The sequence below is a fragment of the Equus asinus genome, chromosome 23, assembly GCF_041296235.1.
Source record: "Equus asinus isolate D_3611 breed Donkey chromosome 23, EquAss-T2T_v2, whole genome shotgun sequence".
Lineage (NCBI taxonomy): Eukaryota > Metazoa > Chordata > Mammalia > Perissodactyla > Equidae > Equus > Equus asinus.
This window is the reverse complement of record NC_091812.1, coordinates 18,853,311-18,997,489: the sequence shown is the minus strand read 5'-3', so window position 1 is coordinate 18,997,489 and position 144,179 is coordinate 18,853,311. Positions and strand designations below refer to the sequence as shown.

Below are 144,179 nucleotides of genomic sequence, written 5' to 3'. Positions count from 1 at the left end.
GTTCTTCCCACCACCAGAAAGTCGTGCACAAAAGTACAGACCATGCCCAGACCCCTGCCCCAGTCACTAAGATATTGTGACGATTACTTAAGCCAGTGTCCCTACATGGCAGTGACAGAACCAGTGTTAAACAGGCTGCAATGGCTTCAGCAGGGCCTCAGGCATCACATGGAGCCACCATGGGTGGAAATGTTCAGTGGGGCAGACCACAGGCCTTGAACAAAGATAATGGCTCCAGCTGGTTTCCTGAAACCACTACTGGGAAGGGAAACTGTTTACTCGATTACTCTTCAGTCATTTGGATTTTCTCAAGTAGGTTCCCCCTCGTATTGCTGTAAAGTCCTAGGAATAATTCCTGCACATTTCCCCACCCACCTATTTCCATCACTGACTGAAACCATGTTTGTACAGGCTCTAATTACACAGTCTGTGGATAGTCTAATCTACGAAGGGCAGACTTGATGAATTAACATTTTTCTTTGACCACATCCTACAATTTATCACTAGCCTGTCTTTTGATCTCAATTCCTATGCTCTGAGAATGACTGGAATCTCAGAGTCAGTCACACACATGGAAAGCCACTCACGTGTGGGAAAGAAATTCTCAACAGTGCAGAGATATGTTGCCTGATAGTAACTGAAGTTTAGAGAACTTTAAAGGTGTCATGAAAATCTGAGTTTTAGGACTTTCTGGATGTCTACAGTTGCCTCGCTTAACGTAGAAATGAGATCATCATTTTACTTAATTAATCACTCAGAACTCAGAGTGCAGAAAACACACATCTCTGGGGAAGTAAGTAATTGAACCTTTGCCCCATGGTATGAAGGATCCATGTGTGTCCACGTGCCCCGATTGTTACATATCCAAGAATTTTATAAGCAGGTTGTTTAAACCATTGACAGCTTGAAATCAGCGATGATGAGAGTATTTAGACCATGGGAACTGGCAAACACTCCAGATCCACTTTTTGCTTTGCTTTGTTTTCCAAAAAGCCATTTTACCAGCACCCCACTGCTTTGGCCTCTACCAAACTATTTTAAAATCCACCTTAATTACTGAAACATCTCTCTAGTGGATGTAGGCTTTAGAATTAGGCCCACCTGAGCTCAAATCCTGGCTCTGTTCTTTACCAGCTGTGTGACCTTGAACAAGTTACTCATCATCTCTGAGCCGCAGTTTCCTCATCTATAAAATGAGAAGGTGAAACTACCTCACACAAGATCATTTTGAGAATTACATGAGAGAACACATGTAGAGCTCCCAGCACGTAATATGACACAATCAAAGTTAATCTGTTCCCTAACCCTTTACCTGGTCCAGTTTCACCACAGGAAACACGGGATCACTTTCAAAACAGCCTCCCTAGCTCATAAGAGAAGGCAGTGTGGGGCCTAGAGAGTAATACACGTCTGGAAGAGACAATCCCAGGAGGAAGGCAGCTGGGTCAGTTAATGGTCAGTTGGGATGCCCGCTAGTCAGGCAGGGTCCTGACTCAACCAAGAGTGTGTACTTGTGAAGATGCTGACAGCTCTATTTATAATAACAAACAAAAAGGGAGGGGAGCAATCTAAAAATATAATGAAAGAAAAATCAAGTTATATTTCATGTAAATAAATGTACAAACCATTTAAAATAATGTTTACAAAGAATTTTAATGATTAGAGACAATGCCTATAAGATCTGTAACATTAAATGCAAAATGTAGGGTTGCTATAACATATGTAGAAGACGTAAATGATTACACACATACACACACATATGTAATTATACTCACATTCGATATAAAGATGGGAAATCTATGTAAAAAATATACACACAAGATATTTCTGGGTCGTAAAATTATCTGCAAATGTTTATCTTCTTCTCTATCCTTTGTGCATTAAAAAAATAATACTTTATTTTTTTTAATAAGAAAGAACCTGTGCCCACTGCAAGCCCATCTTGGGTGAAGAGCCCCCTGCAGGAGCCACCAAGGTGGAAATTTCAAGTCACAGGAGATCACAGGGCCAGAGGGAGGAGAAGGCCGTCACAGCCAATCAGGAGTCTCTGGGATCAGAATCCAAGCCAAGAAGCTGGGCAGTGAGGAGCATGTGGGGATGCAGGAGTCGTGAGAGAGATGGAGAGAGGAGGGGACCAGGGCATAAAATATCAGCGGGCACCTGAGGGAAAAGACTGGGAGGAAATTCAGCATGGAGACTTCCAGAACATTTAAGGACGTTCCTGAGGTGCCAAGTGGTTTTCCTGGGAGAGGCTATCAGGGAAAGCCTGTGTCCTGGCATCTGTAAGAGCAGGCTGAGAAAGCACCTTTCGTCTTCCCAGTCAGGGCAGGATTATCTGAAATAGCAAAGACTGGAAACAACCAAACGGCCACCAACAGGAGAGGAGCAAAATGAAGCAAGATACATCCATAGAGCGGGTACTGTGGAGCCATCTGAAGGAACAAGGAGGTTCTTTATGGACTGATGGAGAAAGGTCTGCTGGGGCCCCGCCCATGGCCTAACGGTTAAGTTCCTGCACTCCCCCAGGATTTGCCGGTTTGAATCCTGGGGGCAGACATGGCACCGCTCACCAGGTCATGCTGAGGCGGTGTCCCACACAGCACACCCAGAGGCACTCACAACTAGAATATACAACTACGTCCTGGGGAGCTTTGGGGATAAGAAGACAAAAAAAAAGGAATGGTCTTCAAAATATATTGAGTTACCAAAAAAGGCGGGGGGGGGGGGGGCAACGTGGTAAACAGCGTGAATAGGTACAGTTTGTATAAAAAGGGTGGAGAAGGGATTGGGAGGGAGCTTCACAGTATATGCCTTTTCTACATTTTTAACTACGTGAGCATTGCTTATTTAATAAAAAATTTAAAAGAATCCCTGCTTTATATGGTTGAGTTATAGTTAACTTTTGGAGGACGGACACTATATTTTCTTGGCCAAAGTAATTTTTTTGAGGTCCTGTCCAGTTTAGAATTTCTGGTGTAGAAAAAAGGAGAAGCTATGCTAAAGGTCAGACTTTACATGTTGAGATTAAGCCACTCATCTTTTACGACAGACTGTTGAGGATGACCTTGTCCACCGTCCACGCCCAACTGCTGTTAATTGTGTACAGAGCACCCTCTAGTGCAAACATGAGGACATTACAGGATTTTATACCAAGGGTGTCTCGGAAAATAAATCAACAGAACGTGAGATACAGGTAATTATAAATACATGTGTATAGGAAGGTATATGCATTTATTTTACACAAATATGAGAAAATGAATGAAAATATGTTTTTAAATATAACATCTTAGTATAAAAGTGAAAAAATCAAAAGAAAATCAACCCATGGCCTGGATATATACTAAAGATTTTCAAGGTGCTCAATGTCTGATGAATATTATCTCGTTATTATTCTCTGAATAACTGCTGTCAGCCATTAAGAATCTTTTTTGTCCAGATTCACTGAGATATAATTGGAATATAACAATGTGCAGGTTTAACGTGCGGAACATGATGATTTGATAGACGTATGTACTGCAAAATGATCACACAATGAGGTCAGTCCACATCCATCATGTCCTGAGTTAACTTCTGTGTGTGTGGTGAGGACGTTTAGGATCCACTCTCTTAGCAACTTCAAGTATCCAAGACAGTGTTGTCAACTGTAGTCACCATGCTGTACGTACTTCTCCAGAACTTGTGCATCTCACACCTGGACGCTTGTCCCCTCTGACCACCCCACGCCCAGCCCAGTCCTGGCAACCACCAATCTACTCTGATTCTGTGAGTTTCGTTTTTTCTAGATTCCACATGTAAGTAAGGTCATACAGTATATGTCTTTCTCTGACTGGCTTATTTCACCCAGTACAATGCCCTTAAGGCTCCTCCATGTTCTCACAAAAGGCAGGATTTCCTTCTTGTTTATTGCTGAATAATATTCCATTGCATTATGTATACACATTATCTTTGTCCATGCATCCATTGATGGACACATGTTATTTCCATGTCTTGGCTATTGTACATAACGTTGCAGTGAACATGGGGACTCAGATATCCATAGTGATTTCATTTCCTTCAGATATATTCCCAGAAGTGGGACTGCTGGATCAATGGAGTTCTATTTTTAATATTTTTTATAAGGAAGATTGACCCAGAGCTAACAGCCATTGCAATCTTCCACTTTTTGCTTGAGGAAGATTGTTGTTGAACTAACATCTTTGCCAAGATTCCTCTATTTTGTATATGGGATGCTGCCTCAGCATGGCTTGATGAGCAGTGCATAGGTCCATGGCTGGGATCTGAACCTATGATCTCTGAGCTGCCAAAGCAGAGTGTGCTAACTTAACGACTACACCACCAGGCTAGCCTCCTACTTTTAACTTTTTGAGGAGCCTGCATACTGTTTTCCATAGTGCCTGCCTCAGTTTACATTCCCACCAACAGTGCACCAGAGTTTCCTTTTCTCCACATCCTCGCCAGCACTTGTTATCTCTTGCCTTTTTGATAAGAGCCATTCTGACAGGTGTGAGATGAGATCTCATTGTGGTTTTGACTTGCATTTCCCTGATGACTAGTGAGGACTGATGTTGGCAATAGACTTGTTGCTTATCTCTCTGCTGCCTTCTCTCTTGGGTTAAGTGAACTTCTCAGGTTAAAAAGGCTATCAGGGAAAGACTCCCTCATGTCAGGAGTCATGCAGACCACTTTTGTGACAATCCCCTGAGTAGCATTGCTCTGCACAAGCTAGCTGAGCTCTTATCAGATCCCCCCAGGGAGAGTACATCAGTCAGTCAGTCTACTGGAAAACCAGGGCAAATGTTTGTCCTCAAACTAGGAAAAAAACTGCCATTCAGCATGGCAGTATGGACAATCATTTCTCTCTCTCTATGTCTATTGATCTCTATCATCTGCATCTATCTACATCTGTATCTGTATCTACCTACCTTTGAATCTAGTTTTCTCTGTAGCAAGGCTCTGTAGCTCATTAACCGTGAGCGCCATCATAGAAACCAAGCAATACTTTCAGGTGCCACTCCAGGTGTGGAACAGAGGAAAGAGAGAGTCATTGTAAGTCGAGTATAGAAGCATCTTTATGTAAGGGGTTTGCAGGACTCTATCTAGTCTCATCACATGTTCCTATCACGGTGGCTACACTCTCTGAGAAACACAGGGACCCAAACACTGACCTATAATAAAAACTGGTTTTCAAGGGACCAAAACAAAAAAGATAAGAAATGTTTCTTATCTAAAAGCATGATGGACTTAGTGATTGACTTGGCCACAGAATTTGTTAGGGTCTCTGGGTAGCTGACATTTCTAGAGTTCCATTGTTCTCTTAAAGCGCATTAGGTGAAATGAGAGGACATAAGGTGGAGAATCCAGGTGGCGATTAACAGTCTACTTGTTATTTGTTTCTTCATTTCTGATACTGAATTTAAGGGAGGGAAAAAAGCCAGAGCAACAACTTAAGAGCTCAATGAATTAATTGCTTTGTTATCTATGAAAATAAAACATCAGAGATAACAACTTCCTTGAGTTAGAGGGATATTTTATTAACATGGTACATTGACATTAAGAATTAAGAATGTTATATTCCTTCTACAATAAGAAGTTAAGGTTGTTATATATGAAACTTGTGGTAACCACAGACCAAAAACCAACAAGAGATACACAAAAATTAAAGAGAAGGGAATCCAAAAGTCATCAGATCACAATGGAAAAGAGCAAGAGAAGAAAGGAACACAAAAGAATTACAAAAACATGCAGTGCTCCCTGCCATGCTTTTCTGAACAGATGGAGGGACAACAAAAAGAGGGAAAATATACCTAATTAACCATGAAGCTAAAATAACCCAGATTATTTTATTTAAAAAAGATGTAACTGAGTGCTTTGGCTCCTTGGGAACCAAGAGTGTAAGAATGGATTTAATGAAAAAGACAATATCTATACTCTTGTAGTTGAATAGGGAATCATTTTCCAATATTTTATATATTTGAGAGAACAGCGACTACCCTCTAGGATGTCACCGCAAAAGCACGAACCACGCCCTGCGGATAACTCAAGTCAGAATGAGGGTGACTTTCCCAAGGGCTCTTTTCCATGACTGTGGAAGCTTGTAGACTTCGGGGCTACAGAGAGCCCATGACAATAAACAAATGCTCACTGATAGACAAGTTTTTACGACAGAACAATCTTTTAGACTGATTCTGAATTTTGTTCTCAAAAGCACACCTTCGTGTTAACTAAGGCCTGAATTTTTCTTGCTTTATGTCACATGAAGACACATTGCTCTGTTAGACTGTAAACTCCTTGAAGGTAAGTATAGTGTTATCATTTATTGCATTTTCCATGGCAAATATTTATAGAACTCGTACATGGGAGCAGCACAATGAATTTTTTTAAGATAATGGATTAGACACATTCTTTCAAGCAGAAGGTACAGAAGAAGGGTCAAAGCATCTATGTGTGGATTGTCCGAGTAGCCGTAGGATGCCTAGAACATTTCAGACATGTGTTTAGCATTCAACCTACTTCTTAATTTTGTCCTGTGTATGAATATTGAGCATGTTTTAAATGTGGAAGGGATCTTAGATGCCATCTTGTCTATGCTCCCCTTTCTACCAACGAGGAGAGACTTAAAGAAGGGAAGTGACTGGTTTCACGTAGATATACTTTATTCACATAAGAAATACAAAGAAATAATTTTAACTTATACAAAGAAATGTGTTTTCCCCAATTTATCTTTAAATGCATGATACTCTCAATTTGTTCTTCATTTTTCTGGGTTTTATGCAAGCAATTCTAAAAATAAATAATTCTCCTCCACCCGCAAAACCATGTAAGTATGATGACAGTGGTAACTGACAGCCTCTGGATTAGGGAGACAACTGGGAGGGGTAGGGACTGTGGAGAAAAGGAGAGCAGCCGCCTCTGGTGTCCAATCAACCATTTGGAGCATGTAGGCCCAGTTGCAGATCTTCCAAGTTTTCAAGAGAAACAAAAACAAAGGTTTTTATACGAAATTTCCCAATTTGTAAATTTGGTTTGAAATTTAAAAGTATTGTGTAGTTCAAATAAAATATGAGTCTGTCCCACATGAGGTCAAACTGGGGGACAGGCATATGAGGGACACTGGAGAGGAGTCCAGGGTCAAACCACAGAGAACATTTGAGATCATGGAATATAATCCAATGACAGCAGAAACATTTACGTTGTTAAAACTGGAACAGAAAAGGTCATATGTGTGTTTTGAGATGATTCCTTTGTTCCCACAGGGCTCTGACAACTTCTAAATGGCGTAGCTCAGGCCTGAGGAGACGCAGACACAGCCTCTATTACGATATTTCTCTTAAAGACTGAATGTGTCTGCCTTAATTCTCTAGCTTTTCACTTTCACCTCAACCAGTCTTAGCTTTACTGTCCACCTCGTGTCTGCATCACGTTTGCTTGCCCTTTCTTTCTCCTTCTCTGGAAAGACAGCTCTTAGCTTCCCTCTCATCTCCTCAGGGGCCACGAGTCTGTGTCCACAATAATGTGAACTTGTGTCCTGACAACAGGCAGAAACGTCAAGGTTGTACACACTCTCTAATGAACAGCTGTCCAATCGCAACCCCTCGTCCCCAGAGATGAAGCTCTGAGTCAAACCAAATACACCTCAGCGGGAGAACAGGTTTCAAGCAAGGAAGGACGAGCAGTTGGAAGGCTCATTTCCTCGGCATCCTTGGCAGGTGTAGAGGCATGGATGGCATGGGCTCTTCAATTCAAATTTTCCTGAGGGACAGTTCAAAACGCAGTGGGCATCATCAAAAATCCTGGGGGAAAGGTGGACTTTTTGAGTTTATAAGGGTGACTTTCTGGAATGGCCTTAAGTATAAAAACGTGGTGCTCGTGTTTTGCTGCGCAGACTTGGTTTCATTGTTCCAGGATCAAGGTGAGTGCCTGGGACTGACCATCCTAGAACACTTGGAATATTAGTCACGTGCCCATCCTTAGTCCAAGGTTTGCACCCACCAGCAGGCCTGCCAGAACCGGCTGGGGATGCAGTCCTAATTCTGGATGCAGACAGCTAACTGGTGCCTGCGGGGACTGAGCCCATACTGTAGGCCGCAGCCACACCCAGCGACAGGCAGATGGAGGCCTGTGATGTTTCAAGACACTGAATGGGCTTTTGAATCCAGGGGCCTTGGAGAAAATTCTTCCTTTAGTTGTCAGCAAGCCTGAACTTCACAAGGGCAGTGTCAACTCCAAGGGCTCTTGAAGGGTAGAAGGAAGCAGCATCCTGTAGCTTAGGCACTACTTATAAGCCTGGCCTTTGCATTGGCAAGTAATCAATGAACTCTGATTTTGAGTGTCATTTTTGCAAGTGTTTCCTGATGTGTAGGGTACCACGGACTTTATTTACTGACCACACTTGCAATCACTTATAAGTGTACCATAGATGAGTTAAAACGAGGGCTTCGAAAACCTTTGGTTTTATACACATACTATATCTATGACAATGCCGTTGTGAGTATTTTCATAGTCTGGCTTCTTTTTTACTCTTTCAAAGTAATACCAAGAGCAAATGTGATTAAATAAATTGTATCCAAGAATTTTGCTCAGAAAAATACCAACTGCTTACCAAGTGCAAGAGTCAGATAGGTAACGTGAATAGATGGATGAGCTGGGGACTACACCCCCGGAGTTCCTAATTCAGTAGGTCCTGGGGGGAGAAAGCTGGGAATTTGTAGTTTTGACAAGTTCCTGGGTGTTGCTCACACTGCTGGTCCAGAGAACACACGGTGAGAACCACTGCTCCACCTTCTGTGCCCTGACAGTCTGGATTACTGTGGAATTCCCTAAATGATTCCTGAGTGATGCAGCTGGTGCCAAATTGGTGTCTCCTAGAGCTTCCTTAGGGTAGTAGTTACTCTATCAGTTGAGAGGTTAACTGAGCATTTAGCACCCACGTGCCCCCAAGGGCATATGCTGGCATCCAGGCCTGGGAGAGCTGAGGCCTGCAGACAAAGGCAGGGCTTCCTTCTCTCTCTCCACTCAGGCCAGACATCACACGGAAGCCCGGGTGTGGGCTTTGAGCAGCTTGGTACTGGGGTGCCCCTGGCCTGTCCTAACCTTACTTTTTCCATAGCTAGAGCCAGCCCGAACCTGGGGAGAGGCATCTCAGTCCCAGGTCTGGAGGAAGTGGGGTGGGGAAGGCGTCCTGGAGAGTGTGCTGCTTGCAGTCTTCCATCTCCTTCCCTCCTGAAAGTCCGTGTCATTTTCACCTGCTGGAGACAGAATGGGGTTAAAGCCAACAGAATAAGACAGAAGGTCACTGCATTCATGGAATCTCAGGCCCTCAGGTTCTGGTCACCACACCCAGTACCGCTGGAGGGCACAATCCTTTTGGCCCCTGCAGAGCATGAAGTCCCTGCCCTGACAGACACGCCCATCTGGCTGTCCGTGAAGACAGATCCCTGCTCCGTGGCGGATAATGAGCAGACTGTGTGTCCAGCCCTGACTCTTACCTTGATGGCGCTAATGCCAAGTGGGAACATCCTGGCCCCACCCTGGCTCTGGCTCCTGAGCTAGAACATTTTTCAAGGAATAAGTGGGATGTGGCTAATTAAAAAAACAAAAACTTCCCTTTAAGAAAAACTGTTAAGAGCTTTCCAAGGTAAACAGGGAAGCTACTGGATGTTCTGCTGAAAGAGAATGGGGCATGTTTATTTGTGAGGGTTCATTTTCTTGCTAAATTCCATTGAAAGGTGGATGGAAAGTACATCATCCTTTTGTCCTTTACAGAAAGAGATGGCAGACTGGTTTGGGGGGGAGATTATTTCTCTCTCGAGAGGCAATCTGGAACTCTCAATGATGGGAACATTTAAAACCATTCAGAAACCTGGGGTGGGCGGGGGCGAAGCAGCTGGTGTGATACCTCAGTGTTTCTGTAGGGAAGGCGCCGCCCTTGTCACTTGAGTGCCTCATTTTAAGAAAGTACAAGCTCATAATTGACCTTTAAACCACCTCCCTCCACCTCTACCCTAAGGAAAGCACAGGGGACATACCGTGTTTTTGTAAGAACACTATTAGTTGTAAACATCGAAAGATAGGGAAAAGAGTCGTGCTTAAGTGGAGGCAGTGAATTACGTTGTCCCTTGCCCTCCCATCCCCCTCGAGAAAAACAGCTAAGGAACTTGAAGAAAAGTACCATTTCAGGTGGCACAGATTTCCACCAACACCAACAAATCTTCCCTAGGGGAGGAGAATAGATGCCTTGCTCTGGCTCCGTGGGCTGATGAAGTTTCTTTAAAGCCAATTCAAGCCACCTCTGGGCCAGCAGTCATCCAACTTGTGGATTCTGAGACACTCAGACAAGCTAATCTCTACAGGGGAAGCACTTCTGTCCCCATTCACTCGTGCTCTTGGCCTTTCCATAGGCAGTGAACCACTCCAGGTCCAATCAGGTTCATGAGAAGTAAGGTGGCAGCAAAATCAAATGCTAAAGAGCTGGGCAGGGGTGATGTTGTCAACATTGGCACTGAATATTCCAGAAGCCCCAGCATGTGTGTGTGTGTGTGTGTGTGTGTGTGTGTGTGTGATGTGAACTAGAACAGAAGAGATGCAAGTCAGGGTTAGCTGGTCCTCTGTGCTGATGGGTGGCTGGCCCCCCTAAAGCCATCACAAGCACACTTGATGTAATTTCTTGGTACTTTAATGTTGTAACAGAATGAAATCCAGCAAAAAGTCTTTTTTTCCTGAATTCCTTGAAACAGATCACATAAAACATTTGAGGATGGGTCAGAACAGAGGTAACTTTTAGAAGCTTTTCATTAGTTCATTGACTCGAACTCCTCAGGACTGGGTCGGGGAATTAGCTTGGGCAACGAGGACCACGGCGTTGCAGAGCGCCACATGTTAAATGGCCGGGGCAGTTCAGTCCTCCTTAAGGAGGTAAACCCAAGGGTTTATGCAAATGTAAAAGGAAAACTAGAAGAGGAAGAGAGGGCTTGTAAATTTCCTATAAAACAACTTCAGGGTTAAATAATTATTTTTTAATTTCATTATGGGATAATTTAAACTTACAGAAAATAAACATATATGCAAGACAAAGCAGTATCCACCACTGTATTCATCACTGAGCTTCAACAATTATCAACACATGGCCAATCTTGTCTCATCCGTATCCCTGCTGATTTACTTCCCTCTCATATTGTTTTGAGGCAAACCTGTAAGTTAAATGTTGACATTCTCTCCCAGGTGAAAACTCCTTTAGGGGTAATCTTTCTTTTTTCTACCAGGACTAGAGATATCCAAAAGCTTAAATACACAAAGAACCTCGGAGAGACCAACTGTCCTGGTTACTGTCTTTCTCCCCTTACCCTTACCCCGCGCCAGATCCATTTGTGACATTCTCTGTCCTGCTGGGTCCTGGCAGTGTGCCCACTTGGGGCCACATCCCCAAGCTCAATTCCCTCCCTTGTAAGTGGTGTTTCCCATTGGCCTCTGGTTAGTTTCAGACAAGGGGAAACACCTGCAGGAGGTCTGAGGCTGGGAGGAGAGAGAGACTGGGGTATTTATTCCTCCCAGAGCCACAACTCTGCTCCCTCCTTCCATGGTTCTGGAGGGGCTGTGTCCCCACAGCTCCAGTTTCTGTCAGGTGTCTCCTCTTCCACGATTGAGGCTTTTGCTTCAAGCCTGGGGTGTTAAAGCTGCCCCACTGCTGCTGTTCCTGAGTGTTTCACCATCCCTTGACTCTGACCTCCTGAGTCACCTGTAAGAAGTCATGCACCCTGCACCTAACTCGGACATGACAGAAAGAAGATGCTTACGACTCTTGAATGGACCTGATTCCACCCAAGAAAAAGGAAAATACTTTGCTGCCCTTTCAAGCAAAGAAGTCATCATCACCATCTTTCAAAGTGGTTTCTTTCTCCCCATCTTCTCAACCCTGTTCCAAGAAAATGCAGATAAGAAACGAAGTCAGGTAGTTCCTTGTCAGAGTATGATGTCCTTTGTTGGACATATTTTCAAGTAATTGACATAAAGGAAGAGAGATGGGGAAAGAAACGGTGTGCTCAGGGAAATCAGAAGAAGATTGTTCTTGGAGAAGAAGATTTCCCTGGAAAGACACCCTCTTTCATGGGAAGGAGTTTGATTTTTTTTCCTGCAGGCCCAAGGGGTGCTTCTAAGGTGAGAAGCAGCTCCTGTCTCCATCCTGCATGCATGAGCTCTCAACCCCAGGAGACATTGAGAGCACACCCCTCTTGCGACGGGGCAGCCAGGGCAGGCTTCCTGGGTGGGCTCCCAGCACGTGGCACATGAGGCTTCACAGATCTGGCAGCAGCCATGCTCGTCAATGCATTCTCCTGGGGAGCAAAATCTAATTGTTTACCTCATTTCTCCATGGCAGTGCTGCCTGGGCTCAGTCTGAGAGCAGCCAGATGTCTCTCTAACTAAAAGCAACAGAGGCAATTAGACTTTGGGTGGTGAACATGACATAGTCTACACAGAAATTGAAATACAATGATGTACACCTGAAATTTACATAATGTAATAAACCAATGTTACCTCAATAAAAAATAATAAAAAGAATAAAAAGAAAGGCAGTGTTTTGTTTGTTTGTTTACGTTTTTGTGAGGAAGATTGGGCCTGAGCTAACATCTGCGCCAATCTTCCTCTAGTTTTTGTGGGATGCTGCCACAGCGTGGCTTGACCAGTGGGGCTAGGTCCATACCCGGAATCTGAACCTGTGAGCCCCAGACCGCCAAAGCAGAGTGTATGAACCTAACCATCATGCCACTGGACCAGTCACAGAAAGGCAGTTTTAAAAACTTCAAAATAAAATAAAAGCAATAGAGACAATGCAGAAGAGATCTTGAATGGCTCCAGTTGTCAGTCCTAAATCTTGACCTTAAAATAAGAACTGTTCCTCTCCCAAGGGCCTCAGAAGTTGGAACCTCAAAAAGTTATGAGGCAATGACATAATTTTGGATCCAGTCAACATGTGTGACAGATTTCATAAGTAGGAAGAGGCCAAGCAGGGCTTCCCACAGGATCCCTTTACTGAGCTCCTACTGACTTCCCCATTAAAGGCTGAGGGCTCCTGGCCCACAGAGACCCAATTTATGTCCTTGGTTCAAGTCAAGAAACAAGAAGGACCCACCCAGATCTTGTCCCACCACTCTGGGGGACGGTGGTTATGTAGTCAAGAACGGGAGTTGGAGCTTGGCTGACACTTGATGGATGTGAGCTGCATCTCACCCTGAAAGAGTAACAATGAAGAGATAGCCAGAGAATTCTTCGTTTGATTGGCAGTTTATCTTTCTCAAGGAACAACACATATGTGGCTTTTCCACAGAAGCAAGTCCAGCTTCACAAACTTCTTGTGAACATTTTAAGAAATTATTCCCATGGCAAATGAGATGGAGAGAGGCCAACCTCATTGAAGGTGATAATCCACTGCTGGATCTCTACTCATTGAATTCAACACCCTACTCATGCTATGCTCATCCTCTCCTCCCATTGTCTTATAAGAAATCAACAGATTTCTGTAGTCTGATCCAAAGATCCCCTTTGTCTGGTTCGAAAACTGTTCAGAAAATATAGTTTCAGATTTCAGCAGAGTCACAACCTTCACTTGTCCTCCACCTCACACCCAACTTGCACAGCTCTGGAGGCATCTAAACATTGTCAATCTGAGATCCAGCCAGGGTGGTCAGGTAGCAGTTACTCACCCATGGTTTCATCAAGTGGTCTTACTGAAAATCTGAGATTCATTGCCTGATTTTTTATAGATGCATTGAAAAAAGCCCTGGAAACATAGACTCGACTGGTGAGAAATGGACAAAGTCCACCCCTCTGGATTTTCCCACAGCTTTACGGAACTAGTACCGTTGGGTAAGGTTAATCTTATAGACATAAATCTCCCACTTGCTAGCCCCAAACCACAGAAATGAAAATGAGGAGGCAGCTAGAGTTTGTCCTTACATAGCAGAGAAAGCTTTTCATGTAGAGTTATTCTATGTTTTGTTAACTAAAGGGGAAAAGCACATATTAGAGCAATTCACATATCTAACAGTGGCACACTCTGCACATCCTGGACTCTGCTCTTCTGTGTCTTCCAATTATTGCCACAGTAGAGTGTGACCAGGAACCTGATATGTAATATTTAGACTGAGACTGTGGTTCTTAGCTCAGGAGTGACTCCCAGGAGCCCACTCCTTGCTCAGCCAAATCGAATGCTACTTAGATGGTTTCGAGAGTTACAGCATGTCCACACTCAGAGTCTCCTTTGTAAGTACAGATGATGCACAGCTAGGGAAAGCAAGCGTTAATCAGATAGTACTGTGAAAATTTTAAATTCTCTATATCTTGTTTGCCTCCTCATTGGCTTCTCTAAGCCAGCTGGTGGCACTGATACCTTGACCTCATTCTTCCTGGATCTGCTCAACTATAATAGCCTCAATTGGCACCCACAAGTGCCATCTTAGACATAATCATCAGTAGGAATTATCCCATCTCCAAGATTTCGAATACCCCCTCCAAACACAGCCTTCTTATGCCCCACTATGAGTCTAGCTCACCCCAGGTGGCACCCTAGGCTGCTTGGTCATCTTTTCATTCATCTTTCAAGTTTCCTCTTGCATTCTTCACTTGTGTTAGGCTGACCCTTCCCAAGACCCAAGTCCCACCCACTCTTTCTCAGAGGGTGACCCCACTACCTAATTTGCTGATAAGTTACTGAGTTTCCCTAGTGTCCTTTCTCTTGGTGTCAAAATTCCTCTCTATCCTCTAGACTGTTCACTTGTCTTCTGTCTCTGAGGAAGGTCCGTCTCTCCTCTTGGCCATTGTCAACTCTCCATCTAATGCTCTTACTCTTCCCTCAGGATATTTCTCCACCAGTCTCCCTGTCTTCAATATTTTCGTCACATCTCCCGTCACCCTCTGACCTCCAAAATTCTTCCCAACCAAAAACCTTCCCAAGCACTTTCCTTCCCTGAGTGACTCTAAAAACATGCTTTTTCCTCCTACTATTTAGAAACAAAATGGAGAAAACCTCATAACTTTGAAGTTTGTGTAAGAGAGTCAGCATAAGACAGCTAAACTGTGCATCTCTCTCAAGTATGCATGCTTCTTAACTTTAGAGCAAGCTCTAGTTTCAGAACAGATGAGAATAGAGGGACTGCCCGGATTTTCATATTTATGTAATACTCGATCCTGGATGCCACTAAAGAATGTTGGTATCTCCGAGGGACCCCAGGCATCTAGTTCAAGCCTTGGAAAGAATAGGTCCCAGATGCAGTGTAGGATTATTTGTCATTCTGATATCTAGAAGGAAAAGGGGTCAGCTGGACCACAAAAGGCTGATATTGTTGCCTGCTATACTCACGTTCAAACTGTTAACATGTTCACCATCAGAGTGCCTTTCTCTATGGAGCGGGTAGAGCAGACTGCAGTATTCTGTAGATTGGAAAAAAATGGAGGTGCAACAAGCACCTCTGTTAACAACAGCTGGAAACACGAGCAGCCTAACCTCCCAGGACACAGACGCTACACTGACTTAGGGAACAATGGTACCAGCCCTACTGAAAGGTTCTTTGTGGTACCAGCCCTGATAACATTTCCCCTACGTTAAACCCAGCTTCTGTGGGGTTAAAAGCAGAAGCGCCCATCTCCTTTCCCTGCTTCTTTAGCTACATTCATATGTAAATATCGGTTTCTTTAACCTTTGTTTCCCTGAGCTTCACAACACAAATAGAAGATACAACCTATTAAAGCCAGTTGGCCTCACTGTTGGGCTCACACTAAAGTTTTGGCTAAATACATGTCTTTGAAGTTTATTTACAGGGAAACTGATATCCAGAGAATATCAAGAAACTGAAACTTCCCAGACCCCAACTCCTCAGCTTCCTGACTCCAGAATCCACCAGCCACCACTGAGCCACACAACCAAGGACCCTCACTTGCAGCTTCCCTCATCTCCCCATCCCCCTTCCTGCAAGCAGCCTCACAAGGCCAAAAGCAGGCTGGCAGGAAGGTGCCAATCAGAAAGGCCACATGCCCCCCCTCCCCTACCTAAAATCCCAAATAAAAACCCCTACCTTTTTCCCTTTGAGGAGGTGGACCTGAGTTTTAGCTCCCATCTCCTCATGTGGCTGCCTTTTGATAATAAAAGCCCCTTTCCTTACCACACACCTGGTGTTCCAGTTTTTTATTTTTGGTCCCTTTTATGTGATGGTAAATGAACCTGTGTTTGTGTCTGGTAACACTTGCACCAGGTGCTGTGTAAGTACCTTACACCACTATCTTACTATCTCCATGAAAATCTGTGAGGTTGGTGTGGCTTTAACTCCATTTTACAGATGAGGAAACCAAGACTGCATGAGGGTGGCTTAGCCACTGGGCGGGCTGCCTGAAGTGAGAGACTGTAACTTGAAACAGCTTCCAAATTTCCTCTTCAATTGATGGTAATCTGGAGATTCAGGGAAAATAAGAGAATCTAACAACTAGATAGAGAAAAAGTACTAATCAATTGCTGCTATGGAAATGGGAGAAAGAGATTAAACAAAAGGTAGAAACAAGTGGAAGCTGAATATATCAAGTGAGTCAGTAAAGGTTTTGATGATAACAAGGGGTAACATTTATTGGGTACCTACCATGGACCAAGCACAATTCTAAATGTTACATGAATTGCACTGAATTCTTCCAACAACCCTGTGAGAACGGTATAATCTTTGTCCCCATCATACAGATGAAGAACTGAGGTACAGAAGTTAAGTAAGGTTCCTAAGGTCATACAGCTACTAAGTGGAAGGACAGAATCTGAACCCAGACAGCCAGACCCCAGAGCTGTAATATTATTAGTTGTAACCAGCAGAGCCTTATAATATTGCTTTAAATCTTTCCATCCCCATGACATGGGAGCTACTGTGCACCCTCTTCTAACATATGAGGGACATGCAGTGTAGAGAGGTTGTGTATTCATCCTGCGATCACATCGTCGGTGGGGGGCAGAATCGGGTACTACATCCTTCCTTCTAGAGCTGTGCTTCCCCTGTGCATGGCATGGACACTGATCACTGAGGGATGTGAATGCATGCTACCAGAAATAGAAGGATTTCAAGATCAAACATGTTTGGGGAAACTCTGAGTTAAGCAAAATTAAACAGGCTCCCTTTGAGCAGCTTCATAAACCCAAGTGGCAAACTTCCTCATTTTCATTTTATCTAAATCACGTTTAGGTATGTTTGTTGAATTTGAAATCATTGCAAAGCCTAGAATGAAGGAATTCTCCATGTAATGATACAGAAAGACGGTTTTGAGATGAAACAGCATCTAGAGATGAGCTGCACCTCAGTGTGCACGGAGTGAACCCGTTAAAGAACAAGCCTCCACGTGCACTGTGCGCTGGGAAACCGGAGACATGCCCAGAGCTCTGCAGTGACAGCTTCCTGATGGGGGATGGGGGTTTGTTCCAACATTGTGGTGATGTTTGAATTTCTGATTTTCACTTCAGGAATTTGTTTTAAATTGCAAATTGAGATAAAGTGGTCATCACAATCCTCTAACACAAACTCTAGTTAAATATGTTTGCAAAGCATGGTGGTAAAGATAATTTCCAAAGGAACAAAAGCCATTTAGGGTCCTGGTCAGGTTACACCTCATGTTCCTGTTCCCTTCTGATGTCTGTCCAGGGACCCTGCTGACTCACATCTGTGCTCAGGTGTAATCGCAGCTGGGATTCTGTTTTCTATTCTGCTTTTTTCACTTAATGGATGTCAAAGAGTCTTCATTGTTTCTGCCTCACTTAGTCTGTGCCTCCTGGTTGGGTACTGAGTATTTCTAAATTACATTGTTACAAAAGTGAGCTATGAACATGTTTGAATATACTCATAGCTTTGTTTTCTCTTGGCTTTGTAAAGGATTTCCTTAGAATTCCCAGGAGTAGGATTCTTGGGTCAAAACCTATAAATTTCTGTGGCTCTTGATTGCCTTTCAAATGGACTATACTTATACTGCCACCAGTAATATCTGAGTACCACTTTCTCCATTTACTATATAAGTGTCTTGATTATGTACTACACATTCATATACTGTATAATTATTTTTGTGAAGATTGCAATAGTCAAATGGTGCATCACTGAGGTTTCATTTTGTATTTCTTTCATAACTTGTGACTCAATATTTTCTCTTAAGTATATTAACATGTGAAAGGAAGGAGAGTTTGGAAGCAATGATAACAGCTCTGGAGCCAGATTGCCCAGCTCAAAAACTGGGCACCATCGTTTGCCAGCTCAGGCTTAAGTAAGTCATTAGCCTCTGCAAGCCTCAGCTTCTTCACTGGTAAAAAAAAATAAAATAAACTTTAAGCGATTTAGTTTTGACATAATGAGCCCTTAATGAACACTAGCAATTTATTCATTATTACTGTTCATATTTTCTCTTGTCTAGACTTTGTTCACATCTTTAACTCACAGGTAAAGGTAACATTTTCAGTCCCCAAAATGAGAAACTATAATTCTGGTTTGCTAACAGATACCTGAATACTCTCAATTTAATTCCACGCCAAACGTGCATTATACAGAAGAGAATCCTAGCTTCTGGGGGGAAAATACAACCATAAATAATCTGTCTGCTTGATCTCAAGGATTCACAAAATGGTTATTTGCTGAGCCTTCGGGGGAAATTATAGGCTTGGTCAATAGTTAAAAACTATTCAGGGCACAGCGCATCCATTGTCAGGCTGAAAGGAACTTTGGAGAGCATCTAGTCCTGCTGGAAACACCAGCTCAGAGAACAATCACTAGGTTGTGGGGTGGGGGTGGATTCTGTGGGCCAATAAATTAGTAATAAGAATAAGAAAGTGGTGACTATCAGGATGCAGTTGATGGAGAGGGAGGATCAAGGATGATTCAGAAGTTTCGGGCACACATAACTGAGTGGAATAGGATGGTGACACCACTTACGGTGTCAGAGTAACACTGGAGGAGGAGCAGGTTGGCATGAGGTGGGGAGGGAAGATGGTCCCACTTCCTCCTGACACCAACCGATTCCGACACCCTTCAATGGGTTCCCACTGCCATGGGGAAAATTCAAAAGAATCATCAAAAAACATGCTGCAACTAATAAGTGATTATAGCAAGGTTGCAGGATACACGGCGAATATATGAAAGTTAATCACCTTCCTACATGCCAGCAAAAACAAATGGAATTTGAAATTAAAAACATAGTACTATTTATATTAGCACCACCAAAAATAAAATACTTAGGTATAAATCTAACAAAATATATTAATTCAAAATGGACTGTGGACCTAAATGTAAAATGCAAAACTATAAAATTCATATAACATGACTTAGGAGAAAATCTAGATGACCTTGGGTATGGTGATGACTTTTTAGATATAATACAAAAACATGATCCACGAAAGAAACAATTGACAAGATGGACTTCACTAAAATTTAAAGCTTCTGCCCTGTGAAAGATGCTGTCAAGGGAATGAGAAGACAACCACAGACTAGGAGAAAATATTTGCAAAAGACATAACTGATAAGAACTGTTATCTAAGATATACAAAGAATTCAAAACCAATAAGAAAATCAAAAACCTGATTAAAATTGGTTAAAAGACCTGAGCAGAGACCTTGCCAAAGATTATATACAGATGGCAAATAAGCCTGTGCAAAGGTGCCCCACATCATACGCCCTCAGGGAAATGCAAATGGAAACAACAACGAAATGAGTTCCCACTAACTTTCCGTTAAACCCTGGTCCTGAGAAAGACCCAAGGGGCCTCATCCCAAGCCACATTCCCCCCTTGGCCTAAACCCTTCCAGCCTGGAACTTCAGCCCCTAATTCACCTGGCTACGTCCTCCTCATTATCCAGGTCTCATTGTAAAGACCACTTTCTAGGAAGACCTACCCTGAGTAACCCCCTTCCCAATGTGCACACGTTATTTTATATGTTCGTTATTCTGGTAAGACAGAATCTTTGCCTTCTGGGCAGATTACTCAAAAAGAAAGAAAACCTCTTATTAATAATAGACCAATAATCTAGGAAAATTTTGTGATCCTTACAGAGAGAACATCAAATTCTGGTTTTGTATCAGTATAATATTTGATGCTAAAGCTCAAAAAAAACTTCTTCTAAGTGAAGCCATCAAACCTTAGGCAGCTTTGACAATGACAAACAAAATTCCCTCTGTGAGAAACTTCTACAACTTTCTACGTCCCTTCTGGGTTTTCCTGCACTTTTCTTTTTCTCTTCCTGGAACAACCAGTCATTTTACTTTAGGATAAAATTCTTTTCCCTTTCTTAAATACATCCTGATTCATGGCGTACAAAGTTGTTCCTTTCCGGCATATTTCTCCAGGCAGAGTCTCACCCACTGTTATGGGCTGAACTGTGTTCTTCTAAAGTCCACACGTGGACGTCCTAACCCCCAGCACCTCAGAGTCTGACTGTAGCTGCAGACAGGCCTTTAAAGAGGTGAGTAAGTTAAACGAGGTCATTGGGGGGCCCTGACCCCATATGGCTGGTGCCCTTCTAAGAAGAGGCGATGGGCACAGACGATTACATCCTCAGGTGAATGAAAAATTCTGACCTATGATGAACATACTGTACATTTTTCATGAAATGAGGTGGTGGGAAACAGAAATTGATGCTGTTGAAATCAATCTCTTGTTTCTCAATTTGTGTTTTCTGTATGTGTAAATTATTGCAAGCGCATTAAGTAAAGGAGTCTTTTATGGTTCACGAGAGAAATTGTGGCACTATTTTTTAATATTCATGCTAATGAAAAATATATTCAAGGTTCTAGCTCAGGATGGCAAATGCCTGACTCCCCGCCTTTCAAGGGAGTTCCCAAGTGGCCATTCCTAGGAATCAGGTGTGTTCCTCCTGGGCCTGTCTGTGTTCTTCCCCACATTGGCTTTGACACAGGAGCATGGCTTAGAGGGGTCGTGTTTCCTTGGTGCAGATCTGTGGCCAGTGCCATGTATGGTTAGATCAGAGTTTCTCAACTTTGGTGCTTTTGACGTCTTTGGCCAGAGAATCTTCCGTTGTGGGGGTTGTCCTGTGCATTGTAGGATGTGCAGCAGCATCCCTGGCTCTAATGAGACAGCACTACACACCTGTTACAATGGCCAAATCCAAAACACTCACAGCACCAAGTGCTGCTGAGGATGTGGAGCTGCAGGAACTCTCACCCATTGCTGGTGTGAATGTGAAATGGTACAGGAACTTTGGAGGTTTCCTGCAAAACTAAACATACTCTTACCACATGATCCAGCAATCACGCCCCTTGGTATTCACGCAATTGAGTTGAAAACTTATGTCCACACAAAAACCTGCACATGGATGTTTATGGCAGTTTTAGTCACAATCGCCAACACTTGGAAGCAACCAAGATGCCCTTCAGTCAGTGAATGGATAAATCAAGCATGGTACGTTCAGACAATGGAATATTCTTCAGCACTTGAAAAAAGCTATGAAGCCATGAAAAGACAAGGAGGAAATTTAAATGCGTATTTCTAAGTGAAAGAAACTACTCTAAAAAGACTGCCTACTGTATGATTCCAACTATTTGACATCAGGAAAAGGTAAAACCGTGGAGACTATAAAAAGATTAGTGGTTGCCTGGGAGCAGGGGAGAGTGAGGGATGACCAGGCAGAGCACAGAGGGTTTTTAGGGTGATGAAACTGTTCTGTATGATACTATAATGATGGAAACATGCTATTGTACATGTGTCAAAATGCATAGAATTTACAATATCAAGAGTGAGCCCTAAGGCAAACTAGACTTTGTATGAAAATGATGTGTCCATGTAGGTTCATCCACTGTAACAAAGGTTCTACTCTGGTGAGAAGTGTTGATAGTGTGGGACGCTATGGTGGGCAGGGGCAGTGGGCACATGGGAACTGCATATTTTCTGCTCAGTTTTGCTGTACACCTAAAACGCCTCTAAAAAAATAATGTGTCTTTAAAAGGAAAAACAATACTGGCAAAATAGAGCTCACTAGCTAGTTTGGTTATCTAATCCTGCAGAACAAACCACCCAAAACTTAATGACAACATGATTTGTTACTTCTCATGATTCTGTGGGTTGGCTAGGGCTCAGCTGGGTGTTTCTTCTTCTGGGAGCTCAGTTGAGGCTGAAATGTCCAAGACACTTGGGGCCTCTTTTCGTATGGCCCCCTCTCTGACAGGGTAGCTAAGAGCAAGCGTTCAAATTACATGACATGGGTGCAGCAGATCTCTGTGGGCCCACTCTGTGATCACACAGCATCGCTTCTGCCTAATTCTATTGGTCAGAATTACAGGTCAAGGCCACTTTAGTAGGGAGGGAAAACAAGTTCCACCTGTCAATAGAAGGAATAGCAAAGAATTGGTGGCATTTTTAATCCACCACATTATCACATTATCAGTGATAACTTTTCAATCTAAAACCCCCTACATATACTTTTTTTTCCTTTTCAAAATATAGCTGTAGTCCATGCGGAAAACAGCTTAGCAAATCACAGAAATTTCCCATGCAGCTGTATTCTTTATACATTGGCCTGAAAAAATGGCAGACCCTAAAATTTTTTATCTTAATTGTGAAAAAGGAGAAAGAAAACACCAGTAATTTTAGAGACAAACTAAAATAATTAAATATGTAATTACTTTTGTTAACATTGCCAATTTTATGATGAGTAAATCCTACCTTAAAAGGAGTTTTCTGAAAAGAAGTGAAAGCTTATTCCCAGAATCTGAGACTTATTTACTAATTATTGTGAAAATGCTCCAGTGTCTTTAAGGTTTTCTTACCTCTCTCTTCAGAAACTTTTAGCATGTCTTTTTCTCCTATACCATCATTGTACCAAATATATAATTAAAAACTTTTTTTTTAGGAGGCTGGCCTGGTGGTCAAGTGGTTGAGTTCACATGCTCTGCTTCAGCAGCCTGGCTTCACAGGTTCGGATCCCAGGCGCACACCTAGCACAGCTTGTCAAGCCATGCTGTGGGGGCGTCCTCCATAAATAGAGAAAGACTGGCTCAGGACCAATCTTCCTCACAAAAAAAGAAACAAAACATTTTTTTAATGGGAAAGTAGTCTGAATTCTTCTGTTGTATAATTCTGGCTTTTCTCCTCCATATTATCCTTCCTAATGAAACATATATTCAAAAGAAGCTCCAAAAATCATAACTTTTCAAATTAGAACAATGTATTATCAAATACTCTGTGACTGAGGAAAGAGGTAGAATGTGGTGGTCATGCCTCACAGAGAACCAGATCCAAGTACACGAAGCAGGGAGCAAGCCAGACTTTCTAGAGAGGGTGGAATTCTCCCGCGCCCAGCACAGCGCCTGAAGTGAAAGTGATGCCTTAACTGTTGTTTTCCCGTTTGCGTTTCTAATGCCAAATATCAGTGAAGGAAAAAACAAAGTGGTAATGTGCCACCTTGTGGATGCACAAGGAATGGAATTATTGTAGGGGGAGTTTTTGGTTTTTTTGGTGGTGAGAATTTAACATTGTATTTTTATGGGTTTTTTTCCAGTTATGGAAGCAATAATTGTTCTGTGCAAAAAACACAGGAAAAACGTGAAGAAGAGTGGATCCTCAAATATAAGTGGAGTATATGAAAAACATTAGTAACCATTCCAATCTTGATTTGGAGTGCACCCTATTGAAGCAGCAAATAAATGAATGAATGAATTTTTCTTAAAAAAACCTGATTTTTTAGGTCAGCTCTTGGCCTCTAGGACTGGTCTAACATTAGGATCTGACCTTCCAAAAACATTATTAACGTCCCATTTGGTTAGAAGGTCATGCTAACATTTTGTTTACATTCCATACAGGAGGAAAACATTTATTAGTACTACTGATAACTCTCTGGTGCCATGTGTGGTGTGTATTCATTAAACAATCAACTAAACAAACATTTCACTATGAGTTATTACGGGATGGTTGGATATAGAAGACCTCAAGATCAGTAAATTCCCAGAAAGGGTGATCTTAGGTCCACTGTCAAAGGCAGAATTCAGGGCTGGATGGCACCTTAGTATTTCATAGATTCTTCATGTTTTTTTTTAAAATTGAATATATTTATCATATAACATGTACATTTAAGGTGAACAGTAAATTTAAGATATACAACATGTTGATTTGATACATTTATATATTGTAACATGATTGTAACATATTTAGCACTCTATCACATCCATAATGACTCCTTCTTTTTAGCAGTTGGCATGATTAAGTTCTACTCCATGTTCTTTAGGGTTTAACAAACCCCAGGCTCTAGGTCTGTTTCCTTTTCTGCAAAATGATAGCATTAGACCAGATCAGCAATTTTCAAACTGTGTGCTGCAAGAAATTCCAAAAATACTTGATCCAAATTTCATTGTAAATATTTACTTTATGAATTTAGTTTATACAGTATGCTAAAATGTACATTTCCTGAATTTGGCATGTCATAAAAAGTGTATACAGTGATATGAACCAAATCTGGACATGTCAGAGACTTTCAACATGTTAACGTGTTCTCATTGAGTAAATTTATACTGTACAAAGTAAATTTTCTAAGTTTAAACTACAAAATACAATCGTGGTAATATCACTTTTCTTTCTTTCTATTTTATACTGAGGTTTCATGTGAGATTTTCCATGTCTGTTTTCAAGACTGGAATTCTGAAGACCCTGACACCTCACTCAGCTCATTTGTATTGTAGTGTCATTATAATACGTTCTCTGCAGCAGACCAGCAGGTGGTCACAGTAAAAACAGCTAATACTGAGGGCTCACTGTGCATAAGACATTGATTTATCTGCTTTCCATGCATTGACCCTTCAATCCTTCCAATGCTTTACGAGGTGGCCGTTGTTACTACTCCCATCTGATAGTCAGGAAACTGGGCACCAAGAGGTGAACTAATGCCCAAAAGAAGTGGGAAAGGCAGGGTCCCCCTTCTACCTCCTCCTCAGCTCTATCAGCTCACAGCAGCGTCTTCCTGCTCTGGTTTGAATATTGCACATTCCTGCCTCAGAACTAAGACTAATGGAACTGGCCCCAGGTTGACACCTTTTCCTACCTCCTCTCTGTTTAGCTGATTCACACCCATCCTGAGGGTCCAGCTCAAGTCGCCCCTTTCCAGAAAGCATTGCCCAGTGTACCTAACTCACAGGGCTCCCCAGTCTCTCTGGTCCACTGTAGCACTGGCTCATGCTAGGAGGCCTGTTCATGCAAAGACCCAGGGATGAGTTAGAGGAACCACAAAAGTTCCTGAGAGAAGTGTGGGTGTGATAAGGAGGGCCCTGTGAAGAATGGTTTAGCTTAGACTTACCCCATAACATAGGCGGCATGGAAAGGCTTTTGGTGTGGCTTGATCAGATTGGCATTTGAGAAAGTTCACTGCAGCATGAAAAATTGATTGGGATTAACTGGGGTCAAATCTAAGGCATGGGAGAACCAAAAGGAGGCTGTAAGAACTGGGTGGGTAACATGTTGGATTCAGTTGTGGAGGGGGAAGAGAGAAGGATTGGGAGAGACTTGGTGACTTTAGATATTGAGGGTGTGAACCCTGATGTCAGACTTACAGGCATAAAAAAAGTTAATCACTCTTGATTGAAATGAGGATAAGTCCTAAATTTCTATCTTCAACTCTGACTTCACTCCAGCTCCATCCTCATAAATCCAGTTGCCGCCTCCTCCTCCACATGAGTGTCCAGTAGGCATCTCACTATCGGCAACACAGAAACAGCCCTAGATTCCACAATTGGTCCTCTCCCAGTCTCCTCCTCAAATCGCCTGAACTCTAGGACCGATTGGTGCACTCCACTAACTAGAGAATCTGAAATTCTGTAGTCAGTAACCTCAGTAACACAAAAAGTACTAATAAGCCAGATAGTCCCTGGAAAAGGCAATTTGATTCTTGTAACTGAAGGAAGGAACATAATAGGATTGGAATAGGTAGGATGTGCTTCTCCAGCAAATTTCCAAACCACAAATATCCCTTAAGCAGTTACTAGGGACTTTTTTTTCCCAGAGCTGAAATTTCAGAAGGTCACATTGTCTATCCTTTTGAGGTCTCCCCTAGGGTGGAACAGATCAGGGTGGGGTGGAGCAGAGTGGAGGATGGAAACAAACAGATCCTTTAAAATGGGTTTAGCCAAGCCCAGCCAGTAGGGCTCATAAGGCATTCTCAAAGGGTATAAGGTGTAGGGGAGCAGAATTCGCCACCCCAGAATATGTCCCTTTGGCTTGATTTTCTTTCCTTGCTAGATTAGCAGTTTATTATAAAGGATATAACTCAGGAACAGCCAGATGGAAGAGACGTATAGAGCAAGGCATGTGGGAAAGGTCGTGGAGCTTCCATGCTCTCTCTGGGCATGCCATTCTCCCAACATCTCCACATGTTCACCAACCCAAAGGGCTTGATTATTTTTGAGAACAAAAGACTCGTGAAGAAACTTTGACCTTCCCCCTAACTACCTAAAAGAACTTACGATAGAAGGCCTGTTCCAGGAAGGCGCTCTCACCACAGACGACTGTAGTGTAACATGAGCTAGCTGTGGTGGACAGGGAGGACCTGGCAAGGCCTCTGATCAAAGTCCTCTCTATGTCCCATTGTCTCTGCAAGGCATGACAAATGTTTGTTTACTAAACGTTTGCTTTTCCATCTCCTGGTGAACTGCCTTCCTCCACTTTGAGGTCCCAAAACCACTACTCCCAACATCCCCTTTTATCTTTAGCTGAAGATGGTATTTAAGGTGGTGGCTTTGGCTATTCTAGTGAGTTACTCAGTTTTCCTAGGTTTCTTCCATGTATACAAGTTATTCAACTTTGTTTGATTTTCTCTTGTTATTCTATCTCATATCAATTTAACTCTTAGACCAGCGTCAATGCAAAATAACCAATAGTCATTCTAGAGATAAGAGAGATAAGGTAAGTTTTACTTGAGCCAAACTTAGGATCGTAAACCCAGAAGGCATTTTCCAGGAAGGAAGAAAGCATTCTGGAGAAGCATGGTTCTCAGTACAGTCTCCTACCTCTTTAGAACAAAGAACATACAGTAAACACACCCAGGATACATATTCATCAAAGTTTCAAAGAGCTATTCAGTGGCAAAATAGCAGGTCAGCATGACCCTAATGTTAGGGAAAAGGACTATTAGGGGCGTTACCAATAAGGCGTGATGGATAGGGTGTTACAGATACTGGAGTAGGAGGGGAATGCCTTCTTGTCTTAAGAGAGTGCATTCTTTAACAGTTAGAGCAGAGGTACAGTGTGTGTTTGACAGGCCATAAATCAGGCTTTTTCAGTTCAAGCCAAATCAGTTTTGAACCAGAAGTTATTCTATATACCTCAATACCTGAAAATATCTTGTCACCAGCCAGAAGAACCTAGAAGAGTGGAGGAAAGTTTCTTCCTCCCCTACAAAGGCATTCTCACAGGTGAGCTGGGGGGCAAACTTGAAGTCTGGCGTCCACTGGGCCCACCAAGAGGCAGACGCTGGAGAGGGCAGAGACCATCCTCCGCTCCCAAGGTGAGTGCAGAGAGCAGAATTTCCTTTCCTTAAATGCGTTTCTTCGTGTAACTCAACAAGCGTGTGATGGCTCATGTTCTGAAGAAGCCCTATGGCCCTATTTGCAAGCTTATCCTTAAAAGTCAGTCTGGTTTGGGATTAATTGTTAACATTGAGCTCATTTAACAAGTGTCTCTTGAGGGGAGGGAAGCTGACATTTATTGAGTACCCACTCCATCCCGGGCACCGTGTGATCTCATTTAATCCTCACAATGAAATGCTGGAGCTCTTGAGACTAATCCTGAACCATTTTCTCCCTTTCATTCTACTTGTCTACTCACATTCCTATATCTAGTTTGACTTCTGAGGGCCACATCGGAACTGGCTCAGATTTTCTTTTCCACTTCTCTGCTTAAAGGTCCCAGGAGAATCTCAAACATTTCCAGGCCTCTCCCTGTCCTGCCCGGCCCTCCCCACCAAACTGCTAATCTTACCTTTTCTGAGTAAATACCTTTATCTTATCTCAGTAAATGACAACCAAATTATCTTTGAAGGCTCCTTATCTTTTCCAAATTGTCACTACCCATCCATTCTCCTTTACTGAACACCTCCCAGTGGCTTCCCGGAGTCCTTGGAATAGAATGCTGTGGTTTAAGGCGACCCCTCCCATACTTTCACTCTGCCTTCCCGGGCTCTAGCCAGGAAGCCCAGCAGGTTCCAGCTTCCTTCCGACTTCAGGGACTTCATTCCCACCACAGTCAGAGAGACCGTCCATGAGATTAGTCTGTAAATTTTTTGCAATTTAATACTTTAAAATGAGGCTTGTCCTTTGTTCTTAGTCTCTGACACCTGATAAAAGATGCTTTAATTCGGACACCCTGTTTTAAACCTTAATTTACATTCGTATACAAGCTTCCTCCCAAACATACTCACACACCAGATAACAGTGCAAACGTTGTTCTGCAATTTGCTTTTTTTTCCTATGTACCTCATCCTTTCTAACTTCTGATTACCCTCTCATGGTACGAATGCACCATAATTCACCATTTCGCCTATAAGCTGTTCAAATGTTTTTCTTTTATTAATGCTACAGTGAATATCTTTGTACACGGGTCCCTGAGAATTTGTATGTTTCGGTAAGAAAGATTCCTCCAGGTGCAGTGTTGGATCATATGAAACGTGCATTTTTAAATGTCATTCTCTCTGGCTGCCCTGAACTGAAGTCTAGAACTGAAAGAGGGATTAGAGGGCATGTGGTCCATCATGCTTTGTAACAGGAGAGAAAATCTTGGTACAAAAATGCCTAGCTGGCAACTGAAGATCAAAACAGGTCTAGGATGGGGAGGAGACTAGAGATGCTGGTTTGGAAGTTCCCTCGGGGCGATGCTGGGGCTGGGGCTGTGAGTTTCTGAGAAAGACAATATCCAGGGGTGGGAGCGCGAGGAGCACTTGGAATGCAGAGAACTAGGATGGAGTGTGTTCAGGAAAGAGCAGTGCCAGCGGCTGGGCGAGGCACTGGGGCAAGGACAGAGCATGAGACCTAAGGAAAGACGCTTGGGTTTGGCAAGGAGGGTTTTTGGTAGAGTCGTCTGCTCTGAATTCTCATCCAGCACGTGTTCGAAATTTTCAGCACAGAAACAAATACCATCTATTGCCTGTTTACTCCTAAGGTCCTCTAAGCCACCCCTGAGACAGAGGTTAAGGACCCTGGGCACACAGCTGAGGAGCAGCTGAAGCTTGTTTTCTGAACTGCAGCACCCCCTGCCTCCCTCCACACACGAAGCCACATGTCTCCTCTGAACTAGTTAGAAGATCTGAACTCAAAGTACGGGGTCGGCTGGTCTTCCCCACGCCCTGGGAAGGGCTTCTGGGGTACCCAGGGCCTCAGATCCATTCCAGATTGCACTCAGGCCCTGCCCACAGGCCACAGCCTCCGGGGCACGTGTCTCTCTGATGACGATACTTGTGTTTGAGTGAGTGGGTCAAGAGAACAGCAGTCTGTCTGCGGGGTTAAAGTCTGGACTGCGGTGTCTGCTCAGGCTCAACATTTGGCTTCACCACCTATTAGCCGGGTAACGTGGACCCAGTGACTTGACATCTCTGAGCCTCAGTCTCCTTGTCTGAAAAGAGGGGGAAAGGATAGAACCTGCCCCAGATTTGTTGTGAGGATCGAATGAGGTAGTTTATGTGATGAGCTTAGAATGGAAAATGCTCTACAAGCACCCGGAGGGCAGGGACGTGCTGAGAGGCCGTGGGGCACAGGCGCAGGGCACAGGCCTGTGCCCTGTCTGTCTGGGTTTGAACCGGCTCTCACACAAAACTAGTGAGCTGATTCCTCTGTACTTGAGTGGCCTCATCTGTGAGGTGGGATGCTGACCAGCACCGCAGACTGCTGTGAGCATCCATGGCACTTAGAGTAGATCCCGGCACACAGTCAGCACCACGCGAGCATCTGCTCTTATCCACCATCCTCTCTCCGCCCGTCAGGATTGTGTCTGGTGCCAGGTGGGTGCCCTGTTTGCTCAAACGCATGATGAGTTATCTTTAAGAATTACTGGAAAATGTCTTCTTTCCAGTTCACTATTTTGCACATTCATTCAAGAAACTTACTGAATTCTTAACAGCAGCAACAGCTAGTACCACCTCCCACTGACGAGAACTTCTGGAGTTCTCTGCCTAGTGCTAGGGTGTGAAGAGGAAATTTTGAAAAGATGGTCTTCGCCTTCAAGGATTTCATGGACCAGCAGAGGAAATAAGGAAGGAGGAGGATGACAGCAAAGTGCATTTAGACCTGGGCGCCACACCACTTCACTGTCTCGTTCAATCCTCGCAGCCGTGAGTGAGTCTCGACACGAAACAGAGGAATAGATGATACAAACAAAAGTAAACAGGGCAATCCCCACACGAGACTTAAAATTCCCCATACAGCCCCTTCACTCCCTTTGGGAGTGGAAAGCTTTGGATGCCCAGACCCCTGTGTCTAGATGTTCTTTTTGTTCCAATTATTAACCTCGCTTTGGTTCTCTATACATAGAGCAAATGTACTGCCTGTGAGGGTCATTTAAGGATGGAGAGCTTCCCTCTAGTGTGAAATGGAAAGGCAGTATAAGGGACTGTGAAACTTGGAGGTGTGTACCGAGGTGGGTGTCCTAGCAGGTAAGTGGATGCCAGGAATATGGCCTATGTCACCCAGGGAAGCCAGAAAGACATCACAGAGGAGGCAGCCCTTGGGAGGAGACACTCCAAGGGTGAGGGAGGCTTTGCCTGATGGATTGCATGTGGAGAATGAAGGGGAGGCAAGGGCGTGAGGATGATATTCCACACAGAAAAATCACATGTGCAGTGCAGTGTGGGAAAGCCTAGTGTGACCTGGAGAATGAATGAAAGATAATGGGATCTGGTGGGAAAGGACCAAGGTCTTACCTACCTGGTTTAGGTGTTTTTTTTTTTTTTTTCTGTGAGCAATGGGGAGCCATTGAAGAATATTGAGCAGGGGAGTGACATGATTAAGTGTCCATGTGTGAAATACTTTTTGGGCAGTTACATGATGATGAACTAGAAGAATAAGAACTAGAGGCAAGAAGTTGGCAAGGAAGCTGTGGCTATGGTTTAGGTGGGAAGAGGTGAGTGTCTGAACTGGTCAGACACTGAAGAAATAGAAAGGAAGCCGGGGATGGAGAGGTGAAAACTGGTGATTGGTTGGGTGTAAGACGTGAGAGTTAATTACCAAGCTAAGCTCTCCACCAAAGTTCTGACTTGGGAAGCAGGGTGGATGGCGATACCACGATGCCACGTAGAGATGAAAGAAAACAGGAATGGGAACCTGTCTGGGGAGTTTCGGTTTTAGTCACACTGAGTTGGAGGTTCCCGTGGGGCAGCCAGGTGGAGCTGTCCAGTGGGCACTTTCCAGATGTGGGTGTGGAGCACCTGCCTTCCACAAACTTGGATTTTATTTCTGTCTTTTCCTCATTCCCTCCTCCCTCTCTCCACTGTGCTTATGGGGTCATGGATTCTTAAGAATGGTGATGAAAGCTCAAGACCCTTTCTTCAGAAAACGCATGTGGACACGTGTATAAGAAAACCTCTGTCCTCCCCCTGGATTTCTCCTTTACTCTCACACGACTACCATATTCACAGCACTTCTGACACCGGATGGGGGGGCTTCCCCACACCAAGCGACTCTGCGACACTAGGTGGGTGTCCTACAGTTTAGTTCAATTCTGACACTATCTACCTGAAGACAGCACCAGATCCCATAGGATAAGGGCTCAGTCTCACAAGACTGTCCCCCTCCCACTTCAGATGCCAACCACAAGTCCAGGTGGTCACCTGTGCTTCTGACTGATCAGGTATAAATCAGAGGTCCCCATAACCCCCTCCTCAGGTTCAGTTAGTTTGCTAGAAGGCTCACAGAGCTCAGGAAAACAGTTTGCTTACTGTTCACCAGTTTCTTATAGGAGTATATGATAAAGAATGCAGGCGAATATCCAGATGGAAGAGATGTTTAGGGCAAGGTATGTGAAAAGAGATGCGGAGTCTCCACGCTGTCCCCAGGCACACCACTCTCCCAACATCTCCAAGTATTCACCAACCCAAAAGCTCTCTGATCCCTGTACTGTTGGGATTTTTGCGGAGGCGTCCTCATGTAGGCATGATCAATCCTTGACTCCATTTCCAGCCTTTCTCCCCTCCCTGGAGAATGGGGAGGTGGTGCTGAAAATTCCAGGCTGCTAACCATGACTTGGTCTTTCTGGTGACCAACCCCTATCCAGGAGCCATCCAGGAGCCCACCAGAGTTGCCTCATTGGAACAAAAGATGCTCCTGGTGCTCTTATCACTAGGAAATTAGGGCTTCAGGAGCTCTGCGCCAGGAGCAAGGATTAAGACCAAATATGTATTTCCTATTATAAGTCACAATATCACAACATGCACGTAAAATGTTAGCTTAATTTCAGGAGATACTATTCAGGGACCTTAACTGAGAAACTAAGTCTCACAGGCTGGTAGAGTAAGAGGAAGCCCTGGGGACATTGACACTCCCAGGGTGAGTGGAAAAAAGAGGAGCCACAAAGGCCACTCAGAGGGAGTGGCCAAGGAAGAAGGAGCACCAGGAAGGGGTGGCTTGAATCCAAGGAGGGCCAGGATTCAGTTTCAGAATAAGGACTGCCCAGGGTTTATGGATTTGCAATAAGGAGCGCTGGCGACCTCAGTGGGTGAAGATTCTGTAGGGTGATCAGGCACGAATTGCTGGGCAGTGACCTGCAGATGACGAAGTAGACTTAGGGGGTGTAGCCTCTTCTCTCAGTCAGGGTCTAGTTAGATCTGGGGTCATTCTTCACAGACCGGCATTGAGCGCCCTGCACGCTGTAACTGCTTCTACCACTGACAATTAGCCAGTAACTGATATTTATTTAGACAAAGTCTCTTTAGAAATGAAAGTCAGGTTTGAAATTAGAATACTTCGAAGAAAGAATGAGGTCTGAGAGCACAGTGAGTGGAGAAGCAAACAAAAGGTACAGAAGATCCAAGTTACCAAGAATGATAACTTAGTCTCTGCGGATTCATGAATTTTTTTCCTTTAAAGACTAAAATCTGATTTATTCTCCTATTTCACATATGAAATCAGAAATTAATAAACTTGTGGTGGGAAAAGTCGTTTCCCTTAGAGGTAATGCACAAATCAGATATTATTCCCTCTTGGCAAAGGTGGCAGAAATGCATTTGTTTAATAAACTGACTAAAGGAGATAAAAAACTATTACTCAACTTTAAGATATGCACGCATTTAAATAATCCCCCTCTACAGTGAGACTAATTCAGTGTACATGTGGGTAGCAAGGGTTATAACTGAAAGATGGATGATTGGGCAGCAAAGAAACGATTAAAAAAAAGAAAAGAAAAGGTTTTATTGTACAGAAGGGTGTGAAAATAGCCTAGTGTCTTGCTTCTTGGAATTCATGCTCCCTGTACATAAATTACTATTCTTCCTAGAACTACAAGGAAAGGCCCTTTTGTTTCTGGAACGCCAGTGAGCAGACTCAAGCTGATGCTCTGGGCGTCCAGGCTGCAGGGCTTCCCTCCACTTCTCAGTCATGGTCTCAGACGCACGGTGACCTCCATGCACCAGGCCCACTTCAAGGCCTGATCAAGACTGTGAGATCTCTATGCAGTCACAAAGTCCTATGAATCTTTTTTTGTTGAGTAATATGTAATTGCTCATAATTACGTTCTTGCTTATAAGAGCAATAACAGCTAACCTTCCATAGCTCGTTCTGTGTGCCAAGCATTAGTCTGCATGCTTTCCATGTGAACTCACTCAATCTCTATAGCACGAAAAAAGAGGGGTTGGCTGAGTCATTGCCCAGGGTCACACAGCTAATCAGTGACGACGGAGCTAGAACTGAGCCCAGGTAATCTGTTCTCACCGCTATCACCTTGTTCTAATCCATATACTCACTGCACAGAACGCCCAAGAGTAAAACAATAAACAACCACGTTCCCACCAGCCCGAACTGACAGTTAACATTCCAATCCAATTTGCATTATGACATTTCTTTAACAGATCCAAGTAGTACATGCAGATAAACAACTCTGTCGTCAAGGACCCTGGGCCACCAACGCAGCCTTCCTTCTCTTGCTTTAAAGAGGCAAGCACCGTCACGAATTTAGTTCATATTCTTCCAATCTGATTTGTAGTGATGCCACAGGCACTTACACATAAAACGTTCCCCTTTATTATTACCTGATTGTTAACCGTCTCCTGTTTAAGGGACACTAGACTGCTACTCCTTCCTCCCCTAAAAAATCCTGCACTTGTTTACTGTGCTTGAAATACCATTCCATGAACCAAGGATTGAAATAAAGCCTACACTGAGATCCAGGGATGGATGGGGCTCCGTCTGGAGAAGAGGCTGTAATGCTGAGGCCGGGCTGTGTGGAAGAACGTCCAGGTGGGACAGCGGAGAAGCAAGGAGTGCATCTACAGATGTCTAAAGAGCTGGAATTCCATCTCTGCCCCCAGGGCTGCCTTAACCATAGACTACCCCATCTCAGGTGACCGCATCCATCCAGGAGCTCAAGGCAAAATCCTTGACCTGGTCTTCGGTTCTGTTTCTTGCATTCCAAGTAGATCAGTAGATTGAGTAGATTCCAAGAGATCTTTCTTTGTTTTGTTCACTGATGACTTCCAAATGCCTGGCTCATGATCGGCTCTTAGTAAATATTTCTTTGGGAGCTGGAGATGCCCAAGCAGACAGGGGAACAGTGGGAAAAGCCCAAGCCTTCAGGGCAGACAGCCTGGGTTGGGTCATCTGGCTCCAGCAGGTTCTGGCTGTGTGCCCAGGGCACGGTGTTTAACTTCTGAGGCTCGTGGGCTGTTTTGGGCCTGGACAGGGTAGGTGCTCCATCATAATTCACTGGGTGTGTCAACTCTGTACCAGGCACTTCTGCCCATCTCTTGCCAAGGCTGTGCTAAGCATAGTCTCCTCCCCCTGCTTCCTTCCCCACCCCACTCTGGAGCACCTGAGGTTCTCTGCCTTAATAGGCTCCTTTGTGTTAAGCCATGCCCATTTAGAGGGAACAAAGAGAGGCAGGGCTGGCAATCAGAATTTTCTGCTTACTTCCTGTGACCAACGCAGCAAAGGGAGTGCTATGGGGAAAATCCAACCTGCTGTGTAGAGCGACATATATTACCCAGACTTACATCAGGCCTCTCACCCACACTCCAAAACGGCTTTGGAGTTTCCCCAGCTCGGTCTTGTTGGAGACAAGCGAATATACCCATCTTACAGGCTGCAGACCTAAGCCCCATGTTTAATAAGACCAATCAATATCCAAGCTGGTAACTCAGTGAGGATTTTTGAACAATTAAACCAATGTTTGCCAAACCCTGACTATGAGTCAGGCGCTGGGGATGCAAAAAGGGACAAAATCAAGATCTCTGCCTTCCCGGAGCTTCCCGCCCAGCAGGGGAAGCCGGCCATCCATGCGGCCAATAAGTGCGTTGCACTGCTTCACAAGGGGTTCTGTGCCAAGGAATTTTTATTCTGGAATAAGAATTATGATCATAAAAAAATTAAAAGATTTAGCAAGCAAATATTTGTTCACTAAATCCCGGAAGGAGTAGAATCAGGGCAGCCATGAGTTTATTTTGGAAAACTTAAGAAAAATAAGGTCAGTGTGCTGCACACTGAGTGGGGGAACCATCACACTTTATTTTATACACATTGTGACCCAGAGTTTTAGAACACGGTCATGCTGAATAAGCCCTCCTATCTGGTCTGTAGCCCCTTTCTTCCCCATATGCCACACATCTGAGGTGAGCTCCCCGCTGCCCACCTCTCTTCCAGGCTCATGCTGATGAAACTGAGGGTCAGAGCCCTTGGCTGATGCGGTCAGGTCCTGCCGGTGGGTTAACGATGGGAGAGTCTGAGCCTGGGTTCTGACACCTTAATGGGTTCTCAAATCATCCCCTGCTGGAAGTCTAGAATCTCATGGGCTGGACTGGGGTGGGGGGATGAAGGGACATATATAGATATGTCTATATATAGTATTCATTTATTCAGGAAATAATTATTTACGATAATAATAATAGTTAATTTATTGAGTATTGTAAGTGCCAGCCCTGGTCCAACAATTTCACACATGTTCTTATTAGATCCTCACAAAACCATAAGAAGTCTAAGAAACTGAGGCTCTGAGAGTTTACTGCTTAAGATCCCAACCTAGAAGCCCGGGGCTTAGGGTTAGAACCAGGTAGTCTAGCTGCAGACCAAAATGCACAGATGCAAAGCCAGAAGTGAGAGTACGTCCCGCACATCATCCCACGCGAGAAGCTCGTGACACCTGGTGGAGCCCCTGAAAGCAAATTCTCTGTTGGGATTGGGATTGTTCTGCTGTTTCACTGCTCCCTGGGCCAGTAGGACGTCTGTGTGCCGGAACTTGGGCTCCACCCAACGTCCAGCATCCCACCAACCGTCCACTCAGTAATTCAACACCAACTGATCGTGCTTGCTCAAGGGGTCTCCAGATCATGCTTTTTGAAATCTATCGTTCTTTTTATATTTGCTGCTGGCATTGTTACACAGAGTAAAGCTCCTCATCAGCTGGGGCTATTTGGTTACTTTGAAATGTAATTTCAATATAAACGCTCACTTTTCCCTTAACTATTTTCACAGTAAGAATTAAGCCTGCTTAAATGTCAATAAATACGAGGGTTTTTTCCAGAGTTTTCTTTTTTAGGAATCATTAAGGACTCATGAGTTTTCATAGATTTGATGTTTTCAATCCACTATAAACATGGATTGGTCTCTCTCTCTCTCTTTTTTTTGGTGAGGAAGATTAGCCCTAACATCTATGCCAATCTTTCTCCATTCTGTACGTGGGACACTGCCACAGCGTAGCTTGACGGTGTGTAGGTCCATGCCCTGAATCTGCACCCACGAACCCCAGGCCGCCAAAGCAGAGTGAGCACATGAACCCAACCACCATGCCACCAGGCTGGCCCCTAAACATTGTTTTTCCTGATGTTAAAATTGCTTCTATTTTTGGGGCCAGCCTGGTGACGTAGCAGTTAAGTGCACACGTTCTGCTTCGGAGGCCTGGGGTTCGCTGGCTCGGATCCTGCATGCGGACATATGCACCACTTGTCAAGCCATGCTGTGGCAGGCATCCCACATAAAATGGAGGAAATGAGCTTGGATGTTCACATAAAATAGAAGAAATGAGCACGGATGTTAGCTCAGGGCCAGTCTTCCTCAGCAAAAAGAGGAGGATTGGCAGCAGATGTTAGCTCAGGGCTAATATTCTTCAAAAAAAAATTTGCCTCAACTTTGATTACTTTTGAAGCCCTTTTCAGATCACTCCCGTAGATGCAACCTCAGTGAGGTGTGAAAGCATCCTTGTTTCTAGCACAAGGATTCCTAGGTGCAAGTGTCGGGTTTCTTTTAGGAGGATGGTCTTCGAAAGCCGAGATCCCTGCCTCCAGAGCTCCTATATAGCTCCTCTCCAAGCTGCCTCCTGGCCAGGCCCCTTCCCAGGCACAAGGATTCTATGGTGTCTCAACTAGAGGTGGGCTGGCAGAAGGACTGGGTGGTCTGGGACAACCCTGCTGAGGAGCTGAGACCCAAGCAGTGAGAAAGAACCAGTCCAGGGATCAGTTCAAGTTCAAGTACAAATGCTCCAAGGCCAGAGCAGAGTCTGGAGGGCCTGAAAGGTTTGTGAGCAAGGAAGAGAGCAGGACAAGATGAGGTGACAGCAGGCATTCTGCCCTGTTCCTCCACTAACAGAGAACAATGGCAAACAATATCTCAATATTGCAATCCTCATAAGAGGAAGCTGAGAACAGGATTTCTTTCTTATTTTTAGCAATTAAAATTTAGTTTAAGTGAATGAATGGAAGTTACCTGGAAGGATTAGTTTTGATAAGTTTTGAATCCTGCTAATGAATGCTAACAAAGCAAATCATAAGTAACAAACTAACGTCAACAGAAAAACTCAATAACTGAGGTTTTCTTGCTTAATTTTGCCTAGTTTTGTGTATGCATGATTATGATTGTTACATCGCATATGTAGGACATATTCCTTTTCTGCTCACAAATAGCTTCTAGAACAGGAGATTAAGCAAGATTAAATATCCAAATTTACCAGTCAAATAATGCTACAACTTCCAGATGTTCCAGCACCTGGTTTAAGAGCCCTGACACTATCTCAACTTTCCACCGATGTGTGAAACAACTGGGTACAGACGGGTGGGGCTGAAAATGGAAGTGAGTTCAAGATGTGATTTACACATTTACTTTTAGAGTTAAACAGAAAATTTTAAGGACAACTTAAAACATTTGGGGTTCATCCCTAAATTCATTAAATTTATTGTCACTGATCATTACTTGGCATCTCTATAATTTTGAGCCATATGGTTGACCTAGTATTGACAGATCTTACCATTTTATGGGCATGTTATGTAAGAAGAAAGCCCTAAACCAAAAATCGTATCCCCCATCAATAGCAGCATTTTGCTGTTGTTGTTGTTATATAAATCCTTCCCAACTCTGAGCTGAGATAATAAAATTTGCATGGAATCTGTGTTAAAACCACATGGGGGGAAATATGTTGGATAATATATAGTATCAGAGACTCCAAAAATGTAAATTAGGGCTTCTGAGGTGTGAGTAGCCGGGTCAACTGGCCACAGCCCTATGGGTCAAAGGGGGTTAGGAGACCTTCTACTGGGAATCTCCAGAGTGTTGCATGGATGTAAAACCCATTTCACAAGAGAAGATCCAAATGAAAAAGCCCTCATTAGCCAATGTGGGAAACCAGTACTCAACATCAGCTACAGGCTGGCTTATGAGTAGGGTGGCCCAGACGCAATCTTTCTATGCCTCAACTTTAAGTGCCCACCATGCATGCAAGTGCAAGATCCTCGCCAACCTGTACATCACAGTCCTGCTGACGCACAGTGAACCTCTTGAGGCCTGCATGGCCCACTTGCACTGCAAATGGATCCCCGTGGAAGACAGCCACGCAACTGACATTAGCTCCCACTTTCAATAAGCAATAGACTTCATTGACTGTGTCAGGGGAAAGGGAGGCAGGTCCTGGTCCTCTGTGAGACTGGGATCCCCCGCTCACCCTCCACCTGCATGGCTTACATCACGAAGACCAAGCAGTTGGCCTGAAGGAGGCCTTGGACTGCATTGAGCAGAGGGGTGTGATCTCACCCAACTTTGGCTTCACGGGCCAGCTCCTGCAGTGTGAATCTGACATGCTCCATGCCCACCCCCGGGCTCCCTTCTGCCAAGGGATGCAGCCGGCTCTTCATTTACAGCGTACTTGCAGCCACTTGGCCCTGACGTGCAGGGTCTTACTGCACATGCCCTGCCTCCCTGCTGGCACCAGTGCCCACACACTCCACAGTCTCAGAGCTCAGCAGGAGCCCCAAGACCACGGCCACATCCTGCTAAAACCAGGATGGGGAAACCAGCCCAGCCCCCTGGGATTTTTTTTAAGACTCTGGACATTTCCTACTTGTGCAAGACTTCACTCTGTCCCTCAGCCCCAGAGGGATAGGGAGTGGTCACCAGGCTTGCAGGCAAACTTCAGACTGACCTCAGGGACAGGTTCACTTGACCGAAAGAAGGTGAAGCCATTTTGAGAGCACAGCGTGTGTAACTCCTGTACTTCCAGACACCCTGCTCTCTCAGGAATACCCAGTCCTTGCACTTCAAAGTTCACCTTTTCATTTCAAGTGTAAGGCAATAAAAACTTGCAGCAACCAGGGAGAAAGCAGTTGCTCAGCCAGGCGAAAAGGCAGCTATGAAGCCAACTCATTTTGAAGGAAGCACAATTTCTACCTTATTTTCTTAACCTTGGCAGCCTCAGTTTCTGTCGCTGTTGCTTGAGGGCATAAGCTAATCACCATCCAGTCAGGAAAGTAATGCTACAGGGTTTGTGGGGACACAATATACATGCCGATTTGAACCCACAAATGTTTTTGGGATTCCCTCTTGGTTCCAATGGAAGGAGTTGGTTGAAGCAGTAAGACATTGACTCCCAGTTTCCTTTTCACCGTGCGTTCTTCCCCGACTTTGGACTTGGGCATGATTCTTATTCATAAAGCTTTCTCATTACATGTCTCCTCAAAGCGACTCTTGTATCATTTTGAAAGGAGCTCTTCAGGTCACAGACCAAAAATCAGCCCTTTGAGGTGGTGGCAGTGGATACCAGGAGAGAAGGATACCTGCTATGTATTCTGGGTCAGTGGCACTGAAAACGCTCATGCCCCCAGCTTATTGTTCTTGTCTGTCTCTTGTGACACTTGTTTTCTTCCCTGTCCCTGTGGGTTGTCTTCAAGCTATTGACCTCTGGGATTTGCAGATTTCGCAATGTGGCCCTACTTCTTTTTTGTCTGTAGGTTATTTCTCCAGAGGAAAAGCCAATAATTTCCTAAAATTCATGTGAATGTGAAGAAAAGCAATACGTTATTGGTGGTTGTTGTTACTGTCTTTGATAGTGCAAAATATAAGATATAGTACAAAATATAGAAAAGTTGCAAGACTAACATAAAAACTCCCCTAACTTAATCAGATTCACCATTAACATATTGCTTCACTTGCTTTATTACCTATCATACTCATACATTTACAGGTTGCTTTTTCTCTGAACCATTTGGGAATAAATTGTAGACATCGTACCTGTTTATTCCTAAATACTCCAATGTCTATTACCTGAGGACGTTTTCTAACGTAACCACAGTATGATTATCCAATGAGGAAATTTAACATGAGTACATTACTGTGAGCAAAAGTCAAATTTGATCAATTGTCTCTATATGGTCCTTTATAACAAACATTTCCCTTGGTCCAGGACCCACCCCACGATGACGTGTTGCATTTATTCATCATGTAATCTTTGGTATCCTGTAATCTGGAATAGTCTCTCTGCTTTCATTGTCTTTCATGACCTTAACAATTTTGAAGAACACAGGCCAGTTATTTTGTAAAATGTCCCTCAGTTGGTTCTAATGTCTTTATGATTAGATTCAGGTTATGCATTTCGGGCAGGAATACTGTGAAGAGATCTTGTGTCCTCCTCAGTGCATCACATCAGGAGGCACATGCCGTCACTTTGTCCCATTCTTGGTGACCATTTGGTTAAGATGACATCTTCCAGGTTTCCTCATTACAAAGTTTCTGTTATTCTTTTTCTTTGATTAACATGCAATTTGAGGGGAGACACTGAGAGGCTATGTAAGCGTCCTTCTCCTCATCAAATTTTTCTAGCTGCTAGTTTTAGCATGCATTCATGATTCTTGCCATAATGGTCACAGAATAGTGAAGGAAACATATTTGAGTGTTCTCTTTTCCAGAGATTGCAGTATTTTTTTCCAGTGGCTGCCTTGTTTAGCTGATCATCCAAAACCACCCACCATTCCTTCATGAATCGTGTCCTATTTTCTCACCCATGAAAAGAGACAGTCTTTCCCACACAGAATGACCAGCACTGTGGTGCTTAGGAAGCAATGTCCACATGTTCAAACCTTGGGCTGGGTCCGTGGACCTTTAAATCACACCAGATTAACTCACCTCATCACACCAGATGAATGCAGCTGTCACTAACGCTGACCCCTGTTATGGGTAAGAACTGGGGAAAATTTATATACAAACCCAACCCGATATGAAACTGTTTCTTTGTAGACCTCTCACATGGCAGCCTTTTTCTCTGAACACTGCAAACAGATCATAAAAAATTAAAAGGGAAGATTTTTATCTCTGGAAATCTCATTTTCCCAGACTCTAGAAGGGGCTTCCTGGAAAGCCTTTGTTCGTCCACAAATAGTATGTTGCTGTTACCACAACCCAGGCCAAAGTCAGCGCTTTTTCTTCACTCCCTTCACCAACCTTCTCTGACTAGATACAGCAATAACGTACTTCCAGACACTTACTGAGCCCTAAAAGTCTACTCTGGGTTCTCTTTTTGGGGAGCTGCTGGGATTTCCCCTGGAATCTTGAGTGTACGCAGTCTTCCCACACATGCCAGACTCTTCCAGGCAGCACTTTATTTAACCTTCACAGCAGGCTCCTTGTAAGACAGGTGCCACTATTAACCTCGTTTTGCAGATAACAACAGATGCTTAGAGAGATAACTGATAAGTAACTTGCCTGAGGTTTCAGCTAGTTAGTGTTAGTAAGAGGCAAAGCCTGGATTGGAAGCTGGACTGAGTCCAGAGCCTGCACTCTTAACTGCTGCCTTATAGTCATCCAAGACAAACCCACGGATCTTCGGATCTTCGTGGCAGGGCCAGGAGGAGGCTGAGCTAGGCAAGGTGCCTAGGGAGCAAACTTAAAGGAGGCCCTCAAACTCAGGTGCCAACCCTGCACTTGCATGACACTGAGAGCGGGTGCCCCCTTAAAATTTGCGCCCTAGGCTCTTTGCTTACTTCACCATCCTCCCAGCCCTGGTTATGCGGAGGGCTGGCCAGTGTGAACTGGCCTCCCTAACAACTCAATGAGACTCACACATGTTCCTGGGATACATGGGAATGTAGAGATTTCTGTTCGCTCCCTTTGGTCAATGGACAAACTATTCATCCTTGAGCCTACTCTGTTCCAAGCACTCTGCTAGGAACGGGAGAGAGCAGAGACTAGGATGGGGACAGTCCCTGCCCTCCTGCAGCCTGCAGGTCCAAGCATTCGTTTCCAATGGAATCAATATGGCAGGCCAATACTTGGGCCTTCTTGAGAATCACCTCACCTAAGCAGTGGCACATTTTTTGAGGATTTCACAGTACACAGAGGGGTCAAATTCTGCTGTCCTGACAACCACGTTGTTTATTCATTTTATTCAAAGGGGGCCCTTTTGCATTTACTTTGGCTGTGGTTTGCTTTCCCCATTAACAGAATGAGCGCTTTGGGTACTAACTCAGTTGTGCTTCCCCGGGGCTTTATTTCTTTCTAGAACTTAGCACTTAACAGGACTAAGTTTCAGAGGCGTGGGCTCAAATTATGGCTCTGCCTCTTACTACTTGTGTTCTTGGAAAAGTCACTCTGTCTCCCCGGGCCTCAGGTGCTTCACCTGTGAAATGGGGATATTAATTCCTCATTTTCAGAGTTGTAGTGAAGATGACATGGAAAAAATATAAGCACCTAGCAGGACACGTCTGTGCTAGTTGTCTGCCCTTCTTTGTTTATTGGCCGACCCTTGTGCCAAAGTCGTCCTTCCCAGGGGTCTGACTAACATGATGCAGACACCCTAACAATCTTAAATCACAGCTAGGTGTTGTCCAGGCGGCAGACTCTGTGGCCGGTCTTTGACCCCATTCTTAGGTTGGGCTGTATATAAGTCGGCAGGCTGGGTTCAGCTGTCAAGCGGTAGTTTGCTGCAGTAAGTGGTGGAGCCAGGCCTTGAATCCAGGCGGTGTGGTTCCAGCAAGCGCTTAACCATGTACGTATGTGTACATGGCTGTACCAGGAGAGTCACAGCATCATGCTCTTTATAGGAAACGCAGCAATGTTTAAACAAGAAAATAACAACCACCCATAAAAACACAACCTAGAAATAACCACTAGTAAATTTGATATTTTCTTCCATTCTTTTGTCCACTATATGCAGTATTCAATCTATTCTGGTTTTTCACCATCTTAAGTATTTTCCACATTTCCACACAGGTCACCCAGTTATAGTAATTAATAGATACATAACAGTAATGTACTGGGGAAATTGCTATCTTGAAGAATCCTACAGCTACTAATTTCATAAAGCAAAGAAGCCTTTTATTAAGTGAGCACTTGGTCACCCCTCACTTCTCTGCCACATATTTGCAATCCTAGAAGTTCAGTTGTTAAAAGGGATCCAGTCTGCAGACAGGGATGTAGTAAAAAGGCTTTGGAACCCACCAGACCTGAATTTGACTTCTCATTGTCCCTTTATTAGCCAAATGGGCCTGAGCAAATTGTTGACTTTCCCACACCTCAGTTTTCCTTGTTCTGAAGATAAACCAGGACTACCATATCTAAAGCACGGAGCACATACCTAACACAGAGGTGGTCACTTGGTGGCAGCCGGCCCTGACCTTCCTGGCCACGCCCCCTCTGACTCCTAGGATCCAACACCACCCGCAGGAAATGAACTGTTTCACTCCTGACTGTAGAGAAAGCGTCCTTTTCTGTTTTGTGCAGTACAAGAATTTCTCCCTGAAGTAAGCTTGGGCAGGCAACTGGGGATAATGAGAAAGCTCAAGGAGCTGGGTGGACCTGAACTGGAAGGCTCCACCCTGTCCCCACCACTCCCACCCCGCCCAGACCAGGGGATTATTGTCGAAGTTCCGAACTGAAGCAGCGCCCAGCTTCCCCAGCAGCAGGTGGCATTCTGACACCAGCAGAGGCTGTGTTCATTTTCACAGGTGCAGGGCACCTCCAGACCAGACGTCTGAAAAGATTTCAGTGCCCAGACAAATCCATGAGCAGCACAGAGGCCGTGGAGCTGGAGAACACGACAGCCCTCGGAGCGCAGGGCTGCAGCAACCCTGGCTACCAGGTGAGCAGGAGTTTCACCTCATGTTTAAGACCAAGCAAGTGGGAATCATGCTCTTTCCTTGCCTCCTTGGCAAGTTCCTTAACTAAAGCAGTGGGGCTGTTGGAACACAATAAGGTTTTAATGACACTCTTTAAGCCCATTATTTGTTCTTCTTGGGTTGACAAACCTGAAAAGTCTCTTTTAATGGAAGCTGTTTTGATCCCTGACTTGCCCTGTCATTTAGAAACAAGATTGTCTTCCCCTTCTTTTGTTTCGGGCTCACGGTCTCCCCCCGGGATAAGGTATTCACCTGCAGACATTTTCCCTAAGAACCAGTGGGAAAGGATGGGGGGATCCAGACCCTCAGGGACTGTCTCTTAAACCAGGCCCCGGAGCCCTGTCAGATGGTGGCCTGTGTGCCTGCACCTGTGCAGCTGGGTTACGCAAACCAGTCTCACATCTTCAACCAAAACTCGCTGAGTGATGAAGCTACTGGTGCCGCAGGGCTCTGGAAGGAGTGCTGACACCAGGAAACACTGGCAGTTTCGACTGGGTCTGGGCTGGGATTTTTCAGGGCTGTTCCTGGGTGAGCTTCCTTTCCTGAGCTGACAACACGGGAGCCCGCATGAGCAGATGTCAGCAACCCCTTGGAAGTCAGGTCCCTAACCAGGTAAAACAAACTTTTAGGCACTAGCAAAGAAAGGCAAAAGGAAGGTAAAAGGGCTTTGACACGAGTCCTGAGTCTTCCACCCACGAGTTATTATGACTTCTTTGAACCTCAGTTCAGTTGTCTGCACAATGGTCCCAGTGATGCTCATCCCACAGGTTATTAGCATATAGAAGGAAAAATTTTTCTTTTACCCTCTTAGAGTCAGTGCGTGGGGTCTTGAATTAAAATGACATATGCTATGTTAACAGGAGAAAAACGTACAAATTGTATTAATATTTCTAATTTTACCTGGATGGGACTTCACAGAAAAAAAGTGAAAAGCCCAAAGAAGCAGTAAGACACAGGCCTTATATACCATTAACAAAAGATGATAAATTGTGGAGAAGCGACTAGACAAAGGAAAGGGCGGTTGGGCTTTTAGAGCAAATAAACTGTGGGAAAGTGACTAGGAAATATTTGGGGAAAACTAATGGAAGGTAAGTTTTGTTAGTGAGGTTTGTTTATGCAGTCTGATCTTGTTGTCATCTCTGTCTCTGGTGATAAGGGTTTTTCGCCTATTTCTGGTATGGGAGAAATTTGTGCCCTGTTTTTAGGCAGATAGAGGAAGAGCAGAGACCTTTCCGTGTCTTCTTTTTCTCAACTGCCTTCAGCTCAAAATAATTCTTATGCCAAAGTGGCATATTTGGGGGTGGCATGTCCTGATCCCCTTCATAAGGGTTAAATGAGAAAAATGCACGAAGTGGAGGGCCTGTTATGATTCAAGAGAGTGGGAAGGATGGGACGGGATAAAGAATCAGAATGAACAGGGCAGCAAGACAAAGCTATCTGCAGTGGAGAAGGCGCCCTGTCACCAGCGCCTGGCTGCTCAGAGTCAGTGAGGAGGACACGCACCTACCAACCGTGGCTCTGCTTTCTATCCCTCACTCTCTTCTATCAAAGCAGAGCATCTCCAAGCCTTGGGGTGCAGAGCAGGGCATGTCAGAGCTGGCAGAGTCCACACACCAACGCCAAGGAGCGGCGGCCAGGTTATTTCTTCCAATGCTTGCTTTTCAACAAGCATTTCCAGAGAGGTGTATTTACTCAGCAGAATCATTAACTGCTCCCCAGATAAGGCCACCTCTGGGAAGAGACCCCAATTCAAGGAGGAATAATACAGTATTCTTGCCCTCCAGGAGCAGGACAGGAAGAAATAAATAAGCAATTGTAATGTAATGTGATGTAAAACAAAATGAAAACAAAACGATGCGGGAGGTTGGTACCCAGTACATGGTAGATAATTATGTGGGTGGAGCTGGGCCAGCTGGGGAGCCTGTGACGGTGTCACAGAGGGAGAGAGGCCACCTGTTAGGACTTAGAGGAGGGCCAGGAATTTCCCAGCTGAAGAGGAAGGATGTCAGCAGAGCATTCAAGCAGAGAACTGTCTGCACAGGCCCAGGGGCCTAAAAGAGCATGTGTCCAGGATGGAGAAGATGTGGAGGTGGCGCTGGGGAGCAGGGAAAGGGGGCAGGCTGGCACCAGATCACGTGGCCCCCTGTGTGCTAAGGCATTTGAGAAGGAATCCATCAAAATCTACCCTATCCGAGATTATTATTGAGTACTCTACCAGCTCCACTGAAGGTGGACATAAATGGAAAGAGAATTGGGTGTGGTTGGGACACCTGTTAGGAAGCTGGTCTAATCTGAACTGGATTAGAGGCGGTGGAAACGGACGCTGGGTGGAAGTACTAACACTGCTGAGAGGCCCCCTCGACGTGGGATCAGCAGGAGTCAGGGTGAGGGAGGAAGAGCTGCTCTGCTTATGAATATTTCTCTTTTCTCCTCAGTAAGGAGGAGAATAATATCCCATCTTGGGGTTGAGAGAATTAAATGAGTTAACATATGTTAAGAAAAAGAAAGTAAGTAATGTCTGCTAAAATCAAAGAGCGCTGCCGTAGTTCATTTGGGCTGCTGTAACCAAGCACGACAGACTGGGTGGCTCATATTTGGAAACTGATTTCCCACAGTCCTAGAGGCTGGGACGCCCAAGATCATGGTGCTGGCACATTCGGTGTCTGGTGGGACCCACTTCCTCATAGACAACCATCTTCTCACTGTGACCTGACATCGCAGAAGGGACAAGGAAGCACTGGGCGGTCTTTTTAATAAGGGTACTAACGCCATTGATGAGGGCTCCACCCTGTTGGCCATCACCTCCCAAAGGCCCCACCTAATACCATCAGGTGGGCATTAGATTTTCAAATAGGCATTTTGGGGGCACAGGAATATTCAGACCATAGCAAGTTCCTAGTGCATGGTGTGAACATGGTAATGGTAGCTCTTGGTGCTGGGGCAGGTTAAAGAGGGTGATAAGAACATTTCCAGCTTGAGATGTCAGCTTGGAAGTGATTCCCCTTATTTATTTATTTATTTATTAATTTAGAGGAAGATTAGCCCTGTGCTAACTGCTGCCAATCCTCCTCTTTTCGCTGAGGAAGACTGGCCCTGAACTAACATCCATGCCCATCTTCCTCTACTTTATATGTGAGACGCCTACCACAGCATGGCATGTCAAGCAGTGCCATGTCCGCACCCGGCATCCGAACCGGCAAACCACGGGCCGCTGAAGTGGAACTGCGAACTTAACCACTGTGCCACTGGGCAGCCCCATGATTCCCCTTATTTAGATAGGAAATCCACAAATTGGGCTGGAGCAAGGAAGAGAATGAGTTCATTTTGAGGCCTGTTGGTGGAAACTAAGGTGATTCTGAGCATCTAGATAAAGGTGGAGATGAAACAGGAAGCTTATGCATATCTGCATCTGGAGCCTGGGAGGGACGTCATCCATCTGGGGGCTGTTAGCACAGAGACGGGCCGAGGGTGTGGATGAGACCACGGGGAGGGAAAGCCAGGAAGCACCAGTGTTTAAGGGGCAGGAAGGTGAGAAAAGTCAGAGGATGAAGCAGAGAGACCACAGGGAGAGAAAGAGGAGCAGAACCGGGAGAGGGAAGGGTCCGGAGAACTAACTACAGGTCAACATTAAAGCCTCCTCCGTGGAACCGTGGAGCCCACAGAATGAGGCAAGTTCATCTGATTTGACAACTAGGAGGTGACTGGTGACCCCGGGGTCTGGGGAAGGAGGGGGGAGTTTGTGTTATGAGCAAGAGTTAAGAGACTGGGGAAAATGAGGGCAGAAAGGACGCTCCTCTGGCAGAAAGGAGAAGGGGGAAGAGAGACGGGCTCGGGCAGGCAAGATCAGGAATGTAGGCAGGGGGCTGTTTTATTTTTTTTAAAATGTTTTTCTTGTGAAACATAACATACAGAAAACCACATAAAACCAAATATACAACTTATTATAAAGTGCCACCCAGGTCAAGAAACAGGACACTGTCATCCCGTAGCTCGGACGCCCCAACCCTGCACAGTCTGTCCCCACTGCCTCCTTCCCCCAGGGCAGCACCCGCCCCACTTTGTGGTGAATCCCTGCTTGCTTCACACCTTTGCTTCCAGCTGTGAATCCTCAAGCACCGCCTTTGCCTGTTTTGAACTTTATATAAGTAGAAACTTACAAGAAAAATTCTTTGCTTATCATGAAACATTTATATGGAATTAGGCCAGATGAATCTTTGTGCATCTGGTTCCTTTGCTCAGCTTTGTATTTCTAAGACTCAGCCACGGCGTTGCATGTCACTGCAGTTCATCCGCTTTCGTTGATACACAGCATTTTCCTTAAATATTACACAACTTATCTATTTCGCTGTTAGTGGGCATTTGGTTGGTCAAGTTTGCAGCTTTGGGGGAGCGTCTACCAACAACACAGCTGTGAACAGACACTCTACATGTCTCCTGGTGCACATGTAACGAATTCAGTCTGCGCTCATACTTAGGAGTGGAATTGCTGGGTCATTGGGAATGCGCATATATTTTCGACTTTAGAAGTAATGACTAAGTGGTTTTACCAGTTTACACTCCCATCAGCACTGTGAGTTGCTGTCACCCCACAGCCTCACCAATATTTATGTCTTTTTAATGTCAGTCATCCTCGTAGGTGTAGACTAGTGCATCATTGAGGTTTGATTTTAATTTTAATTTAATTGTTGGCCATTAGATGCCCACTCTATGAAATACCTGTTCATGTCTCCTGCCCATTTTTTCTACTGGATTTTGTCTTTTTCTTGTTGATTTAAAAGAGTTCTTTGTTCGGAATACAACCCTTTCTCAGTTTAATGGTTTACAAATAGCTTCTACCACTCTGAAGCTGTCTTTCACGCTCTAATATCTTGATGAACAAAAGTTAATTATGTTGTGGTCCCACTTCTCAGGTGTTTCTGTTTTACACATGCTGCTTATGAAATCTTTTCCCACACTGCAAGATCATAGAGACACCCTCTCATAGTTTCTGAAAGCTTGTTCTTTCCCTCTACCTTAAGCCCTCTAGCCCCTCATGAAATTGATTTTTATGTAGTTTAAGATAGATTTGAAGGTTTTTCTTTTTCTACATGGACATCCGATTATTTCAGCATCACTTGTTCTAAAAACCATCTTTCCCCACTCGACCAATACCACAATTGTCAAATGTCCATATTTGGGGTAAGTCTTTTTAGAATAGGGCAATTGAAAGATTTTTCCAAACTCAAAGGAGGAGGGGAAAGGATTCAGAGAAGAGGGAGAGATGAAAGTTGACCAAAGGAGAGGTCTGATCAAGCTCAGAATTTCTAAGGGTAAAAATTCAGGCAAGTTTGAAAGAACATTTTTACTAAAGGATGTCCCTTAGAATCCCAATTCAAGTTCCCTCCTGCCCGTGAGTTAGCATTGCTCTTGCCACAGGTGGCCCTCAGAGGCACAGAGCCTGTGCTTAATCTGAAGGCAGTTGGGTGGGACCCACTTATGAAAGTCTTGAGATGGGATTAGACAGGAAATGACTCTACCTCTGCACACACAGAGGAAGGCTGACCCACTGTGTGAATTGCCTAGGAAGCCAGTCAGGTTGGGAGAGTTCGTTGAATGTAGGTCAAAATTTGGGGGGTTATGTAGGTGTGGAACATCGATGCAGACTTCTAACCCAGATACTTTGAAGATAAAAATTCTGAGGTTGGAAGTAACTATGCAAAGTAAAGAAGAAGAGAATTGTCTCCAACACACTAGTCAGGAAGCCAACATGACTCACACTCGGGTTATTGAGTAGGTTTTCACATGGTCAGGACCAGCTTCGCTGGAGCTATCGAGATGCTTTTTCTTACCCACAAGTGAATTAAAATGTAGAAAACACATGACAATAATTTGCTTTTGTGAAGGAGGTTTAAAAAAATACATTTTCTACTCTTTCCCCAAATCTGTATGATGACACTTAGACTTTCTTATTTCTAGGGGGAAACAGCCCAAATGACTGTAACCTGTGTCACTTCCACTACATCTCAGAGGGGAAGGATTTAGGACTTTCTTTTCTTTTTTCTTTTTCTTGTGAGGAAGATTAATCCTGAGCTAACATCTATTGCCAATCCTCCTCTTTTTTTGCTTGAAGAAGATTAGCCCTGGGCCAACAACCGTGCCAATCTTTCTCCAATTCATATGTGGGTCACCCCATAGCTGACAAGTGGTGCAGGTCCACGACCGGGATCTGAACCAGCAAACCCAGGCCGCCAAAGTGGAATACACTGAACTTAACCACTATGCCACGACGACGGCCTGGGATTTCATTTTTTCCCTCATTCAAGCATTCCTGAAATGGTTCCCTTTAAAAAAGAGGAACCACTTACTAATCAGTGGTTAAGGCATTGATAGGAAAACAGGAAATCACTACTAATGTGGATAAACATAGATATTTGCTGAGGGCTAAGGCCGGACTGTCTAATAGAAATATAGCGCATCCAAATTAATTTAAAATTTTTCTATAAGTCCACTAAAAATATAAAATGAAACAGGTGTTAGTAATTTTAACAATATATTTTATTTAACATAATATATTGAAGATATCATTACAACACGTAATCGCTATAAAAATTATTAATGAGATATTTTACATTCTTCATACTGTCTTTAAAATCTAGTGTGTTTTACACTTAGAGTACATGCCAATTTTAATGCTAAATTTTTATCAGACGTATTTGATTTGGATTTGGATTTCTTAAAGTTTATAATTGAAAAGGTCAGTTCATACCCAAGTTTCAAAGTTACTTAAATGTTTTCCAATAAATGAACCTAGTGTCCATTTTTAAATTTAAATTTGTTGAAATTAAATAAAACTAGCATTCAGGGCCTCACTTGCACTGATCACATTCCAGGTACTTAGTAGCCACAGCTGGCTCGAGACTATGGTACTGGATGGATCAGGAAAGATTCACGCTTTTGGTTTTGGAGGGCACAACACACAAAATCCAATGATCTGCGTCGTTTGAGGACTTGATCACTCAGTCACAAGGTTAGAAGTCAAGTAAGATCCTGAGATTTGTTTCTGTGAGATCAGTAATAATATGACCTCTTTCATTCCTGATTTTAGTAATTTGTCTTTTCTTTCCCTTGGTCTTTTGTCTGGAATTTTCTTTGTTGGGAGGTTTATTGTTACTAATTCAATCTCCTTTGTTATAAGTCTGAGATTTCTATTTCTTCTTGAGTCAGTTTAGGTAATTTGTACATTTCTAGGAAGATACCCATGTCATCTAGGTTATCTAATTTGTTGGCATACAGTTGTTCATAGTATTTTCTTAATGTCTTTATTTTTGTAAGGTTGGTCATAATGGCCCCATTTTCATTCCCAATTTTAGTTGTCTCTTTTCTCTTTTTTTCTTTGTCAGTCCAACTAAAGATTTGTCAATTTTGTTCTTTCCAAGAACCAATTTTTTGTTTCATTGATTTTCTCCACTGTTTTTCTAGTCTCTATTTAATTCATCTCTACTCTAATTTTTATTACTTCCTTTCTTCTTCTAGCTTCAGTTTAGTTTGCTGTTTTTCTAGTTTTTTTACAGTGGAAGGTTAGGTTATGATTTAAGATCTTTCTCCTTTAATAATATAAGCAATTACAGCTATAAATTTGTCTCTAAGTGCTGCTTTAGCTTCATTCCATAAATGTTGGTATTTTATGTTTTTACTTCCATTCTTATCAAATTATTTCTTAATTTCTCTTTTGATTTTTTCCTTAATCTATTGATTATTTAGGAATATGTTTTTTCAATTTTCACATATTTTATAAATTTCCCAAGTTTTCTTCTGTTATTCGTTTCTAGTTTCATTCCATTGTAGTTGAAGAAGATACTTTGTGTGATTTCAATCTTTTAAAATTTATTGATACTTGTTTTGGCCTAATATATGGTCTAGCCTGAGAACGTGCCATGTGCACTTGAGGAGAACGTGTATCACACTGCTGCTGGTGGAGTGTTCTGTATGTGTCTGTTGGGCCTGGTTGGTGCGTAGCCTTGTCCAATTCCTCTGCTGCCTTACTGATCATCTCTGGTTGTTCTATCCTTATTGAAAGTGGCATACTAAAGTCTCCATTGAATATTGAATTGAGTAGAGTATTGAATTCTGTCAGTTTTTGCTTCATGTATTTTGAAGCTGTTTTTAGGTGAAAATATGTTTATAATATTAGACCTTTTTGATGAATTGACCATTATAAAAGTCACTTTGTCTCTGGTAACAATTTTTGTCTTAAAGTTATTTTGTCTGATATTATAGCCACTCAAACTCTCCTTGATTATTATTTGCATGAGGTATTTTTCCTATTCTTTTCTTTCAATCTATTCAGGACATTCAATCTAAAGTGTGTCTCTTGTAGACAGCATATACAATCATATGCCACATAACGACGCTTCAGTCAGTGAGGGACCACATAAACAATAGTGGTCTCATAAGCTTAGTACCATATAACCTAGGTGTATGGTAGGTTATATCATCTAGGTTTGTGTAAGTACATTCTGTGATGTTTGCACAAATGATGAAATTGCCCAACACATTTCTCAGAATGTATCCACATCAGTAAATTATACACGACTGTAGTTGGATTGTGTTTTTTATCCGTTCTGCTGATCTCTGCATTTAATTGAAAGCTTCAATCCATTTTACTTAATGTAATCACTGATAAGGTAGAATTTACATCTGCTATTTTGCAATTTGTTTTTTATATATCTCATGTCTTTTTTCCCTTCAATTCCTCCATTGCTTCTTTCTTTGGTGCTAAATAGATATTGTCTAATATACCAGTTTAATTCTTCTGTTGTTTCCCTTAGTATATATTTTTTAAGATATTTTCTTGGAGGGTGTCCTAGGGATTAAAATTAACATCACAGTTTATAAATATCTAGTTAGGACTAATCCCAACTTAATTTCAGTAATATACAAAAACAGTATAGCTCCATTCCCTCCCCCTCATTTATGCTATTGTCATACAAATTACAAATTACATCTTTGTACATTATAAGCCCATCAACATAGTTTTGTAATTATTGCTTTAGGCAATTGTACTTTAAATCAGATCAAAGAAAGAGGTTATAAATAAAAATAGATTGTATTTACCTGTGTAGTTGCATTTACTGGTGTTCTTTATTTCTTAATGTGGATTTCAGTTACTGTATGGTGTTCTTTCATTAGAGCCTAATGGGCAATTTTAGTATTTCTTGTAGGGAAGATTTGTTAGGAGTGAAGTCTGTTTTTGTGTATCTTGTAATATCTTATAATTTTTAAAGTTTAGTTTTGCTAAATATAAAATTCTTGATTGACAGTCTTTTTTTTTTCCATCTATGTCATCTCATTGCCTTCTGGTCTCCATGGTTTCTGATAAGAAATCAGCTAATCTCTTTGAGGATTCCTTGTATGTGAGTTTCCTCTCTTTTGCTGCTTTCGAGATTATCTCTTTGTCTTTGGCTTTCAACAGTTTGATTATGATGTGTTTAGGTATGGATCTCTTTGAGTTTATCCTACTTGGAACTTAGTAAGCTTCTTGATGCTTTTCGTTCATTAATTGGGGAGTTGTCAAACATTATTTCTTTAAATATTCTTCTTCCTCTTTCTTTCTCCTCCTTCTGAGACTGCCACTCTGCATATATTGATGTCACATAGGTCTCTCAGGCTCTGAATCTGTTTGTTTGTATTCTCTTTGTGATAAGACATTATTATTCTCATGCTTTCCTTTGGTTCTTTGTATGTGGTATCCTTTAGCTTTTTGAACATATTTAAGACAGTTGATTCAAAAGTGTGGTCTAATAAACCCAACATCTAGGTTTCCTCATGGACAGTTAGTTTTGACTGCTTTTTTTCAGTGTATGGACCATTCTTTTGCATTTCTTTGCATATATGACAATTTTTTGTTGAAAATTGGACATTTTAAATAATGCGGCAACACTGGAAAACAAGTATCTTCTTTCTTCCCCAAGATTTGCTGCTGCTGCTATTGTTGTCACTGTCTGTTTAGTTACTTAACTGAACTAATTCTATGTAGTCTCTATATTTTGTCATGTGTGGCCACTAAAGTCTCTGCTCAGTTAGCTAAATGATCAGCTAAGGATTACCCATAAATTTTCAAATGCCTGGAACCAATAAGTCTCCGAGTCTTTGCTGAGGGCTCTGTGTGCACGCTGGGGCCTTGCCTTCAGTGTTCAAGCAGGAATTTTACAGCTCTATGTTCACCTTTAACTCCTGCTTCTGTTGAGTCTCAAGATCAGCCAGAGAGAGAGCTTTGGTCCTTCTCAGATCTTTCCCATCGTGAACACAACCCTGGCACATGCTTGGGCTTCTAGACTCCCAGGAATGTCAAAGCTTTTCAAAGCCCCTATGGTTATCTCATTCCCCAGCTTTTCCTTTAAATTTTTGCCTAGCTTGTTTTCTCCAACTGTTATCACAACCTCAGGCGGCTGCCTATGCTAAACAATTGCCCCCTGGAAAATAGTACTGCATGACATCTGAGTCACATTAAATAAAGACAAGATTTGAGAGTGAGATTTTCTAAGGACCTGAAAGACAGGTCAAATAATGGCAGTTATCTGTGCCTTGGTCTTTGAGAGAATGCAAACCTCATTTTGCCCACTCCATGCAAACCTCATTTTGCCCACTCCATAGGTTGTTAGCCTGCTCGTTTTCATTGGGATTGCAGAGTTGTTGTTTTTCAAGGCTAGCATGAGTCTGAGGAGAGGGGAAAAGGACTAGGGAATTAGGATGCCACAAAGCTGGCTATTCTCAGATTCAATTGTTTTATTGGAAACAAATAACACTCTCAGGATTATTGCAAGACTGCTTAATTTCCAGAGTTCTGAAAAAGATATTTTGACAATTTTACCACTGTTCTTGGTGCTTTGATGAAGGAGAGGAGTTTTAGAGGTCTCTATTTCCCCATTCTTGCTCATGTCACCAACAACCTTATATTTAAACAGCAAAGTCATGCATGTCATAAGGGAGTATGTGTATGATCAAGTGATGAATGGTGTTGGCCACATCTCTGGTTTCAGGGAAGTGAAAGTACCCCAGGCTGGAATGCATCAGATGATCAGTCATGATTAGAGCAAGGACTGAGGTTTGAGGCTGTCAGCCACCACCGTTGCCTTTACCAAAACTGGGGGAAGCATTCAGGCATCCAATGGTCACAGGAAAAGGAAAGGAGAAGAGGGAGATTAGATTCTATCTTTTTCTACCATGAGTGTCCCAAGAGAGATGCCCTCCTGATACCAAGAGGCTTCTTCTGAGGCTCTACATGTTGACTGCATGTAGTAAGACTTGGTCTCTTATCCATCTCTGGTCCTTCATGGATTTCTTTATAGATGTCATGTCAGTTATGACTAGAATTCCCTGATCAGCCATGGGAACACCAGTTTCAGTTGACTCACAAGGCTATGTGTTCTGAAAACACATCCCCAACCTTCAGAGTGTAGGCTGCAGAGGTTTTCAGAAAAATACTCTTATCTCAGTTAGGACAGAACCAAGACTTGTTACCATGCTCTAGCCATTTATTTATTTGTTTGTTTTCACTACTGATTATAAAACTTCCACCCCACAGTCCCTCAATTTAGAATGAGGGTGGTGGCACCTGCTGACCCATCTTATCCAGGCAGTGTTGATGTTGATGAGACCTGGCCCTGGATGCTAGCTAAACTGTTATTTGTCAAATTGAAAAACAAAATCAAAGTTGGGAGCATTTGGAATTTTATACAGAAAAGAGAATTGTGAGTATGAACCCTAAATCTCAATCGTGCCACAGAAGTTTGGAACTCTGTCTTCAGATCGCACGTATAGGCAGACATAGTGCAGCATGATTTCCACTCAAAGAGAGGATCCCTATTTGGAGGCAGCTAATTCCACTACACACATGGGCTAAGGTGTTCGACTCAGAAGCCACTTATAGCCTTGGTGTGCCTAATCTTTCTTTGTTTTTCCTTTGAAAAAGAGTTTTAAAAAAGATGGTATATAAAGGTTCTGGTCACTAATTCCAGTGTGTGTGTATGTGTCTAGGGGGCTGGTTTTCCCACAAATTCAAGCCATTCTCCAACAACAGCTGGTTATCTTACAGTTCACCAAAATTCGGACACTATCTATCTGCAGATAGTGTCAAATCCCACAGGTTAAGGGCTCCATCCTACAAGACTACCCTCTCCCACCCACCCACCCCTAACTTCAAATACCAGTTGCAAGTCCAGGTTATCACTTGTACTTCTGACTGACTGGCTATAGATTTGATGTTCCAACAACCCCCTCCTTGGGATTGACTGATTTGCTAGAATAGCTCACAGAACTCAGAGAAACATTTACTTATTAGGATACCAGTTTGTTATGAAAAGATAGAACTCAGGAACCACATTACCAGTTTGTTATGAAAAGATAGAACTCAGGAGCAGCCAGATGAAAGAGATGCATAAGGAACGTTGTGGGAAGGGGCACGGAGTTTCCATGATCTCTCCAGGTGGGCCACTCTCCTGAAATCTCCACCTCTCACCAACCCAGAAGCTCTTCAAACCCCCTCCTTTTGGGTTTTTATGGAGGCTTCATTACATGGGCATGATGGATTAAATCATTGGTCATTGGTGATTCAACTCAATCTTCAGACCCTCTCCCTTCCTAGAAGGTCAGGATGGCACTTAAAGTTTCAACCTCTAATCACATGGCTGTGTCCCCTGGCAACCAGCTCCCATCCTTAGGTTACCTGAGTGCTTTCCCAAAGTCACCTCATTAATGTAACAAAAGACATCTTTATTACACTCATCACTAAGAAAATTCTGATGGTTTTCGGAGCTCCATGCCAGGAAAGGAAAGAAGACCAAATATATATTTACTACAAATTAAGTATCACAGTATGCATGTTTTGTGCCCTTTGGAGGTAAATAGAGAGACAGATTTCTTATGAAAATCCTGTGAGTCACATGGTTAAGGAGCCCTCTGCGGGTGTTCAGGAACAAAGTAGATGATTACCAGGAATGATTAAGTTGGGAAACAGGGAAAAGTAGCTGAAGACTTCTCAATGTTCCTTCCAATCCCCTGGTTCTATAAATTCAAGGCTTTGTTTGCTCCAAGAGTCAAAACTCTTTGACATAAAGAGTGACATTTATTGATTCAATAAAAATTTATTGAGCTCTGGGGCTGGCCCCGTGGCCGAGTGGTTAAGTTCGCGCGCTCCGCTGCAGGCGGCCCAGTGTTTCGTCGGTTCGAATCCTGGGCCCGGACATGGCACTGCTCGTCAGACCACGCTGAGGCAGCGTCCCACATGCCACAACTAGAGGAACCCACAACGAAGAAGACACAACTATGTACCGGGGGGCTTTGGGGAGAAAAAGGAAAAAATAAAATCTTTAAAGAAAAAAAAAAATTTATTGAGCTCTGACATGGGGCAAGGCATTATGCTAGGAGCTGGAAACAGAGCTACTGTTTGGTTAAGATTAGTTAACAATGGCAAACGAGCACAACACAATTTGTAAAATTGCTGTTCATGACAGAAGGTGATCTCATCTAGACTGAGAATTGGGGAGTATTTTCCAGATGTTCCAAATGAATACTTACAGACTTTCATTTCTTCACTCACTCATTCCCAAATATATATCGAGCACCTATTCTGTGCTAGGTGGAAGGAGTATATTCAGTAGGGCACAAAGGATATAATCTCCCAAGCTACCGTGTCAAGAACTACTTTTTTCCATGTTACACAATGTGAAGTCAAGGCCCTGAATGCAGAGGCATGAGCAGGGAGACAGAAAGGTGGTAAAGAGAGGCAGATGGGAATAGAGGCCAGTTCTGATTTACCTCAAGGCTCTTTGCTAATTTCAAAATCCTGGTCCCAAGAATCCAAAACCAATGATAAGTTTAGGTTTAAAACTAAATTTCTATACTCTGTGGACTCAGGAACATTCTGGAATAAACTAGCCAGCCAGGTTATAAAGAGTTGTAACTAATGTAATGGTATAAACTTCTCCATGAAATGAGATCAGAAAGCAACCCATTAATGTGAGGCAAGCTCTGTGCACCAAGAGAAAGTGTCAGTCATAGTCCAAAAGGGCCAAGACAGACATACATATCTGCTCCCCTTCCGGACCATCCAGTTGCCTTATTCTCCTGAACGGCTCAAATTTGGGAGCACACAACACTCCAATACAGTTGTGCAGTTGTCCACTAATGGGTCCCACTTTCTTGCCAGTGTACTTCCCCTTCAGTTATACCACTTTACAACTTTGCTAGCTTTTAAAAGATTCTTATTTTTCTAATTGAATTTATTTCATCCTAAATTTCTCATCCACCCAAGTCCATTGGTTCAGAAACATTTGCAAGGAGGAAGCTGCTTACAGAACACTGCTCTAACTTGTGCAGCCAGGGAAGCTTGAAAAAAAATTGCCTAAACAAGGGCCAGACCCACGCAGATGAAGTAAATGGGGGCAAAGGTCTAGTTACACGCTATGTTGGATCCAGGAAGGAGGGGATAGAGAAACAAAGACACACACAAAGCCAACAAAAGACATTTCTAGGAGACAGCAAAGGGCAAGCTTCCTGTTGGCCCAGATGGCAACTTCCTTGTTCCCCTGCAAAGCATGAGATCTTCAGGTCAGAGAAGAGGGAAGAAAGAAGTAGGGGAGGAAGAATTGACAAAGCACAGGTGGGAGTAAGAGATAGTCCACAATGATCCAAGTCCTGACTCGACTCTATGCGGCCTTGAACTTGGCTGGAGATGACAAGGGCTTCTTGTTAGGGAGGAAGTGGGAGAGGGAGGAAAGGGATGAGCTTCTGAAAAGAGCCAGACTGGGGTGGGGAGTGACAATAGACACAGATGCTGAGGTCACATACTGGATCATTATGAAGACGGCAAAACAGATTCTTTGGGTGAAAAGTTGAGGTTTCAGAGCCAGACCGCCAGGCCCACCATTCAGGCAAGTTACCTAATTCTGCACCCTTTTCTCCATCCAAAAGTAGAGACTAGTACCCTGCATCGTAGGACTGTTGAGAGATTAAACTGAAGCTTCAGCACCTAGCATTTGCTCAAGTGTCAGCAACTGTCAATCAAACCGTTTAGTTGGGGGATGCTATGTTGGTGCAGACCAAACCCAAATTTGAAATTTGGGTGTGAAGTCCACCTCTTCTAATACAAAATACTGGAATCAACTGATGGAAAAATTATGAGAGATGCCAATCTGTAGCTTTGAATTGTTACCATGTTAGCCAAATGTAAAACTCAAGTCCCTTAGGTCCCTGCCAGACGGGGGGCACTTGGCTCCCAACATCTATGTCACTTCACAGGATTTCATGAAGTTATTTTCAAACATTCAGGTTCATTCTGATCCACTTCTTATGTAGTCAAACATTTCTTAAAAAATGTTTATAATTCTGTAAATTTATTCCATGCATTTCTAATTAACTTACATTCATTTAGCACGCTTTGGAAACAAATGCTTGATGGCCAAGGTGATTTTAGAAATCACCAAAAAGCAACTTTTTTCTGAATGTGAGCAAATGCAAATGCCTAAGACATAACGATATTGCCTCTTTTAGTGTTTCACCATCAACTGCTCTGGCATAAAATAGTTCAGTTCATAGTAAGGCTAATATTTATGGAAATGACCATAACTCTCCAAATAGCACAAGAGTAAGGTAGGTACAACCAACCCAGGCTTCATCTTGCAGGTGATTCAAGACATGTTTTATGCTTTGGCATAAAACACATCTTTACGTGAACAGGGCTGGAGTGTGGCTAAAGCATGGATCAAATGTAGACTTGAGGTCAATGTCACTGAACTTGCAAGAAGGTCCCAAATGATGATACTCACTGTACAAGCCAATGATGGCAAAAGCAAAATGGGATTTTGAATAGCATAGGGGCTATTCAAGATGATACAACATGAAGTTGTAAGATGAAGGTATCGTTAATGATTTCTAATATCTCTTGACACCACCTGTGTCTCTCCCTTCTTATTTCCATTTTTCTCCTTCTTATTCCGTCTTACTCCAATAACAGACTTTAAGAAAGAGCTGAAGCCATGTTTCCTGCTCTTAATTTTAGAAGTAAATCATTTAGTGATTTGTCTATACAAATTGCTTCACAGACAGCTGTTATATTCTTCATATCTTTTTGTATGCATAAATATTAGATGGTGTATAATGTTTCTTAACTTAATCTTTGTCTGAAGATCAGAAGCTCTACAGGAAAAAGACTCCCCACTGCTGGCCTGGTGGGCCAATGGTGAAAGCATTATTACGATCAAAAAACAATCTATAGTCATTTTGCAGTCTGAATTTTGACCTCTTCAGACAGACTGAAGATTTGCCCACTAAAAATAAAGCAGAGAAGGAAATGGGACTAAGGAGAATCTTTGATTTTAGTTTTGATTGATAGATTCAGAAGATTATATCCTTGTTTCTTTATTTTTTTCTCAACTATAGGAAGACGTTTTGCTGGTAAGAGTATTTTCAGTGCTCCCAGGACTAAATGGGTTACATCTTTGAAATTTCAGACACAGCCAAGTTCATTCCAGTTATAGCACTTTCACCTTTTTAATAGTCTGTATCATGACTATAATTAAATAACCAATTGTATAATTTATGGCTGACAGGTTTTCTTCTAAACTCCCTGAGAACAAGCAGCATATATGCAATGTCAGCAACCAACACAGTGTCTCTAGCCCACAGTAGGTGCACAATAAATACTTGTCAGAGGAATGAATGAGAATGTATGGGATGGAGCCCCAAGGAAGTATTCTTAACATTAAGAGTTTAATGAAATAGTGAAAAGGCTGATAATGGTACAGGAAAGGGAGAAGAAGTCCGGGTGGTGGGAAGAAACTAGACAAGCGTGATATCACAGAAGTCAGGGATCAGAATATATCTTAAGAAGGAAGAGGTCCACTGTGTATGATGAAAACTGGATTTAGAGACCTGGAAACCATAGATGACTTTGGCAAGGGTGATTTCCATGGAGTGGTAGAAGTGGAAGCCATAGTGGAATGGGTTGAAGAGTGAATATGAGGCAAGAAATGCAGCCAGTGTCTTAGTCCATCCAGGCTGCTATAACAAATCACCACAGGCGATTGGCTTATAAATGACAGAAATTTATTACTCACAGTTCTGAAAGCTAGAAGTCCAAGATCAAGGTGCCAGCATAGTCACAGTCTAGTGAGGGCCCTCTTCCCAGTTGATAGCCAGCCCATTCTCGCTGCCTCTTCACATGGTTGAAGGGGCTAGGGATTTTCGTGGGGTCTCTTTTATGAGGGCACTAATTCCATTCATGGGGCTCCACCTTCATGACCTAGTTACCTCCCCAATGCCCCACCTCCTAATACCATCAGCTTGGGGGTTAGAATTTCAGCATAATGAATTTGGGGGGACACAAACATTCAGGCAATAGCAAGCAGTAAGTGTAGATAGAAGATTGGTTTTTAATGGGAGGAGAAAGGACGCTTATCTATGAATTCTTGGCTTCAGGGCAATGAAAAATTGATAAAGATGCAAATCTTCAAGAATCAAGCGAAGGAGTGGTTGAGTAAGGTGTGTTGGGGGAAGCACAGGGCATGGTGCCCGGCCCAGAGTCAGGAGTCCAGGTGCTGCCATATTGCTTTCAGGATTAGCTTCTCCACGGGTGTCTTGAGACTTCCGGTCTTCCCTCTCTCAAATATATAGTAGAAGTTCTTCTGGGAGGGTCTTCCTCTATTCAGGCAAATCAGCCTAAGTCAAGGAAAGGCAAGAAACAATAACAGGACGTTAGAACCAGGATGAAATAATCACACAATATCAAACTCAAATTATCAACACAAATATCAAAAGCTACCATAAGAGTGAAAGGCAACCGAGCAGGAGAGGGGCAGTGATGTCTTGGAATGTGTGATTCTACATGTACATGACTTTTAGCCCCGGGATCTGGAAACTCTGCACATAAAAAAGAAATTTAAAGAGATACAAAAGTGCATTTGGAGAAATTTAGCTCCACCATTGGTCCTGACTTGGTTGGGGTTGTGATGAGCAGACCGTTCCATTATCAAAGTAGGTTTGTCTCTTTCTAATTAGTAAGTAATGTGGGCGGTGATATTTCCAGGCTATGTGAATATTCAGTTCCCCAACACATTTCACCCAATGGTTTTAGCATCCATTGAGGACCCTTTCCTGAATCAATTGTACTTTGGGAGCTGCAAAATGATGATTTTCATTTCTTTAACATTCCTTACCTCACATTCTTCCTAAAAGAATAGATTTCTCTTTTATTCTTCTTTTTCTCTCTGAGTATCATTATGGACTAACATTCTCTTTTACTCATTCTTTTATAATCAATTACCAACATTATGTTTTTCTTTGAACACTTTATTATGAAAATTTTCAAACAGACAGAAAAGTTGAAAGAATTTCATGGTGAACACCTATACACCACCACCTACATCCTGTAGTAATATTTTACTGCACTTGCTTTCTCACACATTTATTCCTCTGTGCTACCCTCTATCCACCCACCAATCCATCTCATTTTGTGACACAAGTAAGTTTCAGACGTTATTCATGTTTTTGACTTTTTCGTGCTCAATTTGTCCCAATCTTGGCTAGTGACCCTAGAATTCTTTTTGACAAAAGTTGAATTTATACGTTGGATATAACCACCCCAGACAATATATGAAGTAGGCATTTGCATAAAATTGAGACCTTAGTTTAGCATATTAATGCTTTTAATTAGGTTCCTGCTTTCAGAGCCAACAGATTGCCAGAATCAGAAGTGGGGCCAAGCATTGGCCTTCGTGGCAGCTGCATCTTACAGCCTAGATGGAGTGGGGCCGCCAAGTGGACATGTCATGCAGCAACCACTGATGTCCAGCCTACATGAGCCTGTCTATTCTGGCACCAGAATTAACGTTGGAAGCTAATCTGCATTTCATCTTCTAAATATAACCCAGGACTCTGATGAATTCTGAAGAAAACATGACCACTTTTAGAAAAATCATACGACATCAGCCTCAGAGGCAATTAAAATTGCAAGATGCTTAAACATCACCCATCTGCTGTTTATTTCAAGAACCTATATGAACACCATGCTAAGGCCTATATTCTTGGCTATTATTTTATTTTCCCCACTAATAGATTTACTGGATGATAATATGAATGGATCCAGAAGTAAAACCAAGATATCCAATTTCAAATAAGAAAAAAGGTCCATACTCTCAGATGTATCCATTTATAGTTGCTTCATAACTAAGAGATACATTCTTGTGGGGGAGGGGCAGGGGAGCCTTCCACATGGCCTGAGGGGGTAAGGGGCACTTCCTTCCACAGACCAAGAGGAGGCGGAGCTGCTTGTTTGAAATGGACATGAAAGATGCAAAAGGACCCTCACTGCATGGAGTTAACACATGCAAGTAGTAAAAAGAATTCTTAGCTGTTGCAAATATCTCAAAATGTAATTTACACCCATGGCATTGAAATTAAGGTAGTTAGAACTTCCCACTGGACTTTGTTGGGGATTTCTTTGTGTGTGTGTTTTTAATGTGTTAATAAAGATGCATATATGTTATTTTATCACAAATTAATTTTAATCTTTTAATAACTGTATTTTGATATAATTGATTTCCTTTTAATCATATATATTTAATTTTATGTATTTTAAAACATTCTGAAAGGGTCCATAGGCTCCACCAGTTGTCCTGCTTTAGGACCATTCCCAGAAGCTCCACAGGGCTTCCTTCACAGAGGAGAACGTAATCACAGCCGCAGGGCGGTTTGGAAATGTGCCTTTATTCTGGGAAATCTTACGTTCTGCTAAAATTCAGGGCTCTCTTTCTAAAGGAAACGAGGAAGAAGAGACACTGGGGACAGCTAACAGTCTTGGCCACAGTATGTTTTCTATTTGGGTTATAGAGTTCAATAGATGTTCACTAAATTCATGTTATTTATCTTGGTCTTCCTTATCCTTTCTCTTGCCCACTTGATCTGTCGCAGACCTAAAGCTTCCCTCAGCCTCTTTCCAAATGTGTCTCTAGGTATTTCTCTCGTGTTTCCTTTATGTTCATCTATGCCGTTTGTCTGTAGAGAGCCCTGCTTCTCGGAGTGTGAGATTGTGTCCTGACCACCGCCTCTTGTTGGATGTGTTTGTTGCTTTTCTGGTCCTGTATTCGGGTTGGTTGAGATCGTGACCACGGCAGGTTTACCCGTCTGAGTCATCTTCAGTCAAGGGCTGTGCTGTTGTCGCTCCATCTGACTCCATCAAATCCACTGTTGATTTGCCAGATGTGCTCGTCTGTTCCTGGCTCCTCTCACCATATTTCATGTTGTGCTTTTTAAAAGTCTTTCCCCTCTGTGGTTTGCATGTTCTTCATTTTTGTTTGGTTTCCTCTGAAGACTTGTATTGTTTTGTTTTAATTGTTCTGTTTATAACGAGATCAAGATTATGAGTGGTAATCACAAAATTAGCATATTTTCCACCTTCCATTATTTTCTTCCCTTCTCTTCCACCACCTGATTTTAGCTGAATGTGTATCTTTGAGCGTTTACCTTTCTATCTTCAACACTATTACTTACAATCTCTTTCAGCTCCTAGAAGTTGGAAGATAAGGAAACTGGTCTACTTACTGTACCTTCCACATTCTCTCTTCCTTCTCCTTCAAGTACTTTTCCAATTATCGTTTCTACATTGTCAGGGGTTATGTTTACAATTTGTTCTGGAATCAGAATTCCTGGAGTTGTTTTAGATTTAAATTATTGAATAGATTCAACACACACTGTCACTGCTTTTGCCCTAATTTCTTCATTTGTCATTTGTTTGGCTGAAGTTCCTCTTCGAGTGCTTTCCTCAAGCAAGCTCGGAGAAACCACATTCTAGGAGGACTTGCGTGCTCACTTTATTTTGTGAATCTGATGTGTACGAACTTCCTCTCACTTTTCTCCTCCAGGCACAGAGCTCGGCCTCTTTCCCCTTTCCCTCACATCCTGGACTTAGAGGTTCCCTTTGCCTCTGGCTCACAAGGATCCTAAGGGGAGAAGATCATCAGTGTTCTGTAGCCCTGACTCCCGGTAACCAATTCAAAGCCCCTTCAGAGCCCTCAGGGCGACAGAGAATTGTGCCAGGGAAGTGTGACAGTGAGCCTCAAGCTGACCAGGTGGTTCCCTCCCACAGCACTGCTCCTCTTCACTCTCGGTCTATAAGCCCACCCAGGCCAGCCGGAAAAGCAGGAACACCCCAGGGAGGAACGGTCTAGCCAGCGGCCACAACTCACATTCAGGATTCCTTAAACCCAGGACTGGAGGCAGAAGTTACAGGAGCAGGAGGATCGGGGCCATGGGAAGCTCAAAGACTTCAGGAATGCCGCCTCTGAAAATGCAGTCACTCCAAGGCAAAGCCCATGCAATCTGGAGGAAAACATTGTAGAGAAATGGCCTTAAAAGATCTGACATTTGCAGATTATAAAGTAAAAAAAAGCAAAAAGGAGGGAGAGAGGAATGATGTCAAGCAGTTGAAGAGATCAGATTCACGAAACAGAGGTTCACTTTCACCAGCCAAATTTCAACAACAGAGAACAAAGTGACTGCAAATGCTCCAGAACAAGCAAGCGAGTAGTAAAGTAAACCATGCAATCAACAGAGAGGTCAATGAGCTCTCACTATGTGTGGCCCTGGAACAGCCCCACAGCCCCATGAGGAAGGTGAGGAATCCTACATTCCCATGAAGAAAGGCATGAGGCCTCAAGAAATTAAGGCTGGATTTGAACCCAGGTAGGACCATGTAACCCAAGCTTTTCGTCACAGTGGAGCACCAAATAATATAGATAATTTATCAATATTCCAAAAAGCAGTCACCTCAGGTTTATGATGAGCTCTTCCTATGGCCTATTTCTGTTGCACTTTGGAATTTTAAGTTACTGTTTGAGGCAGTTGCTCTGGTCTAGTCCCATCCTGCGCCCAGAGAAATGGATACAGAAAGATCACTGAAGAAGCTCAGAAAAACAGAAAGTGGAGATGTATTTCTGACACCTTGATTTAGGTACCGAAGTCTTAGAATATTAGAACACAAGGGAACTGTCTTGGAGAAGTAGAGAAAGCTGTCCTGTACTGTGTGGTCTGTACTCAGCTGCAGAGTCACTGTTTTAGCTGCTTCTATAATCAGCTCAACAGGCCCTAGGAATGCGTTTCCCATCCTTTCAGAAACGGTTATTGAGCACTTCATGCCTGGCACTGTGCTATGCAGAGAATGGGGGACAGAGTCTCTGGCTTCTCGGCTTAGAGTCCAGTGGGTGTAAATCTACAATAGAGATTTACATGGTCCCCAGTACAACTGACATCATCACATGCCCACTTTTGTCACAGCCATTGGGACTCTGACATCTGTGGTGACATTTCAGGCATCACCCCTTCTCACAATGCACCACATTGACTGCTTCTAGGAAGACTGTGTCAGTGTCAGGCTCTAGAACCAGTTAAAGATCTTCACAGCGACTCCTCAGGGTCCTTGTCAACATCACATTTGCCTGCTGGACAAGTCCCGTCTTCCCATAAACCTACACGATCTCCGTCCAACCAATGGTCAGGAGGGAAGTCTCCTTGGGGTGAAGGTGTCTGTTCTGGCCCCAGGCCTCAAAGCCAGGCTGTGCCCCCTCAGCAAGGCCAGTCCCACAGTCAGAGCATGCCGGCCAGAGCAGTTTCTACAAAGAAGATGGAAGAAGGGCTCCCCTGGCACAGTGATGTTGAGTCTGCAGCAGAGAAAGCATGGCCACAAAAGCTGAGACGTGGAAGCCACATGCTGCCATCAGGGCCACAAGGGGAGGGAGAGATGGAGTGAGTGGTACAGACACAGTTGGAAGAACAAACATCAGACTAATCATGGAGACAAGACGTGTCCACAGATGCAGGCGTGCCCACTCATGTTATTTAAAGGATAGCCTCTACCTAAAACCAGTTATTGGGTGGGAGGGCCAGTATTGTGGCTTCAGAAATGACCACCAGAGCCCAAATAGAGTTTAAAAGTGGCCACAAGCATTTCAGGAATCTCTCAGCACCTCTGTCATTTCTACTCTTGTCTTTTAATATCTAGAATTCAAATCAGGTATGCTTCACTGAAAGGGAGTTTAACCTTTAGGTGCACTACTATGCGCCTAGACACTCCCAAGGGCCAAACACCACAGGCACGATGCAGTCTGCGGTTGAGGTCCGAGTTCAGATCCCATCTCAGCCATTCCCGGTTGTGCAGTTGAGTCAAGAGATTACTTACCTTTGCCTTAGTTTCTTCATCTGTAAAATGGAGATCACAGTACCCACCTCACAGGCCTCTTAGGGTCAAACACAGAATTTTTAAAGGGTTTAACCCAGTGTCTTGTACCTACTAAATATTATATCAATCCAGGTGAAATAATAGCAAAATCCAAAAGTAGCAAAAGAGGAGTCTGTTTCCTGCAGATACAAGTCAGGCAGTAGGAAGGAGAGAGCTGGAGGGGAAGCACTGCTCAAGGTTTTCAGGACTCAAGTCCCCCCAACTCACCACTCTGACATCAGCAGGACCAGGCCCTTGTGCTCATGGCCCAGCTGGGACCCTCCACACACCAGGCTGCAGGATGGAGGAAAGGAGGAGAGGGACAAAGAGCACCCACCAGCCGTCTCCTCAGGAGCGTCCCTGAGCTGCCCCACTCAGGGCTCCACTTCCACTTACATTTCATTACACATGTAATTAGGGACCCTGAGGACAAGCCACTTCAGCTACCTGTGTCCTGTTTTTCTACCAATTTACTCTGCATTTTATTGTTGACTTTTTATTAAGGATATTTTCGGCATCCATGAAAGTAAGACTAGTAAATGAGTCTCTAAGCATCCATGAGCCAGCTTCAGCAATTAGCAACACTTTGTCATCTTTCCATACTGTACATATTGTCCCTCCCTGCCATATCTGTATACCAAGTTCCTAGAGGTATTACACTGCTGTACCAGTTAGTGCATAATTAAAATCACTATGGTTCATTAATTCAACAGTAATTGTTCGTGTCTGCCACATGCAAGGAACTATACCTAAAGGAAGATGTAATCAACTGTAACACAAAAGGGCAGTTTGGCAACAAGACATTTATACACAAATCATGAGTGTGCTCGAAGTTAGATTTTATTCACACTTACACACTCTTGTCTTTCAATAAATGGAAAATGCATCACAAGTTGGAACTGTAATTTTGTCTAGATCCTTGGGGCCAGTCAGAGACCTAAAGTTAAAATCAAGTCATATTCTTGTTCTTTTTTCAAAGACAAGGTCACAGCTGACAGAGCTAGCAGGGGACATTTCCTGAAAAGAGATAGGGACCCACTTGACACCATGTGTCTATCTGTTGCCATGTAAAAAGTATCTTATAAAAAGGCAAGCTGGGATGAGATGGGAGAAGAATTGGACCCCCCTCCAAAAGAAGTTAAAAGAGAAATGATCCAGGCGTTTGTCACATCTGGAAACAGCAGCTGGGGGTCAGCACACCCCTCCCAGAGCACACCTCACTCAGTTCCTCAAAGTAAAACCAGCCTCACAAGAGGAGGCATTTCCCCTGTGCTCATACTACCAGAGACTGCTTTAAACCAAACACAGCACATTTTAACACACCATAAATCCAACACCTAAGAATAAAATTACTGGCCTAGGGTTTACTATATTTTGTTTTATTTTATCAGTTGAAAGCCTGTGTGATGTGATGGAAAGGAGACTGGAAACCTGCCCCCTGGTCGCAGCAGTGCTGATTAGAAAGTCCCATGGTCTGGACGAGGGCACTTGTCCTCCTTGCTCTCTGCCTCAAGCTGGACCACACCAATCTTTCTATCAGAACAAAACAAAACAAAAATCATCTGTATGTCTTCATGAGCCAAGATTCACTGGTTCTTTCTTTAACCAGCCAACTCATCTAAACTCCTCGTCTTTGCCGTCCCACTCCTCAGAAGTTTTCTAGGTGTCACTCATTGAAAAAAACATTTGTTTTTTGGTTCTGACATTTTATTTTTGTAATCTGTCCTTTTTTCTTAGAATGAAGAAGACTTTCGTGAAAACCAGAACACATCAGGAAACGACAGCTCACTGAGGAGCAGAGCTGTGCAGAACAGAGGGCACGGAAAGGCCAAACAGGTAGGGGAGGAGGGCGGTGAGTGAATCCATTATCATGGGAACCGCTGTGCAACAAGCACCTGAGAGCTACAGGGACAGAAAGCATGGCGCTCAGCTGGCACTGGGAGGAATGAATTAAATCGTCATTAGAGTGTGTAAGGCAGAGTCATGAAGAAAACACACAGGCCTGAACAAAGATTTTGTGTTTACACACCTGTCCTCAGAGTTCTCCAATGGGGAGGGTACGCAGGCTTCCTCTGACACCTCACTATTACGAATCCCAAGCTCCATCCTAAGGCCGAAGGCACTGTCTTAACAAAAGCATCTCAGTTTTAAGGTAAATGAGGCAGACGAGAAAGCTTCTAAGACATGGTTCTAAAACTGTCCATCACACCCTAGGGTTCCTCAGTGACACCTAAGTTTACAGAGCAGGCTAAGGCATTCTTTCACAACACCACTTTTATTTTTTTTATATATTGAATTCTGGGTGGAATCTCCTTTGAAGAAAGCATTCTGCTGCTAAAAAGCAAACAAATTATCCACGCAGCTCATCCTTTTTTTTTTAAGTAATTCTGGGTGCCTACTCTTGAGCTATTTATTGGGAGAGTTTTCATATGATAAAAAAGAATAACTTGTTTGAAGTAGAAAATTTGGAAAATTATTGCAGTGAAATTTGGAAGACAAAAACATGACCTGTAATTCCAGAAAAAACTTAGTGCCTACCATCTTGGAATATGGCCTTTCAATGCAAATATACAACCACACGCACATGTTACCTATATTGGGATCATGTTATACACATTATTACTATCTATTTCACTTCATATAGTTTAAAAAGCGTCCATTTCACTAAATATTATTCAAGAGAAAAAGAGAAAACAATGCTTCTGTCCACACAAAACCTGCACATGGATGTTTATAGCAGCTTTACTCATAGTTGCCAAAACTTGGAAGCAACCAAGACATCCTTCAGTAGTTGAGTGATAAATGAACTGTGGTACATCCAGGCAATGGAATATTCTTCAGCACTAAAAACAAATGAGCTGTCAAGTCATGAAAAGACATGGGGGAACATTAAATGTGTATTACTAAGTAAAAGAAGCCATCTGAAATGGCTACACACTGTATGATTCCAACTATACAACATTCTGGAAAAGGCAAAACTGTGGAGATGGTAAAAAGACCAGTGGTTACCAAGAGAAGAGGGAGGGATGACTAAGAGGACTTTTAGGGCAGTGAAACTACCCTTTGTGATGCTATAATGGTGGATACATGTCATTAAACGTTTGTCCAAACCCATAGAATGTACGACACCAAGAGTGAACCCTAATGTAAACTGTGGGCTTTGGATGATAATGATGTGTCAATGTAGGTTCATCAATTGCAATAAATGTACCAATCTAGTGGGAGACATTGATAATGGGGGGGGGGGTGGTGACTATGCATGTGTGAGGGCAGTGGATATATGGGAAATCTCTTTTCCACTCAGTTTTGCTGTGAACGTAAAACTGCTCTAAAAAAGAAAGTCTTCTTTTTGTTTGTTTAATATTGTTTCACAAAAAAATCAAAAACAAAAATTAGATACTTTACTATCATAAACGGAAGCATGAAGACTGAGGAGCAGCTGCTGGATTTGGCAACAGTGGTCCTTGGGTGACCTTGGCAGAAGCCGTCTCCGTGGAAGCCCCATCGCAGGGGGCTGAGGGAGCAGGATGTGAGGGAGCGGGTCACGAAAAGTAAAGGCAACTCTTTCAGGTGGTCTGGCTGTGAAGGGAAGGAGGGGCCAGATGTCCATGACTGTGGGGTCAAGAAGGGGGTGGTGTTGTTGTTGTTTTGTTTTGTTTTAAAGATGAGAATGTTGGGAAAAAAGAAAAGAAAACAATAATAACGTTAGAAATTCCATAGATAGTAGGTAACTTGGTAATTTCTCTGTAAGAAAATAATAATTATGATCATTTATATCAAAAATTTACCAGGGCTGGCTCCGTGGCCCAGTGGTTAAGTTTGTGCACTCCGCTGCAGCGGCCCAGGGTTCGGATTGTGGGCGCAGACATGGCACCGCTCATCAGGCCATGTTGAGGCGGCGTCCCACATCCCACAACTAGAGGGACCTGCAACTAAGATATACAACTATGTACGGGGGGTTTGGGAAGATAAAGCAGAAAAAAAAAAAATTTACCAAACTTTGACTATTGACCAAGCTAAATGTTCAGGAAAAAATGAATAAGGCTTGTGTTCACCCCCGACCTTAGCAGCTGCAGCTTGGACTCAGCTGGTCTCTCTTGCAATTGTCACCTCGCCTTCCTAGTTCCCAAGGCCCAGGGAGAAAAATGAAGGCTGTCTAAGTCAGAAGTATAATGGAGTTTGGCATCGAAGGGCTATGTCATCTTTGAGGATCCCTTCAGCTCAGAGACATACTAGTGACTCATTTATTGAGGTACAGAGAATCAAAGGCCTCATGGGATATGACAGAAAACTAAAGCTGAAATTTGGCATTATACCTCTTAGAGCATGTTCAAAACTGCTCCACATCCACATACTTCCTCCCCACGTCCCCTTGCCATTGCTTACAATAGCTGGACCTATGGGAGGCATTATTGCAGAATGAAGGGAGGGAGGAAATCCTCTGGCCATCCCAAGAGTACTATGGATCATGGATATTTAGGAGCTCAAACAGTATCTGGAAATTTGTCCATGAAAAATGGCCCAGGTATCCACTTCACTCAGTTAATCAGAGCAAGGGCTAGCAGAGTAAGGGAAATAGTTCCCTTTAGCCTGACTTATAGCAGAACTCTAGTTCCCAAGGGGAGTTTATTAGCTCTTGAAGATTCTGAGCTAGTGTTCACATCTATAGACCAAGGCTTAGGCTGCCAGGAAAATAAAACCAGCCTTGGTCTCTGCAGAAGAGGAAGAAATTTTCCTCTACCCTTCTAGGTTCTTCTGGCAGGTCTAAGAATTAAATTGACATGAGACAGATGAGCAGGAGAAAAATCTGACGAAGTTTAATAACATGCATACATGAGAGAAACCCAGGAAAACTGAGTAACTTTCCAAAATGGCCAAAGCTGCCACCTCAAATAGCATCTTCAGTTAAAGACAAAAGAAGATGTTAGGGGTGAGGAAAGTCAGGGACTTCAAAGGGAAGGAAGGCAATTCACAGGTAGGTGAAAAGAAGCAAATATTTGGAAAACAAGTGTTCATTTGGCCATGCAGAAACAGAAGAACACAGAGGGAGCCCAACAAACAGGCTTTTCTAGGTTCCTCCCCGTGTATCATCTAGTTCATATTATGCCAAGGTGATAGCTTCCTGAGACAGGTATTCTTATCTGAATTGTTTTAGGCAGTTAAGGAGGAGGTAACAAGAAAAACTTTCTGAGTTTTTTGTTTCTTAAAAATAGTCAGCCTAGGGCCTGGCCCAGTAGAGCAGTGGTTAAGTTCGCACGTTCTGCTTTGGTGGCCCAGGGTTCACTGGTTCGGATCCCGGGTGCACACATGGCACCACTTGGCAAGCCATGCTGTGGCCGGCCTCCCACATATAAAGTAGAGGAAGATGGGTACGGATGTTAGCTCAAGGTCAGTCTTCTTCAGCAAAAAGAGGAGGATTGGCAACAGATGTTAGCTCAGGGCTAATCTTCCTCAAAAAAAAAAAAAAGTCAGCCTAAAATAATTCTCATGTTGAAGAGACACATTTTGGGGTGGCAAATATTGCTCCCCTTCATCTCAGTCCTTTGGAAACTGGGGCTGGCAGAGTATAAACAGAGATTTACACAGTTAGCACCTGCCTGAAAACAGAGCAGTGGGTGAATGATTACGGTAAAGGCAAGAGCAAAATACAGAGGTATGAGCCTGTTCCTAAGGAAAAGGAGATAATACCAACGGCTCCTTTGGAAATAAAGGAAGAGATGTGTGATCTGGATTTTTTGTGACAAGGGGAAAAAAATATCTCTGCAGTAGATGGTAGGAGCCATCTTCTTGCATAATGATTTAAAAGGGCCTTTTAAAAGTTCTTTGCCAAAATTCTGAGCAAAAGAGATCAGGGCCCATTATGCCCAAGATTCTCATTATTCCATCTCTGCTCCACTATTTTATTTCCAGGATGAAGAGCAGGTCACCATTGAGCTGGATTCTCCAAGAAACAAAGAAGATGCAAAGGATGACCAAGAGACACATCCAAAAGGGTACAGGTTTCAACAGAGAAATAACCACACCTACCTCCTAAACAGAGTGGTTGTTTTATCCTCATCTAATTTTTTTGAAGGGTTTCTTTTTGTTGTTGTTGTTGAGGAATATTGGCCCTAAGCTAACATCTGTTGCCAATATGCCTCTTTTTCTTCCCTCCCCAAAGCCCCAGTACATAGCTGCATATCCTAGTTGTAGGTCATTCTAATTTTTCTACCTGGGTCGCCGCCACAGCATGGCTTGATGAGTGATGTGTAGGTCCGTGCCCAGGATCTGAACTGGCAAACCCCTTGCCACTGAAGCAGAGTGCACAACCGTAACCACTCCGCCATCATATATGGGGCTGGCCCCACATCTTCATCTAATTTTTAACATTTATTATGATTTATCAGAGATGGTCACCATCACCAATCCCCCCTCCCCACTACTCACCCAACACCATTTTCAGAAAAAAAAACTGCTGATGCCCTGGAACCCAATATCCAGACAATCTTCTAATTAAAGGTGTAAATTACCAACTAATTACTGCAGTCCATACAAAGTAGTTAATTCACCTTCCCAGTGTCAATCAATAAGCAATTGATTTCTCAAAACCCAATCCATTCTAAATCCCGACAAACTTGCTCTTAGTGCCCTGAAGGTATTCCAGGTCCTGATCACCCATTAGGTGAGAGAGGCAAATTATTGTCTTTAGTTTTTGGATGAGGAAAGTGAAGCTCAGAGAAGTGACTTTACCCAAGGTTAGTCAGCTAGAGTGGAACAAAGCTAACTTACAACTTCGGCTTCTGATTCCTAGTCCAAGACTGTCTGGTACTCTATCATAACACTGAAGTATTTGTCAATATTCTAAACTCCTATTTAAATTTGATTAATTCCTAAGTCTCTGAGGAACTTTGTTTTTATGTATCGGAAGATATCTCTGGAGTTGGTCAGAATTAGGATTGAACTTTCTTATCACATATACACCATCAAGAATATTTACCACCTCAGGGGCTGACCCCGTGGCTGAGTGGTTAAGTTCGCACGCTCCACTTCGGTGGCCCAGGGTTTCACCGGTTCGGATCCTGGGTGCAGACATGGCACTGCTCATCAGGCCACATTGAGGCAGCACCTCACATAGCAGAACTGGAAGGACCTACAAGTAGAATATACATTTATGTACTGGCGGGCTTTGGGGAGAAGAAAAAGAAAGACTGGCAACAGATGTTAGCTCAGGGCCAATCTTTAAAAGAAAAAAAAAAGAATATTTACTACTTCAGAAAGTTGAGCTTAGTTTCATCCTTCACTTTACTTTCTGAGTCTCTGACGCTGGGGGCTGAGAGATTCTCTTGGGTGGTCAGAGGCACTCAGGTTTCACCAATGTCAACGGGATAGAAACAACCCCCAGGAGACTGGGAGGTGTTCAGCCTAGAAAACCAAATGCCTAAGCGTCTATTTCTAGCTATTTTATTTTACGCAGTGTCAGCTTGCTGTAATGTACACACATTCCCTGCAATTAAGAAATCTGATACATCCACCCTAAAGCAGGTGGACGCGCCCTATTAAATGTTGCCCTCACCACTGCTACTTGTTAACACTATGTCCATGACTGAGGATAATGCATCACCAGCCTTTCCTAAATTAGACCATGAAAAACTTAGTCTTTACACATTTATATTCCTTCAATGTCTTCTAGAACAGTGTTTCTAATTCTCAGTACAGATTCACACATGATAATGACAAAAGTTTCATGAACTATATCTACCATCACTCTGTGTGTGATACACTCTGAGATGTCCTCTTCTCCCTTTTAATGAGGGTTATCATGCCCTGTGTGACTTCACAACCCACTACAGGGTCCCAACCCACAGCTGTCAAATACTGTTCCAGAAAAGCAATGTACACTCCCATTGCATGCATCCAGTAATTCGACAAATGCCTGTCAAGCATCCTCAGTGTCCCAGATGCTGATGCTGTAGGGCTCACAGACATCCATTTTCCAGGAAGTTGTAGTCAGTCAAGGCTCCATAAGAAAACACAATCAGAGAAGACAGTCGGAAGAAAGCGCAGAGGATGCCTCTGCCTGAGCAGATGCAAGAAGCCTTCATAGAAGCAAAGGACTGAGCTGTGCCCTGAAACCTGAAGGGAGCTGAGACCTGGACATGTGGGCCTGACTGTGGGAAGGAGGGGACTGGAGGCCTTAACAAAGGGGAGGGGCAGTCCCAGCTAGGGCCAGGGTCCTGTGCAGTCCTGGAGATTGGGAATCTTCCTATACTGGACGAGAAGTGCTTGTTTTAGAAATGCTGTCCAGCCTCAAGCAGGAGAAGGAGAGGCTTCTCTTAGATGTGTCATTGAGGAAAAAGGCACCTGCAGGGAAGCCATTTCTCAGAACAGGTGTGGAGGGGACCGGGAGCATCCCAGGAGAAGTAGAGGACAATCGTTGTGGGTACGGCCAAGTGGCCTCTTCACACTCACTTATGGGTGGACACCTTCCTCCCCAGACGAAGTGATCAGATGCAAACATTGCTCCCACACCACTTACCACCCCATAATAAATCTCCAGACAGAAACAAAGACATGCCAAAAATTCCAGAACTTTCTGAGAAAGCTATATTACAACATACTGGTTAATAGCTCTCAGATGCACAAAATCCTACTTTACATTTCAAGCACCCAGTGAAGTCTGTCAGCCTCCCACTAAAAAGTATGGTGAGCGAGGACAGGGAACCACCCTCTTAGCCAAACTTTGTCGAACCAGAAGGGATGACAGTTCATTGGATTTTTATTTTTTTTTAAATCAACATTTAATGACAGTGGCTTAAAAGCTAATGGAGGCCCTCATAGTCCAGTGACAAACACCCTCGTCCTATGATTTATTTTCAGCTTTTGGTTAGTTCTCCATCTCCCCTGCTCCATTTCCAGGAGCACGTTTTCTCATCTCTGTAACCCCTCAAGGGCTGGCACATGCAGTTCAGCAAATCCCATCCATTCAGCAAAGGCAGATCCAAGCCACGGCTGCTTTTAGTCTAGAATGAAAGGAGTTTCCCGTTTCTATATTGTAGAACACACACTCATGAGTTTGATTGTTTGCTTGCTTGATGTTCAAAGCCCCATCCAGCCTTAGCTGCCAGTTTAGTTCATGATTTTGGTGTTGACTTCTGCCTGCATTTTTGCTTTTGTCTTCTTACAGGTATCTGGAAAGGAAGTATGGTATGATTCGGGATTTTTATCAAAAACACAAAACCACCTTTCGGTACATCTTCTGGGGCATCTTATTAGCAGGTAAATAACAAAGGGGATGGAATCGAGTGTCTCTTTTTGTGGATCCTCAAAATATGAGGTTTCTGTGGAAAGAAAATAAGTCTCCCCCCTGCCCTGGACCTCACGGAATCATCCAGAGAGGGAGAGAATCAACCAGGAAGCCCCCGAGTGGGTTGTCTCAGTGTGGGACACCTGTGCAGAGCGGTTCCCTGTCCAGTTTTTGTAGCAGCAGCTAACTTTTTAGGTCCCCTACTCCTGTGGCCTTTGTGACCATGGTGTGGATTTGAGGGTTGGTTCATCACATCCAGGTAAGTGGAAAACATGACAGTAATCACAAGGCAGAGACCTAATGGCAGGGGAAATATAAGCAATTAATACTCTACATAAACACAACACGAAGAGGAGCCTGGGGTCAGGGAGCCCGCTCCCCTTGCCTGAAGGCGGGACCACACTGTCCTCACAGATAAGTAGGTCTCCAGTTTTGTTCCCTCCCAAGCAAAGAGCTCTGTAGCCCATTTTAAAGAGCACTCCTGTCTCTAAGATGGGACCCTCCCACCCAAGTCCAGAGACGTTAAGCCAAGACTGCTGTACCCCGAGGTCAGTGGGTCTGCTGGCGGTCACACTGCAGGAACAGGGAACAGCCATAAACTTTCTGTGTTCCTGGCCAGATGGTGTCTCAGGCTTTACACGTCATATGACAAAACCCACATAACTCTGCCTTATGGGACAAAAGTGCACAGACAGTGTGGCTGTGTTCCCATGAGACTTTATTTGTAGAAGACAAATACAAACATACGAATACAGCTGTACTGGCCACCTACAAAGCACGTGGCAGCCAGATTTAACCTCGGACCATGTTTGCTGACCTTTAGCAGGAAACCCTGTTGTTCTTATCCTACAACCTCTTCTTCAAAAGCAGCCCCCTTGGTAATTGCCGCACCCCTTCCCCTTTCCTGTAGAGATCCCGGGACACTTAGAGATTGTTGGTGGGCCTGTTTTCCTACTCAAGCTTAGGCCAAATCTGAGCTGCAAACCAGGAGAATCAATACCTTTAGTCAGTGGTGGCTTCAACTCCTGGCCTTTCTCTGATGGAAGCTCACCTGCCGAGTCTGAATGCCAGAAAAAAGTGGTTAGTACTGAGTGAGAGGCCCAGTGATGAAGCATCAGGATTCGAGCACTCAGAAGGTTCTATGAGAGAAAAAGACCTAGCACACTGTCCTCCTAGCGTTCATGGTGAGACTGTTAGGACTTGCCTGGAAAAACAACAGAAGCCCCCAAAATCCACTACTTATAATCAGAGGAGCCCACAGCCCTATCAAAACCACTCCCACCTTCAATGCTCCCTTGCCTGAACCTCCCCTTTGCTGAGCCGATTGGTGCTGTGGCTGGTCTCCAGTTGGTGCTGATGGGCCCCATCTGTGTCTGATTCCCGGCAGGTTACCTGGCTGTGGTGATTGCCGCGTGTGCCCTCAACTTTCACCGAGCCCTTCCTCTCTTCGTGATCACCGTGGCTGCCATCTTCTTTGTGGTCTGGGATCACTTTATGGCCAAATATGAGCATCGAATCGAAGAGCTCCTGTCTCCTGGCAGAAGGTTTCTGGACAGCCATTGGTTCTGGCTGAAGTGGTAAATGCAGTTGGTTCTCTTACTGCTGTTGAGAGCGATCTTTGTCCTTTTGAACACTCTTCCAAAACTGTGTTCTGAAATTGCTTCGTCATTTATGGGATATTGAAGCTAGAGACAACCTAGGGAATAATCTGCTAAAATGCCTTCCTTTTACAAACAGGAAATCAAGGCCTGGATAAGGTGAGGACTCATTTGAAATGTGTTCAAATGTCCCTACAAACTGCCTTAATTGCAAATTCCACTAAGTGATAAGATGTTGTCCAAAGGATGGGGTGGTTCTCACTTGGGGAGGTGACCCTCTCCTCTAGGCATGAAGCTGGCCTCTTTGGGAGGAAGGGTCTGTGTATTACTAAAGCCAACTCTCTCCTACAGGAGCCTGTGACCTGCAGGTGACCACTCAGGGTGTTTCTCGCAGCCTCTCTCTGTGGGACCTCCTCTCCCTCCAGGTGGCCCTGCTGGGTAGGACCCAGGGCCCATTCTCCCCAGCATGGCCCACCTGGGATCTACCAGGAACCTTCACACATCCTTGGCCTAATAAACCAGGATTGTGCAATCCCAACACAGCACCCTTTCTGGTTCTGCCATCCAAGCCATGAGTCAGCCTTGTCAGGCCCACCTGCTTTCCCAGGGAGTTGAATCTACCGTAAAGTCCGACTTGGCTCTCTGGGGCTCCGGTGAGGTCCCCCAACTGCAGAGAATGCATTTCAAGTTCTCCCTTAAAGGGAAGAAGGTAATGCCTCTCTCATCTTCCAAATTGGAGGTGAGACTCCCTGTAGATCTCTCAAAGAAATCACCAGACTTCTCTCCAAACATCCTTTCTTCTCTCCGACCCCTTTAGATGTTCTTGAAGGGCCCAAGGGCTGTGGAATGAGGGGGACACATTGCTTAATGTTTTGTCTATTTCCCTTTATAGCCACAACAAAAGAGGGTCTGTTGCAGTTTCTAGAAGCATAACTTCTGGCACCAGAGCCTGTTACTCTTAATATTCTTTGTTTGTTAGTTTAAGCCTGATTAAGATTTTCAAGTTAGCACTTGAATGCTACAAACAATGCCATGAATACAACAAACGATGCCCCCTTTCTGGTTCTCTCAGGGTGATTTGGAGCTCTCTGATCCTGGGAGTTATTTTCTGGCTGATCTTTGACACCGCCAAACTGGGCCAACGGCAGCTGGTGTCCTTTGGTGGGCTCATAATGTACGTTATCCTGATGTTTCTATTTTCCAAGCACCCAACCAAAGTAAGTATCAAATTGATGCTTTTTGGGTTTTTCCCTCTTTTTTCTCATGTGTAAATTGCTCTAAATAATGAGTGCAAGAGAATTTAACTTATTCAGTATTTTTCTTACCTTGCTATGATATTTTGAGTGCCTAGGGGGCGCTTCTACTTTCATAGAACTGTCACTTTCTCATTGTTCATTCTCAGTGATTTTCCAGTCACACAATCAGTGAGATGTTCTGTGTTGTCAAGTCCAACTTCTACTTGTGTCCCCTCCTCTCCCCATCAAACACACATTCAAAGAAAACTCATCCATTTTGATCCAGATTTCCCCAGGCCAGTAAATAATCTAATATTCTACCATGGGATTCTGCAGTGCATCAAATTTCCATTTGCAATTTTGGCTATTTTACTCCAAAACTTTGTCCTTAAACAGTTTTGTTCACATTAAATTCCCTTCTCATCCTTGTTCTGTCAGTCAGTAACCCAATACATGGGCAGGAATTCTGAGAAATCAGTTGTTCACAAATGACTCATAATGGCAAATCCTGGAAGATTTTACTGGCTAAAAGGTTGACCCCTCAAAAGAAGGCATGAGTCAGAGACCAAAGTCACCTAATATGATCCAAATTCTTTGCCCTGTGAACATCTCTGCTGTGTTCTATGCCTCCAATCCCATAGTTCTTTGCAGGCCACTCTTCTCTGCACAAAAAATGAAAGCAGCTGAATGTCCATGACTCTGCTCTCCCTGGGTCTGCGTTAGAGATAACTGGCTGCTTTACAGTGAAATGCAAGCCCCTAGAGAGGGTGGAATTTCTTTCACTTAATTCACTTACAGTTTGTCAGATCAACAAACCTAGGACACACAGAGAAGTCATGTTCTGCCTCTCCATCTTCTAGACAGGGCATATAATTATATGTATTGAATATTGACAGCATGACCATCAAGGCTAGATCCTTCCTCCTTATGGCCCTGGTAAGACTACTCTTTGGGTCTAAGTTGTTTTATCATGACATAATGATTACATACTCCCCTGAGACTGAAGGCTTCAAACTCAGGTTTAGAAAGAGGGAATACCACCCTGAGATTTCTGCATATTAGCCTATCAAGGGACTCTCTGCTCATGACTGCTTGGGCCTCCCAGAGAAGGTGGGTCACAGGCCACATGTGAGAAGCTTCTGAGGAAACAGTGATCCTCTGGGCGTTTATGCTGAGGTCAGCATTCACCCTCTAATAAGATACGTCTCTCTCCATCTTTCCGCATAGGTTCGCTGGAGGCCTGTCTTTTGGGGAATTGGGTTACAGTTTCTTCTTGGGCTCATAATACTAAGGACTGGCCCTGGACTTGTGGCTTTTCAGTGGTTGGGCAAACAAGTTCAGGTAAGTTGGGTTCAAAAGAACATCTTACTTTTATAGTGCTTTCAACATGTGAATATGATATGTCAGAAATAGGTTTATTTATCTCCATGAGTTGACCCAAATTGTAACTTCATAGCATGAGTTAGACAAATAATTTTATGTGGAAAATGTTAATCTGTCCAGGTTATTGATATTATTGTTGCCCCTCACCCATACCATCCACTACATCTCTCCCCTATCCCGATTGCCCCCTTCATCCTGCCCAAGGGGTGTCACACTTCTAAGACGGTTCCACAAACAGAGAGACAGACTCTCTTTGCATCTAGTGGTCGGCAGTGCCACCTATGTGCCATCTATTGCTTCTGGAGCAAATTGCCACACCTAAGTTACTCTTCATCACCCTAGAGTCAGATTGAATGTTAGAAATGCTGGATGGGGGCCGGACTGTGGTGCAGTGGTTAAGTGTGCATGTTCAGCTTCAGTGACCCAGGGTTCGCCAGTTCGGATCCTGGGTGCAGACATGGCACCGCTTGGCATGCCATGCTGTGTAGGCATCCCACATATAAAGTAGAGGAAGATGGGCATGGATGTAGAGGAAGATGGGCACAGATGTTAGCTCAGGGCCAGTCTTCCTCAGCAAAAAGAGGAGGATTGGCAGCAGTTAGCTCAGGGCTAATCTTCCTCAAAAAAAAAAAAAAGAGAAAGAAAGGCTGGAAAGTCTGTGCACAGTTATAGTTGAAAAATACACTTCCGTTCCACCCACTCGAGGGAGAAAAGCTGAGAAAATTAACTCTCCAAGTCTATCCAACAAGTTTGCTGGGTCCTCACCCTCTGCAGAGCCTGGTGGGTCCTGGGGACAGTAACCACCACCTCAGGGGTTATAATGATCTGCTCTTGTCCTTTCTTTAACTCAGACCTTCCTGGAGTACACTGACGCTGGTGCTTCCTTTGTCTTTGGTGAGAAATACACAGACCACTTCTTTGCATTTAAGGTAAAGTCAGACCCTTTTCTATGGAGTCATGTCCTTTTCAGTAACTTCTCAGTCTTGGTAGATGTTCAGATAGGACCCAACTACCAGAAACCAGGAGTATAGCTGCTGGGCACGTCATAGGTGCACAGCACACCACTGTCCTTTCTCATTGCAATTTTATCTGAAGTCAGTGGATTGCAAATGTTTTGCTTTGTTACTATAGCATTAAGGGAAACATGTAGAGGGGTCAGAAATATTGGAATACCTTTGGGGGGCTTATAGCATAGTCTGAGATACTTATGAAAAATCATACAGGGCAACAGTATCTGAGATTTCAGGGAAAAGATCATTAGGTACCTGGCCATGAACAGGCATATGGCCACCAATGGCTGCTAGGTCCAGGATCGGTGACAGGTCTGCGCTTAGCCAACCCTCAGTCCCAGGCCAACCAGGACAGCTGGTCGTCCACATCAGCCTCTGTCCTTCCAGAACCATCCTCGTGCTAAACCGTTCCCATTTTCCTTCAGCACAGCCTTTGCCTAGGGAGGCCTGGGGGCTGGGCCTTCTCCCAGCCAAAGAGGGATGTTATTTTACAGGAGAAAGGCAGCCTGGCCCCATGCCCGGGCCTCATCAATTGCCTCTCTGGGCTCCCACAAGCCCCAGGAAGTCACTGTCCTCTGGGAAGTCCCTACAGATGCCTGGTGACAGTCAGAAAGATGCATTTGGCTTTTTCTTCAGCTTTCCTTTTTTTGGTGTATCATTGTTCCTACACTTCTAAACTGTCTTCTCACTTAGAGACTCCAGATTTACCTCCAAATTACCCCCATTTCAGTTAGGCCAACTGTTAGGCTGGATATTTTTTCAAACTGCTGATTTGATGCTTTGGTGCTGAGATAACTAAGCCATCTCTGAAAGGTCAAGTGTTTACAAATTGAGATGGAAATATACTCATATAGTGATCTGAATCCAGAATTGGAAAAAATAAAGTCACAAAAAAGGCGCGACTTGCTGCCCAGACTGCACCAGTGTCTCAGCCCTCCCACCCACTCCCCCCAGGGCAGTAGCCTCCATCCTGTCTGCCAGCACAGAATCCCTGTGGGCACATTTGAGAGATGAGCCCCTTCGACTCTCTGACAATTTCAGGAAGGCTCTGCCCACCCATTAAAGCCAACAAAAGCACGTAATTGCGTGGGCTCTGAATGATGGTGCAGAATGTCTTTTAATATAAAGTATTAATAGAGTTTCCTAAATTGGATCCTGTACAAATTGTCCTAGTGATTCTGAGCCTCTGGTCACAGCTTGTCCTTGGCAATTTAGCTGGGGAGCAGAGGGGAAGGGGTGTGGAGGGGTAGGGGTGGGGAGGGACTGAGACCACAGCTCTGTGTGGTTTCTGCAGGGGAGACACGGCTCCCTGTAGACACACAGGCTGCACTGAAGGCACACAAAGAGCCTCAGGAAAATAGGATCTAGGAAAGGACAACCTTTATGAACACAGAAGTAAGCTAGTTTCCAAAGTTTAATCTTTTCTTAGTGATTATAAAGTCTGTAAGTAAAATAATTTTCATTCTAAAAGCTCAAAGAGTGGATGCTTCCTCCATAGGAGGCACTGTGTGTGAGGACCTACTATGCTCTGTCTGATCTGTGCAGCCACTTTGAATAAGGATGAGGTTGCTCACGCTTAATCTTGAGCCGGGTTACTCTGCTAATAAGTGCTGAAGCTCATGACTGTTTAATATCAGAACAAGGACATCTGCCAGTGGCCTTCAGTTTAATGAGCCTAATTATTACAAATTCCCCCAAAACTTCATTCCTTCTCTGAGACACTAAAGGAAGAAAAGATCATTATAGTAGAGGGAAAAAATAATGTCAAGTTTCCGATGAAATATACTCAAGATTATCCAAGCAAATTAGGATAAGAGACAGTGGATGCAGCAGCTGCCTGATAAAAGTGTTGTTTCGTTCAAGAGGAGTTTCCAGTATTTTTATGACATTTCGGAGGAGGAAAAGGAGGTAGAAAGAAGGAGACTGATCTGAAACCTACTAATCCTCCTGAGGGCAACGTTAGCCCACGATTGCTTCCGTCTCCTCCCCCAGGTCCTGCCAATAGTGGTTTTCTTCAGCGCCGTCATGTCCATGCTCTACTACCTAGGACTGATGCAGTGGATCATTAGAAAGGTACGGGACCAGAGGGATGGGTGACAGCTGTAGAGCTGATTCTCTCAGGGACAAAGTCCTAAATACATTTTATTTAGCGTTTTCCAAAGTGCGGTTCTCTTCGTACCAAGTTCCACCCCGGCTCCCAAGATATTCTACACGCGTCCCTAGAGGGAGGTTTATCTCAGGGACTTCTGACAGGGCTGTGACTTGCAACCCCCTGATATCTTCATGAAACCTTAGCAATTTCTTCTTTAGCCACAGAATTGACTCCCACAGGTCCCACACCTGCTGGGGAAAACAGCACCGTCCTCCATCTGTCCTGTGCCTTATGCAGTCACTGCTTATATGCAGGAGGTTCCAAAAGGGGGCACTCTGGTCTGGAAGCTGCTAGGGAATCAGAGCAAGAAGGGGAAGCTGCTTTTCACTCCTGAGGGAGTTTTATAAGCACACTAATCTAAAAAAAAGTTAATCTCATTCCTGCTGGCCCAGCAACTGTCAGTCCTACAGTGACATGTTAGACCAGAAATCTATGAAACGTGTAAGCTGGTTTGAACACACACAGGGTTTGGGCACAGCCCAGCCCTCCTTTGATCCCTGTCAATAAATAAAATATATATAGACAGAGAACCAGAATACTGGCAGAATTCAGCATCAGCAAGAGCATCAGGGCCCACAATTTTCTGATTGTTGACTTAAACATTCAGAATTACTGTGCTCATGTCTAAGGAGAAAGAATACCACAGGAAGTCCCCATTCTGAGGTGGGCACCAGAGTCTCCATGTGGAAGGGCCACCGCGAAAGTAGGACCATAAACCGTGTTTGATTGAATGTTAAACAGGAAAAGCCAGATGTCAACTACACGCCACTACTTATTAGCTGGGTGGTTTTTGACAAAACAGCTAAACTGTTCTGTGCCTCAGTTTCCACTTCTATCAAATGGGCATAATTATAGGACCTCCCTCAAAGGGTTATTGTCTGGATTAAAGTGTTACTCAGATCAAGGGCTCAAAACTGCCTGGAATGCAGTAAGCCTGCCGTTAATGTCAGCAATTATTATAACTTATGACTCGTCCACAACATTTCAGAGGAAATTCATTCACATGATGTTGAAAGTATGTACAATGACTCAGACTTACCCCTCCAATAGGAGGGTGTGATTGGCCTGCTCTAAGGACTAGGTAAGATGTCCTCACAGTTAGCACCATTGCTGGCCTGCCCACAGTTGTTGAAGGCCTCTGCGTTTTCCTCCAAAGATTTTATCCCTACTCTGAAGCTTTGTGTATATAAATAGCTCTTCACTGACTTTGTCCCTTGTCCCCTTTTAGGTTGGATGGCTCATGCTGGTTACTGTGGGATCATCTCCTATTGAATCTGTGGTTGCTGCTGGCAATATATTCATCGGGCAAGTAAGTTGTAATATCAAAAAATAAAACAACAAAAAACACTTGCTAAAATCTACAGTCTTTCCAGAAGGTGGAATAAAAAAATATGATGGCTTTATTTCTTTTAATGTAGAGGGAAGAGTGTCAAAATAAGGACCCCTGAACATTGACAAAGTCTAGATTCCAGAGAAAGTAAAAGAGAGACAGAGAGAGAGAGAGAGCCCTTCCAAGAGTGTTAGTGCATTAATGTCGCATTGGGGTTCTGGAAATTTTTTTTTTTAACTTACAAATTCTTTTTATTTAGCGTTATTAAGAGATTTGCATGATATGGGTGGCAGTTTGAGTCTGTCTCCTGAGAGCTAAAGTTGTTGCAAAATAATTTAGACACAATGAGCTTTTATTAACCCTTTGTCAGATAAATAAATTGTAAATATTTTTTCCCAATTAGTGGGCTGTTTTTTTGTTTCAATCCTATTTTCCCTTGCCTTGAAGAAGCTCTTTAGTCTGATGAAGTCCTATTTGTTTATTCTTTCTATTGTTTCCCTCGTCTGAGGGGTTATGGTGTCCGAAAAGATTCATTTGAAACTGATGTCAAAGAGTGTACTGCCTATCTTCTCTTCTAGAAGACATTGTTTCAGGCCTAATCTTTAGGTCTTTGATCCATTTCGAGCTTATTTTTGTGAATGGTGAAAAAGAATGGTCAATTTTCATTCTTTTACATGTGGCTTTCCAGTTTTCGCAGCACCGTTTGTTGAAGAGACTTTCTTTTCTCCGTTGTAGGCCCTCAGCTCCTTTGTCGAAGATTAGCTGTCCATAGATGTGTGGTTTTATTTCTGGACTTTCAATTCTGTTCCATTGTTCTGTGCACCTGTTTTTGTACCAGTACCATGCTGTTTTGATTACTGTAGCTTTGTAGTATGCTTTGAAGTCAGGGATTGTCATGCCTCTGGCTTTGTTCTTCTTTCTCAGGATTGCTTTAGAAATTCGGGGTCTTTTGTTGCCCCATATGAATTTTAGGATTCTTTGTTCAATTTCTGTAAAGAATGTCATTGGGATTCTGATTGGGATAGCGTTGAATCTGTAGATTGCTTTAGGTAGTATGGACATTTTAACTATGTTTATTCTTCCAGTCCATGTGCATGGAATGTCTTTCCATCTCTTAATGTCGTCATCAATTTCTTTCAGGAAAGTCTTGTAGTTTTCGTTGTATAGATCTTTCACTTCCTTGGTTAAATTTATCCCAAAGTATTTTATTCTTTTTGTTGTGATTGTTAATGGGATTGAGTTCTTGAGTTCTTTTTCTGTTAGTTCATTGTGTAGAAATGCTACTGATTTATGTATGTTGATTTTATACCCTGCAACTTTCCTATTGCTATTGATTGTTTCCAATAGTTTTCCTATGGATTCTTTGGGGTTTTCTAAATATAAGATCATGTTGTCTGCAAACAGTGAGAGTTTTACTTCTTCATTGCCTATTTGGATTCCTTTTATTTCTTTTTCCTGCCGAATTGCTCTGGCCAACACCTCCAGTACTATGTTGAATAAGAGTGGTAAAAGTGGGCACCCTCATCTTGTTCCTGTTCTCAGAGGGATGGGTTTCAGTTTTTGTCCATTGAGTATGATGTTGGCAGTGGGTTTGTCATATATGGCTTTTATTATGTTGAGGTACTTTCCTTCTATACCCATTTTATTGAGGGTTTTTATCATAAATGGGTGTTGGATCTTGTTGAATGCTTTCTCTGCGTCTATTGAGATGATCATGTGGTTTTTGTTTCTCATTTTGTTAATGTAGTGAATCATGTTGATTGACTTGCGGATGTTGAACCATCCCTGTGTCCCTGGTATAAATCCCACTTGATCATGGTGTATAATCTTTTTGATGTATTGCTGTATTCGGTTTGCCAAAATTTTGTTGAGGATTTTTGCATCTATGTTCATCAGTGATATTGGCCTGTAGTTTTCCTTCTTTGTGTTGTCCTTGTCAGGTTTGGGGATCAGGGTGATGTTGGCTTCGTAGAATGTGTTAGGGAGTGCTCCATCTTCCTCAATTTTCTGGAATAGTTTGAGAAGGATAGGTATTAAATCTTCTTTGAATGTTTGGTAGAATTCTCCAGAGAAGCCGTCTGGTCCTGGACTCTTATTTTTGGGGAGGTTTTTGATTACTGTTTCTATTTCTTTACTTGTTATTGGTCTATTCAGATTCTCTATTTCTTCCTGATTCAGTTTGGGGAGGTTGTAAGAGTCTAGGAATTTATCCATTTCTTCTAGGTGGGGTTCTGGAAATTTGATGGAGAGGACGAAAGATTGAGGCATTTTGTCAAAGCATCAGACTTTTCATGCAGAGATTCTCAACCAATCTTTTCTGAACTTATAGAATTGTTGAGGCCTCTGGCTCACCCTTCAGAGGCGAGCAGCTCATTCACTCATATGGAGTTCACCACTATCTTGAGCCTGCAAACCCGTAGCAGGCAGCCTCACCTGCTGTAGTGGAAGGCTGGGGCGATGAAAGAGACCAGGAAAGGCTCCCACCTACAACCATGCAACTGTATAAATACCTGAATTCATTCTTAACTTGTCTGAACTGGCCAACAGTCTGTCTTTGCTGAGCCTGAGGAACAATGCTGACGAGTAAAAGCGTTTTCACTGCAAACTTTACTCATGATTCAGTATGCACACTCACCTAGAGTTCAAATGACGCAGACAGCTAGGGTGTAGGCTTTCAAATTCCAGCATGCATCAGAACCACCTGGAAAGCTGTTAAAACAGGATTGCTGGCTTCACCCCCAGAGTTTCTGATTCAGTAAGTCTGAGAATTTGCATGTCTAAGGAGTTCCCAGGTGATGCTGATGGAGCTGGTCTGAGGTCCTCTCTTAGAAATACTGTTTTAGAGGATGGAATTTTGAGTAGATTGGCATACCCTCCTAAGACTTAAAAGGGAACACAATCTGCTCACTCTCTGTTTCCAGACGGAGTCTCCACTGCTGGTCCGGCCATATTTACCACACGTCACCAGGTCCGAACTGCATGCAATCATGACCGCTGGGTTCTCTACCATCGCTGGAAGTGTCTTAGGCGCATACATTTCTTTTGGGGTAAGAATATTTGGGGATCAATTTATGGAAAATACAACCTCTTCTTTCTTTGCTATTGTTATTTCTTTTTTTCTTTACCATTGCTGCCGGATAAGGAGGCCAAAAGAGAGTCGTTTTTGCTGGATGGCTGCTCACAGTTCCTTTGGCATTTGAATGGAGTCCCCAAAGGAGCTTTGGGGCTTCACTTTTATATTGCTGGCACCTAAAAGTGAATCCTATCCAACCACAGCAGAATACATCATATTATGAGGCTACTTTGGCTGAAAATATAAATCTGTACAAAAACAACCTATTACACTAGTAAAGGCAATCTAAACCAGAGGTCAACAAAGAATGACCCATGGGCCAATTCTAGATCACTCCTCTTTACTTTCAACTGAATTTATACTGAAAACCAGCTAGTCCTATTTGTTTCTCTATGGCAGCTTTCATGCTAGAGAGTTGAGAAGTTGTGGCTCCAAAAACCCAAAAATATTTACTCTCTGGCCCTTTACAGAAACAGTTATCTGACCCTGACCTCCAGCAGTGGTTCTCAAACCTTACTGCACATTAGAATCACCTGGGAGACTTTAAAAGCCCCAATACCCAGGCCCATCCCCCAGAGTAATTAAACCAGAACCTCTTAGGATGAGACCCAGGCATCAGTATTTTTTTTAACTCCTCAGATTCCAATGTACAGCCCATTGAGAGCTGGTGGTCAATAGCATAGGGATGGAGAGCCTTATGGTAACTGGCGCATGTGCCCCAAGTACACAGCTGACAAGCCACACATAGATGCCACCCCCATGGGAGAAATGGGATCAACAGCAGCCCTGTGACCCAGGTGACTGGGCGTTCTTACAAGATAGGCGAGTTTCACTCCAGGACTTCATCTGTTTCTTGGAAGCCGATCAGCAGGAAGAAGGAAGAGGAAAAGGGTGAAGGAGACCTCAGGAACAGCACTGTCACTGGATCCCCAGATGGTCCACTCTGCCACCACTGTGGGAATAGCACTGTCACTGGATCCCCAGATGATCCACTCTGCCACCACTGTGGGAATAGCACTGTCACTGGATCCCCAGATGATCCACTCTGCCACCACTGTGGGAATAGCACTGCCACTGGATCCCCGGATGATCCACTCTGCCACCACTGTGGGAATAGCACTGTCACTGGATCCCCAGATGATCCACTCTGCCACCACTGTGGGAATAGCACTGTCACTGGATCCCCAGATGATCCCCTCTGCCACCACTGTGGGAACGCCGCCTGCAGAAATGTGCTGGGTGGCATGGGAGTGGGGAGAGGGTGCTGATTCTGGAATTCTGAAAAGATAGGGAAGAGGATCCAGAAACAATAAGGATGTGGGGAGGGGAGGGGAAAGAGTTTAAGTAGACCTGCAGTGAGGAGAGCAGAGATGCTCACAGATCACAGGAACTCGGCAGAAATGAGTATTACAACGTAAAGGCACAAACTTTCAGAAAAGCACAAGGAAGACGAGAGGGTTGTATCCATGCCCGCAGCCCCGGACAGCCCCATCTAAATTGATGATGTAATGAAATATGGGATTTAGGGACTATTTGAAAATTCCAAAGGACAACAGAGAGGTGGAGGGATCTGTGAAAGCTCCTGCAGCACAGGATTAATTCTCTTTTGAAATGATCGGACTGGGGCGGGCTCTGTGGCCAAGTGGTTAAGTTCACACGCTCCGCTGTGGCGGCCCAGGGTTCGGATCCTGGGCGCGGACATGGTACCGCTCGTCAGGCCACGTTGAGGTGGCATCCCACATCCCACAACTAGAAGGACCTGCAACTAAGATATACAACTGTGTACAGGGGGGTTTTGGGGAGATAAAGCAGAAAAAAAAAAAAGTGGCAACAGTTGTTAGCCCAGGTGCCAATCAAAAAAAAAAAAAAAAGAAATGATCCGACTTTGGTTTTGTGCCTCTCTCCAGGGATGTGGTCAATTCACACAAATTCCTCCCTCCTCCCTCTGAGTCTTATGTGATGCCAGCTTGGCTCCCTGAGCTCCTCCAAGCCTCCAAAGAAACGCTGTTTTCTGGCATAGATGCAGTTCCTGCCCTTTCTCTTCCCTAGCGAGGCTTTTGGGCCATTCTTCCTGTACGCAACAGACAAGCTAAACCTAAGTTGCCTTCTTTCTCCTAAAATCACAGATTTCACCCACCCACTTATTAACTGCTTCAGTTATGTCAGCGCCTGCATCATTGGCTATGGCTAAACTCCTTTGGCCTGAGACAGAAACACCTAAAATAACCCTGAAGAATGCCATGGAAATGGAAATGGGGTAAGTGAGATTCGTTCACCTCACTAATGACTACACAAGCTGTGGGCATGAGGCGGGGGCAGTGAACGGGTCCACATTCAAAGAACAGCAAAATTTGACAAAGAGCACAGTGAATTATGGTATTAAAGTGAATTTAATATCCCACTGACTGTTAGACTTCACTCCAGAAAATCTTGTTCAACCCTTGAAAACCTTTTTGTTTTCACTGACGTATAGTTGACATACAGTATTAGTTTCTGGTGTACAACATAGTGATTCGATATTTACATACATTACGAAATGATGACCACAACAAGTCTAGTAACCATCTGTCACCATACAAAATTATTACCCTGTTATTGACTGTATTTCTTATGCTGTACATCCCTGTGACTTCGTTATGCCTGGAAATTTGTACCTCTTAATCTCCATCTATTTTGCCCGTCCCCCACGCTCCTCCCCTCGAGTGACCACCAGTCTGTTCTCTGTATGGGTTTGTTTGTTTTGTTATGTTTGCTCATTTGTTTTGTTTTTTAGATTCCACATATAAGTGAAATCGCACAGTATCTGTCTTTCTCTGTCTGACTTATTTCACTTAGCATAACGCCCTCTAGGTCCATCATTGTTGTTGCAAATGGCAAGATTTTTTTTTTCTGGCTGAGTAGTAGTCCATTGTAAATATATACCACAACTTCTTTTTCGATTTATTGATCTATGGAAACTTAGGTTGCTTCCACATCTTGGGTATTGTAACTTATGCTGCAATGAACATAGGGGTGCATATATCTTTTTGAATTAATGTTCTCATTTTTTTTGAAGAAATACTCACAGGTAGAATTGCTGTGGCATATGGTAGTTCTATTTTTAAGTTTTGGAGGAATCTCTCTACTGTTTTCCATAGTAGCTGCACCAATTTATATTCCCACCAACACTGTATGAGAGTTCCCTTTTCTTCACATTCTCACCAACACTTGTTATTTCTTGTCTTTTTGGTAATAGCCATTCTAACAGATGTGAGGTGATATTCATGGTGTCTTTGATTTGCATTTCCCTGATGATTAGTGATGTTGAGCATCTTTCACGTGTTTGTTGACCATTTATATGTCTTTGGAAAAATGTCTGTTCAGATCATCTGCCCATTTTTTAATTGGATTTTTTGTTTGTATCCTATTAAGTTGTGTAAGTTCTCTTTATATATTTTGTGTATTAACCTCTTATCTGATATATCATCTGCAGATATTTCCTCCCATTCAGTAGGTTGCCTTTTCGTTTTGTTGATAGTTTCCTTCATTGTGAAAAAGCTTTTTGGTTTGATGTAATTCCATTTTTTTCCCATTATTTTTGCTTTTGCTGCCTTTGCCTGAGGAGACAGTTCCATAAAAATATTGCTAAGACCAATATCTAAGAGCTGGCTGCCTATGTTTTCTTCTAGGAGTTTTATGGTTTCAGGTCTTACATTTAAGTCTTTAATTCATTTTGAGTTTATTTTTGTGTATAGTGTAAGAAAGCGGCCTTGTTTCATTCTTTTGCATGTAGCTGTCTAGTTTTCCCAACACCTTTTATTGAAGAGACTATCTTTTCCCGATTGTATATTCTTGCCTCCTTCGTCAGAGATTAATTGACCATGTAAGCAGGGGTTTATTTCTGCACTCTCTATTCTGTTCCATTGATCTCCGTGTCTGTTTTTGTGCCAGTGCCATGCTGTTTTGATTACTATAGATTTGTAGTATTGTTTGAAATCAGGGAGTGTGATGCCTCCAGCTTTGTTTTTCTTTCTCAAGATTGCTTTGGCTGATAACCTTTCTAAATACCTGAATATTATTACATTTCCTTGACTTCAGTGTAGATATTTTAAATATATTGTAGTGTTCATTGAGCTTTGATTTAGGACTGTTGCAAAGCCATAGGGTGACCATTTCTGGAAGTCTCTTGTGTGATAGGAAAAGAAGCTGTGATATAGGTATCTTTAACCCCTCTCCAGTTCATTTTCTTTTGCTCTAAAGACTAAGGGATTTAGGATGTTCAAAAGCATTTCATTAAATAACAGAATCCATCAACCAATATGTTTCTGAGATTCACCCCTTGTTTGTATGTGGGTAAAGTCATAACCATGAATGAAAAAGCAAGTTGTCAAAGAAAATGTATATATGGAATATGTGTGATTCCACTTATAAAGTTAGCAGATGTGTGAACCTACACAGCATATTATTTAGGGATGCAGACATATAGGGAAATTGAAAAGAAAGGGAATGAGAAGCAACTTCTAGGGAGCCAGTTACCTCAGATTAAAGAGGATGAGATTAAGGAAGGGCACTGAGGGGGAGGGGGCCCAAAGGTGAGGGTGACCTTCCATTTCTTAGGTGATGGATATTCAGAACTTCCTTGAATTATTATTGCTTATTCCATGAATATTTTATAAATATTCTCTGGTAGCTACTTTTAATTAGATATAATTTTTGAAGCCTATAATATTTTATCTTTTCCCAACTTTTTAGTTATAAATGTCCCCAAATTAAAAGAGTAGTATAACAGACACCCATATGCCCATCACCTACACTCAGTAACTATAAATCCCATCATGATTTCATGGAATCCAGGTGAGGGTTTTGACCAAGGCGTGGGCCTGAGAGTTTGTCTCTCCATCCGAATGAGCTCTGATTTCCCCATATCTACACCTGTGATGTCCATCTGCTGACAGCTCCTTGGTAATTCTGCCATTGCTATTTTTTGATAAAGTGATTCAAGGAATCTCCTAGAAGCAGCATCACAGGGAGCATCCGCATCCATCTCCCTGGTGGCAAACATCGCTGTGAATCTGATTGCCTTCCTGGCCCTGTTGTCTTTTGCGAATGCAGCCCTGTCCTGGTTTGGAAACATGTTTGACTACCCACAGCTGAGTTTCGAGGTATATTCTATCACGTTTCTCCTCCATTTTGTTTCTGCCCATCTTTGTTTAAAAACAAAATAGGTTTGTGAATTGCCTTCCCTAACTGCCTCCAGTGCGCTCGTACACAAGCACAAACCTCTCATGTATCCCCTATCTTCCCACAGCTCTTTCTCTGTCTCCTGTCACCCTGCGTCCACCAACATACCGTCATTCTCTCCATCCCAAGAATCCAGGTCACTTCATGTGACTGTTCCCAAGCTTGGCTTCTAATGAATAAATATGGACAAGGGCATGTGAAGGGATTTCTGTGCCTGCAGGAGACAGAGGGGTGGGAACAATCTCGTCATGAGGATGAGGCAGAAGAATGGCAGCAAATCTCTACTCTAATAAAGTATCTATTTTTTGTTTTTGTAGATAATATGCTCCTACATCTTCATGCCCTTTTCCTTCATGATGGGAGTGGACTGGCAAGACAGCTTTATGGTTGGCAAACTCATAGGTTATAAGACCTTCTTCAATGAATTTGTGGCTTATGAGCACCTCTCAAAATTGGTGCATTTAAGGAAAGAGGCTGGACCCAAATTTGTGGATGGTGTCCAGCAATATATATCGGTGAGTAAATATTTTGGTTTTTCAGTGCACTTCTTTACCACATATATACACCCATCAAATGGTTACTAGTGACTCTGATTGTCAAGCCACACAGTTGGGATAAATCAGAGAATAAAACAGACCCCAAATCCCAGAGTTCGTGTAGCTCATAATGAACACAGCACCTCATAATTCTCAGTTACATTGAATTAATCATTGTAAGTGTGTGTGTGTGTGTGTGTGTGTGTGTGTGTTTAGAAGCACAGCTAATCTTTACCACTGTGATCATTTACTGTTGGGCACTGTGGATCCAAACCCGGAGTCCTATGAGCTTGGACTGGAATCAATCCATCAACAATTATCGAGTGCCTTCTGTGTGCAACGTACCTAGGAACTGAGGCCACAGCGTTGAAAGTGATGAGGCCTCTGCCCTCGTGGGGCTCGGAGTCTAATGATCAGGAAGCTCTCTTCCTTTCAGCTTAAGGAATTCTATGGACTCTGAGAAACTGCCTAAATGCAACCTAGTGCCTGGACATCCTAACAAAGTAGTGAGACACAATCGCTGCTCTCCACGTAGATGAGGGAAGAGAAGCAGCACAGGGTCTGTGGTCTGAACCTTTGAGACAAGCGCCCTAGAACTATGTCAGGACTTCAGGTCAATAGCTTGCAAGGAGATGCTCATGTCCTCTTGGCCTTGGATGGGATAAGGGAGCTCGGGTGAGGCTCTTCCTTGGGCCATATTTGCAGCTGAGTCTCCAGCTTCTATTTTCCTACAGAACAGAATTGTCACACACACAAACTCCCAGGGAAATGGTAAACATTTCTGACCACCACCATTACTCCTGGAGACAATCCATTTGGAATTAATGTCCTAGGCACATATTGGGCTTTAAAAGGAAAGGGGAGGGAAAGCATGCTGCCCAAGCTTCTACCTGAGACGGCCCACCTCTGAACAGCCCCCACTCTCCAGCCTCCCAAAGACGAAACATGCACATTTACTCCCACGTGTTACACTAAATAACAGCACTCCCCAGGAGAGTGTTGATTTGTATGTTCTAATCAGGGCATTTGACCCATGCATCTGATGTGCACAGTGGCTCTGTAGGTCTCCTGTTTCTCAAATGTTCATTCTTCAGCTGACCACAGAGTGGGACTTGGCCGAATGTCCTCATTGTCTGGAGGCCACCACAAAGCAGCTTGCTTCCCTGCCAAAAGTAAACCGTGGGCTCAATTAAGTGAAATGTTTTTCATTCCCAGCTGCCGGTTGCCAGGAGAAAGTACTTTTGTTAAGGAGCAAAGCAAGCTCACAGGTCTGGCAGTGCTGAGCAGGTTTGTGAGCAGGTTAGTAAGAGGAGAGAGACAGGCCAGTAGAGCTGACTCGGGTTGGGGGTGGGCCCGCCCAGGGGGAGGTACACAGAGGACATTTAGGAATATGAGCTCAATGGCTTCTGTTATTGTTGTCTCACAATGGGAAAAGCATTTTGTTTTCCCAATTTCTTATTTCTAATCAACAAAATGGGGATGAGTCCCTGCAATTTCTGTTGACCGACAAAGAATTGGAGGGGGTGTCCCAGTAGTCTCCTGGAAAAGGTACCACATGACTGAAGTGTAAGATCTGGGTCCATAGGCAAAAACCCCGTGTTATCCATTGAATTGGGCCACTGCTGACTTCTATCTGAGGTAAGAGGTCAGAACGTGTATGTCGTACTTTATATTACTCCATTTTCTCTTTCTTAAAGATAGTACTTTGCATGTTTGTTTGTTTGTTTACATGCAATACATTTCATGGCACAGAATTCAAAAGGTAGAAAAAGGTGTAGAGGGAAAAGTGAGTCATCCTCCCTATTTCTCTGGCACTAGTTCCTCTCCCTGTGCCATATTATGCTCGCTGCTCTTAGCCTGGGTCTTTGCTCTCAATAACAACTCAAATGCATTTCCGTACCAGTGCCTGTGACATCGTATTCTATGTGCAAGCACACCATAATCTATTTTAGCCAGTCCCCTGTTGATGAGCACTCTTATCGACTTTTTGCTATTGGAAGTAGTGCTACAATGACCGTCCCTGTACATATGGCATCTTTGATCATGTGCAAGGAGAGCTGTAGGATGTTCTCTTAATTTCTTACAGCACTTCTTACCACCATGTAGTCTTGCACATTTCTGGGCAAAGACAAAGTGGAATCATCCCAGCCTCCTTTCCCTCTTCTTATAAAACCCTACGTGGCCCCATCTGTGTGTGCCCTCCGCAGATCCCCAGAAAGGAGAAAGAGGACTCTCGAGCACTTCACGCCCTCTCCCTCCCCATGGTCTCCTAATAAGCGGGCCTGTTTTTGAAGCCAATTGAACTAAATGAAAAGCACTAGACAGAGCAGGGGACGAGGATGAGCTATTCCAGAAACAGTGGACTGCTCAAATACTTGAAATATTTTCCAAAGGAGTTCTCAGAAACCATGGAAAGAAGAGGGACCTTATCAACAAAAACTTACTGTAACCACTTGACTCTTGAATGTGGGCTTTAAAAATCCAGTTAGTAAAAGAAAAAAAAAAAGGCACCTCCAGTTTTGAATGTAGCATTGACCAGGTTTTTCCCTTGAACCAAATCATAGAATTTTCAGGATTTTGGGGGAAAATAATTGTTGCCTCAATTGTGAGGGTGCCTTTGCCAGATTGGGTATACCTCCAGTGAACAGTGAAGTGCCCTGGCTCTTCCAAGCCTCTGTAGTCAGTCCCTCAGCCTGAGAAAGAACAATCTGCCCTGAGCAGCACCTCTTGCCTTCAGAGTAGAGGCAGAGGGCCACGCTCACACTTGGACGAATTCACCTTCCATCCTCTCACAGCCCTGTGAGAGGACAGTCCGTTCTGCTTCTTCCAAGGGGCACCTCATGTTCCTATAGGCTGGTCAGAGCTGAGGAGCAAAGAAAGGCAAGCACACCCCATGGCCAGAAGGAAAGGGACTCCTGTGATAGCTGTGAGCTTCCATTGTACAGGGGGCCAGCCCCGTTACCCAGTGGTTGAGTTCGTGCACTCCGCTTTGGTGGCCCAGGGTTTTGCTGGTTTGGATCCTGGGCACAGACATGGCACCGCTCATTAGGCCATGCTGAGGCAGCATCCCACATAGCACAACCAGAGGGACCTACAAGTAGAATATACAACTATGTCCTGGGGGGCTTTGAAGAAGAAGAAGAAGGAAAAAGAAAGATTAGATATTAGCGCAGGTACCAATCTTAAAATATAATTATAATAATAATTCATTTTACATTATATCATTTTTACTCAAGTATAATTTACATACAAAAAAGGCTCATTTTTGGTGGACATGTGAGTTTTGACAAATGTTTCACCTGTGTAACCACGACCACGATCAGATATAGAACATTTCCATCTCACCTGGAAAATCTTCCTCATGGCCAGTTGTCGTCAACAGCCCCCACCCTCACCCCAACCCAGTCCCAGGCGACCACTGATCTTTCTTTCACCATAGATTATCTGTGCTTCTTCTAGAATTTCCTATGAATGGCCTCACTTACCATTCATGTTGTTGCATGTATTAATTCTTTTACTTTTTATTGCATAGTAGTATTCTCTTTTATGGATATCCACAATCTGTGTATCCATTTGCCTGTTGAAGAACATTTGGGTCATTTCCAGAGTGGGACTATTAGGAGTAAAGCTGCTGTAAATATTCATGGAGAGCCTTTGTGGGCATAGGTCTTTATTTCTCCTGGGAAAATTCCTGGGAGTGGACTTCTGGGTCATGCGGGCAGTGGATGGTAACTTGAGAAGAAGCTGTCAAGTTTGTGTTTTACGAACGGGCTGTCAGTTTACATTCTCACCAAAAATGTACCAGAGTTCAAATTTCTCCATGTTCTTGGGCAATACTTCGTATTGCCCAAGTTTATAGCTATTTTAGTGGATGTGTAATGGTATCTCATTGTTTGAACTTGCATTTCCCTGGTGACAAACACTGTCAAACATCACCTCATGTGCTTGTTGGCCATTTGCATGTCTTTTGTGAAATCCCTTCATTTATTAGTCACTTTTCTTATTATTGAGTTATAACAGTTCTTCATGCATTCTGAATAAGTCTTTGTCAAATAAGTGTAATGTGAATATTTTCTGGGAATAATTTTGTATTTTCAGCAGCTGGTCCTGTGCCTGGCACATTGTAGCACATTCAATGTGACCAGGCCACACTGAATATTAAAAGTTGTCATTAAGCAGAAAGTAGCATTTGTAGAAGCCAAGATTACCAATTCCAAGTCCTTTGTACAGAGTCTCTGAATCCACACAGCCCCTTTCTCTCCATCCAAATTCAAGGGGAAATGGAAAAAAGAGTCTAGGAAGCAACAGGTGTTTGACACCGTGCACTGTGCACTTATTTGCCAGTATTGATTCCATCATCAGAATGGGAAGCCCAGTTAGGGTGTCAGATTTACTAACTTGGTCACACCGTGTATGCATCTGTGTCTTTATGCTTATTTACAGATTCGTTCTGAGACAATCGCCACTTACGCTCTCTGTGGCTTTGCCAATTTCGGTTCCCTAGGAATAGTGATCGGTGGACTAAGTAAGTGAAAAGAATATTCTTCAACAGCAGATGTGCTGTAAACATGCTTCAGATCTGTATGTTGCTCTGTAAGGTTATTCGTGTTGGGAAAAGAAGGCCCTGCAAGAGCAGTAAATCCGTTGGGGTCTATTTGTTATCCCTGCTCTGCAGTGTAGTTTCCCTGTGTAGACCCAAGCTAACATTGGGAAGAATTTGCCCAAATGCACAGGTGCCTCTCCAGCCAGGGATGACACAAGGCTTTCACTTCACGTGCCAATTCCAATAGACTTATAACAGCCACGTGGAGAAGGATTCTGAGGTCCAATGGAAGTTAAGTGGGAAAACGCTGTGATTAGTGAGTGATGTCTGCCATGGGCACAGATGTGGATGGTGACAGATGAGTTGCAGATGTTTGGGATCCTCCCTTGCGATGCATTTGCCTTCCTGTGCCCTCAACATGTTGTGTGCGCCCTTTGGATGAAACTTAGGATTTCTTTCTTCTGTAGAGAATGGAAGCCTCTGGGCCTCTAGGTGTGGACACTCTTCTTTTCCTGCCACACCAGGGAACTTCTCTGGATGTGAAACTCATCACTAAGCTCATGAATCTTAGATTTCCAAGCTAAGTTTAAAAAAAGGGAAAGTCAGCTGATCTGAGACTCCAGCCCCAGAACAATGCTCAGAGGCTGGGAATTTGGAATTCTAATCAATAAGCCTCAACATTAACCTCATATCTGCTTCCATGTTTCCAGCATCCATGGCTCCTTCGAGGAAGCGTGACATCGCCTCAGGGGCAGTGAGAGCTCTGATTGCGGGGACCGTCGCCTGCTTCATGACCGCCTGCATCGCAGGTACTGCTTCCGTTCTTTGTGTCCTGTGTCCCTGTGCCCACAGCTCTCAGGGGTCCGTGCCTCTAACCTGCACATGCAGCTGAGAGGCAGGGCCGTGTTAAGCATGTCGTGAAGTGAAATGTATGGAGCGTGGTGGAGAAGCTGAGAACAGAAAGAGACTTCAGTGACCTCGTGAATTAATAAAATCCGTGGTGCTCTGTCCCACTTCTAGGCATCCTCTCCAGCACTCCTGTAGACATCACCTGCCATCACATTTTAGAGAACGCCTTCGCCTCCAGCTTATCTCAAAACACAACCGATGTGGTGTCCTGTTGCCAGAGCCTACTGAGCAGGTATTGTATTTGCTATAACCTCTTTATATCCATCATTAATTTAAAAATCAGACCTAAAGAACTCTTCTACTTATTTTTAAACTTCATAACTCTTACTTTATTTAAATATAAGAAGGTCTGTGGCAATTCTAACCACCTTTCATTTTGACGTTTCTCAGCTAAGACTGGGACCCATAGCCATCTAGTGTCACTCAAGCATTTCACACGCCCCCGCTGTGTTAGGCACTTGGTGTGAATTAGCTCGCTCACACCTTGCAGACACAGTGTAAGTTAGGCACTGTTGCTTTTTTAAGTGTTATATAAAATCAGGGCTTGGGGAGACACTGGTACTAGTTACTAGGTGCTGCCTCCCTTTCAAGGGGGTCAAGCAATGCAGGCTGTCCTGACAACACGGTGATGGTGACGGGCCATGGTGGATGAGGGGCTGCCAGTGCCCCATGCCGGCCACCCCCTCCCTGTACAGTTTCTATTTGCAAAATCAATATCCCCACCCCATCTGCCTTTTTTAATGTGCAAGTGTTTTATAAGGTTAGGTCTATCCTTTCTTTGTTTATTCTGGAGGAAATAGGTGGAGTCCTTGAGGCCAAACAGGCTTTGAGAGTCAAAACTATTTCTTCGGTGCCTCTTTCCTTAACCCACTGTAACCTGAGTGTGAGGGGGAAAATGAGCATCCTGTCCTGTGCTATTTTTAACTGTCATCTTCTGCTCATCTGTCCTTCCCATCTTCTAAACCTCAGCTAACTGTTTCATTCTACTTTCTACCAGCACTGTTGCCGTGGGTCCCGGGGAGGTTATCCCAGGAGGAAACCACAGCCTGTCTTCTTTGAAGAACTGCTGTGAATTGTTGAAGCCATCAACACTGAACTGCACTTGGATCCCTGATGAACTCTGAGCTCAGCCACTTCTCCAACAGAACTCTAAGTACAGATGCTGAACTTTCTGCTTTGGGGAGAAAAGAAAAAGCTATTCTCCACAGATTGGTACTTCCATCATGGAGTCAGCTTTACCTGGAAAGAAGAAAAACAGGAGTGCACCCTTCAGATCTAGAGCATCTTCCTCCCCTCCTCAGCCCCTTCCCCGCTGAGAACTACTATAGTGTCCCAAAGTGAGATGTTGTCTCCAGTCCCCAAAATGTCTTCTGACCTTAGAATTTCAGGACATTTAACCAGCATTCAGGTATAAATGATGGCTCACAACAACTGGGCTGTGACTCAGCCATACTCAGTGTGAGTCTGTAAGTAATCCAGAGTGACCCACTTTAAAATCATCTCATGCGAGGTCTCTGCTTTCACCCTGGCTGAGCTGAAACAGCCTAAACATGAATCTCAGGTGGAGGAGGACCAGTCACATAGCACCGGCTCATCATGTGCCCTGAGGAAGTCCCACAGAAATCAGGAGTCCTTCAGGAGAGCGCCTAGACCAGTCCAAAGCTAGGTTTTAAATACCATGTATCTTAGAGTTATTCGAGTCAGCTTATGCTGAACTGTGCTGCAGTAACAAATAACTCAAAAACCTTGGTGGCTTACAAGTTTATTTTTCAATCATATTTTGTGTTTAACGAGGGCCAATTTTGGCCATACTCCATGTTGTGTTCATTTCCAGGACCCAGGCTAAAGGAGCAGACCCTATGTGGGGCACGTTGGTCTTACAGGAGAGGAAAAAGAAAGATGAGGACCACGTGACAGCTCTTAAAACTTCTGCTAGGAAGTGACACCCTTCACTTCCACCACCTTCCATTTTCCAAGGATAGTCATGTGACAAGCATGAGTCAGTGGCCATAGAAGATATATCCTGTCGTAGGGAGGGATAGAGAATATTTTGAAGAAATAATATGATGTACCACATGGGTACATAATATCCATGTCTGCCTTCAAGGAGTCAACCTGTTATAGAGCATAACTGTAAGCCTATTCATGTGCAAATTTGATTACGTTCCTGGTTACAAGACTGGAAAATGGTGCTACTCTTTAGTCAAAAAACCATGTAAGGACCACTTGAAGAACAAAATTAAGTCCTAATTGAGATCTGAAAACCTTCCATTGATACTTCCATTGACCAGGAGAGCATCAGCATCAAACTTGCTTGATGGATGTCAAACAAGAACCTTCCACAGACAATGGTGGGGTGCTCTTTACTGAAATGCTCATCATCATTGCCGTTAACAGCATAAAGACCACATTTTCTGAGAAAACACACACACAATGACTGGATTAAAGGGGGATGCACACAAAAGAAAGAATGTGAAAAATGTTTTGGAATACCTGAATTAATTTATATGTTTTCCTTTTCATGCACAAGAGTAATTTTTTTAATCCATGTGTAAACTGTTGGTTGTTTTTTTTGTTTGTTTGTTTTTTTGGTGGTGGTGGTGGTGAAGGAGGAAGCTAAATGCCCAAAGGACTCAATCTCTGAAGTACAATGTACTAGAATATTTCTACTTATTGATCATTTGTATCAAATTTTTCTTGGAGGGGCCGGCCCCATGGCCAAGTTGTTAAGTTCACACACTCCGATTCGGCGGCCTGGGGTTTCGCTGGTTCAGATCCCGGGCACAGACATGGCACCGCTCATCAGGCCATGTTGAGGCAGCGTCCCACATGCCACAACTAGAAAGACCCACAACTAAAATGTACAACTAGCTACTTGGGGGACTTTGAGAGAAAAAGCAGAAAAGAATTTTTTTTCTTGGAGCTCTTTATGTCCATTCAGTATTTAGACTTTGTTTTAGGAAAATGTATTTACCTGTCTTTCCCTCCGTTCTCAGTGTCCAGTGTCAGCCTTCATAAAAGCCTGTGGCACAGTGTGTCAGGGATGCCAGTCATTCACATGTTGGATCTCCTTTGTCTGTTATGGCTATTAGTTTTCTAACTTTTTTTTCTCCTTTTAACTCTGCATTTTTCTACTCTGTTTTATTCCTAAGAATCTCTTTCTGAGAGAATCTCTTGGCTGTTTGTAGTGGGCCTCTCTGGCCAACTAATTTTCAAATTCTGCCTGTTGCCATAACTATTCCTTGGATGTTTGTAGCTCTGCTCTGAGCTCTTTTTTTTTTATTTCAAAGAAATCTTAATTACCACCCTTTGTTGTTGTTTTCTTCTTTTTCAAATTCAAAAAGTAATATCCATTTGTAATAAAAAGTGATGATATTATACACACACACATCTTTCTCTCCACACTGTTCACCTCAGCTGTCTTTCCAGTACCACACCCTTGAGATTATTAAAAATTAACCAGCATATGCACTGTCTTAAACGCATATAAGAATATGGGGAATTTGTTGTTTCTACACAAATAGAATGAGCCTCTTTACATAAGACCTTCAACTTCTTTTCACTTGGCAATATAATTTGGAAATTCCTACACGTTATTATATATAGTTCTAGCTCTGACCTTCCCTTCCTGCTAGTGTGTGTGTGTGTACATACACGCACGTATATGCATGCACAATTCTACACAAATGAGACAATATACATGCTGGGGATGGGAGGGAGAGAGACATTTTATTGTCTTTCTACTTGCTTCCCTCCTCCTCTCTCCTGCCCCTGGCCCCCCACACACAGGTAACCCAGGTTAAACAACTTGATGCTTTTTAACATCACTGTACTTTTTCCTGTCCTTTTTTTCATGTTCAGGTCGTATTTTACAAACATATCCATCTATTGAGGATTGGGATGGTAGTTTTACAATATAGATCTTCCTTGACTTACAATGGTGTTATATCCTGATAAACCCATTGTTAGTTGAAAATATCATGTCAAAATTGCATTTAATGCTCCTAACCTACTAAACATTATAACAGCCCAGCCTACCTTAAACATAGTCAGAACACTTACATTAGCCTAAAGTCAGGAAAACTCACCAAACACAAACCCTATTTTATAATAAAGTGCTGAATATCTCATGTAATTTGTTGAATACTGTACCGAAAGTGAGGAACAGAGTGGTTTATGGGTGCAGAATGGTCGTACGTGTATCGGTGGTTTACCCTCGTGATCGTGGGGCTGACTGGGAGCTGCCGCTGCCCAGCGTCATGAGAGAGTGTCGTACCACACAGAGTATCGCTAGCCCTGGAAAAGCTTAAGATTCAAAGTACAGTTTCTACTGAAAGCATATCGCGTCCACACCATTGTAAAGTCAAAAATCATAAGTGGAACAATCGTTCAGTTGGCAACCGTCTGCCCTGGGATTACTCACATTTCTATGCAGTTTACTTTTCTTCTGTAACAATTCTGTGTGGATAGTCAAGTCCCCTGGCAAAACTTTCAAAGTTGTCATAACAGCCCATGACGTGTATGTATAGGTATGAACGGGTCCTCTAGGCACAAGCATCCACTTTCTTTCCAGTTTGTTTTTGTTTTGCTTTTGGGCTCCTTTGAACAGTTTTTGTCCATTTGCTGTACATATTGCTGCGTTTATTTTCTTTAGCAGTGCTGTCTGATGGAAATATAGTACAAGTTGCATGTAAATTTAAAATTACCTAGTAGCTACATTAAAAAACTTCAGAGAAACTAGTAAAGTTGATTTTAACAGTATATTTAACCCAATATATCCTAGATATTATTTTGATGAGATATTTTACATTCTATTTATTGAATTAAGTGGTTAAAATCTAATGTATATTTTATACCTAAAGCATGTCTTGAGACACTAAATTTTCATTGGCAATACTTGATCCACATTTAGATTTCATAAAATTTGTAGTTGAAAAGTACATTTACATACCCAGGTTGTTCCAAACATGCTTGAGAGTTTTCCAGTGGAAACTTCTATTTCCAACTGAAATGAGTATCATTTTTAAATTAAAGTTTTATGTTCTCAGTTCCACATATGAGAGTTCCATATTTCAAGTATCAGTGGCTACCATATTGGACAGTGAAATTTGATAGAATAATCATTCTAGGTGAATTTGTAGGTGAATTAAAGTGTGTGTATATTTGGTATTAATATATGTTGCCAGATTGCTTTTTAGAAAAATATATTTTCTTAATTTTGATCTGCTTTGTGATATAACCTTTCTGATGTGTTTTATTCATCCACCTCTGTGTGTATGTCTGATATTTTTAATGCAACATGTTCACATAAGTCCCATGCTGATTTCTTTCTTTAATATTGTCCATCCTTGAGCCGAGGATGGGGTTACTATTCCTGAGCCATATGAGAAAAGATAGTAAAGGTAAGGACCAGGTGAGTGAGCTGGTGAGCACTTTGGGCTTGTTGCCTCCAGAACCTTCTCAATCCCCTGTGAATGCTGTGAATGGCTCTGGGCTGGCTGGAAGTTTCCCTCCTCCCAGTGAAACCACTTGACGGAGGTTTTTGGTGGCGGTGATGTCTTCACTCTTCTCTAGCAGACACAGAAGGTGGAGGGCTGTTTGCTCCCCCGAGTTCATCCTCCACCCACCCGCCCATCGTCTCCTAGGATGGCAAAGATGGAGTGTGCATGTGTTTCCTGTGTGTTTGCTTGGGTGTCGTCTGAGGTCATCAGGGCTAACAGCAGGTTGCTGAGCATCTATGCACCCCGACCATGTTTAAAGCCAAGGCTGTGACATCTATTTTGAAGAATTCTGTACTTTGTCTAGTCTGCCCATGAAATTTGAAGCCCCCAGCCTTCTCTCTGTGTCTATCTTCACACTGGTACAGTTTCCACTAATCTGAAAACCCTTTTTCAAACACAGCATTATGGGTCCAGATACGAATTTTTCCAAATTTCAATGAAGAAGGAAGTTTCTTTACTGCGTCTGTTCTCCTTGTTGCTCTCCACTGGTTTGAAAAAGGAGAGGGAGGCGGAAGTGGCATTTCTCTCCCCAGTCCAGAAACCATGGTTATAAACAAATTCGCTGACCCTGCAGAGGCCTTAGGGTCTCAGCCAAGAATAGACTGGAGTCATGGGATGTGGAGAATTTTCTTTGACTTTTTTTCCATTGGTCAAATCAGCACATCCGCACAGTTCGATCTGAGTGAGAAGGTCTCTGTAACTACACAGATCACCAACATGCATCCATTTTGCAAATGCCTCCAACTAATGGCTCCTCTATTTCTGTAGTCTAACTAGGCTGGTAGGCCACTGTAAAGAGCTGAAGACGCGGACTTGCCCAGTGAGGCCGACTTCCAATTACAGAGCAATTCCGAATCAGGCACGCTCATGAGGAAGGTGCTGCGGGACACTGTGCCGGGAAGGGTTAAGCTACACTAGTGCACTGGAGCAGGGGAAGGGAGGCAACCACGCACGTTTAAACAGGCAGGAGCGCAGGATTTAAGGAAGGAATGCCTGGCACAGGGGCACCACGGGGAGCTAATGAGCCATATGGTCCTGAGAAAAGCTACTTTTTACAGCTTGTTACTTTAACAATGAAAACAAACAAAAAAAACCCTTTGTTTCAAGCCAAAGCAAAAAGAATGTATTTACCCATTCTTTTTCTAGCTCTAAAGACAACACAAGCTTATGATAATAATTATCCTTTCCTTTACATTACAAAGGCACAGTGACTGCCCCCTGGATGTAGGGGGACTGCTTTCAACCCTGGTCATTAGTGGGCTACTTGGCAATTTCATTTCAAGAGACTCTAGAGAGTAAACAAAGAGTCTGCACCAAGCTAGCCCTCTTACCCATAATGCCTTTTGTAAAATGCAAAGACAGTGACTGATTTTAGGGATCAGCCTGTAGCCGTGGAACAGAGAAAAGCCCTCAGATGACAACCTTGAAATGTGGTCCTCGGGCAACTGACAACCAACTGCTTTACCATGAGAAACTAGTATTAGGAAAAAACTGATGTCTTACAAGCCATGTCAACATGGAGAATCAGCCCTACATCTTCCGTGCTCTGGGCATGCTTCTGGAATATTCATGAAATAAGAGGATGGTAGAACCCTGGGTCATTCAGAAATGCTTCAGCTCCTCTCACCCCCCCAGTCATGTACAGCCACCAAACCCATGGCTAACAGCAGAGCTGGGGCAGAGTCCCTGGGTCTAATCTGAATCCCTTCAACAGCAAAGCGCCTCCCTCCTTCCGTAATTGTCCATACGTCTGTCTCACCGTTAGACTACTAATTCCTGTGTGTCTCCAGTACCTAGGATCTGGCATCTGGTAGACATTCGGTAACTGTTTACTCAATGAATGGATGAGTGAATATTGCAATATGGCCAGCCTTCCCACAAGCAGAAATAGTTACTTAGTTCACTGTTAAAAACTTTTTAAAAATCTCATCTAAAATGCACACTCATAATAAAAATTGCAAATGATATCTAAGCGTATAATTGAGAAACTGGAAATTTCCTCGCTCTTCAATCTCATTCCCCGTAGTTGGCCACTGTTAACACTTTGGCGCCACTATTAATTTTTCCCTCTATCTTATAAACAACACACTAAGCTACAACTATCAAGCTGGAGTGGATGAGTCTTCTTTCCAGCCCAATGCCTCAATCACTTCCACCTTCCATTTCTTGGCAACTTCAGGCACGTGATTTTGCTTGTCTACAACATTAACTGTGTTATACAGTGATCAGCAAACACAGTTCAGGAGACTGGCCTTCCTGATCGTCTATGAAGCCAGCCTGCAGTTTAGTAGTATTGTCTACACTGAAGCTAAATGGAATCTTTAAAAGCATCCCAACATCCGACATAAATGGGCATATTTTAAATAACCAGAATTTTATGCTTATATGAACAATTGTCCTATAACATTTGGAAAAGCTCTTAACAGGAAACAGAAGACCACAAGCTGGTGGCTACTTCTGGCAGGTGTGGAAGTATAACGCAGCAGTTAAGAGTCCAGCTCTGTTGCTGAACTGTTATTGTTCAAATTCTCGCCCTAAACATCAGCTCCATCACCTTAGATATTTATGCAACCTGTCTGTACCTCAGACTCCCCATCTGTAAAATGAAAATAAGCATATCTCCTCTCCTATATTTTTGTGAGAATTAAATAAGTTAAATCATGTAGAGCACGTGGAAGAACTCCTCACAGAGAAAGACTGCAACATACACTCTGCATTGAGGCTTAATTTATACACAGTAAATGCACAGATTTTAACTATACAGCTTGATGAGTTTTGACAAATGTCCACACCCATGTGACCATCACCCCAATCAAGCTGCAGCACATTCCCATCATTTTAGGAAGTCCCCTGCGCCCTTCCCAGGCTATCTCACCCCCATCCTCCCACGTAATCCTGATTGACTTTCTTTCCCCAGAGATCAGTTCAGATAAATGGTTCAGAGAGAACTTCATAGAAATGGAGTCACACATGCTTTCTTGTCTCACGATCTTCTCACTCAGTGCAATGTGTTTAAGTTTTATCCAGTAGGTCGTTCTGTTTATATTGCTGAGTATTATCCCATTGTATGAAGAAACCACCATTTATGAATCCATTCTACTCTTGAAGGACTTTTAGAGTATGTTCAGTTTTTGCAGAATATTTGTTTTTGAAAGAAGCTTCTATTTGCCACCATTGTTTGGGTGTTTCGGGATATTTCGAGCTTTGGAAATGTAAACTGGAGCGTGAAGAAGGCGTGGTGCCCTCATGGGGGCTGCTACTTACACCCCTTTCTCTCCCTCGTCATCTTGCCGCGTCTCTTTACTTACATGTTGTTCTTCACAGGGATTGTCAAGATCACTGGCTTCAGGCCACAAACTGGAAGATCAGTGATGCCAGACCCTCAAAGGGAACCCCAGGCCACTCTCGGTTGAATAGCACGTTGATGAGCCTGCTCCCACATGCTACATAATGGTCCTTTCACTGTGCTGCGTTCTGAGAAAATCACTTGGCTTTTCTAAGTCTCCAATAAAAAAGAGTTATATTAGCATTTGACCCCACAGGGCTATAGAGGAGGAACATGAGTTAAAAGAATACAGGAAATGCAAAAAGAACACTTTGAACACAGTGTAGGAAAGCCTGATGCACATGCAAGGTGAGCTCTGATCATAACAAACTTGCAAGGTGTAGAAGCATCCTCAGCTGGGAACTTTGTTACTTAGGAGCTACAATAAATTTAACCCCATTTACGGGAAAGGTTGGCTAGTTCTTAAAAGCACTTGCGCGTAGCAAAGACCCTAATTTTCATCCCCCCTCTTACCACTAACATACTAGAGGGGAATTTTACTGAGGTTATAGGTTTTTACAAGTGTCTCTCCTCAGGTGGATGGCATAGACACAGTCCAGACATCAATAGTGAGGAACAGGGCAGACCCAGAGAGCTTCCCCAGCAACTGACCAGAGCCCGTGTGGGCCTCGGAGGACAAGGCAGGGGTCCAGGTTCTGGAGGAGGCTCCCTGTGTTGGCCGGTGAGATTGTACCGGGACAGGCGCTCAGAGGCGTTCTTGTCTCTACCCTTCTGGTAACAGCTTTTATAAGATGCTTCACTGCAGAGGTAATCAGTCATATTTGTTGTAGAAAAATATGCGTAATCTGGAAAAAATAAAAACTTTATCCATATCCCCTCACAAAAATATGAGCACTAACAATCTGTGGTGTGTAGCCATTCAATGTGTGTGTGTGCGCGTGTGTGTGTATAACACATTTAAAATAAGGTAACTATTGTGATTTACTTTGAGGCCAGCTTTTCCCCCCTTAATATATCATGAACACGTTTGCATGTTGTTAACTATTCTTCTGCATCATCATGTTTAAGCGGCTGCTGAGCGTCCCGTGTGTGACTGTACCATAATTTATCCCGTCTCCTATGGTTGGCTGTTATGGACATTTCCCATTTTTCATGATTATTAACACATTGCAATAAACTTTCTTGCAGCCAAATCTTTACACAAATTCACGATAGTTCCTTGTAAAATAGACAAAAATGTTAGAGACACATAGAGATTTATCTCCCAACAGAATGTTTCCTATCTTATGCTAAGCCTCAGGGTGAAGCCTATGATCCATCTTTGAATGGACATTTCTCCAGCACAAAGCCAGTCTACCCTCCTAGATTCTGCTGGCCATCAAGAAAGTGGTTAAAACACAACAGCAAGCCTTGGCTTGTGTGGGATTTCATATAATTGCTTTGTAAAAACCCTTGGTACATGACATATCAGGTTATCTTCATCTGTTTAAAGATGCATTGTCTAGTTCCAGAGTTGAAACTAAAATGATTTCTCTATTTCTTCGGTGGGCTTTTATCCTGCTCACACAGATTCATTGATATGAATAAAACAAAGGTAAGTCTGAATGCTTAGACCCAGTCCAGGAGGAAAGAAGTCCTAGTCCACAGAGAATCAGAAAGTATGTTCCCCATCAGCACAGTTGGATACAGGGCGCGCTGACAGCGGGGGAAGAGTGAGCACTGCATAGGCCCCTGAGGAACTGAGTCTGCTCACCCCATCAAGGGAGGGCCAGTAATTTCATCAGCAAAAGCAGGATCCAGAATTGTGTGTCCCATCTCCTCAGGTTGCCCAGGATAGCAGCCATGTGTTTGAAACCGGCAAACAGCCATTGATGATTAAGTTTCTAGGTACTAAAGTTTTTTCCTTTTTGTAATCACTGATTGTAGCTTTTAGCTGTTTAACCCACCCATTGTTAACTGTGCTGTTTAGGCAATGTGCTATCTGACTCCCACTAGTTTTCCACAGATAACATCTCCCTGGAGCCTGGGTCACCAAGGTAATGGGTGTTTGAGCTGTTTTTCAGGAATTAGAACTCCTTGTCCACTTCAGGCTGGTTAAGACCACAAACTCATCAACCAGGCCCACACAGATATCTGATAAGTGACCTTTTGATGTCAGGAAGCTAAAAACTCCACCCTCAGATCATGCTAACCGTGCTATTTTGTGAACATGGGTCCTATGAAGAGGCATGAAGACTGACTATGCTTGCTCACATCATCAATTACCTCACCTCTCCTCACCTCCAATCACCTCTCTCCACATCTCAGACCACTTGCCCCCTATCCCGTAAATATCCCTGAGTCTCTACTTTTGGGGAAGCAGATGTGAGGCTTGTGCTCTCGCTTCTTCACATGGCTGCCTTGTCAGTAAACTCTTTCTCTGCTGCAATCCCATCATCTCGGTGTTTGGCTTTCTGGGCTGTGGGCAAAAATGAACCTGGTTCCATGACAGGTTCCCCTTTGTGGGGAGAGGGGCTCAACTCCCTATACTCATGGTTCACAAATGGCAGCCCACTGTACACTGTTCCGTATCTGGGCTCTTTTTCACTTAATAGTATATTCTAGGGCTCTTTCTAAATCACTACATAAAGACTTCATTCTTCTGTACATATCATATGGATTTACAATAGTTTATTTTGTACTCTTCTATTTATGTTGTGTCCCATGTTTTGTAAAACAAACAAAACAATTGCTGTAGTAAATAGCCTCTACCTATGTCGCTGCAGACATATGTGAGCATACTTGTAGGAGAGATTTCTAGAAATGGAATTGCTGAAACGTGGGTCATGTACATTTATGATTTTGGAAGATGTTAAAAAATTGTCCATCATGGAGATTTGACTGATTGATATTCTCACTAGCCAAACACAGTGCACTATTTCACTAAACTTTTGGATTTCACAAATGCAAAGGAAACGGTCTCTCAGTGTTGCTGTAATTCACATTTCTCTTGTTTAACGAGGCTGAGGATCTTTCTGTGTGTTTAAGAGCCATGTGCATTCTTCTTCTAGGAATCGTCTCTTCCTATCCTTCATTTCTCTGTTGGGTAAGTCGTCTTTTCCTCAGACATTTGTAGGGGCCATTTTTCTATTGGGGAGCATAACATTTTGTCTGTGATAAGAATTGAAAATATTTTACCCATATTGTCATTGTGTCTTTACTTTTTTGTGGCAGTTTTTTGCCATATAGAAGTTGTCCCAACATCACCTATTGAATACTGGTAATTTCTGTTTTCCCCGTTTATGTGAGATGCCACTTTTATCACCTAATAAAGTGTGATGTATTGGGGTGTATGTGGACTTTCCGTTGTGTTATCTGTCTGTCTACTGAGGATCAATTGGTTGATCTTGAGGAGATCAAAGTGTGCTACTCCAAAAAAATGCCACTTGGGTGTAAGGACTGTTTTGAGCTGAAAGCACTTAGCTCTCTGCCCTCCCCCTTACTCACTGGAGATGACTCATCAAAGGAGAAGGCGCCAACTGGAGTCTGTATGACACACCTTACTGCGTAATTCTCTTCCTAAAGTTTCTCCCACATATTTACTTTACCACAATTTACTGTCTCTAGGATACTGAAAGCACAATTACTGCAAATTTGCTTCCTACAATTTACCCTTTTCCTTTGTCTAATTGTGTCTAAGTCACAATTTATCAATCTTTGTTAAAATGGCATATAAGCCCCCGGGTCTAATCACTTCTTTGAGTTTTTACTTCTTTTTTGTGAAGTTCCCATATACATGCAAAATAAACCTTTTCTCTGTTATTCTGTCTCTTATCAGTTTAATTTGTGGGTCCCAGTCAGGAACCTAAGAGGGTAGAGATAAAATATCCTTTCCCTCCCCAACAGTCTCTAAAATGAAGATTATAATATCTACTCCAGAGAATGAGCCTTAAGAATTAAATGAATGTGGAATGTTTGGCTCACAAATTTCAGCAATTATGATGAAGAGAAGGAGGATACTGCCTTCTTCACTCTTGGGCAAAGAAATGCAGGTACCCAGAGGGTTCACAGATAATGACAGCTCAAGGATTAGCCTTTCCATTACCCTCTGAACTAACGACTTCTCTACATGCAGAAAGCGATGTTCTCAATGATTTTCACAATGGGTTTGAGATGATCTTAGTGATTTTTTCACTAACCCAGTTTGAAGGGGAATCTCTGGGCTGTTGTTCCCCTGAAACTGGCCTGTGGAGGTGAAATGTCAGATAAGAGCAGACTTGGACTCCAGTTTAGCCGCTCTTCTCTGAGCCTCTGTTTCCTTCCCATCAGAAGAGGGATAATCCTGCCTCCTCCTCCTTCTGACAGGTAACGAGATGGTAACATCACAACAGTGGCCAGCACTGTGCCTGTGACATAATGTGTGTTCTAAATGTTAGCTACTTTCGTTGTTATCATCACCACATTCTTTGTTGTAATCATTAAAGACGATGGCTTCGGGTGGCTGAGGACAAATAAAAGGAGGGTAATAAACACCAGAATTGGAAGGAAAGAAAGAGGGAAATAACAATCAGAATATTAAAAGCAAAGGTATCCAGAAAAATGAGATGTATTCATGGAGGGACAGAGGGACACACAGATGGACAGCATGTGATAAAGCAGATAAAATAAAATGCTGACAGTAGAATCTAAGCAGTGTGTTTCTTTCCAGTTTGTTGTGTATGTTTGAAAATTTTTTATAGTAAAATGTTGGGAAAAACTGAAGGCTACCAGCCCTCTCTCCTAACCCTCATTTTACCGTAACCCCCATAAACACTCACAGACGAAGGAGGATGGATTTTCCTGTCTTGATGTTTCTGTAGAGTGAAGACCTTGTGACTCCCCTCCAGGCCGAAACATCAAGCTGTCTCTGTGACTGGGAGTCACTCCCCTCCCCTCAGATCCGTGCTTCTTATTTCCTGTTGGTCCAGCTGACAGCTCCAACTGACACACATGCCACCAATATCACTCATGTCCCATGACCCCCATCATTCTCTTTCTCTCAGGCCCCAACTCCCCGAGTCCACACAGCTTCCCACCTAGAAAACCACAGAGAAGTCAGGGCATGGGACTGAAGCCCTGTTTCCAGGCACTTGGAACTCGGAAGACAATCACAGCTTCTCCTGTCGCCATGACACAGGCGACCCTGTAGAGGGGCCAGCCTGCACACTGACGGATGGGGACCAGTGTGCGCTGGTTGCCATGGTGAGCGGGGACATAAGGGTAGTTTCTCCAGGCCCCTGGTGCCTGGCATGTCAGGTGCCCCGAGCTGCCAGACAGCTAAAAGGCCTCCTCAAATCCTTCACATTTAGGCAGGAAGGCAGCTGTGTGCTATTGGCCGGAGGCCCTGCTTCACAAAAGAGAGTGACTGGGAGGAGAACTGCCGGACCCTCAGAAACCTGGAAAATTAAGTATCCAAAGCAAACGCTGTATTCTTTTAAATAACTTGTTCATGTTCTTCTTCACAAGAAAGTTTAACTCCATTTTGAAATGTTTCTCTTTGGGCAATCAGCATCCTCTACTCCAGTATCTGTCAAAATGCTGTTCCCTGATCTATGGAATCAGAATCTCGGGGGTGGGGCCCAGGTCACTGCAGTTTTAACCACGTCCCTAAGGTCCTGGGCAAACTGAAGTTTGAAAATACAGCTCCAGTGGAGCTATAGAACTATAAAGTCTCCTGACAAACCGTTCTAGCCAGTACCTCCCAGCCTTCTCACTATTCTGGGTCTTTTTGTCACATCCTTCCATCCCTGTGGCACCTCAAGAGCTGCATTCTTTGAGAGAGATTTGTCTACCAAGCAAATTGCCTTCACTGAATAATAATGATTTTCCCCTCTTCATCAAAAATTTATGTAATGCCCACCTGATTGGCAGAGAGAAGCAGTATTAAGATGTTGCATTGATAGAAAATTCACTTCAAATCAAGGAAAGTGGATCCGCCCTCACAGCCTCTGCCCCGGCGAGTGTATGTTGCTCCTCAGGCTTCAGAGATGCAGAGCTTGAGCTCACCAGGACCACCTCTGAGCATCCCAAGCTGGGAATGGTTAAGACCTCCGTGGCATCAGAGCCCGTTCTGAGATTCAGACTCGTGTTAAAAAGAATCAATGACAAGATCCATCCTGCTTCTAAGAATATAAATTTATTTATTCCTTCATTTACTTATCATCACCCCTCCCCCAGTACGGACAGAATTTAAAATAGTTCACAAAGTTCCATAAAATAATCTAAATTACAAATAGATGTACCACAGCCTGCTACTTGTTTCTGAATGGCCCATCTCCCCTTCCTCTACAGTATTAAGACTCCTCATTTTTAGCTAAAATACATAGCTACCCACATTTGTAAGCCATCCTCATAGCTAGGTGTAGTCATGTGAGTAAGGTCTGGTCAATGGGATGTAAATGGAAGTTGTATGTGCAACTTCTAGCAAGCAATTTTCAAAGGGAGGCTTGGTTATGTCCCTCTTCTCTCCTATTCTTCTTCCTGGTGACTGGAATGCAGACATGATGGTGAGAGCTCAAGCAGCCATCTTGCACCATGAGCTGGAAGCTGTGTGTTGAGGACGGCAGAGGAACACATTAGAAGTCTGGGTTCCTGATGACCACGGAGCTGCCATTCCAAAATGGGACCACCTACCTAGAATTTTACCTGAGAGAAAATGAAGCCTCTATCTGTTTAAGCCACTGGTATTCTGGGTTTTCCACTCCTCATAGCCAAACCTAATCCATACAACTAATGTAAGTGAGAAAAACAAAGATACAAATATACAGAGTCAGAAATAAACTTAACACAAAAATATATAGAATAAAATCATATATTTGCTATGAATAAGTTGCAAATTTAGCTTCAAGCTTTCTAGTGGTTAATGCTACAGTAAAAATTTTAAGGACACAATTTGTAGTGTCATACGATTTGTTTTTTTTAACTGTCCAAGAGAAACACAACTGTTCCTGATGCTAAGAACAAATTAATTTATCCTGAGTCTTCATAAAGAGGACATCCATGATGTAATGCAATTAACAACAACTGCAACGACTTCCTTACAGTACAAACAATGGGTTTCACGATGTTCTTCAATATAGGCAGGGAGAGGGGCTGGACCTGTGGCCGAGTGGTTAAGTTCACGTGCTCTGCTTCAGTGGCCTAGGGTTTCACTGGTTGGGATCCTGGGCATGGACCTAGCACCACTCATGAAGCCATGCTGAGGTGGCGTCCCATAAAGCATAACTAGAAGGACCTACAACTATGTACTTGGGGGCTTTGGGGAGAAGAAAAACAAAAAAGAGGAACATTGGAAACAGATGTTAGCTCAGGGCCAATCTTTAAAAAAAATTATATATATATATATATATATGTAGGCTTGGAGAATCAGTGTTGATGATTTGAAATTGTCTTGTCTACTAGTTTAATGTACAGTTATGTGCCACATAATGACGTTTAGGTCAACAACAAACCTCATATACAAAGGTAGTTCCATGAGATTATAATGGAGCTAAAAACTTCCTATTGCCTGCTGACATCATAGCTGTCATAACATCATAATGCAAAGCCTTACTCACGTGTTTGTGGTGATGCTGTTGTAAACAAACTTACTGCACTGCCAGTTGTATAAAAATATAGCACATACAATTACAGTTATGTGCCACACAACAATGTTTCAGTCAGTGATGGACCACATGTGTGATAGCGGTCCCATAATATTAGTACCATATGGCTGAGGTGTGTAGTAGGCTACACCATCTAGGTTTGCGTAAGTACCTCTACGATGTTCGCACAACAACAAAATCAACTAACGACCCATTTCTCAGAACGTATCCCCGTCATTAAGTGACCCATGGCTGTGGTCCCCTAGATTGACTGCTTCCTTTCCCATCCTCAGACACACTAGTTAGGCAGGACTTAGAGTGGCAACTGGTTCAAGAATAAGAAGATAGTTTAAAACCACAAATTGTTATACACTGAACCCATATCCAAGTTGTCCACCACCAGCACCAACACCATCCACGAGAAATGAGTCGAATTCACCCGTTCTCGCTTTCACCAGCCCATTCAACCTTTCTTTTTAGGACTTGTTTTCTCCTTCAATACATCCTTGAAGTTATTTGAATTTACATTTTATAAGTTATTTCAAACCTATTAAAAATTGTGTGTGTATGTGTGTGCACTGGGGAAGGAACTCAGTGTTTCATTTTTCCACTTCTAGTCCCTACATATCTCCGAATATTCAATACAGGCAGACAGCGAATAAAATTCAACTATGTAAGACACCTATTTACCCATAAAACACTGGGAGCAAAAATGTAAGTATTGAACATATAGGTCATGTGTCCCAGCTGTGAACACCAAGTGGTGAATGTCAGCGATTTATATCTCACAGAGGAAACCCCAGTGGTTTCCAGCACAGCATTCCTGTGCCGGGGCAGCAAGGCAGGCACCCCTGAAGCCACAGGAACATGTATTCAGAATCCCTATTGAGATGCTTACCGATGGGTCCTCACGCCTGCACCGTTGATTCTATAGCATTTCGAGCAGGCTCTCGCCCTCCACAGACTTGCTGATCAGCCCTGGGTCTCTTTCTGGATTTATCCTATTGAAGGGACCATTTGTGAGAGCAATGTGTGGGAAATGAGTGGTGAATGTGCGCTGCCTAAACCAGAGGATTACATATTTGCATCCAACATGGTCCCTTATAATTTATAGCTGGGTTTTGTTTGTTTCCCTGAAACCCAGTATTGGCTTTGATAAAACAAGGATACATTGTTTTTCGTTTGGTTGTTTCTACCCCAAACATTAGTTATTTTCATGATGCAAACACTGCACTTACTTTGTAAAATACAGATGAGGATATGCCTTCGGGAGACCCAGTCATTCCGAGTAACTCAAGTCTCACCAACACAGGACACAACATGAAGTCCTCTTTATCCCTTGGAGAGGGTCACTGAACACCTCTTCTCCCTTAATTTAAGTTAACCTTCCCATTTACCTAACTGCAGACCAAAGTCTCAACACTTTATCACTCTGGTCTAGCTGTTGCCCCTCAATGGTCCAAAGTCATCTTTTCTTTATATATGGAATTCACAAATTCCATATATATCCACAAATAGGATCTCTAATTAGGATCAGCTGCATTTGAAACTATGCAGCAAATGGGAAAATGAGAAGATTAGAGAACATCATTAATAGCAATGCAAATAACCCTTAAATCAATCTGGATATGTCTCTCCAAGAAGTTGCTCTTCTCTTCCATTTAGGAAATAGAAAATTTTGGCCTGCCATTGGCAATAATCTCAACAGCACGCATAATGATGGTAATAATGGTAATTTTTAAAAATGTCAACCCACACCAGGGTAGATCGTTCTACTGTGTATCACCTGAGTGCCCTTGATTAGCTACTTAATGTCTCTGAACCTCAGGAAATCTACAAAATGAGGATAAAAATAGTACCTACCACCTCCAGACGCTGTGATAAGCAGTAACATACATGTGGAAACCTGGGTAAAACGCTGTTAGTGGAGCACAGAGGGGCGAGTCGATCTTCCCAAGGACGAACAGTATAATCTGCAGACCCAGGAAGAACCTGGGCCTTACCTGAGGCGAGAATTGATTTAGGAGCAGAACCAAGATCGCACATTGCCAGCACTTAACCTTTCCCATTTCTGCCAGCCCCTCAGCAGGAGAGCACTCTGAAAGAATGAGAGGATTGCTGACTCTCCTTTGCAGCTGGGATGCAACACAAACATTTGATGATCAATGGAAGACTCTGTAAATAATGAACAGAACCCACAGAACTGTGCTTGGACTCCCGAAGCCTGGAAATGCCTGCCACATATTGCTTCTCCTCCCAGACTCAGTCTAGGGTGGCCTGTGCACCTAGGGACAATGCACAACACTGAAGTCCACAATTGGCCACAAGGGGGCAGGAGGTCACCAGCAAGGATGCTCAAGCCCAAACTTCATGCTGGAGCAAATCAGGCCAGGGCGCTGATGATGTCTGACGCTGAGACCACAAACTGAGACATACCAACCAACCCTAAACCTAAGTTAGTGCCCAAAGTTCTGCAGATGCCATTCCTCTGCCTATCGCTCTCTGTCTCTTATTCAAGACAGCGAAATGGGCACCTCCTCAATCTTCACACACCAAACGGAACCTCAAGGTGATCATGAACTTATTCCAACACAAATGACTACTTCTGTTTGCATGAATCCCAATTTTCAAATGTAGAAAGAAATCGAGAAGCTTTAGGTGTTTAGGGAACAGCCTCGAGAATTCCCAGAACCCTCTTACTATAATATTTTCTTATAAAAATTAAAATATCTAAACAGAGTAGTTAAATCTAAATTATTTCTATATAACTCAATTACTGTAATCATTTTAAAACCTGGATTTTCTGACCAACCTAGGTGTTTCTGAGCTGTCTTCTTTCACTCTCTACAAAAGTGAATGTTTAAGGATTATAGAATAATTTAAATAATAGCCTAATGATATACAAGGTTTTGCAGGCACATGTATTGTTTTAGGGTCAATGGTAATGGGAGATCAGCTACTTTCATGCCCTCATTTTCCCGAGGAAGAAACTAGTATTGCCAGGAGTTAATGAACTTTCCCAGGGTAACACAGAGAATCAGTTCAGAACTGAGACCTGAACTTTTGTTGTCTGACTTTCAGGATAGTTTGGACTAATGTTGATCTTTTATTTAACTGTGTCAGGAAAGTCTTGATTTTCCTCTACCCTATAGAATAGAAAAACCACTAACTGGGAGAGAAATACCAGTCCAGTGCCGTGCCATGTGACTCTGGCAGCTCAGCGGACTCTGCACGAGAGAGTCAGCAGTGGTTAGGACAAAACTGTCTGAAAAGCACCGTGACTACTAAGATAGTAAAGCCCCCAAAGTGAAAAATAAAAATCCTAAACGGTGATCCAGGGGAAGTCTCTCTAGAACCTGGAAAAGAACCTGGCAGGACACAGCCACTCAACTGTGACAGGAGACTGACTAAGACTCAGGCAAAAGAACAAAATACCTCTCCTGGGACTCTGGAGACCCTGAGCGCCGTCTCACAAGGTGTGACTGTCACATAAGGTGTCTGGTTTTAAGGCGACACAACCAGAGCTCACACATCCCAGTGAGCCCTGTGGGCCCCAAAGCAGCCACTTTGGGAAGCTGCCTGTTCGTCCGAGATGCTGCAGCAGCTCCAACATTCACTCTTCTCCTGGGCTCGCCTTCAGAGCTTCAGCATGTTCTGCCAAATATCGACCGTGGGTGTAGATCTTGGTCACATGAGGGTAGAGTTGTTTCTGGAAAACCTCCAGCATCAACTCTCGGCAATAAGGTGGGTGGTCAAGGCAGATAATAACATTCTGGGATGAAACTGAGTTGCATATAGTCAGTGGGTCAATTTCCCCTGTGGTTTATAAATTGGACCAGATGGTTCATCTAAGGGAACAGATTCACTGTCATGGAGTCAGTCAGGAAGAATCTTAGGGAATTACTAACATGTGTGTTACTGACTTCAGGTAAAGGCTTCTTAATTCCAAGTCCTAATCATTTTACATCTATTGAGAAGTTACTGTTCTGTCTCCCAACTCATGTCTAAGCCCCTCTAAGGGAAAGGACCCTTATTAGATTGAGTCTAATTGCTGCCATTTGACCATATTCGACCTACAAAAATCACATGGTTCAAGCTAATACATTTGACATCTTACTCTTTTAGCACGGTGGTGAAAAGGAGTCACGGTGTTAAGTGCTATCACTGTGCTGAGTCGGACGATCCTGAAGGGCAGTACTGAGTTGCCGGAGAATGCCCCAGCACGCGATGCTGAACGACCTCACAAGAGGTGAACGTCAGTTTCCTCCCTGATAGTTCTACTTTTTCCACATTTAGGTTTTTTTCACTAACGAATTTAAACTGCACATCATAAGGGTGAAAAAGCCTGCCAAGCGCATCAGCAAACGGCCTTTCACAAACAGGGCTGCTCTGTAGGAAACATCAGTCTTCTCCCAGGTGACCATCTGCATGTCATGACCATAATCCGCACATGTGGAAGCAGCTTTGCTGACCTGGTCTCTCTGGGTCCCGGAGTCAGCTGCACATGTTGGGTGATCTGAGCTGAACTTAACCGATTGGCTAAGGAACAGAGTGCACCCTGGGCCTTCCCACCCCCTCCCACAGGGCAGCCGTGACCCTGCAAGTCCTGGTTGAAGTCATGGTGCTGCAAGCCGTCTCTGCCCTGTGGCTCTTCCTCGCCTGGATTTTGGTTTTGTTTCTCCTCATCCTACATTTACCATCAAAACATAATGAGAGAAGCCCCCATCCATTCATCTGAGTATTCAGGAGTCATCCAGCATCTCTAACCTGCCTGGGAGAAGGCACCCATTGGTTTCAGCACAGAACTTTCTGCTTATTATTTCAGCGTAGAATATCATTTAATGTTTGAGGGAAAACTCTGTGCCATCCATCTGCCTCTTACAGAATGCTCCTCTCAGGAAAAGCTTTGACCAAGGAAAATGTCACCCATAAAACCTGGCCCTGAGGGTTTCGCCAGGTGATGGGCAAAGCTGTCAAGACATGTGTTGAGGGTGCTTCCCATCTAGAACAAAGAGTGGCCCAGCAGGAACAGGCTGGCGTCACTGCCTGCTCTTCCCAGGAGCGTGCCCTGCGCCTCCATCCCGACAGTTCCCGCCCCTCAAAAATCATCCTCAGTGGGAAGTCACTCTGCACATTCAATTATATCGTGGCCAATTTTAAACAGTTCACCTGCACCTCAAAATGAAGCACGTGGGGCTACGTGGCTGTAGACTCATGGTCCCCACTGGGGTCTTCCCCATGAGGCCCAGGCTGGCAGGGCGGGGAGGTGCTCACCTGTCCTCTGTGTCAGCCCATGAGCAGCTGGGCTGACCCGGCCCAAAGTCCTTTTCCATTATTAAAGCCTGGAAAGGTATTTCTTGTTGTTGTTTTTCTTATTAACAACCTTTTGTGATTACAAAAGCAGTATCTTTTCAATACTAGAAAATTAGATCATTTTTCCATCTGTATGTGTATCAAATCATAAGAATGTACACCTTAAACTTACACAATATTATAATATCTCAATAAAGCTAGAAAAAATTAGAGAATGTCAATAAGGCAAAACAAGGAAAATTAAAACGTCATATTCTTATCCCCAAAGCTTACCACAGTTAACACCTGTGTGTATATCCTTCCACACGCTCCCTCTGCACATATACATATAAGCCATATGTGTATATACTGATATATATCATCAGTCATTTTTCCTTGTCAATAAGTTTTCCTTTAATCTAGTACTTTTCAAATCCCCCCAATATTCCCAAAATGTGTGTTATCGCTAGTATATCTAAACACAATCCAGGACCATGCATTATATGGAGTTGTTATGTTCATTAAGTTTTAACCTAGACCGCCTCTCTTATGCACATCATTGAGTCCTTGCAGAGAGCAGGCTAGTTGTCCAGCTGTGGTCCATCCTCTGGATTTATTTGCCTTGTTCCTTCCTCAGGCTATGTGTCTTTAACCTTGTTCTCGCCTCCCCACATTCCCTGCACACTGGAAATCAGATCTGAAAGATTAGCTTCAATCCTTTCCTGGCTAAATCCGTCAGAGGTTATGTGGCACAGTTCCTATTGTGCCACGTCAGGGACACGAAACACTTGGTCACCCACCATTAGTGATGCTACCATTGCCCACTGGATTAGGGTGACGAGAGCTTAATCCAACCAACCAGGAAGTAACCTTTGGGATGTTACTTTGGCAAATTATTTCCGAGACTCTAAACCTTTGTAGCCAATATCCTGATTTCCTAACCAAACCATAAGTAAATAGGGAAGAACAGACGGGACAAGTCTGAGACCAAGAGCCAGGGGAGAGTAAGTAAGTGGCAGGAGCAAAGCCAAGACTTGCTTAGTGCTCAGAGCTGGAAGGAGGAGCGAGGATCACCGCCATCACGGTGATTCCACGAACAAAGGCATCGACAGACATTAGTGAAGCTTGGCGCGAGCTCGCAGGCCCTGGGGACTCGGGTGGGACTAACCGATGGTACAGTCAGCTCTGGGTGCTGTGTAATCTTTTTCCTGAAGAGCTTTTCACAGGAAATCAGCCAGGGCTCTTATCTCTCTTTTAACACTCATCAGTCAAAGTGACAATGCCGGGTTCACTCATGCAAGTTCTTCAGAAACGAGAACGGAATTTAATCCTCCCCAGAGGAGCCTGATCTAAGCTCCCACTTCAGCTGCAGTCCCACGAGGTGGGGACTGTCACAGCCACAGGCAACAGCAGGGGACTTGATCCTGTCTCCCCAGCTCCCCACTATAGTCTCACTCTCCATCCTGGGGCCAGTGACCTTGTGACAACGACCCCACGCAGTGAGGATGCTGGGTGAGATATGGTTGCTGAGTTCACTGCTACATAGGGGACATCAGATGGGGTCCTCTCAGGTACATGTACCATTAGGCAGCCACCAGCACCGGGAACAAGGAACAGGGACCCAAATGTGATCTGGTGGTCTTGTGAGCCAAGCACGGTACATGTTGTACCATTTGCTTTTGCAAGGTGACAGTGGCACAGTATTTAAGACAGCAGGAAAAACCTGAATTTGTCAATCCCATAAGTGAGTGCAACTGGAAAGTCTCAGAAGGGAGACTGAAGATGTTTGCCTCCGTGCCCCTGAGGAAAACAATCCCGGGACAACTCAGAGCTGAGGGGGCTCTGTCTGAGACAGCCAGGATGGCCTAATTTCCAGAATAATGTCAAAGACGTGCAATTAACCCGGAGAAGGCAAACTGGCCCAGGATGGGAGAGGAAGAGAAAATGAATACCACATATCCCAGAGGCCACACACACACAGACATATGAAAACAGCCAGAATTTGGCTGCATGCAAACATTATAGGTGTAGACAGCTCAGTTCAGGTGACCCTCTCAGGGCAGCTCCAGTGAGTCTTTCCACCTTGCCAAGACATGCTGTAAACACTGATTGTAGATTTTGTAGAAAACGTTTTGCTACAAAATAAAATAGGAAGAAGGGATAAAGTGTGTGTGATGAGGGGCAGGGGACTGACGCAGTGTAAGAAATTTAAATCCTCGGTAGCCAAACCAGGAGACAAGAGAAAATGTCTAAAATCAGTGAACCAAGAAATATCAGTGTAGGGGCTGGCCTGGTGGCGCAGTGGTTGTGTGAACGTTCTGCTTGGCCCAGGGTTCACTGGTTCGGATCCCGGGTATGGACATGGCACCACTTGTCAAGCCATGCGGTAGGAGGCGTCCCAGATATAAAGTAGAGGAAAATGGGCACAGATGTTAGCTCGGGGCCAGTCTTCCTCAGCAAAAAGAGGAGAATTGGTGGCAGATGTTAGCTCAGGGCTAATCTTCCTCAAAAAAAAAAAAGAAACGTCAGTGTAAGCATATTGTTTGAACAAATATTGGAATAAACAGTTAAAAACATTTTCCCAAAGGGGAAGTGGGATACAGGGGTGAAAGGGGATGAAAAGTTTTAGTACTACCTAATTTTTAATTGATCATTGAAAATATACATTAGTGATCAAATTTTATTATTATTTTTCAATTATATACAAAGAAAAAGATGCTAAGAAGTATGGAAAAAGACTACTGACCCAAATATATGGGGTCTGACCTGTTCTGGATTTCCAGAATTTGAATATGTTAATGATTTTTTGCATATATGCTACAATATAAAATATGGAATATTAAATATGACAGTTAGCTCAGGGCTAATCTTCCTCCAAAAGAAGAGAAAAAAATAGATTCAGATAGTACTTTGATAAAAATAAAAATTTAATTAGAAAGGAAAGAATTGAAAAGAGGAAAATTACTTTTAAAAAAAGAACGGAAAGAAAAACTGTTCCTGTATCATATATGAATACGTGGTTTTTCTAAGTGACTCAAACCTAACAGACATTCCAAAAGAATTTCTGTCACATAAACTTTTATATGTTCTTACATGCCAAATTTTTATACAGGCCTCTCATCAATGTTACTCAAAATGCCAAGCCACAGGCTGAGGACTGGAGATGCTCCGTCACCTGGAGACTGCTCCGTGTGACAGGAGGCGCTGTAACATCGAATGGAAAGAACACCGGGCTGCCTCCCAGCCAACGTGGAATTCCAAGAAGGGAGGGAAAGAGAAGAATGAGGTGATGGCAAAACTCCCTCCCTTCAAAACTGTCCCCCGTGCATAGCCGATGAATCTGAGAAAAGCAAGCAGCAAGCCCCACAGGGCATCTTCTCCTCTTCTAGGTCCGAGGCGGGGCTCTCACACCAGGACTGCAGGGAGCTCCATGTCAGAAGGTGACTTGACAGAACCATCTTCCCTCACTGGTAATTTACTTAAATGCTGAGAATCTTCATGCGGCCTGTCAACAGCTCCGTGTAACATTTAACACATGACCTCACTGGAGTCTCTAACTCTCCTTAAGTACTTTAAAAACACATTATCACCTCATCTCAATTTACAGCAGAGTCTTAAAGAAATGCCATTTCTTGAAATGAAATGTTACATGAATCACAGCTGCAAAGTGCTGTGACAAAGCCAGCCGGATGACCGACACCCCACAGCACACACACAGGCAAGAACTCTGCCCTCAAAACAGAGAGAAGACCTATCTGTCTGTTGCAGAATTCCCAGCATCAGGAACCCTCGAAGGGTTGCCACAAGTTCCTGTTCAAAAACAGAATGTGGATTTCTGGGTCATCCTGATTTGTTCCCCAAATCACCACACAACCACTAGGTTGAAGTGTGGGGGAAACTTCGAGAACAGCCCTGGAACCTGGGGTGTCTTCCAAGGCCATGAGACCACCGTGATTGGAGGAATCTGGCTTAAAACTGTCCCTAGAAAGTCTGGTCGAATACTCAGGAGCACTGATCCTAGCGCACCTTGGGATAAAGATCTGAAAAGATGGCTGAACGAGCCTGAAGCAGATGCTCTAGCACCTTCTGGCAGAAGTCTTGCCGAGGGGTCTTCAGTGATAACCCGCAGGGTCCCTGGATGAGCGCACGCTGAGAACCCCGAAAGGCACTGGAAGCCCCAGAAGACAGCAGCGCCTGCTCTCACTGCATAAAGCCGCACCGGATGTTCGAGGGCGTAAGTTACAACACCCCGAACAACCTGGTGCTTCTCTGAGGCCGGACCCAGCTCCTGAACTCGCCTTCCACTGCTCCGCGTTCTGACGGGCATCGAGGAGAAGCTTCCCCTGAGACCAGCTGTGTCCTGGATGAGATTCAAATACCTGTCCGAGAGCTTCACTCTGCTGCTCGCCCCCCCCCCCCCCCCCCCCCCCCCCCGCAACGCTGCCTCCATCCCTATCGCTCGTTCCACCCCCAGAGTGTCTGATTCTCCACCTGGTGACCCAACTTTCCACCAACCAGCCTCCCCCACCTCTGAGATTGCTTTCCAGGCTGCAGTCTGCCAAACTACAAGGCAGCTTCCAGCTAGCCTCCCCTGATTAAGCAGGAAGTGCCCACCTGTCCATTCTGCCCAGCGCCCCACGCGAGAGCGGTGCGAATGGCGCCACGTCTTTACTGCCTATCTAGAACGCAGGCCTTCTCAGTATCCACTCTCCTGACCCGATGGGACGTCCAGCGTCTGTCCCTTTTCCAATCACATGTCCCTTCCCTCCAAGCATCAGGATCCAGAGAATCCGGAGGCGGGCGGGGCACCTGTCAGCATCTGGTGTCCCGGCTGCCCCTGCTCCTTCAGGAGCTCGTGGCCCCCCAGTTGGCCACCCTCGTCGTTTCTCCAGGAGTGAGCTTCCCGCAGGCCCTGGGCCAGCGCACCCACTCCACCGCGCTTCCAGCCCCCAGGTCCCGCCGCCCCGGGAGCCAGGCTCGGCTCTTCGGGCCCTTGCCGCTCGCGCCCGAGCTCCGCCTCTTCGGGCCCTGAAATCCAGCCGGTCCCGGAGCCAGCCTGCAGTTCCAACACGGGAAACAGAGCTTTTATTCACTTGTTTTTCCTTAGTAAAGGGGCTTAATTGCCACGGGGAGGCCTGTGATGGTCCCAAGGGGCAGATCCCAGACCTTAGAATGGGAAAAGCTTATATTTAAGGGAGGGAGGAGAAGGAAGAATAAGGTCAGTTTAGATGCGCTGTAAGTGCAATGTTTAGATACCACTTCAGTCTAATGGGATTCTGCTGTAACACGTGTTTCTTTATCAAACATCCATGGAGCCCGCTCTAGGCCCATCACAGGGCTGAGCAATGGGAACGCAGACAAGGGAGGCAGAACCCACCCTCAAGGTGAGTCTCTGGAAGCATCTGGAGAACAGCCTTCAAAGAGACCCCTCCCATTCTCCGTGAAGAAATGCTGTTTATTATCACTGAAAACCACTGATTACCCTTCTGTAGACACATGCATAAATTTCTATATCTTTTTTTTAGACTTCCTCTCTTCCCCATTTTTTTTTTTTTGGTGAGGAAGATGGTTTCCACATCTTAAATTACCGGTTAGTCACGTTTCTTTTTACAGAGAGGATCGTAGATCGTATTTCCTTAGACTAGAGCCCGCTCCGCACCAACAACACAGGTTTTCGCGGACTTGGGGCTGTGAAGCGTAGAACTCCCTCACCGCATCCCTGGACCCCTCCTGCACAACCACAGGCGGCGAGCCTGCACGTCCTCCGATTCCATCTTATAAAGAAGAAAGCACAGCTCCGAGAGGCCACTGATTTCCAAGGAGGGGGCTACGCACAGGGAAGCGGCCCAGGTCCCCAACCCGGGGCTCATCCCCATACCTGAGCCTCTCTCAGTCCACGAACCTTGACGTCCCTCCCGGCCGCAGAGAGGAGGCGGGGCGGGGCCTGACGGCCGGGCGGCGGCGTCCAGGGGATTCCCGCGAAGCCGAAGCCGCTCCAGCGTCCGGGCCCTGCACCTGCGCAGCTGCTGTGGCGGCTCCAAAGGCGAAAAGGCAACGCCGTGTGCGCTTCGGTTAGGAAGCGGCGTTTCTCGCCTGCTTTAAATTTGTAATTTGTTGGGTTCTATTTTCTCACTTTAAATAAATATTTGTTGTTTGCAAATAAAAATTTGCTGAAGGTTTTTTGTTCTTTTCGTTAAACAGGACCCCCCAAATTGTGTAAGTGATCCGTTTGGCAAGGGGAGGGTGGTCACAGGGCACTGAGGCACCGAGAAGGGCATCATCTGCGCCCACAGACGTCATCCCTCACCTCGCTCACCCGAGAGGGAAACACACATACAAACAGCACTGAAAGTTAATAAAAACACCTATTAACTGGCTTCCTACATGCCAAAGAATAAAACAAAGACTGCCAGTGCCTGGGAAAAAATTCATCAGGCGAGGAAACACCCACCAGTGAGTAACAACTGAGGAACTCACAGAGCGGGAAACGCCAGAGACTGCTGGGCATAAGGAAGGAGGTTTCAGGGCGGTTATGCTAATTCGGGAGAGAATCCTTCGGAGGACTGAGTCCGCAGTCTGTCCACCATAGGTTAGAACAGCCCCACTGTTGATGGTCAGCAAGGTCTTCAGTGAGGTCCGGAGTCTGGTGCTCCCAGGCCACTCAAGGCTCGTGGTCATTTGTCAGCTCCACCTGCCAGAACCAGCTGCGGTGGCACATAGCGTTCCACTCTCATGTCTCCTGGGCAAGTGCTGTTGGAAGTAGAAAATTTCCTTTTAACGTACAATAAACTAGGAACAATAAATTCTCAGCTTAGGGCTAATCCATCTGGCAACCATGAATGATACATGTTATTAAACGGTTAAATAAACTTAAAGTGCTTGCATTAGGAGGTACGTTTCTTACAATTGATGAACCAATTACATTATTAACTGAGTCCAGGGTTTACGTTAGGGTTCACTCTTTGTGTCCTATGCTTTTTTTCTCTTTTTCTCGAGGAAGATTAGCCCTAAGCTAACATCTGCCAATCCTCCCCTTTTTTCTGAGGAAGACTGACCGTGAGCTAACATCTGTGCCCATCTTCCTCTACTTTATATGTGGGACGCCTGCCAAAGCATGGTGTGCCACGCAGTGCCATGTCCGCACCCGGGATCCGAACCAGCGAACCCCGACCCACCAAAGCAGAACCTGCGCACTTAACTGCTGCACCACCCCGCCAGCCCCGGTCCTATGCTTTTAAGGGTTTAGGCAAATGCATAATGATATGTATGCACTACCACAATACCACACAGAAGAGTTTCACTGCCCTAAAAACCCCATGTTCTGCCTACCCATCCCTCTCCCCTTCCCCTGAAACCTTGGCAACTTCTGATCTTTTTACTGTCTCTATATTTTTCCATTTTCCAATACCATGCAATTTTAATATTCCTCCTATCAAAAGATTGGGCCTGTTCTGGTTGAATCTGGATGGGCTGTGGCTAGGGCAGAAATGACATTCTGTGACTTCTGAGCTAACATTATAAAAGGCCACACAGCTTCCATCCAGCTCCCTTTGGATGCTCACGCTTGGAATCCATCACACGGTGAGGACGCCTAAGTTGCCTGTGGAGAGACCCTTGTGGAGAGGAACTGAACTCTCAGGTGACAGCCACCACCAACCTGCCAGTCCTATGAGTGAGCCTCCTTAGAAATGAACCCTCCAGCCCCAGTTGAGCCCACCCAGCTGAGGCCCACATGGGACAGAGAAGAACCAACAGCCTTGGGAGACAGAGATGGGGCCTTCCTCTGGAGCAAAGGGCAGGTATGCTTACTGCCCACTAGAAAAGATTTGTGTTCGCTAAGCTCAGAGTGCCTCTTCCACGATGCAAACGCTGCATGTGCAGACATCCACCTGGGCTCATCTGCATCACCCCCATGGGACTTGGAGACAAGGGCATTGATGCACTATGCTGCTCAGGCTGCTTTCTGTGCTGTGAGTAATAGCATCCTTTGTCTCTAGTCCAGGAATCTTGTGTCTGCTGTCACTATCGATGAAACTGTGGCAGGCTAACTTGTTGGCTTGCAAGTAGGGTCAAATCTCAGACTCTTCATAGTCTTAACACTCTTTCCTTTCATGCTGGAAATGAGGCCAGATCAACAATAAGAGGACAGAATGCAGTTGGAAAGAATGATTACATTCACTGATGGGAATAATGAACCTCAGAAAGTGTTAAGCTCCTATTTTAGGGTCTGACAAACTTGCAAGTACCTCCTTTTTCTGGGACCAGCTGTGCCTGCACATTAATTCTTTTAAATCCAACAAAGCTGAAGTCTCAGAACACTAAAGACAGAAAGCAGCAGAGGAGATTCCCTGAAAAGACAATGAAGCTTAAGCTTGGGGGTCCCTCTCTGCCCACACCCTTCAGGGCCCAGCAAGAGCTCTCACAATGAGTTCACATGCCATTCGTTTTGTAAAGTTTGCAAAAATAAGATTTTTAAGCTCAATTGGTCAGTTCCACAGTGTCTTTGCACTCTGACTTTTCCTCCCCCACACTTTCCTTCCTGTGGTTTTGGAGTGGCCGCAGGTATCTGGGGACACCATTGAAGGAGAGTTGGTGATACATGCAGCTCGGGTTGAGCTTGGGACCATTTACACATTTCACAGTCACATCTGTGCATGCTTTAGCCGTCCCTCGGTAGGGATGGCTTCCAGGAATGCCACTACTGCCCACTGTACCAACACTGAGCATCATGGCATGAAGACCTCTGGCCAGAGCCTGTATCAGGAAATGATAAGGCTCCTCAGCACTTGCCACTGCAAGGATAAGGACAATGGAGGAAAAACAAGGACTGAAATGCAGGCAGCCAGAAGCCAGTCTGTGGGAAATTCTTCCAATCCTCAGATGTGTAAAACTGTAAGCAGAGGACCCCTGGTCAAATTCTTCTTATTAGGAATACTCAGTGCAGCTGGTACAATTATAAACCTACTGTACAATTACTTTGATGTTTGTTGGAAATTACACAAAATGGAATTTGTCAGAATTCCTGCGTGTATGGCATACAAACAGTAGAACAAACACTTGCTGTTTGAGGTCCCGTGTTTTATGCATCCCGAGGAGTCAGATTGCTCCTTAGTGCATCCAGTGCATCTTATCCTGACAGTCCGACAGTGCCTGATGAGACGCAGGTAGAACTGCCGCCAATGCTCAGAAATGGGAAAAAGGGAAACAATGCTCCAGTGACAAAACTCCTATACATATTCATCAACAGGTCATTGGATACTGTTTAAGTGTAATTTGATTACCTCACTGTATAAGACAATTCAACTTGGTGGGGTGGAAATTAATAAAAGAAACCCTAACTAAATTGGAGTCAGGAAGACCCGTAGGGGGAGCTCTCACGCCCTATCATACATCGTCAATTACACCAACCAGGAGGCGATGGATGCCTGCGTTTTGGATGGGAGGTAAAACTGCTTTACCACTGCAGGAAGACTCCTCTCCCCACCCAGCAACAGCTCAGCCAATGAGAAGCCGTCGCCGCCCGGAACTGTTACTTTCCCCCGTGGACTTTCCTCTGGAACAGCCCCTCCCTTCTCCCCCTTTTCTCTATAGAAGCAGCTTCCCTCCTTGGTTTTCTGGATTTGCCTATGAGTTGCCTTAGCATGCACGTCCTGAATTGCAATTCTTTGGGCTGTTCCCAAATAAACTCATTTTAAGGATAAAGTAACAGGCGAATTTGCTTTTTAAGTTGACAGCGATTTCAAAATGCATCTGGAATGCTCATATGGACCTTATTTTCAGATTAATTTTATATATTTTATTTAGAATTACTGATCATTCCAAAATAAATATGACAGGAAGGAAATATCCTGTTTGAAGCCAATAATGTAAATCAAAAAGTGAAGATTGGCAGAACTTGAAAGTGTCAAAAACTCTCTTGCTATTAGAACATAATGGAAACTAAAACCCTTTGATGGTCAAAATCATGAAAACAGGGGAGGAAAGAATCACAATAACCAATAAAATGTAGATGAAAATTCAAATAGAAAAGCTGAAGGTGAGTGGGAGAGTCAGGACACTCTGATACAGGAAACAGGAGGAAGGGAGATGGACAGTGGGTAAAGGAAAGGCAGTTGGTGTGACAGTGGAGCAAGCTCGAGACCCCATGCACACTGGAGAGTAAGCTGCTTCATTTTAGTGACTCTGGTGACTTCGCTACGTGTCCTTTTTTATCTAGCCAAAATCCTAGGGGAAGAAAGTATTCTAGACTTTTGCCAGGCACACAATTAATTGCCTCTTATGTTGTTTTCTTCACATTGTGAAGTTTCTGATATGTGTCTGCTTTTTAAAATGTGTAGTTTGTTGTGATTTCTTTCCAATTCTAAGCGTTCCTTTTGTAACGAATTCTGCATTTGTAATTTGTAGTACTGTTTTTCTTTAAGAAGTCCCTGAATTATGGGAGCTTCAGGCCCACACTAACTGGGGTCTGGCACCAGAGATGGGTCATGCGGTTTTATTCTCCATCAATCAACGCCACACAATATTCAGACGTTACTCTCTGCCCGAAGGAGAGAAGATCCAGTTGTCTACACGGCTCTGGGCTAGAGAAGAGACAGATCAGAGGCTCGCTTTCTCCTGCTTTGGGGAGTTTAGTGAAAGGTGCCAACCAGGCTTGCAGCTTTCAGAAAAATAGAGTATGTTGGCAAGTGTTGACTGCTTTCTGTCCTCTTCAGGAAGACGCAACAACAAACAGTGAATTAGTCTAGGCCTAACCAGTTTGAAAGCAGAGAGGGAGGGCAGTAGGGCTCTGCCAAGGCAGGTGCTTTCTGCTGGGGCCTTTAATCTATGTTGACCCAGCTGACTCTCAGGGTTGAAAAAGCCAACCCCTAAATAGTAGCTATTTATAATACAAATGAATGAATGAATGAATGAAAAAGCCAATTGCTCCTTGTAGACACAGATTCTAGTGCCAATTGCTGCATTAGTCATGGTCCTTATTGCAGATGGCAGCATCCGCCTTAATTAGCTTAAACATACAGTGGTTGTTAAGGATGTGGAATGCTCAGAGAATGGCCAGAAAGGCTGAAGCAGCAGACGCCACTGTAGAGCAGCTTTCTGAATCACTGATTTCCAGGGGGGACGGCGGCTCCCCTGGTGGCCCCGTGTGGTGGGGTGGTTTTGGAAGCGTCCTTGAGTCTCAGTCCAGGGTCATTTTTGGCCGAATGCTGGCCAGTACACCTCACTTAAGAGCAGTGGTGACCATCTGTGAGTCTCATCTCTTGCTATGAGAATATAAAAGATCTTTGCAGAGCGGTACCAATAAAGCCTGACCCCCTTTTGGGGACTTTCTCAAAGAATCCTCATGATAAAACTCAGCAGAATTGAGCAAAATGATGTTCAGAAAAGCATCAAAGGATTAGGCAAGGCTAGAGGCAGGGATCTTTGTCTTTCCTGATACTTCTAGTAACAGTAAGTTAGTGAGAACTCACCTTCATACCAAGAACAAGGAGACAAAGATGGAGTCCCTTAAACCCCACCACCCGCATTATTCTGGTTCTGTCTCCCCCTCACTCCTTTCTATCACTCCGCTTCGAGCTGCCACCATTGTCAACAAAACTGAAAATAATTATGTCATAGAACAGGATAATTTGAAAATTTTTGTGTTTACCACTGCAAGTCTCTTCCAAAGCAGGAAAATTTAGTAGTTGACTACAATTTTGAATTCTTTAATCCCCCCCCCCCCAATCTCACCAGTACACAGTTGTGTATTTTCAGTCGTGGGTCCTCCTAGTTGTGGCATGTGGGACGCCACCTCAACGTGGCCTGATGAGCAGTGCCATGTCCGCGCCCAGAATTGGAACCAATGAAACCCTGGGCCGCCTAAGGCGGACCACACAAACTTAACCACTCAGCCATGGGGCCAGCCCCTGAATTCTTTAATTTTATAAAGCAGAATTTTGTTGGAGCATATGACAAATATCCTATGATAGCAATAAAATACAACAGGTTCTCTGGGCGGTGGAGGGGAACCACTGTTACAGGCAAGTTCAACTTTTGTGACTGAATAAATTCTTCACGATACAACAGATTAGCAGCATCACCATTATCTCCATTATCACTGGAGATCAATCTAATTATTGTTAGGGTATCTTTTCATATCCTTTATATAGACTTCCATACATAGAGTAGCTCAAGATACATACTAAGTCTGTTTCAGGGAAATGACACAAACACGTGGCCTTTTTATGCTTAGTTCTTCAATACCTCTGGCAACAGATCAGTGAACATTTGGTTCAGTAATTCCTTTGACAGACTCAAAAGTATAAAATTTCTCTGTAGGATTTTGTCCTCAGTGCATAGGTTGTTTTCACTTCCGAAAAATTTTTTATCTTACAGAAAAACCCATCAGCAATACTTTTTGGCTTTGCTTCCCCTCACCCCAACCCATCCCCAATCTTCCCTGGACAGTAGTAAATGCTTACCAGATTCACTAGAATTCACTTTTCTATCCTGGCACCAACGAAGTCCTTCGGGCACTACCTGTGGTGGTTTTACTCTGTGTCAACCGAGCTAAGCTGGAACTATGCTTCCCAAAGTCCTTTCTCCATACTGTTCTGAGCTGGGATTATACACAGAGACATTTGCACGAGATGTGGAAGCCACAAGTTCAACAGCAGCCGTTACGCTTGGAAGGTCAGTGCAGCGGCTGGTGCAGGTCACATGCGGTTCTGATCAGCAGGGTCATCTCGTCGGCCTCCGGCAGCAGCAGCCTATGCAGTTCCTTCCGCTCTCACCAGATCACCTCCTTCAGCTTCCCCTGGTCCTGGGCCAGGCATGTGTACGGCTCCACAGTGAGCGGCAGCTTCTTCCACATGCCACCAGCATCACTGGAGTCAGATGCAGTGAAAGACAAACACAGTTCACCCTCATACATTCCACTTGTCCATTTTCCTCTGCTTCACCACCAGCTTTTCCTACCAACTGCCTGCCCTGCTGAACTACAGCAATGTCAGCCCAACCCCTAGCAGCTCCCCTCCACGCTCCCTGGTTGGTGGCTTTTCTCTGATCCTCCAACCAATCTCCTTCCAGAACTTGACTTCCTTAGCTCTTCCATGATTGTGGAAAGTCTCATCGCTATGACAGATCCCTTTTTCGGTACCCCTCACAGTGGTTCTGTTCTGGCTGAACGCTAACTGATGGAGCACTGGCAGAAAGCAAATCAACACACTTTATTATTAAAAATCAGCAGAAGTCTCCACATTTTTTATGCTCTCTGCTATAGCCATTCCCTCCCTAAGAATTTATCTCAAGGAAGTAGTTATGGCTCATATAATACTTTGAGAAATCATTTGGTGAAACTTTCAAGGGACACATTTCAGTGAAAATAGATGGTCCGTGAATTGCTGTCTCAAGATGGTTAGTTCTGCTAACTGCAGAACTTTCTGCTTTGCTGAGGGAGTGTGCAGAGATGAATAACTCTGAACTCTGGACATCACGGGGGACATTTGGAAACTGTCTGGGGAAAAGAAAGAAGAGAGAAGAGGCTACTGTCTGGAAAGAAGACCAGAGGGTAGAAAACACAAATGCGAAATGGCTGATGATCCTGAGTTTCCACTGCGTGGCGTGTGCTGTGTTTCCCCTGAAACAGTCCCATGTGATCACTCACATTGGGGCAGGTTCCACCTGGAGACAAGTCAAAGTGCTGAGTCCTTCAAAATGAGCACAAGGCAAAAACAGAAAAAGTAGGGAAATATTGGAAACAGTCTAAGTGCTGAAAATTGGGAATTATTTAAATGAATTATGTCATTTTCAGCCAACAAAATACCACGCCACCATCAAAAACTATATTGTAAAAGGCTGTTTAATAATAGGAAAAAATGTCTCAAGTGAAGAAATCACACTTCAATGGAATGTAGTGTATTAGCAAAGGAAAAATACTGAAGAGTAAATGCAAAATACTGCCAGCCCTGGTAGGTTGGCTGGTTTTTATTTTCTCCCTTTTATTTGTAATGTCGTAAATTTCTGTAATAAACATGTATTTCTTTGTAGCAAAATAAAAACAGCAGATTATGTAGATTTTCATAAACTTAGTGTCTTACACCCAAAACGAGAGCTCAAAGGTGGGAACATGATCAGTAGGTGGACTTAGGCAAGAGCTCGCACTCCAGAAAGCGCTAACCCACTCCAGCTGCAGCTATCACACTTGTCTCACCCACAGGAGGACGGACACGCCCACACGTTCCTCCTCCCCACCCTGGACAGAGTGTGTAAAAAAGGCCCAACACAGAGATGGCACTCGTCCTCTAAGTGAGGCAAGCTGAGTTCTGACCTGGTCCCTGTCAAAGGCTGCCATTGACTCTGGGGAGCAACTTGGCACTATCCGGAAGAGCTGAAGCCGCACTTCTAAGTTTTTGCCCAGAAGAAACCGTCACACATGCATAAGGAGTTATGCACCTGAATGTTTATTTCAGTATTGTGTCCTTTTCATTAATTTCTTTCCTATGGAAAATTTTAAGCACATACAAAAGTTAACAGACAAGTTTAATAGACTCCCACATACCTGTCACTCAACTTCAATAACAATTAATTCATGGCCAATCTCATCTCCTCTAAATCCCACCCACTCACCACCACTCCTGTATTATTTCAAAGCACATCCCAGCCATCCTATCCTGTCATCCATAAATACTATAGTATAGACATATCACATACACCAAATACGTGTGCATACATAGGCAAATATACAATATATATAAAAAATAAAGACTGACAAAATAACCATAAAACGAAGCGTAATATCTTATTACATCCAAGACAAAATAATTATTTCTTAATATCCTTAATTATCAGGTCTAGGTTAAAATTTCTAATTTTTCCACAAATGTTATCTTTCTTGAGACAATTGGGACTCTGGAAACTTTAAATGGAATATCTAATTATATTTAAAAACTGTTATTAAATTATTTTAGGTAAATTTTCTTCCTAAAATACTCAGTATGCCATCCATTCAAGCAGCAGGCAGGTTCTGGCAGCAGCAGTTCAAAAACGTGCATGCCGAGAACAGTTTTAGGTTAATAAGGGCCACAGTGCAAGGTGGGGAGTGGGGGGCACTCTGTAAAATAGGTCTATTCGTTGCCACCTGGAAAGCTGCAAGAAACATAAATATTTCGGGGCTTTATGTTCCTCCAAAGCCCTTACCACTCACCCTTCCCCCCGGCGAAGCATTTACATGGATGACTCAAATATTAAAGGAAAAAGACGTGAGTGATTTAGAAGCTTTTTATTTGCGTGTAAAGTTGAGATCTTTAAACAATGTAGTTTTTTAAACAACCAGAGTGTGGGGCAAAAATTACTCATTCTGCTCTTTTGGAAAACAAGGGAGCCTGAAGGCTGCATGTCAGAGATCTCTCCTGGAGACCTGGGGGGGGCGGGGGGGGGGGTCTGTTGTGTCTGCTGGTCACGTGGCTGTCCCGCCTGCCTTCCCTGAAAGGCCTCTTCTCTGACCACCAGGTGGGATTACTGGCCCTGGAGCAGGTCACAAACTCGCCCGTCTTTAGCAGGAAGGTTTGCTGCTTTTTATTTGCGAAAGCGCTCATGATTTCTCAGATTGAGGGTGCCGCGCCAGAAAGCTCTCTGAGGGAAAAATCCAGTCTGCAGGGTTTCTCCTCTCAATTTCCTTCTCCCTCTGGTTTCTGCAGCAGTTCGCGCAGCCCCCCTGAAGCACTGATTGTGGACTCCGCGAAAGAGGCGGAGACCGTCTTACTGGCTTCCCCGCAGTCCTGCAGCAGGCCGGCCACCTCCTGACCAGCCCTGGTGGATCCCCCGCAAGCCACCCTCCCCATCCCCATGCTCAGGACTTCTTCATCCCCACCGCCTCGATGCTCAAGTGCTCCTGACCGCTAGGACCTAAAGAGAGGGGAAGGGAAGACCTGGCAAATGTCTGTGCTTTGGCTGGGTGTCTACCGGGAGCACAGAACTTTGAGCCCCTAACTCTGGCCTTGCCTGCAAAGATGCAGCAAGGACAACAGGGGCAAGAATGGATGAAGGGCCCGGCGTGAACTCCCAGACACAAGGCATCGGCATGTTTCCACAGAGAAATACTTCTAACAGTGCTCATAACAGTGGAAGATCCATTTGATGAAGCTTTCTTGGATGGGTGTAAGCTAGGAAACGTAGACATAAAAAGACAAGATGTGGGCCAGCCCCCGTGGCCTAGTGGTTAAGTTCAGTATGCTCCACTTCGGTGGCCCGAGTTCCATTCACAGGTGCAGACCTACACCTCTCTTAGTGGCCATGTTGTGCTGGCAGCCCACATACTAAAAAGTAGAGGAAGATTGGCACAGATGTTGGCTCAGGGTGAATCTTTCTCAGTGGAAAAAAAAAAGGCCAGATGTTGATAAAGATCACAAGCTTATTAAAGCTCTTAATGCAAGTGTTAATATTCTCAAGCATCACATCTATTATATCCTGAAATCAAAGTTTTTTTGGAAGCAGTGCTATCTTGAAATTATAATAGGATTAAATGGAAAAATATAATTTGATATAAAAATTATCTCCATATATGGGGCTTTTTAGAAAGGTGTAATGCATAAAAATGAAGCCGTTTTATAGCTAAAGCAAAGTCACATCGTACCCTTAAGTAGGGTCCCCTTGGGCTGTGATGGCCTGACTTTAATGGGGTTAGAAATCACGGCTGGGACTGGGCCTACGGGCGTGCTTCACTGTGCAGTACAGTGGCCACTAGCCACATGAGGCTGTTTAAATTTAAATTAATTAAAAGTCAATAAAATGTAAAACTCAATCCCTCAGTTGCATTAGCCACATTTCAAATGATCAATAGTTACGTGTGGCTAATGGCTACCTTATCACACAGCACAGAGAGAGGACATTTCCATCACCACAGGACGTTCTGTGCACAGTGCTGGCCCATAGCAAACACAAATGACAACTTTCTACATCAAAGAGAAGGCATTTGGAACCCAGTATTCAGAGCCTAGAGAAGAGCTTATCAGCCAACAAAGAGATTTTAGAGACAACATTGAATACATTAAGTATGAGTGATAAAGATTAGATTTACCTTAAGATACACAGGAGTTTTAAAATGGGTTACACTTATAGCTAACCTTAGCTTTTAAAAATTGCTAACATTGGGGCTGGCCCAGGGGTGTAGTGGGTAAGTTTGCGCGCTCCGCTTCGGCAGCCCGGGGTTCATGGGTTCGGATCCCAGGTGCAGACCTGCACACTGTTCATCAAGTCGTGCTATGGCGGTGTCCCACATAGAAAATAGAGGACGACTGGCACAGGTGTTAGCTCAGCACCAATCTTCCTCACACACACAAAAAAGCTAACATAAAAATAATTTTTTAAAAGATGAAAAAATTGCTAAGAGTTGACTTCCTCCAGTTTGTATTGGTTAACAGCTTAGCATTAGCAAAGTGTTACACAGTTTCATATGTAGGCCTTCATTGGTCCCTCAGGGTCGCGGTGTGTGATTGTTCAGGTTGTGTACTGACCAGTTCCAGGGGCGCCATTCACACAGACTGCCACAGGCACTCTAGAACAACGCAGGGTATAAGCTGCACAGAAGCATCAACAGCCGGGGTCCTCTCACAGCACTCAACACTAATTTAGAACATCGATTAATATCACACTTTTCTAAATCCAAAAATTCCTTCTGGCCACATTATCCTAGTTTCTGAAATAACCCACTGAGAATTAACATCAAAAAGGTGTGCTTTTGCATTCAGAGTCAAGTTACCAGCCCAGCTGCTCTGCTGACAGCGCTGGAGGGGACTTCCGGGTGTGAGCTTCCTTGACACCCAGACACCATGGTCAGGGAGGGAAAGAACTTTCCTTTAAACACTTTCGCTCAGTTTGAACACTGGGGTGGGAGACACCGTAAATCCTCCTTTGTCCTGGGTGTCCAAGGAGAGATCACTCTCAGCTGAAAATGCTTCCAGCCTTTCGGAGACGCGCACTTGCGAGTGCTTGGAAAACGACGCCCAGATAGTCGTGTAAACCGTGGAGCAGCAGGACGCGCGTCCCCCAGGGGCCTCCGGAGGCTGCAAGGCCCTGTTCCAAGCCGGCCGCGCTGCCGCTGGTGCAGGCGCAGAGCGGCCTCCACCGACCCTCAGCTACCCGGCCTGGGAGGAATTCACATTGTCCACACGGGCTGGTCGGCTCATGGCTGAAAGATGACGCGGGGGTGGAGGCGGCAAAGCTCTTGCAAGCGGGCCTCCTGCCCGGCCTCCCGACGCCAGCAGTCCTGAGGGGCAGGACCCATCTCCGGGGAGGTCGGCCCCAGCTCTCGGAGGCTGCTCCAAAACCGCGGGCGGCATCTGGGCGGCGGAGGGCTGGCCGGGCGACGCGCAGGGCGGCGGTGACGGCAGAGCCGCGGGCCGAAGACTGCTCCTCTGGGCGCCGAGTGCGGCTTGAGCCAGGGCCTGGGGATCCCAGCCGCATCTTCACTGCTCTCGTGCCCTGAGTCACAGCCTTGAAATGCCACGGAGCAGCTGGCACACACGCGTTCCGGGGCTCTGTCCCCCACTCAGGCCACAGACGACTGTAGAGATGCCCGCCCGGAGCGGCCGCCCATGCCACTGCCTGGCGCAGGCCTGGCCTCCAGCATCAGCACCTGCCTTCCTTGCCCTGGGACTGTCCCGGCCCTGGAACCCGCCTGGCTTCCTGGGGGCCAGCCGCGAGTGCCCTGCAGTTAACACCCTGGACAGCAGCCCCACCTTTAGGACCACCCAGCTCTAGGCCCCGGCCTTCAGCCCCAGCCGCCACAGGGGTGACTTGCTTGAAAATGCACCGCTGACTGGCTGCCTTCCCTTCCCTGTCCCGCTGGCTTCCCCTCTCCCGGCCTGTCTTTCCTTCAGCAGCTTGTATCAGGATCTGCTTCTGGGCTACCCAAATTAACATAATGACAGCAAAAACATCTTCAAAGCATCAGATGCCCCTGCCAGGGTCTATCTGCTGTCCCCTTGGTCCCACAGAGGCAGAGACCCACGAGCTGGCCCTCTGGGCCCAGAGCTGTCCACAGTCTCTGGCGGGCCAGTGAGGGTGGGAGTCCAGATCTGGGTGACTCCCGCCCGACCTCTGCCCCCCCGGACTCTACAGTGGAAGCTCTCCAGCCTTCCTCAGTGCCAGGTCCCCTGTGAAAGGCAGCCTGGGAGCAATCAAGAAACCCTGACCTGGCGCCAAGGAACTTGATCGTGGGCCTTGGTTCCACATCTATCAAATAAGGTAATGTTAGCAGACACCAAACTGAAGTCTTCCTTGATGGAGAGAATAAAGAGAACCACTTAGACTGATGTTGCTATCACCGAGCGTCCGCTCCAAACCTGGCTCCACCACTGCCAGCTGGGCACCCGTGGACAGGTACTTAACCCCTCTGTGCCTGCAGCTCCTCATCTGGAAAATGGGGAAGATAGTGGTACCTAGGCCATAGGGTTATTAGGGAGAAGTAAATGAAGTCGCTCAGCACAGTGGCTGGCAAATAAGCTCTCCATGTATTCTAGCTAATGTTATCATTGTTATTGTTCTGCACCCTCGGATATGCTTAGTCGTGTCCTCTGAGTTTCCATGGCCTTTGGAACACAACACCACCCTAGAGCTAATGACCTGGTTGTAATTTTTGATTTCCATCCTTCTCCTCCAGGTTGATCTTTGGGTCCCCAGAGCCTGATCCAATGCTTAACTCAACTCAGTACAGTGTAGTGGGATGATGTTTTGAAAATTACTGAGGCTTTCTTCTCTTTGCTTCTCTGGGTATATGACCTCTGCCCTAGCTGGCCTCAAGGGTCCATCTGCCTGGCAGAGGATTAGGACTGTAAGTGAAGTAAAGAGCAGGGTAACATGCAGCTCCTGGTAGGCAACCTAGGATTAGATGGAAGATACTAGCCATACGAGTGGGGCTGTCTCCTCTGGCCCTCCTCCTCTTTGAGAAAGGATTTTCCGAATCCCCTTCTGTCCCAGCTTTAATATATCAAGAGCAGAGTGTGGGGCACCCCGCTCAGAGAGCTTTTCTGAGTGCAGAGAAGACACCCCTTCCACCTACGACAGCAAAGCCACAACCCTTGTTGCTTGGTGGTGGGGGAGGGTGTGACATCGAAATATTTAGTCCAGGCACTGACCAATCAGAACGGATGCCGGTGATGAACATCCACGACAGCAGTGCTGGTGTGTAGCGGGTGAGTGTAAGCCGTCCCTCGGGGCTGCAGAAGCAAAGCCTGCTGCTCCGGCCCAGGCATTCGAGGGAGGGAGGCCAGAGACAGGCGGTCACATGAAGTGGTCACGAGTATTATACTTTTCCTCCATCCAGGAAGTTACGTTAATAGGTGGCGCAAACCCTTTGGCAGAAGGGCGACGCTGGGAGGGAGAGGAGTGTCTCCTGCTCACACTCTGCAGAGGGGACCACCTCTTGGGCTGTCCTCACAGCAGCCAGGGCTCAGCCACACCCGCTGGGTGGTACAGCATATCCAGACAGAGGAAGACCTCAGTGCTCCATGAATGGACACGTGACCTCGAAGGCTGCGTCCAGCTCTCAGGTTCTAAGTTTATCACATCTGTTTCATTTCCTGAAACTCTGCAGCCCTTTGGATCTTGTGGTTCTTGGTCTTGGTGTCATGCAATAAACGCTGCCCCAAATCTCTCCCTGGTCCCAGCTCGATGGCATCCTTCACTGCAGCCAGCTATGAAAACAAGATGATAAAGGGGTGCTGGGGGCTCCTCTTGTTTGATGATTCACCAGGAGGACCCCCAGGATTCAGTTACATCCATGGCTATGATTTATTACAGCAAGAGGATGCAAAGCAAAGTCCACAGAGACAAGGCGTGTGGGGCAAGGTCTGGAAGAAACAGGCACCAGCTCCAGAAGTCCTCTCCCGTGGAGTCACACAGGACATTCTGCTTTCTTCCAGCAAGGAGTCGTGGCAACACTCTGATATGTTGTCTACCAGGGAAGGTCCTGACAAGAGACTCAGTACCAGCGTTTTACGAGGCTGGGCACATAGGCACCCTCTGTGGAGCAGGCACCAGAATCCCAGAGCCCCAGGAGGAAGAGGCGTTCAGCATACACCACGTTGTCTGCACAAATGTTTGAGGCTGAGTGAGCCACTCTTAGCAGTTTGGGGAATGGTAGGAACCCTCTGAAAATCCACGTTCCCAGAGGCCCGCCAAGGGCAGGCTAGCAGGCAGGCCTTTCTAAGGAGAGCAGTGTCAGGCCGGCCATGTCAAGCCTTTTCTGCACAAAGGTTATTGCGTTAAGAAGTACAGATGATACGACAGTGTCCTCTTTATCACTTTATTCTCCACTAAGTGGGCGAGAGGAAGTCTGAGCTTTGATGACCCACAACACAGCATTGTTTATAACGTGGTCATCTCATAATGAGTACACGTTGCACTTTATTGGACTTCTCCAACATTATATTCACGTACCATGTTGTAGCTGGGACAAGTGGAGGCAGAGGGGTCAGGGCCCCACCCGCATCCCCTTGGCCTGGCCCAGAGGTCACTTGAAACAATTTCTGAATGTGCCATCAGCTTTCGGGGCGTCTCCACCCAGAACTGTGTGCACCTACTCATAGAACAGAGGTGCTGAGAGTTAATGTTCCAGAAGTGGCCCTCAGTTGATGGGGGACAGGAATTGGTGGTTTACTGCTCCGGTTTCCTCCTTTTCAGTGAGAAAATCCTGAGGTGTGCTCTAGAGTCTCCCAGAAGCGAGCCCCAGCTGCCCACAGTGGTAATGTGCTGAGTGATGCTCCCTGGCTGGTGTTCCTCCTGTCTCATTTCACCTGCCCACTCCCCCTTCTAGGTCCTGAGATGGGTCCCCCCTTCACTGCCTACCCCTCCATCTCCGGGACAGAGTTGAGAAAAGAATCCATGGCTTCTCAATGCCAAATCCGAGAACCTGTTTCAGGGAATCAACTGGAAAGCATTTTGCCTTAAAGATTTCCCCTAAATATGTTCAAATCTATTCTACTCATCCTTTCTTTCCAGACTTTACTCCCAGTTGCCTACATCTCAGCCTCTGGGGTGTGCTCATGAACAAGTCATGCTCTCGTGGTTAAGCACGTGAGTTTTGGAGTCAGAGATTCCAGGTCCAGATCCCATATCCTCTCCCACAGAATGCCTTTCAGAAGTCAGAGGTTGTCCAAGAAGAAGCAGTTAGCACAGTGGCTGCCACAGAGCAAGCGCTGACTCCACGGGGGGCTCTGTTACTATACTCTGGGTGAGAGGTTCCATCCCAAGCTGGGGTGGGGGATCCCACTCAAACTTCCACCCAACTCAGTGACTTTCTTCTTTCAAGCACTGTGGGATGAGAAGCCAAGACAATGGTGTCTGAAACCATCCTTGTTCTTTCAAAGCATCCTGGAGAGGGAGTACTCTGTCTCATCTTCCAATGTCACCTGGGGCTGGAAGTCCTGGCGGCCCCCATGTAAACATCAAGTGCCTCCTAAATGTTGG

General features: G+C 44.1%; 1 protein-coding gene, 1 long non-coding RNA gene and 1 pseudogene across 3 annotated transcripts; 2 read left to right on the top strand and 1 right to left on the bottom strand.

Moving 5' to 3' along the window:
- Positions 1-27,166: 27,166 nt before the first annotated feature.
- On the top strand, positions 27,167-105,226 carry LOC106822271 (solute carrier family 28 member 3). Of its 2 annotated transcripts, none has more exons than XM_070495624.1 (19): positions 27,167-27,395; positions 44,366-44,499; positions 69,519-69,617; positions 73,692-73,774; positions 76,945-77,036; positions 78,452-78,641; positions 79,735-79,879; positions 81,125-81,238; positions 82,132-82,209; positions 84,283-84,363; positions 85,671-85,751; positions 88,694-88,819; positions 90,972-91,102; positions 93,818-93,986; positions 94,383-94,580; positions 99,045-99,126; positions 99,855-99,953; positions 100,165-100,285; positions 101,051-105,226. In XM_070495624.1, the coding sequence occupies exons 2-19, from the start codon at positions 44,422-44,424 to the stop codon at positions 101,175-101,177; spliced, it is 2,094 nt and encodes a 697-aa protein (XP_070351725.1). In that variant the 5' UTR covers positions 27,167-27,395; positions 44,366-44,421; the 3' UTR covers positions 101,178-105,226. The 2 variants fall into 2 exon arrangements, with proteins under 2 accessions (XP_070351725.1, XP_044612614.2); XM_044756679.2 differs by having other exon boundaries at positions 27,168-27,487.
- LOC139041757 (dual specificity protein phosphatase 5 pseudogene) lies at positions 38,187-44,357 on the top strand (annotated as a pseudogene).
- Positions 52,289-134,735, bottom strand: LOC139041682 (uncharacterized). The gene is made up of 4 exons (XR_011497329.1): positions 134,195-134,735; positions 127,612-128,483; positions 65,755-65,887; positions 52,289-62,230 (listed from the first exon to the last, which is right to left on the bottom strand). It is a non-coding gene; the product is annotated as an uncharacterized lncRNA (long non-coding RNA).
- Between the last annotated feature and the right edge of the window lie 9,444 nt (positions 134,736-144,179).

Excerpts from the sequence above, each read along its gene's own strand:
- LOC106822271 (XM_070495624.1), top strand. The coding sequence starts at position 44,422 with ATGAGCAGCACAGAGGCCGTGGAGCTGGAGAACACGACAGCCCTCGGA. Across the intron at positions 69,618-73,691 it reads GGCACGGAAAGGCCAAACAG|GATGAAGAGCAGGTCACCAT; the intron begins GTAGGGGAGGAG and ends TTTTATTTCCAG. Across the intron at positions 78,642-79,734 it reads CATTGGTTCTGGCTGAAGTG|GGTGATTTGGAGCTCTCTGA; the intron begins GTAAATGCAGTT and ends TGGTTCTCTCAG.